This window comes from Meles meles, chromosome 18 (assembly GCF_922984935.1).
Source record: "Meles meles chromosome 18, mMelMel3.1 paternal haplotype, whole genome shotgun sequence".
Classification (NCBI taxonomy): domain Eukaryota; kingdom Metazoa; phylum Chordata; class Mammalia; order Carnivora; family Mustelidae; genus Meles; species Meles meles.
The window spans coordinates 38,896,931-39,034,036 of record NC_060083.1 but is presented as its reverse complement, the minus strand read 5'-3'; the positions used below and the strand labels follow the sequence as shown (position 1 = coordinate 39,034,036).

The 137,106-nt window shown below is 56.3% G+C and overlaps 5 protein-coding genes and 1 long non-coding RNA gene across 15 annotated transcripts; 4 read left to right on the top strand and 2 right to left on the bottom strand.

Annotated features, from left to right (window-relative positions):
• The first annotated feature begins 13,575 nt into the window (after nt 1-13,575).
• Nucleotides 13,576-23,066, top strand: LOC123930204. Its single transcript, XR_006816009.1, has 4 exons — nt 13,576-13,687; nt 20,676-20,802; nt 22,508-22,577; nt 23,018-23,066. It is a non-coding gene; the product is annotated as an uncharacterized LOC123930204 (long non-coding RNA).
• A 1,177-nt stretch (nt 23,067-24,243) lies between these two features.
• Nucleotides 24,244-55,456, top strand: ITGA3 (integrin subunit alpha 3). Of its 7 annotated transcripts, none has more exons than XM_045985029.1 (27): nt 24,248-24,390; nt 25,392-25,599; nt 33,719-33,846; nt 34,163-34,242; nt 36,143-36,392; nt 37,903-37,989; nt 38,372-38,579; nt 39,030-39,226; nt 41,083-41,171; nt 41,299-41,435; nt 41,599-41,685; nt 43,211-43,308; nt 43,380-43,516; nt 44,134-44,283; nt 44,381-44,478; nt 44,833-44,980; nt 45,232-45,300; nt 46,135-46,214; nt 46,325-46,402; nt 46,943-47,045; nt 47,184-47,366; nt 47,569-47,691; nt 48,310-48,423; nt 49,375-49,473; nt 52,709-52,834; nt 53,224-53,366; nt 54,099-54,221. In XM_045985029.1, exons 1-26 carry the CDS (start codon nt 24,384-24,386, stop codon nt 53,332-53,334), a joined length of 3,195 nt encoding a protein of 1,064 aa, XP_045840985.1. In that variant the 5' UTR covers nt 24,248-24,383; the 3' UTR covers nt 53,335-53,366; nt 54,099-54,221. The 7 variants fall into 7 exon arrangements, with proteins under 7 accessions (XP_045840980.1, XP_045840984.1, XP_045840985.1 ...); XM_045985030.1 differs by having other exon boundaries at nt 24,252-24,390; nt 43,241-43,308; XM_045985024.1 differs by lacking the exon at nt 53,224-53,366 and having other exon boundaries at nt 24,244-24,390; nt 54,099-55,456.
• Nucleotides 55,457-60,171: 4,715 nt separating this feature from the next.
• PDK2 (pyruvate dehydrogenase kinase 2) lies at nt 60,172-76,074 on the top strand. 3 transcript variants are annotated; one of them, XM_045984189.1, is made up of 12 exons: nt 60,311-60,442; nt 61,687-61,890; nt 62,325-62,466; nt 69,424-69,495; nt 69,888-70,072; nt 70,191-70,280; nt 70,486-70,563; nt 73,189-73,268; nt 73,358-73,456; nt 73,617-73,724; nt 74,299-74,412; nt 74,987-76,074. In XM_045984189.1, the coding sequence occupies exons 2-12, from the start codon at nt 61,860-61,862 to the stop codon at nt 75,125-75,127; spliced, it is 1,140 nt and encodes a 379-aa protein (XP_045840145.1). In that variant the 5' UTR covers nt 60,311-60,442; nt 61,687-61,859; the 3' UTR covers nt 75,128-76,074. The 3 variants fall into 3 exon arrangements, with proteins under 3 accessions (XP_045840143.1, XP_045840144.1, XP_045840145.1); XM_045984187.1 differs by lacking the exon at nt 61,687-61,890 and having other exon boundaries at nt 60,172-60,442; XM_045984188.1 differs by lacking the exon at nt 61,687-61,890 and having other exon boundaries at nt 60,184-60,442; nt 73,192-73,268.
• Nucleotides 76,075-76,206: 132 nt separating this feature from the next.
• Nucleotides 76,207-92,676, bottom strand: SAMD14 (sterile alpha motif domain containing 14). The gene is made up of 10 exons (XM_045984186.1): nt 92,111-92,676; nt 88,711-88,765; nt 82,566-82,732; nt 81,825-82,113; nt 80,916-81,003; nt 80,737-80,811; nt 80,491-80,650; nt 79,201-79,320; nt 78,962-79,117; nt 76,207-78,110 (listed from the first exon to the last, which is right to left on the bottom strand). The coding sequence occupies exons 1-10, from the start codon at nt 92,117-92,119 to the stop codon at nt 77,955-77,957; spliced, it is 1,275 nt and encodes a 424-aa protein (XP_045840142.1). The 5' UTR covers nt 92,120-92,676; the 3' UTR covers nt 76,207-77,954.
• A 3,212-nt stretch (nt 92,677-95,888) lies between these two features.
• On the bottom strand, nt 95,889-111,907 carry PPP1R9B (protein phosphatase 1 regulatory subunit 9B). The gene is made up of 10 exons (XM_045984185.1): nt 109,952-111,907; nt 105,911-106,043; nt 104,676-104,796; nt 102,795-102,899; nt 101,586-101,721; nt 100,827-100,979; nt 100,685-100,738; nt 98,121-98,350; nt 97,711-97,807; nt 95,889-97,509 (listed from the first exon to the last, which is right to left on the bottom strand). The coding sequence occupies exons 1-10, from the start codon at nt 111,332-111,334 to the stop codon at nt 97,456-97,458; spliced, it is 2,466 nt and encodes an 821-aa protein (XP_045840141.1). The 5' UTR covers nt 111,335-111,907; the 3' UTR covers nt 95,889-97,455.
• Nucleotides 111,908-125,486: 13,579 nt separating this feature from the next.
• On the top strand, nt 125,487-135,618 carry SGCA (sarcoglycan alpha). Of its 2 annotated transcripts, none has more exons than XM_045985408.1 (10): nt 125,487-125,578; nt 126,637-126,756; nt 126,858-127,012; nt 127,130-127,235; nt 127,585-127,783; nt 128,179-128,341; nt 129,279-129,487; nt 129,693-129,719; nt 134,952-135,144; nt 135,411-135,618. In XM_045985408.1, the coding sequence occupies exons 1-9, from the start codon at nt 125,545-125,547 to the stop codon at nt 135,130-135,132; spliced, it is 1,194 nt and encodes a 397-aa protein (XP_045841364.1). In that variant the 5' UTR covers nt 125,487-125,544; the 3' UTR covers nt 135,133-135,144; nt 135,411-135,618. The 2 variants fall into 2 exon arrangements, with proteins under 2 accessions (XP_045841364.1, XP_045841365.1); XM_045985409.1 differs by having other exon boundaries at nt 127,163-127,235; nt 135,411-135,616.
• Nucleotides 135,619-137,106: the final 1,488 nt, after the last annotated feature.

Sequence of the window (137,106 nt, the reverse complement as noted above, 5' to 3'; positions counted from 1 at the left end):
TATATTTTTCTCACACATATTATTTAATTGGTCCTATTATCATTCAGTGCTAATTGCCTCTTTTAACTAGTCGTATTATTTCATTTAAATAACAGCATCGGGGTGCCTGAGTGGCTTGGTGGATTAAAGCCTCTGCCTTTGGTTCGGGTCATGATCTCGGGGTCCTGGGATCGAGCCCCGCATCGGGCTCTCTGCTCAGTGGGGAGCCTGCCTCCTCCTTTCTCTCTGCCTGCCTCTCTGCCTACTTGTGATCTCTCTCTCTGTCAAATAAATAAATTAAAATAAACAATAAATAAATAACAGCATTTATGGACCAGGAAAGAAAATAATAAGAAAAAAACATAATTTCAAATAACTCCATACTTTTATGTTAAAGTCATAAAACATACTTAGATCAAATATTATCAAGTTTTCTTTTTTTTTTTCTGGTATGGCTGCATCCTTCTAGAAAGATTGGCCCTCTGAAAAGTTAGTCACTGTGGTTGAGGGCCTTCACTGCCTTCTGGAAGCCCGGAGCGTCACAGAGCTCAAATGAGGTCTACTGTCTCTCGCTCCATCTGCTTTCTATGGGGATCCCCCCGCCCAGGCTTCTTCACCTAAAAATCCTAGCCAGGAAAGCGCTTCTCCAGACACAGTCTTGGGATTGGGTCTCAGTGGGTGCCTTGAGTTCACACGCCTATCCCTGAACCCCTTACTGTGTCCAAAGGAGCCTGGGTTATCAGCTCTCCCCAGAGTGGGAGGGAGCCTGTAGGAAGCCAGCTCTCTCAAACACAGCTAGGAGATAGAGAAGTGGCAAAGGGAAACCCAGGACTCTTCCCAGAAGAGGGGAGAGATGCTGTGCAGGCAAAAGCATCCTTAGCTATCCATTACCCTGCTGGTGGCCAGCCAAAGTGCTTTCTCCTAAATCGCTTTGGGCCAGCTCCCCGAAGCCAAACAAACATGCATCCTTTTTATCACTTACCATATTATATTGAGATGATCTGTCACTGTGTCTCTCTTACTGATTGGACAGTGAGTTTCTCAAGGACAGGGGCCACCCCCGATTCCCGCTCTGTCCCCTGCACCTTGCACCCAACCAGTCACGTCATGGTTGCCCTGCGATCCCGTTCTTGGCTCTGTTCTCAGCCCTAGGCTCACTTGGCCTGGCATGATCTCTTCCGCTCCTATGGCTTTCGATGACAGTTCCAGCACAGTCCCCCTGGATGCAGAGCTGGGTCTCCTGCTGCCTTCCGGATGGTCTAAGTTGGATATCTCACAGACAGCTCAAACTCTTTTGGAAACGGAACCTCCCACCTTTATTCCTAAACACTAAGCGTTCTCCTCCTTCACTGCTCTCTTTCTCAGAGACCATCGGTCACTCAATTTACTTTGCTCTCACCTGCCACCATCAGTCTACCCCCACGTGTTTGTTTGTTTAAAGATTGTTTGTTGTTTTTGTTTAAAGATTTTGTTAATTTATTTGTCAGAGAGAGAGAGAGCACCAGCGGGGGGAGCAGCAGGCAGAGGGAGAGGCAGGCTCCTCGCTGAGCAAGGAGACCGATGTGGGACTCGATCCCCGGACCCTAGGATCGTGATCTGAGCCAAATGCAACCTAACTGACTGAGCCATCCAGGACTCCCTCCCTTACATGTTTTTGATCCTGCCTCCCAGATATCTCTCAATGTCCCGTCTCTCTTCATCCCACTGCCCAACCTCAGGACGCCTCCCCTGATGGTACAGTAGGCCTTCTGCTCCAGACCTCCCTCAGCCTGTCCCTCGGTGCTCAGCACCTGTTACCTTCACCTCCCAGCCACACCAGCAGCACCTTCAGGCTCTGGGCCAGCAGCTCTGCTGGTTCTCCGCGGCTCTAGTCCTGCCAAGGGGTCTGCCCTCCTCCAGGTGGCTCGCTCCTTCTTGTCCTGGGAGATCAGTCCAAGGAGAAGCCCTCTATGTGACCTCAGCCCTCAGCCAAGAGCCCTGCGCCTTGCTTTTCCGTGCTTTCCATCCCCTTATTCATTCAGTCCTCCTTTCAGTGGTGCATTTGACTGTGTGGCCATTGTGGGACTTGACAGCAACTCGACAGCCTGTGGTAAAGCCTCTGCTTAGACAGGTGGTCTCTTTGCTGTCCGGTTTCTCCCTGTAGAATGTGAGTGTCCAGGGAGCAGCCGCCATGTCCCTTATCTCTGTGACTCCAGCCAGAGTTTATCCCAGGATTGGCACATAGTAGGTGCTTGGCAATTGCTCCATGAGTGAATCAGCAGGGCGGCTCCCACAGAGGTTGGCAGACTTGGAAAGGGCCAGGTAGAAAGTATTTCAGCTTCTGTAGGCAGTGTGTTCTCCATTACAACAAGAAAGCCACAGAGGATATGCAAATATAACACTGTATTTACAAAATCAGGTGGGCCACCCCGCCTCAGGCTGGCCTTTCAGTCTGGGTGAGGGGAGGGGAGCCCTCTGATTCTTTCTCTGCCTTGAGGACAAGAGGGAAAAGAGGAAAACATGAAGGTCAGCCCATAAGTAGGATTTTCTAAGGAACAAAGGTTAGGGAGGAATTTCTTTCCTTGGAAGTTTTATTATTATTATTTTTTAAAGATTTCATTTATTTATTTGAGAGACAGAGAGAGTGGGGGGTGGTGCAGAGGGAGAGGGAGAAGTAAGCTCCTTGCTGAGCCGGGAGCCTGATGTGGGGCTCCATTCCAGGACCCCAAGATCATGACCTGAGCCGACTGAGCCACCCAGGCAGCCTGGAGGTTTTAAAAATAAGAGAAAACTGCCTGATTATAGCTGAAAAACAAGGTGGTGAGGTCTGGGGAGGTGCGAGGAAAGTATGAACAATCCAGGCTTGTGCAGTTGAGCGAGGGCACTGGGCCCTGACCACGGGCTGCAGTTAGCACAGTCGCCACCAGGTGGCAGGCCTGTCCATTTCTAAATGCTGAGGATTCTGGCTGCTGGGAACTCAAATTGGTTGATAGATTTATTTATCCATCATTTATTCATTCATGATTTGTATTCCCCAAGCACTTTGGACTCCTCCTATGTGCCAGCAGGCATTGTGATAAGTGTGGGGAGGAAGCAAGTAGCCAAGATTAAGACTGTTCTAGGCACCTGCTTAATGCCTCCCTACCCAGCGGCAGGTCAAATGCCCAGATGAGGGTCCGTAGTGGGGGTTAGATGTCTGTGGGGCAGGCCTGCTGCCTGGATCTGTTCCCACTGAAGCCTCGTGGAATTATGCCCCTTGCCCTCCGTTCTCATTCCGCAAGAGCCAACGGGCAGCAGGCCCTGAGTGAGGTTTGGATTGCCTCTCTCCTCAATCTCAGGTCGCCCACAACGGGTCTCAGGTGCAGCCACACACTGGTCCCCGGGGCTGAGGTTTTCTCATCTCTGTTCCTCTTCCAACCAGGCCCAACCTCAAACCACCAGTTCCTCCCCTCCCCTGTCTCTCCCTTCCCTTTGCTCCGTTCTGGCAGCTTTTCTCCTAAGCGTCCATGCAGAGAGCAGGAAGTGAGCACTGGAGCAGGCCCATGGCCTGGGTGTCTTGAGGTCACTGTACCCCTGCTGCCAGAGGGAGGCCCCACAGTCCACAGAAGGGCAAGGTGGGCAGGGGTGAGCTTGGAGGCTAAGAACACACCTGAGAGTAACTGCCCTAAATTGAACCAGAGGCCCCCATGCACCTGCTTCCTTGAGGACCTCAGGAGCCCCAGGCTGCTCCTTATGCACTGGGACTCCAGACCCAGCAGGGATGGGGTAGCACCTACCAGGATCACTTTTTGGACAGGGTCCCCGATGGCTTCCTCGGCCAGCGGCCAGGGAGCCCGGTCCTCTGGAAGAGTGCCAGCCACTGTTATGCCTTATTTCCTTCTCCCCTCTTGTCCTGCCCCAGCTTCCCTGGCAACTGGGAACCCCCTCCTTCAGCCCAGTCCCCGTGCCTTCTGACTCACTGTGCAGCTCAGCTGAAAAGCATCTGGCCATGCCCATGGCTCTGGCATCCAGCCCGTTGGCCCTGCCTGAGAGACGCCCCTTCCTCAGACTTCCACCAAGTGCCTCCATGAAGATTATGTCCGTTGAAAACTTCCCCACCTCATCCCCAAGAAGAAAATCCCCTCTGATAAGGGGGGGGGGTGTTCTACCACCCCCCCCACACCGTATCCTGTGCCAGGTGGAGTGGGAGTCCCAATCTTATCAGCTCATCACATTCTGAACATTCCTCGTGGCGTGGGGGAGGAGGGGTGGCCAGAAGAGGAGAATGCTGCTGGACGGCTTGACTCCAATACCCCAGGTCTTGGGGTACACCAGTTTCTCCCCCCACCCAGGGCTCAGGTGCCTCCCAGCCCCTTGTGTCTTGGTCTCTGTGTCTATCTCCTCATCCTCTTCTGATCTGTTCTGTTCTTCCTTTCCCTCCATTTTCTCTTCCCTCTCTCAGCTCTGTCATCTCAGGAATTTGTAGTAGAAAGTGGGGGGACCAAGCTAGGGCTCTCTGCAGGGCCTTTGTCCCTGTTCTAAGCAATCAAGGACTCGGGGTTAGGTCTGCCCCTAGCTCGGCCCCACTTCCCTGTGGATCTTGAGTCTGGGACTTGCCCTCTCTGGTCATGGGCTCATTCTACCACATGAGTGCTACCATTCTGGGGTCTGAGTCTTGATCTCTAAGGTCTTGTCAGAGTGATGGTCCAGGTCTGCCCTGGAGTGAGTTCCACAAAGCCTCTTTCCAAACTGCACAGGACCAGAAGGGAGTACCAACTTCTCCATTGCCTCCCACCTCCAGCCCAGGCCCCCTCCCTCTCTTGCTGCCTGCCCACCTTCTTTACACAGCATCTGTCAATGTGGGTCCAGTACTTGGACAAAGTTTTTTTATTCCTAAAACATATGCACATTCTCCTGACTTCTGGCCACCTCCCAACTTCTGACCAGAGTGGTGGTTGAAGGGGGGCTGGAATCCAGCAAACCTGAGTTCTAATGCTGGGTCTGCCAGTAACTTACTGCGTGATCTGAGGCTAGTCACCACCGTACTCTGAGCTTTAGTTACCTGAGAAATGATGCGAGTGGACTGGTCGTCTCATGTTCCAGAGCCAAAGGGGAACACCCGGGGACCTAGACTGAAGGTTAGATGGAGGACCTGAAGGGGAGTCATCATGGAGGTGCTTCCCTTTGGAGACAACTCCTTTTTGTTTTTTGAGTGCTGAGCAGGCTACTCCCAAGGGCTCCCCTCTCATGAAGTGTTCCCTACCCCATGCCCTTAGACCATTCTCTTATCAGAAAAATGTCCAAAAGTGTATTACTATGTAGAGTATCTCTAAACACACACAGCCAGCATCAAGCTTAATGGCGAAATATTGGAAGCTTTTCTACTGAGATCAGAAACCAGACAAGGATCTCCCTATCCTCACTTCTGTCCAGCATGATACATAGAAGACCCAGACAGGGCAATATGTCAAGAGAAAGGAGTTATGAGAATTGTAAAGGAAAAAAATAAAACTACCAATATTTAGATAACATAATGTCACACACAGAAAATCCAAAAAATATACAAACTATTGGAATAAATACGTGAATTTAGCAAGGTCATTGGATACAAGTTCAGTATAAGAAATCAGATGTCTTTCAAGGTAGTATCAGTGCACAATTAGAGAAAGGAATTCAAAAGAAAATCATTCACACATCATAAAGATATCAAATTCTTTTTTTTTAGATTTTATTTATTTATTTGTCAGACAGATATCTCAAATAGGCAGAGAGGTAGGCAGAGAGAGAGGGGGAAGCAGGCTCCCTGCTGAGCAGAGAGCCTGATGTGGGGCTCCATCCGAGAACCCTGAGATCATGACCTGAGCCGAAGGCAGAGGCTTAACCCACTGAGCCATCCAGGTGCCCCAAGATATCAAATTCTTATTGAGAAAAAAACCTAACCAGAAGAGTAAAATATCACTCAATATACAGAAAATCATAAAACATCATTGAAAAATACTGTAAAATATCTACATTAACAGAGGGGTATACAGTGTTCATGGATTGGAAGACTCATATTGTAAAAGTATTAATTCTTCACAAGTCAATCTATAGATTCAATGCAATCCCAATAAAAATCCTAGCAGAAATGTGTGTGAGTTTGTATCAACAATTTGATTCTAAAATTTATATGGAAATACAAAAGACCAAGAATAGCTAAGAGACTTTTTTTCTTTCTTTTCTTTTCTTTTTTTTCAGAGAAGGGAGGGGAAGGGTCAGAGGGAGAGGGAGAATCTTCAGCAGGCTCCACACCAGTCTGGAGCCCGACAAAGGGCTTGATCTCACAACCCTGAGATTACGACCCGAGCTGAAATCAAGAGTCGGATGCTTGGGGCGCCTGGGTGGCTCAGTGGGTTAAGCCTCTGCCTTCGGCTCAGGTCATGATCTCAGGGTCCTAGGATCGAGCCCCACATCGGACTCTCTGCTCAGCTGGGAGCCTGCTCCTCCCCTCCCCTCTGTCTGCCTCTCTGCCTACTTGTGATCTCTCTCTCTGTCAAATAAATACATAAAATCATATATATATATGTATATATGTGTGTATATATATATACATATATATATATGTTGGATACACATATATATGTATATATATATATATATGTTGGATGCACAACATATATGTTTGGATGCCACAAAAGTGGCCACTTGATTTTTGACACAGATATTGCTGCTTCACTATATGGAGAAAAGCATGGTCTTTTCAATAAATGGTGCTGGGTTGACTAGATATTCATATGGAAAAAAGCTATAAAAGATATCTTGATCCCGGGGCACCTGGGTGGCTCAATGGGTTAAGCCTCTGCCTTTGTCTCAGGTTATGATCTCAGGGTCCTGGAATCGAGCCCTGCACTGGGCTCTATGCTCAGCTGGGAGCCTGCTCCTCCCCTCCCCTCTGCCTGCCTCTCTGCCTACTTGTGATCTCTCTCTCTGTCAAATAAATACATAAAATCATATATATATATATATATATATATATATATATATATATATATATATATGTTGGATGCTTAACCAACTGAGCCTTCCAGGTGCCCCAAGACTCTCTTGAAGAAGAGAAAAGTTGGAGGACTTCTAGCACCAGATATTAAGATAATGTGGTATTAGTGCAAGAATAGACCAGTAGAACAAAAATAGAGAGCCCTGAAACAGATCCACACAAAAATGGCCACTTGATTTTTGACACAGATATTGCTGCTTCACTATATGGAGAAAAGCATGGTCTTCTCAATAAATGGTGCTGGGTTGACTAGATATTCATATGGAAAAACGCTATAAAAGATATCTTGATCCCGGGGCACCTGGGTGGCTCAGTGTGTTAAGCCTCTGCCTTTGACTCAGGTTATGATCTCAGGGTCCTGGGATCGAGCCCTGCATTGGGCTCTCTGCTCAGTGGAGAGCCTGCTTCTCCCTCTCTCTGCTTCTCTGCCTACTTGTGATCTCTATCTCTGTCAAATAAATAAATAAAATCTTTAAAAAACGACACTTAAATACAGAAAAGTAAAACAACTAGAAGAAAACATTAAAATGTCTTCAGAAGTTTGGGGTAGGCCAAATTTTCTTAAATAGGACACAAAATTCACTTACCATAATGGAAAAAAAAAACTTGATAAATTATTCTCCATTAAGATGAAGGACTTCTGTTTATCAAAAGTCACCATTAAGAAAGTGGCAAGGAAAACTATAGAGTTGGAGAAGATATTTGCAACACATAAAGATTGTATCCAGAATATATAAAGAACTCTTACAGATCAATAAAAGTAATATGAAGAACCCAATGGAAAATGGGCGAGTGACTTGAACAGGCACTTCACAAGTAAGACTTTTCAAATGGCCTGTGAACCTAAGGGAAGGTGTGACATCATGTCAGTAGGAAAATGTAAAAAATCACAATGAGCTAAAATGAAAAGACCAATAGAATATGGTAGGGATATGAAGCATATAGCACTTTCATACCCAACTGAGGGAGTATAAGTTGGCAGAACTGCTTTGGAAAATCTTATGACAACATCAATTAAAGCTGAACATATTCGGCCCCTATGGTCTAGCATTTCCACTTCTGGGCATGTGTCCAACATGAAAAGCATACATTATGTTCCAAACGATACACACAAGGATGCCAGGAGCCCTGAACTAAAACACACCCAGATGTCCGTCGGCAGTAGACTAGATCAACAATGGGTGGTCTATTCATATGACGGCATATGATACAATACGAAGGAACAAACTTCAACTGGAAGAAGCAACACAGATGAATCTTGGGCAGCATGGGTAGGAGGAGACAGAGACGGACACAGCAGAGGACAGAGAACCAACAAGATCACAAGACAACAGGCAACCAGGGTGAGATGGAGCATGGCTTTGGGAGGAGGGGCAGCTGGGTGCTTGAACACCAGCAGTGTCCGATAGTCAGTTGTGGGTGGAAACGTAGGCCACCTCCCTCCTTTGTCACCCCCACCCCTCAGGAACGACACCCTCCCTCTCCGCTGGTGAGCAGTATTTAGGGAGGAATTAAAGAGGGAGGGCCTGACCAAGGGCAGAGCCAAGAGCCCACGGGAGAGGGGCAGAGAGGACATGCAGAATCTGGCAATCGGTGGAAATCGGAGGGAGAGGGGAGCCCCCAGGCCCCTCAGGGTGAGAGCTGAAGCTTGAAATCCCAGCATGGATTTTCACATGAGAGGGGCAGACTGGAAGTCTGGAAGCCTAAAGAGCTTAAGAACCCGGGCGATTGACCCTGGGGTTTCATGTGAAGCGAGCAGGGGAGAGAAGTACGGCGTAGGGCCCTCTGCTCCACGAATTTCCCCCTAGCCGCTTCCTGCATGGGTGCAGGGCTGCAGAAGGCCAGCCCCTCTCAGGCGGACAGGACATGGACATGTGGAGGATGTCAGTAGCCAAAGGCCAAGACGGCTGGAGGAGGCCACTGAGATTCACCTCAGTGACACTGGGAAGCTTGAAGGAGAGACCGCCCCTCAGAACCCACCCTTTGGGTGGAAGGACTCTGAGCTCCCAGTCCTCTGCAGCCTTTGTTTATGCTGCTCCCCCCGCCAAGGTCTGGTCTGTGAGGAGGCACCTTGGATGAGATCTCGCCTGCAGGGAACCGTCGCCAGCATGACCCCAGCCGATCAGCAGGAAAACCAGCGGAGGCAATGTCTCACTACCTCTGTCGCACAAATGAGGCTCCATCCCAGGCCCAAAGTGCCCAGCTGGGAAGCCGTGGGGGTGGGGGTGTCCTTGGGAGGTGGGAGGGCTGTCGGGAAGAGGCGGCACCCTGGGTGAGTTGGCGGGAAGACAGGGAGCAGGCTCTGCTCCTGTGGTCAGGGAGGCTCTAATTCAGTGTGGGGGTGAGGGGGACAGCAGGGCTGGATGGAGCCCCCAAAAGGGATAGGACCCTCCTCATCAAGGCCCATCTCCAAACGCCACCTTCTCCAGCAAGCCCTCCTAGATGCCTTCATCAGAGAGGCTTTCCTTAGTCTCGTCCCCATTCCCCAACCTCCCAAAAGGTAGAGCACACCAGCCCCCTCCCCCCGAGTGGGACACCTGCTCCGTCTGTCTCCCCACATAACTCGTGGACATCTGTGCAGCCGGGCCGGGGCTCCTCCAGGCTGGCACAGAGTGGGGGCTCACTAGCACTTTCTGAGTCAGCCGGGGAGGTGTCGGCTCCACCTGGAGGACTTCTTAAGGGAGGGGGCCCTGGAGCCTGGGAGATGCCAGAGAACCTTCCAGGTGTTGGGGGGAAAGGGAAGAGAGAAGAGGGAACCTGAGTGCTGGGAAGGAGTGCTCACAGCTGCTGTGACAGCCGCATTTCCCACCAAACACCCCAAGTCTAGGGCAGACCTGCTCTTGCTGCCCTGGCCGGGAACCCCCAAAGTTGTACAAGGACTGGCCTATTCCCCTGACCAGTCCCAGCCAGGGAAGCCCAGGTCTGGGCAAGGAAAGGCCATGGTGAGCCAGAAGGCTTGTCCTTTATCGGTGAGCCGGACCCCGTGGGACCTGAGTGTCCCTCCCAGCACCGACCATGAGCAGGTGGGGGCTCCCCCCCGGGGCAGGTGGCAGCTCCTCCCATTGTCTTCGGGGGTGGGGTGTTTGCGGGAAAGGGGAGCAGGTGTTTACTTGGTCAGGAGAGACTTGGCCGAAGTTCAGACTTAGCTACTTAAAGCAGGCCGTGAGGGGGAGAGATGCTGTTTGTTCCAGAGCTGTTGCCCCAAACCTCCCAGGCACGGGCGGGGACAGGCAGACACAGAGAAGGCCGGGGGTCTAGGCTCTCCACACTTTGGAAGAATCCGCAACCACTTTTCCTGGCCCAGCCCCGCTCCTCCCCGCAAGCCTTTTGGGTGGGCTGCACTTGGGTTCCTGTCCTAGCCTGTCTGTGCAGAGATGAGAGGACTGGGGAGACAGACACAGAGGGAGCCGGGACAAGAAGGCGGAAGTAGGGTGATGGAGGTGAAGAGGGAGTAGGGAGAAGGGTCCAGAAGGGCCCTAGGAGTGGGGCAGGGCAGCCCTCAATCCTGGCCCAGAGGTGGAGAGCGGCACAGGGCCGGCCCCTGTCCACTGCCTACGACCTGGGTCTTCACTTTCCTGGGGCTCGCCCCACGCTTGCAGGTGGCTCTGGGCTTGTGTCCAGGGGCTGTCGTGGGTGATGTGACCGTACTCTGGGAGGTGGCTGCCCATCAGCCCAGGGCAGCACCACCCCCTCTTCTGTCCAGCTCCTTGATTATCTTTTCCCGTCCGTTCTGCCTCGAGGGACAGCCTCCAGCCCAGGATGGAAGGCAGGCAGCAGCTTATCTGCCCTAGCCTGGCCCTGGGGGAGCCCCGGCTCCTGGGGGCCTGGATAATGTGAACCAGGGAGACCAGAGAGATGGCTCCCACCCCCATCCTGGGAGCCTGGGAGCCTGGGAGGCCCCCTTCCTGCCCCCAAGTTTCCCAGTGGCTCCTCTTGAGAGCAGGCCTGAGGCTTCTGGGCGGCAGCCAGATTCCTGCTGGGAGGGTGGGCTGTGGGAGGGATCTCTGGGCAGCCGCTACTGTTCTATGTGTCCCATCCCCCACGTGGGGTGAGCCAGGCTCCTGCCTCCTCCAGCTTCCCGCCCACCCCGTGTCCAGAGTCTGCTGGCCCGTGTGAGACAAGAGTAATGGATGCAGCCAGGGCCTGACCCGAGAGCCTTGGCTCTGGGCCCAGCACTAGGAACACTGTCCGTAAATATTTGGGGAGTGAATGCTGCCCGCCCCCCTCCGCACACAGCCGACTCTTGACTGCAACCCCACTAGGCTCGAGGGAGCAGGAGGCCGCTGCCTTGTGCATCCCCCAGTCTCTGAGCTGGGATCAGCATCAAGAATCAGTTGGGCCCTCAACCAGTCCAGCCACAGACAGGATCCCCATCGTCTTCGCTACCCACAGTGGTACCCCTTCAGCCATCCCCCTGCCTCTGGGCTGGACAGAGTCTGCTCCAGCTGGGAGACCCCAAGCCTTCTCTCTTGAGTGCAGAATCCTTTGCTGATGGGCATTCTTTCTGAAATCTAGCTGCTGCCCTTCTGGGAGCCCTTGGCTTGGTATTGGGATGGAAATGAACCCCGTCTGGACTTTGGGAAATAAACTATGGTCCTTATGCTGCTCTATTGTGCCCCTTTCTGGAGAGCTGTCTGCCTGCTCTCACCCTGGCTGGAAGGGCTGATCTCTGGGCAGATGCCCTGGAACTCCTTGAGAGTCCCCTTCCCTGCCCCACCAGGAGCCTGGAGGGGAACACGCAGGGGGACCTCTCCACTTTCCTGCAGAGTCAGATTGAGAAAATGAGGATGTCTTTTGGAGGACATCTCTGGACAACTCCCTCACTAGGCAGCTGGGAGTTTACCTGCCGCAGGGGGATGGCGGCAGTGGTCTCAGGGTGCTCCCTGCCCACACTCCCAGGGATCCAGGAGAGGCTGTAGATGCAGGGCTGCCCGGGACTGGACCATGGGACAGGAACGCTGGGGTCGCGGCTGGGAGGAAGGCAGCTATGTGGGCTTTTGCAGTGTCGCTCCCTTGTCTAGAGCTCGCTATCAAACCTCATTTCGCGAGACTGCCTTGGCCCGCTGTCTCATTGTGTAATATCAGGCAAGTTATTGCAGTGCTCTAGAGCTCAGTTTCCTCATCTGTAAAATGGGGGTAATAATAGTACTTGCTTCATGGGATTGTTTTAAGGAGCAGGTGAGGGGAACTTAGCATGGGATAGAGTATACACTAAGTATGCAATACATGTTAACCATTACGACTGAAGATTTCAAGTCTTAAAAGCCAGGTACCCCACGTTCTCTCAGCCCTGAGCTCCGGGTGTGCTTCTCATGGCCTGGGGCAGGGGGGTTATACAGGAAATAAGGTACTCTGGGACCGGACCGTCTCTTGCTCCAACCAGGCTCTCATCAGGTCAACCTGCCCTACCCTCTATTGGCCCCCAATGCCCCAGCTCCTCTAGGTCTCCAGATCTAGGTCTCTCCCAACCCCTTCCAGCCTTGCCAAGGCTGGTGCCCAGCCCACTTCCAGGAAAAGGGACATAAACATAGCCAGGATGAATGAGAGCCCCCAGCATCCTCTCCGGAAGTGCCAGGGTGGTGGGGAGCTTCTGTCTGGGTCAGGGAGGGTCTGGGAATTCCTAGGGTTTGGGTGAGGGAACCCAGGGAGGAGGGAAGCACCCTTTTCAGGAGCCAAAGGGGGTGAGGCAGGGTGGCTCCACAACTACCCCCCACACACAACCAAGGTCATGTCCAGACCCCTGCCACCTGCCTGCACATTCAGCAGGTGTGAAGTGGTATCTCACTGTGGTTTTGATTTGCATTTCCCTGATGACTAATAATGTTAAACATCTTCCTAAGTGCTTATTGGCCATTTGTGTATCTTCTTTAGAGAAAAGTCTATTTGGATGCTTTTAAACCCTCTCTCCGGCACCAAGTCCCTAAGCTGTCCTTTCTCCTTCCGTTCTCCCTACTGCCGCCCGTTCTTCCTCAAAGCCCAGCTCTAGCCAGACCCTCTCCCACTGCGTGAACCTTCAATGGCTCCCCATTCCTTGTGGCCAGACTTCCCAAACTGTGTTCTGTGAAACGTGTTTTGGAAAAAGCAAAGAGAAGTTCCTCTGAAAACAGTTCCATGGTAAACTATGGTCATCCTCTTCGGAAATGCTGCAAACGCAAAGACACTCCAAGTTTGCCAACACATGCTGGCTCAAAGCTTTCCCCAAGCAAAAACTCCCCTCCCAGACCCAGAATTTTCTAAGTAAACATGAAGATAGCTTCGCACCCTGCCTTATATTTTCTTTTTTACAGCTTTATTGAGATACAATTCACATGCCATACAACTTGCTCAAAGCGTACAGTTCAGTGGTTTTTAGAATATTCAGTCACGTAACCCTCACCGTAATTACTTTTGGAATGTCTTCTTTACCCCAAAAAGAAACCTCATACACGCCCTTTAGCCTCATCCCCAGCCTGCTCCCTCATCCCTCCCCCTGAACCCTAGGCAGCTACTAATGTTCTCTGTGTCTCCCTATTTGCCGATTCTGGGCATTTCATATAAATGGAATCATACTATATATAGCCTTTCGTGCCTGGTTTCTTTTGTTCAGCAAGATGTCTCCAAGGTTCGACCATACTGGAATTTGTATCATTTCATTCCTCTTCGTGGCCACATAACAGTCTGGTGTGTGGACATGACACATTTTGCTTGTCCATTCATCAGCTGATGGACATTTGGGTGAGTTTTACTTTGGGGCTATTATGAACAGCGCTGCTATGAACACCCGTGTACAAGCTTTTGCAGAAACGTGTGTGTTCGTTTCTCCTGGGTGTACGCCAGGGAGTGGAATTGCTGGACCAAAAGGTCACTCTATATTTAACTCTTTGAGAAAATGCCAGACTGCGTTTTGAGGCAATTGCATCATTTAACATCCCCACCGACGGTGCACGACGGCTCCGGATTCTCGGCGTCTTTACTGAAACTTACCTAACTCTTTAGCTGTACCCATTCTCGTGAGCATGACGTGGTGTCTCCTTGTGGCTCTGACTTGCATTTCCCTAACGACTAGCATCTTCTTCCAGGCTTGTTGTCTCTCTCTATGCCTTGTTTGGAGAAATATCTATTCAAACCCTTTGCCCCTGTTTCAGCTGAATTCCTCCTCTCTTTACTATTGACTCGTCAGGGTCCCCTGTATATTCTAATACTGATCTCTTAACAGATACGTGATCTAGAACTATTTTATTCCATCCTAGGGATTATCTTTTTGCTTTCATGAAGGTGTCCTTTGAAGGATTTTGAGGTTTTGTTATTTTTATTTTTTTAAGATTTTACTTATTTATTTGACAGATAGAGATCATGAGTAGGCAGAGAGGCAGGCAGAGGGGTGGGGGGGAAGCAGGCTCCCTGCTGAGCAGAGAGCCACATGTGGGGCTCGATCCCAGGACCCTGAGATCATGACCTGAGCTGAAGGCAGAGGATTAACCCACTGAGCCACCCAGGCGCCCCAGCTTTGAGGTTTTAAAGTGTGAGGCACAGTGCCTTAGTCCCTTCTGGCTGCTGTGACAAAATACCATGGACTGGGAAGATTCTAAACAACGGACATTTGCGGCTCACAGTTTTGGAGGCGGAAGGGGAAGCTCAGGGCGTGAGCAGGGTGGGGTGAGGCCCCCATTGCAGGGGCAGATTTCTCCTTATATCCTCACATGAGGCTAGGGCTCTGTGGATCCTCTTTTACAAGGGCACTAATTGGGCACCTGGGTGGCTCAGTGGCTTAACCGGCTGCCTCCCGCTGGGGTCAGGATCCCAGGGTGCTGGGATCGAGTCCCTCATCAGGCTCTCTGTTCAGTGGGGGAGTTTGCTTCTCCCTCTGCCCCTGCCCCCACACTCATGCTCACTTGCTCTCCCTCTCTTACAAAAATAAACAAACAAAATCTTAGAAAATAAAATAAGGTACTAATCCCAATCTTGAAGCTCTAGGCTCTCAACATCATCACCTCCCAAAGACCCCACCTCCTAATATCACCACGTGAGGGATTAGCTTTTTAACATATGAATGTCAAGGCCCGAGTTGAAAACATTCACACCTGGCACCAGGTTTCCCTATATTTTCTTTTGTTGCTTGTGGTTTCAGGGTCCTCACATCTGAATCCGTTCCCAAATCCAAGATGACAAAGACTTACCCCGGGGTTTTCTTTGGAGAAAACCTAGTTTCATAGGTTTAGCTCTTGCGTTTAGATCTTTGATCTGTTTTGAGTTCATTTTTGTCTGTGATCTGAAGTAGGGCTCCAGCTTCATTCTTTCGCATGTGGACATCTAGTCCTCTCCACCATTCCCCCTTGTATATGTATATTTTTAGAGATTTTATTTATTTATTTGAGAGAGAGTGAGAGCTGGAGAGAGAAGGGGAGAGAGTACACACAAAGGGAGAGGGAGAGAGAGAGAGAAGCAGACGCCCCGCTGAGCCAGGAGCCGGATGCTGCTTGATCCCAGGACCAAGGCAGGCGCTTAACCGACTGAGCCACCCAAGCTCCCCCCCGCACCCTCCACCCCACCTCTTGTATGTTTATCAAACATCCAGTAGCAGCTCATGGAACTCTGGGGGAGCACCAGTTAGGAAACGCCAATCTACAAGGTCAGATCCAAGTTTCCTAGCCTGACCAAAGCCCCTCACCATCCGCTCTCCACTTACCTCTTTCCACCTTGTCTGGACTGGCCTCTTGCTACTCCTTAGACGCCTACTGGGTTTTCCTGCCTCTGTATCTAAGGCCACACTGTTCCCACGCTCCCCCCTCCACCGCCCCACCATAAGCCCTGCGCATACACACACCACCATCTTTGCCTGCTGAAATTCATGCATCTCTAAGGAATAACAATAGCTAATATTTGCTGGGCACTTGCTATGTACCATTTTCCTTTATTCGCATTATCTCATTTAATTTTTACAATAACCCCATGAAGTACATATACTCCTATTACCTCCCTCTTACAGATAAGGAAGTTGAAGTTCAACAGGAGTAAGGGACTTGCCCGAGGTTACTCAGTCAGCTTGTGATGGAGGGAGAATTTGAACCCAGGCCACCTTGTTCTTAACAAATTACCGCCCCCGCCCCCCGACAGCCTTTGCTTATTACTGCCACTCTGCCCACCACGTCATTAGTTCCCAAATATACTTACTGAGCTGCACCATGTATTTCGCTAAAATAACAAATTAGTGAGCGAGTCGAAGAATTAATAGAACTGCATTGTCAGAGCTGGAAGGGACCCAAGCTGTGATGGGCATTCCAGGATAACAACTTGATCTGATGGATAGGGAGGTTCTGAGACTCGTCCAGGGTCACGAGGCGGGGGTGGGGGGGGGGCAGGAACTGGGTCAGGACCGAGTCTCTTCACCTCCAGTCTGACGGTTTTGACGCCACACTTGCTGACCTTCCTTTCAACACACATCTCTCCGAGTGCCTTATCTGCACCCCGCCCCAGTCTGAGCTCCCGCCGAGGCAGACAACACAGGACCCTGAGGATCCTGCTCTGTCTCTCCTCCTGGGACTGGGTGGCAGTGGGGGTAGGGGGGGGCGTGATGGTGGCTAAGGTCTGGTAGGGCTCCCTTCCAGGGCTTCAAGACCCTCCTGGCCATCCCTGGCCTCTGGCCCAGCTTTCTCTGTTCTCTTGCAGAGAGCACCGGGAATGGGAGGCAGCAGTTGGCCAGGGGCACAGGGCGTGCCGGGAGGAAGGACCCCGGGTCCGGGTCATTTCCTGGCACCCTTGTTTGCCGCGTGCCCCTGGCTTCTGGTGACTGTTTCCGCCCCGCCCACCGCCTCCCTGGATGCGTGGGCAGCTGGCCCAAGGCTGGAATTCTCCCACCATTCTCAGTTTGGACTGCCTCTCAGCTGAGCCTCCCCTCAGAGCCCAGCAGATCAGGATTAGAATCTTGCTCGCCTCAACCAGTGCTGTGATCTTACGCGTGTCACTTTGCCAGTCTGGGCCTTTGTTTTCTTCTGGAAAAGGGGATAATAGGACTTGTCATGAACAATAAAGGTCATATAGGGCTTGGCCCAGTGAGACTCCCAAATGGCTATTCCTTTTCTCAGCCCAGTTCTCTCCATTTTCCTCCTCTAAGAAGTCTTCCAGGATGCTCACTCTCCACTGTCTCTCCATCCCTGTCCCACCCTGGGAGCCCCGGGGAAGGCCAACCAGGCTCTTCAGGGGTGGGGGTATTGTGCTGGGGTTCCCCAGGTGCTGAGACCTCCACGAGCTCTCAGGGGTTCACTTCCTGGACATAGAAATGTCCATGTCCCACAGGAATGGAGCCAAGAGGAACCCATAAGAAGCACTATGAGTTGTTTGATGGACCAGAGAAGATTCGATTTGATGCATATCATTGACCTCCACTCCAAGCAGAACACTGTAGCAGGAGCTATGGGCAAGGTGGAGAGAGGGTCTGAGCTTGCTTTTCCTGGGAATCAGGGCTGTTGGGAGACAGAGAACCACTGTCACTCCCTTTACCATCTTAATAAAAAATAGCATTTATTGGGGCACCTGGGTGGCTCAGTGGGTTGGGCCTCTGCCTTCAGCTCAGGTCATGATCTCCGGGTCCTGGGATCGAGCCCCGCATCGGGCTCTCTGCTCTGCGGGGATCCTGCTTCCCCCTCTCTCTCTCTGCCTGCCTCTCTGCCTACTTGTGATCTCTGTCAAATAAGTAAATAAATAAATCTTAAAAAATAGTATTTATTGACTTACTCACTATGTTCAGGTGCTGCGCAATTCCCAATTACTCTCCACAACGACTGCACGGTTAACACGCGGCTGTTCACTCCAGCGTGTGGTGGAGAGACTGAGTCACAGAGAGCTTAAGCAATTTTGCCCAAGGTAATAAGTGACACAATGGCCCAACGTGACAAGCACTCTATCTGAGCGAAAAACAGGGTTATCCTGGAGCAGAAAACATCTGTGGAGGTCCCGGGAGCCGGGAAGACGGCAGACCTCAGTTGGCTTTGACAGAAGGGGAGCTGTCAGTGGGCAGAAAGGCACTGCGGTCGGTGACACCCTGGACAAAGCTCTTGAGAAAGGGGTGAGCAGAATTTGGGGGATGAAGATCTTCCTCCACCCCACCCCCCACGGGCTGGGGCCATGGGGAAAGGATGGGAGTGTGGAGGGCGAGGACCAAAGGTAAGCACGGGTCTTGGAGGACCTCAAGTCCCAGGCTGAGCTGAGCAGCTGGGTGTTGGAGGCTTAATTCTGCAAGTTGTCAAGGTTTTGGGTTTTTTGTTTGTTTGTTCTTGGTTTGTTTTTTTCTTTAAGATTGTATTTATTTATTTGAGAGAGCGAGAACAGGAGCATGGGTGGGCGCGGGGGAGGGGCAGCAGAGGGAAAAGCAGACTCCCTGCTGAGCAGGGAGCCCAACTTGGTGCTTGATCCCAGGACCCTGAGATCACGACCTGAGCCAAAAGCAGATGCTTAACTGACTGAGCCACCCAGGTGCCCCCAAGATTGGTTTTGAATAGGGTCAGTGTAGGAGAGCCTCTGAGCCAGGTAACGATTATCTTAGGGAAGCGAGGGGAAAGGCCTAGTGTCTGGCCCCATGCCCCATGCTCTCCAGATAGGCTCGCACTCGGTCTCCCAGCTGTCCCCAGAGTTGGGCATGATCATCACCCTTTGCAAAGAAACTGAGGCTCAGAGGAGACCAAAAGTGAGTGAGAGGCCAATGCTCATTGGGGCAGCGGGTCCCCCTGCCTGGCACCCTGGTAGTGAGTGTGGGGGTATAGTGTTCTGAAGCCTAAAGCAGTCTATGGGAGTAGAGAGTAGGGAAGGCATGGAATGAACGAAGTGTAGGCCCCTGGGGTTGTAAATGGGGCCACCAAGAGAGTGAGAACAACAAGACAGAGCAAAGGACAGAGCTGGAGGGCCTGGAGTCCCGGGTGCAGGTGGCAAGGGTCTGAGGGAGACGGTGCCCCAGGAACCATCTCCAGGGACCTTGCTGTGACCCCAGCCTGACCACTAGGAGCCAGATTGCCGTGGCCCCAGTCACGTCCAGGCTGAGGCTAGTGCTTCTGGGGAAAGGCCCCTAAGAACTTCCCTCTGCTGGTAGGTTTGGAGTGTACTACTCTGGGGTCCATCCTGGGCTCTGGCTTTCTTGTCTCTCTCCACCCCTGTCCTGGAGTCCCTGGCAGATGGCTGGGGTGACCTGTGCCTTCACCTAGGAGGCCTTACGCGTCCCCAGACTCACGAGCCATCCCTGCCACTGACCTCTCCCCCAGTCCTCTGCACTGTCTCCTGCCCCCACCTCACCCAAGCATCTCTCAGGTCCATGTCCATCTCTGCAATAGGGCAGGTCCTCACCCTTCCTCAGGTCCCTCCCTGCATCAGCCCCAGATGGATCTTTGGAATCCACAAAGGATTCACTGCCACAGCTCACTGCCAGGTGGGAACCCATCCGCTCCCTTCCATTCCAAGGCCAGCACGCTGAAGCCTTTCCTGAGCACGTCCCTTCCAGCCTCTGTCCTTGCGATCGCTGCCCCGCTGCCAGGCCCATGGCACCTACCCAGGTCTATGCCCTGTGTGCGCCTGCTCGTCCTCCCCCAGGCCATAGCCCTGGGTTCCATCCATCTGGCTCAGCGATGGAGCCTCCCAGCTACCATCAGAACGTTGCCCAGAGCAGTTCTGCCACTGAAGGAGTGAGTGGTCTTGACGTACGTGGCTCAGAGGCTCTCCTACCCTGACTGTATTCAAAACCAACCAAACCCAATGACTCTTTTCTTCAGAGGATCCCAGGTCAAGGCAGGGAAGGGAACCTTCCGAGGGAAAAAGCCAGGACTCTGGGTGTTGTTTTGCAGGAAGGTGAAATCCCTTCCTCATTACCCTATCATGCCAACGCTTACCCAGGGAGGGCAGTGCCAGGGGTCTGTCTGGAACCCCTGCCCGCCCCTCCCACATCCATGAAGTTATTCTTTGTCCCAGCTCTGGCCTTTCCCCCTCCTCCCCCTACCTTCATGCTGCCTGAATCATTTCTCCCCTGGGGCCCTGGATTCTGTGGGCGATGCTGTAATATCCTGCCGGTCTCTGCCAGGGAGCCCACGTGCTGTCCTGCCAGGTAGAGCTCCCCATCTTTTCATAGGAACCTTCAGGAGACAAGGCCTTAGGCTACAGGGAGGTTGCCTACTGGTGAGAATTTCTGTGATCCTGGCAGGAAAGGAGAGGTCCCTTAATAAAGAGGGGAATTTCTGCTACCTCCCAGATCAAACTCCAGAGGGTGCCCTGCCCCGCACATCAGAGTGGGGAGCCTGAGAGCAGGGCCTCTGCTCCCCCAACCCTGCACCCTTCCCTGCCCACCCCCCTACTGCCCTGTAGTCTGCTCCTTAGCTCATGGAAACCTGCAAGCAGATTGCAAATCAGGGGTAGCTTGCTTCCCTGTCCTGCTGCAGCCTTCCATGGCAGGGGTGAGGTCCACAGTGAGGCCCCAGGGGGGTGGGGTGCTGGGAGGAGGAGCAAGGGCAGGGAGGAGGCTCCAACCTGTTCCTCAGGGCCCAGCTGGGTCCGGAGTGGGTGGGGAGGAGGAAGTGAGTCAGTGGGCACAGCGATTCATGCCTCAGAATTCTGACTTTCCTTTTCAACCCACTGAGCCAAGACATTTGTCCCAACAGGATCGCAGGCTTGGGGAGTGGACAGGGACAAGAGGATATTTATGAGACAGAACTGGCCTTCCACTCACCTCTCCTGGGTTCTCTGTTTCAAGGCCATAAAGAACACGTGGCTGGTTGAATTCGGCTGTGCTTGTAGCGATTGAAGAGCTCCTGTATCCAAGGGACCGTCACGGCTTCTAGAAATGCAGCTGCCGTAAATGGTGACACAACGACCACGTCGTGAGTGACTTCTGGGCCCCAGTTCTATTTTCCCACAGATTTGTGAGTCCATAATCACAGGACAAGCCCAGACTAGAAGTCTTTGTAAGGGCTGGAAGATTTGAGAGTGACTGCGGCTCACCCCCTTTACCGCCCTACCATTGCCCCCCAAGCACCAGCCCTAAAATACCATGTGGCAAAGGTTTAGACTGTTTACATTTGCGAGCTCTCCGAATGTGGGGTCCGGATGAAAGCTCGGCCTCCCCCGAAGATGCTCTGCTTTATCTTTGACACGCCTGGGGGCTCCCAGCTCTGGGCCAGTACGCAGGGGCGTGTCAGTGAATGTTTGAGGCTGGCAGATTCCAAGGCAGGAACGGGGCATCTGCCTGAATGTGTCTAGGTCGCAGGAGAAAGGAAATCTGATAAACCCATTCATGCTTCATTGCTCCTCCTTCCCTCCTCAGTGATTTGCATTTTCAACTCCCATCAGAGATAGAGACCCGAGTCTTCATTCAATAGCAAAGATTTGGTCCACTTAATTCCACAAATCTTAGGAGCCTTGGGATACGCGGGCTGCCGGCTGGGGAATAAGGAGATATTTCCTCTAGCCCTTTCATGGTGCAGATGGGGAAATCGAGGCTTGGAGGAAGATAGTAACTTGCCCCAGGTGAGAGGGCTGATGAGAGCCTGTGCTCAACTCACAAGGCACCTTAATTCTGCTCTGTCTCTCTCTCCTCCAGCCGCCCCTGTGCACAATCTATCTGCGTTCAGAGTTTCCTGTGAGGAGGGAGCGAGCAAGCGGAGTGGTCGGGGGCTCTGAGACAGCGATAGGGGGGTGGGGTCCCCCAGAGGAGGGCTAACGCAAACCTAGCAAGCGTTGAATAAACCAAGTCGCCTTGATAGAATCTTGACGTTGGGGCGCCTGGGTGGCTCAGTTGGTTAAGCGACTGTGTTCGGCTGAGGTCATGATCCTGGAGTCCCGGAATTGAGTCCCGCATCGGGCTCCCAGCTCCATGGGAAGTCTGCTTCTCCCTCTGACCTTCTCCCCTCTCGTGCTCTTTCTCTCTTTCTCAAATAAATAAATAAAATATTTTTTAAAAAAGCATCTCGACGTTGTCATCGTTGTGACTCAGAAAACTTCACCCCCCATCTAGACCCCAATAACTCTTCTTCTTTCTTCTCTCCTAAGGCTCTGTCCTACTAGCCCTTCCCTTCTCCCTTGTCCAGATACTCCTCCTCCAAGAAGCCTCCCTTCCTCCACAGCAGAACCCATAGTTGACCTGTTTTCACCATCCCTGGCAGAAGCAGACAGACCCCACCCAAGGTTTTGCTTGATGTCGAGACTGATGACGTCACACACAGGCCAAGAGGGTATTAAAGAGTTTATTATTTACATAATCGAGGTCTCTGGGAGAGAGCAGGGCTGGCCCGTTGAGCAAGGTCTGAAATGGCTTGAGAGAGCAAGGAGAGGAGAAAGCCTTATTGCGGCTAGGGACTGAGATCAAGGTGAGCATTTGTGCGGGAAAGGGGTTTGAATACCCCGTGGCCACCAAAGAAGGGAACATGCCCCCCGCCATGGGCTTTGTTATCAGTTTGTCCAGGTGTAGGGCACAGGGGGAGGGGTGGGGCTTATAAGCGTCAGCAGTTAAACAGCAAAAAAAGGACTCTGATTCCGTCTCACGTGTGTTATTCATGTGCTCTTGTTTCTCTCTGTCTACCTTTCTAGGTGGGCCCTTTTCCACGGAGAAGAGTTGCCACGACAGACTCAACTGAGGGTTGAGATCAGGCTGTGCACGGTATGTCACTGGAACCAGGGGACTTCAGACAATCGTCATGAACTTGAGGCTTCTCTTTCTGCCTTTTTCCAGCTCAGAGACCCTTCCAGTGTCCACATCTCCCTCCATTCCCGCTCCGTCTCCCCCAGATCTCTCTGACACTCCCCCACATTCCTTCGATCAGCCCTCCCCCGCTCACAGGCAGTCCTGCTCCCATTCCCACATTCCCTCAGGATACTCCCCTGGAATGGAAAAACCATCCCTCATCCCTTTCCTGCTCCCAGCCCTGGGATCGGACATACTGGTCATTCCTGTTTGGGATGGCCAAAGAGATAACACCTGGCATAGAGCCATCTGTCATCACAGGATTCTCAAAGCTGTTTCAGGTGGGACTCCTTGCCCACACAGAGCGTCTGCCCTGGCCCCTGCTCTCCCAGCCCCAAACATCTTCTCTCCTCCAGGAATAAAGCAGCTGTGACCCAGCAGCCAGCCCAAAGGAGAACAAGGTAACTGGTCAACCTCCACCCAGGTCAGCTTTCTGTTCCTTATGCCCAGATGTCTCCTAACCCCTGCAGGCCATGGGCCACAAGGCAGACCATGGGGAGAGGCTGGGTGACTCTGGGAGTCACAGCTTGGGAACCTTAGAGAACACTGTTGTTGTAGTTGCTTTTGCTCCAGTGCATCTGGTTGTGTGACCAACATCTATCTGGGACTTGTCTCTTACAGATGCAGCCGTCGTGAGTAGCTTCCAGTCCTAGTTCTGCCCCCTCCCTTACCCTCACCCCTGTGAGCCATCTGAACTTGGACATCAGAAACCTTAGGTTTCCTCCTAAGTTAAATGAGGATGATAATCCTGACCTCACAGGGAGCATAGGAGGATGATATAGGAGTCTGCACGTGAAATGATTAATAAACTATAATGTTCAAGTTCCTGTCCAGGCTCTTAACATAATTTTGTACTCCGAGTCCTTCTTCCCTTCCTTAGGGAGGTGCCAAATGGTACAAGCTTCAGGTTCCCCCAAACCTACACCTGCCCTGAGTATCATACCAATTATAATGACTAGCACAAGGGGTCAAGAAGAACTCCAAGGTCAGATAATACAGAACTAAAATCCAAGCTGTGTGGTCTTCACCAAGTTGCTTAACCTCTCTGAACCTCAGGTTTCTCATCGTAAAGCAGATAACCCTCAAAAATTGTTGTGAAGATTGAATCTAATAATCTCTGTAAGGCACTTAGCATAGTTCCTGCTGAATGAGCACTTTTTTTTTTTTCTGAGCACTTTCTACACAGTAGTTTTCTTTTTATTATTATAAACTCTCAGAGACAGGGACTCTAAATCAAACTGCAAGAGAGTGAGGGCTGAAGGCTGAACTTCTGGGCCAAACAAAGTTCCTTCAGCCTGGAGAAAAGAATGTGCAGCGGAAGTGAGTCTCTCTGCTGCGGTGTGAGAAATCTGAGTTCCATTCAAGAAAGTACATCGTTTCCTCTTGAAGTTCCCTTCCAGTTAGTTTCTTCTGAGGATGACCAGAGCTTTGGGCCCCGCCCAACTACCTCCGCCTTGGGCCACCCACTACACACCTATGGAGGCTGGCGTTCTGCCCAGTCTCCAAACACTCAGGCTGAGCCTGGGTGGGAGGAGGAGACCTTTGGGAATCTGCTGGTCTGGGCCCTGAAGGCAGGAGTGGATGAGACATGGTTAGAGTCTAGGCCCCGCTCCCGGGCCACACAGTGCATTCTAAGGAGAAGGGACTCATTTCCACCCCGAATGGTTTATAAGGGATACCAGAAGGCGGAGCCCTTTGTGGGGAAGCGCTGTCTTATGAGCAATGCTTGGTTAGTACGACTGCTGAATATCCGTCTGGCTTTGCGTATCCAGCCCGGATCAGGGTGGGCGGGGGCGGGCGGACAAGAGAAACACATCTCGATAAGGACAGCGAAGGGCCTGGGTGCGAGGAAGAATGTCCAGAGACCGCTAACAGCCTCTCAGGAACTCACAGCGCTGCGGAGGCGAAGCCGGCATTCTACCCAGAGGCGCGCGAATGTCGCTTCCCAGATGCGCCAACGCCGGGGCTCTCCAGCGGGCCCGCAGAGGTGGCCGCGCCAGGAAAGGCCTTTCCAGCAGCGGTAGCAGCCGGAGCAAAGCAGCCGGACAAATCCCACCCCCCGGCCCCGCCCGTCCAATCCATCTTGCTCGGGAGGTGACGCTCCCTGGGAGAAGCAAGGGGCGGAGAGGGGAAATCCAAGCCTTTGGGGGCTCCCGACAGGTGTTTGGGGGAGAGGGCGGAGCCTGGTTAGGGAGGATGAGGAGGGAGGGGCGGTGCTGCCCCTTTAAGAGGCGGTAGCGGAGCCGGGACCTTTTCTCTTTCCCCGGAAGGAAAGCGGAGCCCGGGCTGGGCGCGCAAGGTGGGGAGGTGCGGGCTTGGGCGTGGGGAGGCGGGGCGCGCGCGGAGGCGACCGCTCCCTCCCGTCTCTCTTGCGGTCGACCGGTCTGCGTTCCCAGATCCGCCGCCCAGCCGGGATCGAAGGCTACAGTGCGGCCAAGGGGGCGCGGCCGGGACGAGCTGGGGGCAGGGTGCCGGGGGCGGGGAGGCCGGTGACCCGCCGGCTGGGCAGGCGGGAGAGTGGACCCGCGAACCTCTAAGAGGAGTCTGAGAGCGCAGACCCTGAGCGGACGTGAAACTGACCGGGGCTGGGGGCCAGAAACTTCTCAGCGCTGCGGGGCTCAGCGACGCAGCCCGCCCGAGTGCTCTCCGGTGGCGCGGGGAGCAGGTGAACAGGTCCTCACTCCCAGCTGCACGCCCTCACGCGCTTTCGCCCCGGCCCCCGCCCCGCAGCCATGGGCCCCGGCCCCTGCCGCGCCGCCTGCGTCCCGCGCCCGATGCTCTGTGCGCTCGCCTTGATGGTGGCCGCCGGCGGCCGCGTCGCCTCCGCCTTCAACCTGGACACCCGATTCCTGGTGGTGAAGGAGGCCAAGAACCCCGGCAGCCTCTTCGGCTACTCGGTCGCCCTCCACCGGCAGACGGAACGGCAGCAGCGCTACCTGTAAGTTGAGGTTGGCGAGGGGGATGGGGAGGGGCGTTGGAAGGGGGGAGAGAGTGTGTGTGCAGGGGTGCAGCCTGGCTTCCAGGCCCGGGAGGCGCGGGCTCTAGTGAACGGGTAATAAGCGGGGTGGGGGGAAACCTGGGCAGGCCTTCCCTTCCCAGGTCTGGCGGGAAGCGGAGGGATTGGGTGTGGGATGGGGTCCGTAATCCCTGGCAAGTGCTGACCCAGCCAGAACCTGTCTAAACTCAGCCTCTCAGCCCTATAAAGCTGTCTTGAAAGTAGAAGTGGGATCCCCGTTTCCTGAGCCTCCTCCCAGGCCGTCGACCGCGTACCTAATGTAGGAATACTTCTCTCCAGGGTTGGGACCGGGGAAAACTGCAAGGTAAACACCCAGTGGATCCCTCTTCCCCCTTAACTGGGGAGAACCTGTGGCCCCGAATGTTTAAGCGCCAGGGCCTTGCCAGCCACACCCTCTGCAGATACAGACTGGAGGGCTTTGCAGGCCCTGGGAGCTTGGTGCTTGGCGGGTGCAGGGTGAGGTGATGGGTGAGTCTGGCCCTTTGGAACTGTCCAGGAGCTCCCTCTGACCCCTTGAAGATGGGGAAGTAGAGGGAGCTGTCCCAACTCCTCCTTGCACTCCTGCCCCCCCACCCCACCCCCAGCAGGGACGCCCTCCCACCAGACGTCTTCCCTGCATTCCACAGATTCATGTTGAATCTTCAACCCTAAGTGTGTTTGTTTTGGTTTGAAGAGGGAAATGGTGTTTTTCTCTTCTGTTCGCCTTCCCGGACAGCTGTAAGGAGAAGGAGGGGGAACAGCTACCCATAGAGGATAGGAGCGAAGGAGATTGCATCCAGCTGTTCGTGTTTCCTATTTACCCCCACCCCCTGCCACTGCCACCGACACACTCCAGCCTAGAGGGGCAAGTCTAGGTTTTAGAAGTTTCTCTGCCCTGGGCTCAGGTGCTGAGGTTGGCAGCTAGGGAAAGAAGGCAGCTGGGAGAGGGGAGGCTATGGCAGAAGGGAAGGAGTTGGGACAGGTGAGGCAGGTCCCACCTACCTCTTTGGGCCGGGGAACCTATCAGACATCTACCCCTACCTGGTGTCTAGCTCCACGAGCAAGAGGACAGGGTCTCCTACAAGGTGTATTGAAAGCTTTCCCAGTTCTGGCTGGGGCCTGCAGAAACTTGAGGAAGCTTGGAATGTCCAAAGTCCAAACTCTGCCTCAGTCTTGGCCTCTGCCCTGCTGGCCCAGCCCTGGCCCAGTCTACCTACCTACCTGGCCTCCATCTCGCTTTTGCAGAGGCTAAGGCCACCGCACCCTTCCCAGCACAGCACCAACAACTGTGGGCTGCCCTTGACCGGCCTTTCATCTTTTGGAGACCCTGAAAGTGGCTATCAGCCTGAGTTTCTGTATTGGCACTCTTTCTGCCCCAGCCCAGAAAAATATTTTTAGAATTCCCTTTTTTTTTAAAAGATTTTATTTATTTATTTGAGAGAGAGAACAAGTGTGCATGAGCAGGGGGAGGGGCAGAGGGGAGAAGCAGGCTCCCCACTGAACAGGGAGCCGGATGCAGGACTGGATGCAAGGGCCTTGAGATGGTGACCCGAGCTGAAGGCAGCCGCTTAACTGACTGAGCCACTCAGGCATCCCAGATTTTTTTAGACTTCAATACTGAATCTGCATGATATAAGGCAACACAGTGGAAGAAGAAGGTGGGGAAAGCGTGAGTGAATAATGAAAATCTGGAGTAGATAATGGCCTCTGTAAACCCCACCTCCAAGCCCACTACCCGCTATGTGACCTTGAGCAAGATATTTCCCTTCTCTGGGCCAGTTTTCTCCAAAGAGAGGTTGGACCTGGATCTATGTCCTCTTTGCTGCCTCTGTTGGCCTATTAATAGGCAAGCAGACACTGGGGAGGGAAAAGAGGTGCCCAAGTCCCCCTGCCAGTTTCCAGTCTTAGATCTGTCACTAATACCTGAACCTTAATGTCCCCACCTGTTGAGGGTGAGGGGAGGGCAACGTGCCTTCTTCATGAGGTGCCAGTGGGGCTGTAGTGAGACAGTGTGTGGACATCACTTTGCACATGCCTGCGTCTCCGGGGAGCAGCTCAGGGCTCTCATGCCAAAGCCAGGCCCTTGTACCCGTGACTCTCACTCTAGATGGCTGAGCAGAGGGACTCTACTGTTCTTCCTGGGCAGCTAGAGATCACATTAGGCCTGCTGAAAGCCCAGAAGGTTCTAAAACTAATGAACTGTGGAGAGGCAGGTAATTCTAGATCAAGTTCTGGGCCATTCTCTTGGGTAGCGTGTCTCTCCCTGTGGTTCTCTATCTTGGCTCATCTCCTCCTCTCACTGAATTCTGCCCCTTGGCCCTTTGGGAGGGCCAGCTGGGCCAGCTGGGCTAAGCTGCAGCCAGCTGTGTAGCCAGATGTGAACAGCTGTCTGAGTGCACAGCTTCGGGGAACAAACCAGTCAGGTATTATATTCTGTTAGCCTACGAGCCCTTTTGGAAAAGAGGGGAGGTCTCCTGGTCCTAAACAAACTCTTAGCCTCGGTTCATAGGTCTGCGGGAGGTTTGGGGGGGGGAGGTTCCTGCAAATACACGGAAAATCCTGCATCTGTGCGTCCTTCAGGGGGCAGGGGGAAGGGAAGAGCACGGTTCTCATCCTGTTTTCAAAGAAGACCTTATTCCAGAAATGGTTAAAACCTCAGGTCCTTATCTCGTTCCCATCGTCTTTATCTCTGGACCCGAGTTAGGGAACTCCCACATTGGAGTTCACCCCAACCCAGGCCCCAGCTTCCCTGTCGCCGGAAGCGCTGGTAAGGAGGAGGGCCAAGGACCAAGGTGCTTCGGGCTTCTGGGTAGGATGTATGACGAGCCCTGGGGAAGCAGAGGGACCATTCCTCTGGGAGCTGATCTCTGCCCCCTGGCCCCTAGCACCTACTCCGTGGTTCCCAGGAAGGATCCCCTGGTCCCTGATCCGGATCCTGGTCCGGCCTGACCTTGTGGGCTACAAAGATACCTCTGGAGCTCTCTCTCCCCTTTGTGCTTGCATGAACTTGAGGGTGTCTATGGAGCCTGGGGCCAGGGTGGCTGTGCTTCTGGCTGATGAGGTCATATCTGAGGTAGGCAGGAACCGGGCTTACCTGCCATGCTCTCCTAAAACATGTTTCCCTGGGCAGGGCAGGCACCTGGCAGCCTCCAAGGCTCTTGCTGGAGGAGATGGGCAGAACAGTTGTGGCTGCAGGCAGGCCTGCACTGTGGAGCGCCCTGTCCCTTGGGCTCTCTCCAGTGACCCGCCCAGGACGAGGAGCTTTAAATGGGGCAGGAGGCAGGGGAAGCCTGACTTTGTAGAGAAAGAAATGAAAGGGAGTTGCCCCGAGCTAAGCTATGGAGGAAGAAGATGTCTGTTGCAGCAGGAGGGATGGAGGATAGATAACAGGGAGAACCCTACCACCCACCCACCACAGGGGATCAAAAAGGGAAAAGATACTAAGGAGCCAGCAAGAGGGAGAAGAAATGAGAAAAACAGCCTTGTTTGGGGCCAAGGCCTCTCTCTCCCGTCCTCTCTCATTCTCTCGCTTCCTCCAGCCTGTTGCTCTGGTTCTAGGGCTGAGTCACCAGGAGGGAGAGGGGGCTGGGTGGGCAGCGTCAAGGCGACGTAGGGGAGGACGGAGAGGGCTGTTGTTCGGCTGCCACAGGAGCAGCCTCTAGGGAGATGGCTAATTCGGGCGGCACTTTGGGCACAGAGCTGGGACCCAGCATCCGAGGGCTGCCTGCACCTGCACCCCTGGTCTCAGCGCTGAAGCAGCGCCCAGCACCACCCACCCGCCTCCTGGCCCAAGGGGGCAGGGAACCCTGAGGAGTGTGGCGCGGGGGCCTGCAGTCTCTCTGCTGGCCCCTGTTACCCTTCAGGTTAACCGGAAGCTTCGGAGGTGCCTCCCTGAATCATACAGGCGGTTTCTCTGAGCATCACCCCACCCCAGTGCCCCCCAAGGAACCTTCTTCTCTTCGGGGTGAGCCAGCCTGGTGCCTTGAATGCTCCTGGGCCCCATTCCCCAGCCTCCTCCGATTCTGCTGTTTTCGGCTTGGCCGTTGCATTAGCTTTAAACCCTCCCCCACCCCCACCCCCACCCTAGGAAGAATGATGGAACGGGGGTGAGGAAGTGCGTTTATGGAACTTGGAGTTCAAGGGCTCCCCAGAGGCCAGGAGGGGCTGTCTGGCTGGAGCCAAAGACGAGGCTGAGGAGCTGTCAGAAAGCCCTTGAGAGGTCATTTCATCCATCCCCTCAGTCCCGGAGGGGCCCAGCCCGGCTCCAGGAGAGGGAAAGTCAGATCTCCTTTCTTCTGTGCTCTAAGAGCTGGGCAGAGCATCCTGCTGGCCTCCCTTCTGACAGCTGCCTGGAGTTGGACTCATTGGTGATCTGGGAGGGGTCAGCTTTTGGACCCACTGATCTGGAGCAGCCCCGAGAGCAGGCAGCAGAGGGGCGCGTTTGCATTCTATTTTCTGTTTCATTTCCGCGCCAGGAAGACCTCTCCCACACCTGGCTGTGGCTGGAGGGATCTGGACCTGACCCTCTGCACAGGCCTTCCCCCATCCAACTCCCGGTCCCCTGGCTGGGGACCCATTGGATCCTGGGCTGGGAGCCAGAGGGCCTTAAAGGGCCTCTGAGCAGGCCAAGTAAGAGCTAAAAATACCCCAAGGGGGTTAGAGGGGGGCTCCCCATGGAATCTCTGGGGAAGGAGGGGCCTGGGATTTGGGGCTGGAATTTAGGGCACCCACCCTGCCCCACCGCCCATCAGTGGGCACAAGGCTGGGGCAGGGTGAGGGCTGAGTGAGTATGGATGGCAAACGGATTGATTTCAATCCCAAATGCTACTCATGGCTGGCTTTCCCTGCTCGGTACCCCAGGAGGCTAAGAGGAGGGGTCCCTCAGCCCACTACCTCTGAGATGAACAGAGCTGGGAAATCATGGTTACCCTGCTCCCTGGCCACCCCATGTCCCCACAGCTTGGTCCCCCCTGCCACCCAGCCTGCAGTTGGGGGATGCAACACTTCCACTGCGTGTCCCACCCCGGAATGTAGCCTGGGCTCCCCAGCGACGCCTCGCCCCCTGAGGCCTGGACCTATCCCTTCAAGTTCATCGTAGCCAGTGCCCTCCCCCCACCCAGTGATTCTGCCATCATGGAAGGACTCCTAGGTCCCATCCTCGGCTCCCTCTAAACCGCCCGTCTGCTCTTTGCCCTCTGTTCCAGACTCCCTAACCAGGTGAGGCAAAAACTCCTGCGTGCTTGAAGGAACACCTGGGGGGGGGGGACGGAAGTCTAGTCCCTGATGCCCCCAGAAGTCAGACTAAGTGCTCACATTGGCCATGACATCATAGTCCGAAAGCCCTTCTGAAGCATGGACCCATTTGTTCCCCTCAACAGCCCTGGAAGTTGGTGGGACAACCGCGGTCCCCATTTCACAGATGAAGGACTCATAGCTCAGAAAGGGAAAAGAGGGGCGCCTGGGTGGCTCAGTGGATTAAAGCCTCTGCCTTCGGCTCAGGTCATGATTCCAGGGTCCTGGGATCGAGCCCCGCATCGGGCTCTCTGCTCAGCAGGGAGCCTGCTTCCTCCTCTCTCTCTGCCTGCCTCTCTGCCTAGTTGTGATTTCTCTCTGTCAAATAAAATATAAAAAAAAAAAAAAAAGAAAAGAAACGGCCCTCCCGAGGCAGAACCAGGCCCTTCGGTTTTTGTTGTTTTTTTTTTTTTTTAAGGTTTTACTTATTTATTTGACAGACGGAGATCACAAGTTAGGCAGAGAGGCAGGCAGAGAGAGAGGAAGGGAAGCAGGCTCCCCGCTGAGCAGAGAGCCCGACGCAGGGCTCGATCCCAGGACCCCGGGATCATGACCTGAGCCGAAGGCAGAGGCTTTAGCCCACTGAGCCACCCAGGTGCCCCAAGGCCCTTCCGTTCTTTCCCCACAGGCTGAGATGTTTCCTCTCCTGCGGGCTTTTGCCTCCCTCTCTCACCTGGCAGTCCCTAGGGGGCGGGGGGACCCGGGTGGTCAGGCAGTGGACTCACCAGGCACCCTCTCCAGGCCAGACAGAGGGTGACTAACCGGGCCCAGGCTACCGCCCTGGCGCCCTGCCAGCCCTCCTGCCCGCCCCTCCTAGGGGTGCTCTGCTTGGAGAAGCTGCACCCCTGCCCCCAGGGACAGTTCCCAGCTGAGGCTGGAGTGGAGAAGTGAGGCGCAGGCAGAAGTCCCACCCCCTTCCCAGCACCCTCAGGCAGTGCATTCCTGACAGCCAGTGGGCGGAGGCACCCTAGGTCCCAGCATGCCCGGGCCCAGCCCTGCCCACTCCCCCTGCTGCCCTCACTCTTGGGTCCCAGGCAGGAGCTGGGGGCGGGGATGTTGCTGTGCTCCTCCAGACTCTGGCGGGTAGCCCGGAGCCCGGTTCTGAGCTGGGAGCCTCGGGATGATAGTGGTGCCGGGGCCAGACGGAGGGGTACCTAGGAGGTGTCTGCCACCCAGAAGGCTGTGTCTGTCGGGATCCGGGAGGCCATCCAGGCAGAATGTCCACAGGCTACAGACAGGTGATGCCCAGGGAGCAAAGGGGGTAGAGCTATCTTGACCTGAGGTGCTCAGTATTTGTTAAATAGGCTGGTTCTGGGGTTCCGCCTCCAGGTTCAATTCTGATGGTCTGCGGTAGGCTGAGGAGTTTGCCAGTTTTTAACAAACTGGCCAGGGATTTCTTTTTCTTTCTTTCTTTCTTTCTTTTTTAAAGATTTTATTATTTATTTGACCGAGAGAGAGAGAGAGAGAGAGACAGCAAGAGAGGGAACACAAGCAGGGGGAGTGGGAGAGGGAGAAGCAGGTATCCCGCGGAGCAGGGGGCCTGATGTGGGGCTTGATCTCAGGACCTTGGGATCATGACCTGAGCTGAAGGCAGACACTTAACCAGCTGAGCCACCCAGGAGCCCCTGGCCAGGGATTTCTGATGCTGGTGGGCCAAAGACTATCTTCTGAGATACTGCTCCCAGGCTGATCTGCCTTCCTGTCCTCTAGCCACCTGTCTGCAATGGGATGTGTGACCAGGGCCCTAGGCACCCTTCTAGGAACTTGCGGTTGGTGTCCCCAAAGATGGGTTCTGGGCATGCTGGGGGCAATCCCCACTCTCAGGCCCACCTGCCAAGAACTCAGCCCTGCGGCCCCATTGTCCACAAAGTGTCAGGTGCCCATCCCCTCATAGCTTGTATGCCTATCTCTAGGGGGTGGTAGTGCCGTGCGGTGGGGGGCAGGGATAGACATCACCCAGGTCGCTTAGGGGCCTTGCTGACCCCAGCTCACCTGGCTCTGCTTTCAGGGACACTCCCTGCCTCCAGTCTCACCTTTCAGTGCTAGCCCCTGGGCCTGGGTCCTCATATAATTTAGAGAGGAAGGACCGACGCCTCCTGTGTTATCTCTCACAGCCCCCACCCCCCACCAGAAGTTGAACCCTGTGCCAGGATTCCCCCAGTCATTCTCTATTCCGGTCTACCTTCACCTCAGAGGCCAAAGCACCCCTTCCAAAACCCAGATCTGATCATGTCACTGCCTTGCTTGAAACCCCGTTCCCACCCCGCCTTCCCTACGACCCCACCCCGCCTTCCCTACGACCCCACCCCCACCATGTTCCTGGCTCCCACCACACTTAGGGCTATGCGGATCCTGAGTCACACTGCTTGTTCATGCTTCCTGGCCCTCGTGCAGGTCATACCTTTGGCTACTGTGCCCTTCCTCCCTTTGTCCTGGTGAGCCCTGACCATCCTCAGACTCAGTCCCATTCCCCTGTCTGTGAGCCTCCCGCACTACTCCCCATGCCTCTGCCTCTGGGCTGGTTTGTGCTCTACTTTCCTCTCTGGGGGCACTGACTGCAGATGTCGGTTTTCTTGCCTCTCCTGCACTGGCCACTCCCGGAGGACCAGGGCCAGGATCCACTTGTCTCCTGACCCCAGAGCCCGGCACACAGCCTGGCACTGGTACACAGCAGGTGCTCAGCAAACATGTTGAACAGAAAGTTGTTCAAAGCACGCTTTGGGGAGTCTGAGCCCAGGCTCGCCAACCTCATTGGATCCCCCCCACCCAGGATCCTGGCTGGTGCTCCCCGGGACCTCGCCCTGCCTGATGGCTACACCAACCGGACCGGCGCCGTGTACCTGTGCCCGCTCACTGCCGACAAGGACGACTGTGAGCGGATGGACATCTCAGAGAAAAGTGAGGGGAGGGCGCTGGGGGTCAGCACTGGGGCAGGCGTCGGGTAGATGGGGTAGCACGGAGGGTGACCTGGAGGAGCTCTCCGGCTTAACCGGGCAGTTTCCACTCCCTTCTTCTCCCGCTGGGAGGAGGGAGCGCTAGAGGAAAGTGGGACCACGTGTTATCTGTGGAGCTGAGTTTAATGGTGAGCTGGAGAAGGGCGTAGGGAGGGTGGCCTGCAGGAGTGGAGGGCCCGGAAGACCAACCCTTACCCTCCAGAGGCTCTGAGCACCGGGAGGACGGGCGCCTCGGCTCATGATCCCTCCCATGCCCACAGGTGACCCTGACCATCACATTATTGAGGACATGTGGCTCGGGGTGACAGTGGCCAGCCAGGGCCCTGCAGGCAGAGTCTTGGTAAGTGGGCCAGTCCTCTCCTTCATCTCCCAGGAGCTGGTGGGGGAAGCAGAGGGCAGGAGAGGGGTCTTCGGTGAGTGAGCTGGGACCTTGCAGATGTCCATTTCTGTGGCTGGATGTCTCCACGGTCCTGAGTGTCTCCTTGATCTGCACTTCTGGCGTGCTTCCAGGGCCTGGCGGGGCCTGGCGGGGCCTGGGTCCTGTCTGAATCACCCGCTTCCTACCCCCCACCCCCACCGCCACCCCCTCCCGGGGTGCTCACCCTGCGTGGGAACGAGCTGAGGGAACTGTGAGGAGGAAAGGGCAGAGAGAGCCCGGGGCAGTGCAGCCTGGGCCCGCTCCTTCCTGACAGGCTGGCGGGCGGAAGAGGCACAGCCCTGCTGACCCCAGCTCACCCCCCGGGGGTTTGGGGGCCACTCCCTGCTGTCACTTGTCACTTCCTGGCTGCCTTCTTCAGTGTCGGCCCCTGGGGTCTCAATTTCTGAATCCCAGATAGGCAATTTTTTTTTTCATTTTTAAAAATTGATGTGAAATCTACAGACAGTGAAACATACAGATTTTAAGTTTTAAGGAGGTCTGACCAAGGAGACACCTGTGAAACTGACACCCATTAAAGAGATATTGACATCACTCCAGAGAGTGTGTCCCCATCCAACCGATGGCCACCCCCATAGTCATCTCTGTTACAGTTTGTCACCTTTGAACACCACTGTAAGCCCCAGATTCGCCTCAGTTCACAGAGATGCTATTTTAGAACTGTGTTATGGAAGGCCTCTGTTGAGGGTGATTCTAGATCCCGGGCCCTTGCAAGCATACCCGCTCCACAGATGTTCAGTGAGCACCTACTGTGTGCCCACAGCAGCTTGACAGTGACTCCGGCCTGCTGCTGGGGGAGCTCACGGCTGGAAGCAGACAGAAAGCAAGCAGACCCAGTTCCGGGTTTCCCCTGGTCCCTGGCTGATTTACAAACACCCTTTTCTTTCTTTCTTTCTTTTTTAAGATTTTATTTATTTATATGACAGATAGAGAGTACAAGTAGGCAGAGCAGCAGGCAGAGGGAGAGGGAGAAGCAGACTCCCCGCTGAGCAGGGATCCCGATGTGGGGCTCAATCCCAGGACCCTGGGATCATGACTTGAGCCGAAGGCAGCCGCCCCACCGACTGAGCAACCCAGGCGCCCCCATAAACACCCTTTTCTGATTGATTTGACCCACAACTGTTTGTCAAGCCCCTCCAGTGTATGGGGAGAAGCTACGAGAGAGGCAGGAGCAGCCTAGCGCTTAGGAGCTCAGACTTGGGAGACTGACAGCCTTGGTTTGAGGATTCTCTGCATCTCTCTGGATGTGAGATCTTAGAGACTGAGCTCTCTGTGCCCCTTATCTAAAATGGGGGGGTGGTGGAAATTGTCCCTACTCCACAGGGGTGTGTTGGGAGACCTACTGGAGTTCATATGTGAGGAGCTTAGACTTCTGTCTGCCATACAGAAAGCACTCGGTAGGTGTTCGCTGCTATTATTAACTGGTGTCATTGCTATGATTATTTTAACAGTGGCCCATCCATTAAGAGGGCACAGCAGAGAGGTTAAGTTCCTTCATCTGCTCTGTTTAGACCCGAGAGCCCGGACCCCACATCCCCTCATCTTTTCCCCTTTTCCTTTTGCCAAGATTTGTAAGCCACTCTCAAATCCAAGATCTCCTGGCCTTCCCCCAAAAATGTTCCCACCCTTCAGAGCAGATTTCCGAATCCTGGAAAGCAGACGCAGGTCCAGGGGTCACTGTGGGATAGCAGAAAAGCTGGGAGACCTCTTTCAGCTCCTCCCCGGCCAAGCCAGCGGTGCCCAGGGCCGAGGAGACAGCCGGCCTCCGGTCCCTGCTGCGGGCTCAGGCTGTGTGTGTCCCCAGGTCTGTGCCCACCGCTACACCCAGGTGCTGTGGTCAGGGTCGGAGGACCAGCGGCGCATGGTGGGCAAGTGCTACGTGCGGGGCAACGACCTCGAGCTGGACCCCGCTGACGACTGGCAGACGTACCACAATGAGATGTGCAACAGCAACACAGACTACCTGGCCACAGGCATGTGCCAGCTGGGAACCAGCGGAGGCTTCACCCACAACACCGTGTACTTCGGCGCTCCGGGGGCCTACAACTGGCAAGGTAGGCGCCTCAGGGGGGACGGGGTAGGGGGGGCGCTGGGAGGAGCGGAGACCACCCACTCCCAGGGGGCAGAGGAGACCTGTTTGCCCCTCTCACGCTTCGAGCGTTTATTATGTTAATTAGCCTTAAACTACCCCCCGCGAGGCAAAGCGTCCTTACACGCATTTTCCAGAGAACTGAGCCTCAGAGAAGGGAAGTCTGTTGCCTAGGGCCAACGGTAAGTTAGGAAACCTAAACTGGAATGCGGGTCCGTCTGACTCTGCTTCAAGCATTGAAAGCCTCATTAAAAAAAGAAAACATGCTCCTGGTGGAGCTACTAACTGGGGCAGTAGGATTTGGTGACACAAAGAGCGAAGGTGCCCCTCCTCTCCCACCTACCTCCCTCGTCCTGTTTCCCCGTGCAGACTACCCAGTGTCTCGCGGAGCCTCTGGCTTATTTTAGAATATATAGATATCTTTATTTATTTTTTTAAGATTTTATTTATTTATTTGACAGATCACAAGTAGGCAGAGAGGCAGGTGGGGGGAGGTGAGCAGGCTCCCCGCTGAGCAGAGAGCCCAATGCGGGACCCAATCCCAGGACTCTGAGACCGTGACCTGAGCCGAAGGCAGAGGCTTAACCCACTGAGCCACCCAGGCGCCCCTAGAATATATAGGTATCTTTAAAACACACACACACACACACACACACACACATGATCACACTCAACATACTGTTCTATTTTCTCTTTTCCACTTCTCGATGAGCTGGGGGCATTTTTTTTTCTCATCCGTATGTAGAGGGCAATATTTGTGGGGCCCGGGGAATATTTTCTTTGGATCAAGAGCCGTGCTTGTAAATGCTATGGCCACACTCAGACACTCAGGTGTCTGAGGCTCACAGCCCCTCCATCTCTGCCTCTCTCCACCACACAGGTTGTGGTCCCAGTGAGCCTTCTCTCCTTTCTGCATCCTTGTTAATTGCAGAATCAACAGGCAGAGGGAGCCCTGAATCTCCTCCTTTTGACCAACAGATAGCCCAGGGCGTAGTCGTAGGGGCAGACACCAGAGGCTGCGGGTTCTGCTCAGTCCTCTGGTCCTGCCTCCTGCACCAACCCCTAGTCCTTTAGAACCTCAGCAGGGCAGCAGGTGCCCTCCAGCAGCAGCCCCAGAGAGCAACGAACAGGTGGATAGCTGAGTTTGGGGCAGGACCAGGAGATAATGGTGTGGAGTTTAGCCTCAGTGTCTAGAGCGAGAGCAATGTCATTTTGTGTCCAGGAGCCTAGATGACCAGATTCCAGCCCTGGCTCAACACCTGCTCCCTATCCCTGAGCCTTGCTTTTCTTATCTTGAAAATGGGCATCGTCGTTCTACTTTACAGAATTATTAAAGCAGACGTGATTTGCCAATGGCAGAGTGCTCACAGATAAAAGAGGTTATTATGTCCTTATTGGGTGCGGGTGTCAGAGGGACTTGGACATGGTGGTTGAAGGGAGTGGTGATTTAAACCCCTTCCTCCCGCTCCTGAAAGGAAATATCTACATGATTCAGCGGAAGGACTGGGATTTATCCGAATATAGCTATAAGGACCCAGAGGACCAAGGAAACCTCTATATTGGTGAGTTGAGCTGTGGTGGGTCGTGGGGTGGTGGAGGAAGGAGGGGGCTCAGTTGCTGGCATGCTGGCCTCTCACCTTCAGTGCCTGGTGGAAGAGTGAGGCTGTGGTGCAGGTGTGACTAGCAACATTGAGCTCAACTAGCACACACTTATTGAGCACCACCTGTATGCCAGGCCTGTTCTGAGTGCCCAAAATGCACAGTCCCTACCTTCATGGAAGTCACAGTCTGGTGTGCAGGCAAGACTGGAGGCTGGGCATCCAGGGTCCGCTTTCTTGTCCAACTTGGAATAAAGGAATAGAAGATATTTGGAAGTCTGGGGGGCAGAGTGGAAGGGGACCAAGTTTACTGGGCTTTGACTGACTACCTCCCCACCCATCCTAGGGTACACAGTGCAGGTGGGCAGCGCCATCCTGCACCCCAAGGACATCACCATCGTGACAGGTGCCCCCCGGTACCGACACATGGGCGCTGTCTTCTTGCTGAGTCAGGAGGCGGGCGGAGACCTGCGGAGGAGGCAGGTGCTGGAGGGCACGCAGGTGGGCGCCTACTTTGGCAGTGCTATTGCCCTGGCGGACCTGAACAATGACGGGTGAGGATCCAGGGACAGCCTCTGGGGCCCCACAGTCCCGGGGAATGGCCAGGGGGGCAGGCCTGCCCAAGCCCGGGCAGAGCAATGGAAGGTCACAATTGTCTGATTGTCCGACTGTCCGTTTGTTTGCCTGCTCCTTACTGGGAAATGCATGTTGACTGCACTTAGCCTTAATGAGATTCTGGGTATTTCCATGTCAATTGCAGGACACCCGCATCTCCTTTTGTCCTTGTATGGTTCTTGGGGATGTGGATTGTCTGGGTGTGATCTGCGCTCCCTGTCTTTTCTGTGACGTATGTCTTCTATCAGATGGGTCCTGTTGGCATTGCCACGTCCTTCCCAGGAGCCATGGCCAGAGATGCCATTTGTATAGCCTTGCACCCTGACGCAGTTGTGCCCACTAAACAAGAGTTATGTGGTCCCATCTCTCCCTCCTTCTCTCCCATGCAGGTGGCAGGACCTCCTGGTGGGCGCCCCGTACTACTTTGAGCGGAAAGAAGAGATCGGGGGTGCCCTGTATGTCTTCATGAACCAGGCAGGCACCTCCTTCCCTGCCCGCCCCTCCCTCCTTCTCCACGGCCCCAGTCGCTCCGCCTTTGGTTTCTCCGTGGCCAGCATTGGTGACATCAACCAGGATGGATTCCAGGGTATGAGCCAGCGCTCCTGCCCCAGCATACCCACGGACTGGGTGCCTGCTGCATACCAGGCTTGACGGGACCCAAAGAGAGGACGGGATGGGGCCCAGGCCCAGGGAGTTCATGGCAGTAATAGAGAGAGGCCGTGCAGGGGGAGCAACCTGTGGTAAGCTTGGTGGGCCTCCTGGAGGAGTGGCTGTACCACTGGGCTGAGTGTGCACAATGGAGAGGAACCAAAGGGGCCCCACATGAGCGTGGGATACTTGCTCAGTCTACCCAAATTTAGTGGATGTGGGGTGTTGATGTCAGAGATGAGTGAGGCTGGAGAGGCAGTGTGGAGAAGGGGGTAGATGCTTTGAAAGCCAGTCAGAGGAAGTGGGGCTTTACAGTCGGGTAATGGCAGAGGGGTAGGTGTCCAGAGAAGGTTTGGAGGCAGGGATGTGATATGATATCTTGGTACCTTGAAAGATGGTTCTGGAGGGTGATATGGGATGGATGGGGGAGAGCAAGGCTGGGATTGTTAAGGTCAAAAATGTATTCTTTTTTTTTTTTAAGATTTTATTTATTTATTTGACAGAGATCACAAATAGGCAGAGAGACAGGCGGTGGTGGAGGGGGGCGGGGGGAAGCAGGCTCCCCACTGAGCAGAGAGCCTGATGCAGGGCTTGATCCCAGGACCCTGAGATCATGACCTGAGCTGAAGGCAGAGGCTTAACCCACTGAGCCACCCAGGCGCCCCAAGAATGTATTCTATCAAGTGTGGGATGCTAAGGGCTGGGACAAAGTGGGTGCCCCAGATATGGAGGATATCCAGTGCTCTGCAGGACTTGGGGATCAATCAGACGTGGGGTATCAAGGAAAGAGTTTAAGGAAGAGCCTCGTTGCAATGACAGCCCCTGGCTTATCTGGAAACCACTTTTTCTGATGACTTCAATTTCCCAGAACATCCCCAAGAACCAAAAGGAAGGCAGAGGAGTCGCTGAAGAGCGAAAATCGGTGCTAGAAAGTTCAGTTAGCAAAGCCCAAGCATTTACTGATAGAAGAGCCGTCTGGTTTCTACTTAGGACCTACTTACTTTTCTTTTACATACTTTTCTAACAAGCTTGGCTTTCCGGTTACCTAGGCCTTATCAGATCAAAAGCGGCCAACTAGAAAGGGTTTAGTAAAGCTTAAGAAGATAATAAAACATGTGGGGTTTATTTGTGGAAACGGTGGTTAGAATTTTAAAAGTCTAAAGTCTAAGGAATTTTAACAAGGAAAGTGATAGTGTGCTTAAAATTCCAGCCCCCGGTGTTAGACAGACACGGACTCAACCGTCCCTTTTCTACTCATTAGCTGTGTGACTTTGGGTTTTCTGAGTCTGCTTCCTCCTCTCTAAGATGAGACAGCAGTACGGAACCCCAGCAGTCTCATCAGGATTAAAGGAGATCAGTGCTTGATAACGACCTGGCAAAGTCACCAACGGGGAACACTTGCTTTTGTGACCATGCTGGTAAATGCCATTGGAGGAACCAGGTGTCTGAAGGGGAGTCTGGTGGAGGAAAGGGAAGGGACCGTAGTAAGGGAAAACAAACACTGGGCCAGTGCTCAGGAGTGTAGACCTGCCTGTCATATTAACGTGCTGTGTGACTCTAGGTAAGTCCCTTGTCTCTCCTAGACCTGCTTTCCCACAACATAAAACGAGGTAACTGGGCTCACAGAGGTCCCGGTTTTAATCCTGAGTGGTAGAGCTCTGTTCCCGGATGTTCTGAGCGCTGCCTGGCAGTGTGAGGTCCGTTTCCTGCTGGACCCTGTGGCCTGGAGTACCAGGTCGGGGAGACATGGGGCCCGCAGGACTCAGGGTGAGCTGTCCTGCCTCTCTTCCCCAGACATTGCCGTGGGAGCTCCATTCGAGGGCTTGGGCAAAGTGTACATCTACCACAGCAGCTCCAGCGGGCTCCTGGGACGGCCACAGCAGGTATAGGTGGACAGGAACAAAGGGGGCTTTCCCTCCTTCCCCTCACCTACCCTCGCCCTATTCCCCCTGGGCGCCGCTCCACAGAGCTCACCCTGAGCCTGTGCCTGCTGCCTCCCCCTACCCCCAGGTAATCCAGGGGGAGGAGCTGGGACTGCCCGGCTTGGCCACCTTTGGCTACTCACTGAGTGGACGGATGGATGTGGATGGGAACTCCTACCCGGACCTGCTGGTGGGGAGCCTGTCCGACCGCATCGTGCTGCTGCGGTAAGCCAGGCTAGTGGTGGATAGGGGTCTTTCTCCCCTCCAGCCCTGTCTGCACGGAACCCCAGCTCTGTCCACCTTCAGCACCGGGTCCACGCAAGCCCGAGCCCTGGGCCTGGCCTGGCAGGGGCCAGGCAGGAAGCACTGATGTCTGTTTTCTGTGTAGGGCACGGCCTGTCATCAACATCCTCCATAAGACCTTGGTGGCCCGGCCATCCGTGCTGGACCCTGCGCTCTGCACAGCCACCTCCTGGTGAGACTCTCAGGCCCTTCTCTGTGCACGCACTCCTCCTTATGTGCGGGCAGGCCAGGAAGGGAAACCCCTCCCCTGGCAACTCCTGCTATCCCACACTTAGCAGGTTGATTTCTGGGATAAGCGTTGCCCCTTCTACCCAACCTCATTAAAAAGCCAACTTCGTTGCAGGAGGTAACAGGCAAATACTGGAGGGGCGGGAGAGCGTGGTGGTTAGGAGTGGGAGCTCTGGACGGCCTTGTTCAAATCCCAGCTCTGCCCACTGCAGTGGTAGAGATGGGCTCTGGGGAGGGAGGTCCCAGAGGAGGAGGGAAGAAGGAGACACTTTGGTGGATGGGAGAGAGCCACCTTGAACAAATGATCTGTCCGAGTCTCAGATTCATTACCTATAAAAAAAGTAATAATAATAAAGAATTTATGGGATTGTTGTGATAATTAAATGAGATAAGGTACAAAAAGCCCTTCACATGGCATTTCCTTCACCTGAAGTGCTCAAAATATGTTAGTTGCTAACAGGGTCACAGTAATGATGGTGATGACCCCGAGGCCTTTGTGTGAATGAGGCCTGGATCAGAAGGCAAAGGGTCCCAGAGCAGAAAGCAGGCATGAGTGGAAGAGGATCTGGACAGCGTGTCCTGTACAAGACTGGGCAGGGCACCAATCAACTGATGACCTCAGGCAACTCATTCTTGCTCTCAGGACCTCAATTTCCTTATTGGTGACCTCTAACCCTGTTTTCTTTGAAAATTCTTTTTTTTTTTTTTAAGATTTTATTTATTTATTTGACAGAGAGAGATCACAAGTAGGCAGAAAGGCAGGCAGAGAGAGAGGAGGAAGCAGGCTCCCTGTGGAGCAGAGAGCCCGATGCGGGGCTCGATCCCGGGACCCCGAGATCATGACCTGAGCCGAAGGCAGCGGGTTAATCCACTGAGCCACCCAGGCGCCCCTTCTTTGAAAATTCTTAAAGATTTGGGGCACCTGGGTGGCTCAGTGGGTTGGTTAAAGCCTCTGCCTTCAGCTCGGGTCATGATCCCAGGGTCCTGGGATTGAGCCCCGCACGGGCTCTCTGCTCAGCGGGGAGCCTGCTTCTGTCTGCCTCTGCCTACTTGTGATCTCTGTCAAATAAATAAATAAAATCTTTAAAAAAAATTTTTTTAAAGATTTTATTTACTTCAGAGGGAGGGGGAGCCGCAAAGGGAAAGGGAGAGAGAGTCTCAGGCAGACTCCTCGCTGAGTGCAGACCCCCCCACCCCCAATGAGGGGCTCGATCTCATGACTCTGAGCTCATGACCGGAGCCAAAACCAAGAGTCAGTTCCTTAATGAACTGTGCCACCCAGGTGCCCCTCTAACCCTGTTTTCTATGGCTTTCAGGGGAGGGGGGAGGGAAGAATCAAGGACACCCCAAAGCAGCTCTGTGGACCCCCCATGTTTGCCCCTGCCTTTCCTCCTAAGGACCCCTGTTTCCCCTGGCCCAGCACAGGGATGAAGGCCAGGCAGGGCCTGGATAACTGGGTCCCACCGTAGCCTCCCCCTCTGTCTCCTGCCTCCCAACAGCGTGCAGGTGGAATTGTGCTTTGCTTACAACCAGAGTGCCGGGAACCCCAACTATAGGAGAAACATCAGTGAGTGTGGGGGTGTGGTAGGGGGAGGGGCATGGTTGCCCAGGCACGGATAACACCCTGTCCTCCCCCAGCCCTGGCCTACACGCTGGAGGCCGACCGGGACCGCCGACCGCCTCGGCTTCGCTTTGCCCGCAGCCAGTCTGCCGTCTTCCATGGCTTCTTCTCCATGCCCCACACGCGCTGCCAGAAGCTGGAACTACTCCTCATGGTGAGGGAGGGGCGGGGGCGGGACACCAGCTCCAAGATCTGGAGGAGGGAGGTAGACGCCCCCCAGGTCAGGGGCAAGGGACTGGAGTCTCCCCAGAAACAGAGGTTGGGGAGGTAGACCTGGGAGGCCATAAGCCTGCAGCGGGTACAGTGCACAGAATGTGGTAGAAAGAGATAGGGCCTTGGAATGGGGATGGGTGCCAAAGGGCTCATCACCTCTTACAAAAGTGAGGGGTGTGGGACTCTTGGTTTAGTTGGTGTCTGGAGGGCAAAAGGGGCCCGTGAGTGCGGGACCAGCTCGGCCCCTCTCTAGGATATCTAGGTTGAAAGAGCTCATCGTGGGGACCCTGGGGATGAAGGGAGGCTCAACCAATCCCATCCCCAATACACCCCCCACCCCCAACTCTGGAGAGAAGGAGTCCCATCACCTTGCTTGCAGATCGAAGTTGTAGGAAGGGGGTCACTTTGGTTATCGGACCAGAGGGGGTTCAGCCGTACTGGGGTTTTTCAGGGTGGGTGGAGGCTCTGCTCCTTGAGGGTTCAGGGTGGTGTGAAGAGTCAACTTGGGGAGAGGGGAGGGGAGCGCAGTGCTGGGCTCAGCTCCCCCTCCTTCCCCAGGACAACGTCCGCGACAAACTCCGTCCCATCATCATCTCTATGAACTACTCTTTACCTTTGAGGATTCCTGAGCACCCCCGGCTGGGGCTGTGGTCCCTAGACCCCTACCCGGTGCTGAATCAAGCACAGGTTCTGGAGAACCACACTGAGGTGAGTGGGGCCAGGGCCGGAAGAGTGGGGACTGGGAGGCCCGTGAAGCCAGAGGTCGCTGTGCCCGATAGGTCCTCACGCCTCCGGCCACCCCCAGGTCCAGTTCCAGAAAGAGTGTGGCCAAGACAACAAATGCGACAGCAACTTGCAGATGCAAGCGGCCTTCGTGTCGGAGCTGGGGCAGCCACTGAGCAGGTGAGCTCTGGGCCACGCTGATTGGCCAAGGGTGGGGCGGGGCTTCATTGGTGAGGGGCGGGGCCCTGCGGGTCTGGGAGGTCCTAGGGACTTTGGAAGATTCGAGGGGAGGGGCCACAGGGAGAGGCACAGGGAGAGCAGGGATGTTAATTGGCCAGGTGGATGCTTCTGGCCTTCGCTGGCCAGGAAAGGGGCTTTCTTCTCCAAGGGAGGCTGCAGTGGGGGGGCTTGGCTATCCCGAGACCGAGTTTTCTTTACTCAGAAGACCTGAGGGGCGGGGCCTAACTGATCAGGGGTGGGCCTGGGGCGGGGCTCTGGGCTCAATCCCGGGGGTCCTCCCCACCCCCCCCCCAGGCTGCAGTACAGCAGAGATGGCCGGAAACTGCTCCTGAGCATCAATGTGACCAACACCCCCAGCAGGGAGCGCGCTGGGGAAGACGCCCACGAGGCACTGCTCACCCTGGCAGTGCCTCCCGCCCTGCTGCTGTCTTCAGTGCGCCCGGTGAGTGCCCCCTCCCAGGGCTCGGAGCCCAAGCAGGGCCCCGTGAGCATTTACATCCTTATATGCATGTCATTTACATGTGTTCCCATTAGTCCCGTGTTCACCCTGCTTCCTCTTGGCGGGGCTTCCTTGGGTGCTTGTGGGGGCTGTCATGCTATAGGAACCTCTAGGCATCAGACCCAGTGCCACAGGGAAGGGGCTGGAGATGCCCGACTCAGACCACCCACGCTTGATTCGTCTACTTTCCTCAGGCTGGGACGTGCCAGGCCAACGAGACCATTGTCTGTGAGCTGGGGAACCCCTTCAAACGGAACCAGAGGGTGAGTGCGGGCCACACCTTCCCAGGCCTTTGGGTCCCGGGCTGCTACACTGACGAGCTCCTTAACTCTGCCTCTGCCTGCCTGCTTCCCAGGCTTCCTTGAAGGAAAGAGCCAGGGTAGGAGACAGGGCAATACAGGAGGACATGGGGGGAGGCCCAGAGACTAAGAAAAATGGGGCCACTGGCGATGCACAAAACTAGAGCAGTTGGAGGTGAAGAACTTGATTTTGCTGTGCACCTACTATGTGCCAGGCCCTGAGTCCAAGACTTCACACTTTTTTTATGCTGCAGTTCTCACAAACTTTTGAGGAGGTAGATGCTGTTTTACAGAAAGATAATATAGGCTTAGTAAGTTACAGTAACTCTGGTGCCTGGTAGCTCAGTCGGTTAAGCACCTGACTCTTGATTTTGGCTCAGGTCATGATCTCGGGGTCATGAGATCAAGCTCCCCTTGGGGGCTCTGTACTTGACATGGAGTTTGCTGGAGATTCTCTGACTCTCCCTCCCCCTCTGTCCCTCCCCCTGCCCATGCTCTCCCTCTCTCTAAATAAATCTTTCTTTAAAAAAGAAAGTTACAGTAACTTACTCAAGGTGATGTTGTTGAAAGTAGCAGAAATGTCATGGACAGAGAAGAAGGGGAAAGGGAAGCCAGATGAGGCTAACGGGGCAAAAGTGTGGACAGAGGTGGCCAGGAAGAGACTCCTTGCCCAGAACAGGGATGGGGGGAGGCCAGAGAACCAACTCCCTTGAATAGAGTTCAGCCCCTCTCTCCCCCATGGCATCACCCCTGCCCGGCCCCACACGCCCCTCTCTGCCTCCCTTGTCCTCATGGCAGATGGAGCTGCTCATCGCTTTCGAGGTCACCGGAGTGACCCTGCACACAAGGGACCTCCAGGCGCAGCTGCAGCTCTCCACGTGAGTGACCTCAAGAAGCCAGTCTATGGCAGGGGTGAGACACCCTGGGATCTCCTGCAGCCCAGGCCTTCGCTGACAGCTCTCGCCTATCCCCTGCATTCCCTCCTCAGGTCAAGTCACCAGGACAACCTGTGGCCCATGACCCTGACGCTGCTGGTGGACTACACGCTCCGGGCCTCACTCAGCATGTGGGTACCATCCTTCCCCCAGCCTTGCTGCGATGGTGTGGGGGCTGCCCTGTCCTCAACGTGGCTCCCAAGCTCCGCGGACACACCCGTCTAGGCCTAGTATCCTCAGGCCTCTGCTACCCCTGGGCTTCCCCTAACAGCAGTCACTATTATTACCCTTGCTATTATTACTTCCCTTGGAAGGCAGGTAGCAGCAGAGGAATCAGCCAGTCCGGGGCCAAGGTTTCGGCGTGGCCCTACCATTTCGAGGGCGCTTGTTGTGCTAGGAATTTTACATACAGCAGCTCACCGACTTCCCACAGCAGCCCCATGTTATAGCGACTTCAGTGAACTCCATTTTACAGATGGGGAAGCCGAGGCTCTGGGAGGATACATAACTTGCTTGAGCGATAACCGGTACACAGCGAGTGAATGCAAAGCTGGGATTTATCTCAGGTCTGCCTGATGTCAGAGGGGCTGGAGTTCGCCTACCTTGGTGCCCACCCCCTCTGCCAAGGCCCCTCCCACCCCCTCAGACTCCAGCATCTTTCTTACCCCTAGAGTGAATCACCGACTACAAAGCTTCTTCGGAGGGACGGTGATGGGTGAGTCTGGCATGAAAACTGTGGAGGACGTGGGAAGCCCCCTCAAGTATGAGTTCCAGGTAAGGGGGCCACAGGGACCCCGGGCGGGGACTTCTAAGGCAGGGAGGGCCTGGGGTCTGAGGGTGTGGGGGTTGGGGATGGGTGAGATAGAGGTGGTTTGCCAGGAGGCGGTGCCATGACACCCCTTGTGCCCACAGGTGGGCCCAATGGGGGAAGGGCTGGCAGCCCTGGGGACCCTGGTCCTAGGGCTTGAGTGGCCCTATGAAGTCATCAATGGCAAGTGGCTGCTGTACCCCACAGAGATCACCATCCACGGCAATGGGTCCTGGCCCTGCCGGCCACCTGGAGACCTCGTCAACCCTCTGAATCTCACTCTCTCTGTAAGGACACCACTGGGGGTCTTGCATTTACATCTCATTTGCATCATATCTCATTTGCATGCTGCAGGGCAGAAAGCCCAGTGTCTTGCCCTCCCTCTCCTCATATACCATTAGGAACCTCCCTCTCCCCCTGCCCTTTCTGCCTCTCCCCTGACTCTGCTCCCACTCCTTCCTCCCAGCCAACATCCTCCTCCCTCCTCAGGTCCCTGGTGACAGGCCACCATCCCCACAGCGCAGGCGGAGACAGCTGGACCCAGGGGGAGGCCCGGCCCCCCCGCCAGTCACTCTGGCTGCTGCCAAGAAAGCCAAGTCTGAGACCAAGCTGGTGAGTGGCCAGGACAAGGTTGGGAGGGATCGTCTGCATCATCACAGGGCATGTGGGCACCAGGGGGCACCAAAGCAAGGGAGAGAGACTGGGCACACAAGTCACCAGGAGACCCTGGTCTGATGGGGCAATGTGACCCCTGTGCCATCAGGAGTCCCTAGTCAGAGGGAGGAAGACTCATCTCCTCCCTCAACGGGCATCCCACTGCTCTTGGCCTTGAGGAACAGCCAATCCGGGGGGGCCAAAGGAAGAGACGCTGGTTTAATTCCCGAGAGCCCCATCTTTTTGGGGGTGCTATAGTGCCCCAGAGTCTTGGACATTAGAGCTGGGGAATGGGAGAGGCAGGATGGAGGGGAGGCGGGTGGGCATATGTGGGTGGTGCAGGGCGCCCTCTGTTGGAAGGGAGAGAGGAACAGGCCTGGGAGGCAAGTTGAGGCCTACCTGGGCGGAGAGGTAGGAGGCAGTGTCCCAGGTGGGGGAAGCGGAGGGGTGAGGTGAGGCCGCTTGGGGTCAGCCATGGGTGGGACTAAACCAGAGGAAGAGCCAAAGGGAAAGGGTGAAGCAGGAAGAATGTGGAGCCCCAGACTGTCTCATGTCCCGTTTCTCGGCACACCTCAGAAGTGCGGCGGTGACCAGGCCCACTGCGTGTGGCTGGAGTGCCCCATTCCTGACAGCCCTGTCATCACCAACGTCACGGTGCAGGCCCGAGTGTGGAACAGCACCTTCATTGAGGTCAGTGCCTGGGTCTGGACGTCTCTACTGCGCCCCCTCCAGGGTGGGGAGAGTAACAGGGAGAGAGGGAGGCCAGGGTCACAGCCAGGCCTCGTGCGCCCCTGTGTGTGCGTGTGGCAGTGACAGCCTGACAGCGTCGGACTTCACCCAGGAGGCACCGTACACCTGCCCCTGTAGGCCTGTCAGTGTTAGTGTGTGCGTCTGTGTGTGCGCGTGATGTCATGTTCATCTCCAGCCAGAATGACCTTCTCCCAGGAGTCTGTTCCCTCCTGTGTCTGTTCCTTTCCCACCCCCACATCGCTGCGGTGCCGCTCCCTCTCCCGGGAAGGCCAGCTCCCCTTCTCTTACCTCTGCACTTGAGCTCCTCTTCAGCCTTCAAGCTCTCCCCAGCCGCTTCACCACCAGTGAGGTCTTTGCTGAAGTTTCCAGCCGCAAACGACCTCTCTAGAACTTTCTCCGAAGCCGCGCGTGCTGCTGATCACGCTCTGCTCTGGGTTGCCCTTACTCCCATGCCAGCCCCCTAGACCAGATTTTTTCTGCAAACGACAAGATTATCAATCTTTTCAGCTTTTGTGGGGGCGTGCAGTTTCCGCTGCAAGTCCTCAGTCCCGCCACTGAGCACCAGCCACCGTAAACAATGTAGAAAGGAACGGGCGTGGCTGTGCGCCAAAAACATTTTATTTACAAAAGCATGTGCCAGGCCAGATTTAGCCCAGGGACCTGACCCTAGACCATGACCTTCCTTGTCCCTGCTGTCCCCCGCATCCGGCGTCGGACCCGATGCATGAATGATGTGGATTTTTGTGTGCAGATGTCTGGCTCTCGGAGCCCTTGGGGTGCTGCTTAAAGATGCCAAGTGGTGGGAGGGTGCCCTGGGGAGGATGCTCAGGGTCAAGAGGGAGGCTCCGAGGGGCATCAGATGCTTCTTTGGACCCCCCCCCCCAAATCCAGGATTACAGAGACTTTGACAGAGTCAGTGTATCGGGCTGGGCTACCCTGTTCCTCCGAACCAGCATCTCCACCATCAACATGGAGAATAAGACCGTGTGGGTGAGTGAGCACGTTAAGGAGCCAGAGTGCCTGGCCCGGGCATGGGGGCGTGGGGTAGGTTTTCAGAACACCCGCACACACGTTAGCTATGCGGTTCTCCATCTTGGCAGCACGTGAGACTCCTCTGGAGGGCTCCCGCTGTCTGGACTATACCCCTAAGCCATGAAATCTGAGTCCCGGGAGGCGGGACCCCAGGTGGGATATGGTTATGAGTCCCCCAGTGACTCTGCTGGGGCTTACTCGATCTGCACAACTTGTCTGTGAGGGTGTTCTCTCTCCGTGGAGACTTGAAAACAAAGTTCTCAAACTTGATTCTGAGTTACATTGGAGAAGGGGAAAAAAGGAAAAAATTGTCCATTTTTTCGTGTAAAAGCTATAGTGGAGATATGGAGGACATAATATAGGAGATGAAGAAGAGGGTTGCTTAAATGTATTGTGGTATATCTCCTAAAATAAATTGAGGCAGTGGAGGAAAGCTGGAAAGACCAATGGAACAGAAGAGACATTTACGTCACTATCCAGATGGCATTTTTAACCAATGGAGAAAGTTGGATTATGAAGCGGTGTTGGGGGAGCACATTTGGAAAGTAAAGACAGACCCCTTCCCTCACATGATAACCAAAAACTACACTGGAGTTAGATTAAATATTTACATAGAGGAAATAAAACTTAATATACCAGGAAAAAACTCAGAAAATAATTTAATAATAATCTTTAATTACGGGGAGAAGGAGTTATTTTACTAAATCCAGAAGTTGCAAGGGAAACATTTGACCAATCGGATGGTATGACATTTTAAATCTGTATACAGTGAAAGAGATAAAGAGAAGCTAGAAAGACAAACGATAGGTTGCTTTTAAAAGAGTTTCCAGGGGCGCCTGGGTGGCTCAGTGGGTTAAAGCCTCTGCCTTCGGCTCAGGTCATGATCCCAGGGTCCTGGGATCGAGCCCCGCATCGGACTCTGCTCAGCAGGGAGCCTGCTTCCCTTCCTCTCTCTCTCTGCCTGCCTCTCTGCCTACCTGTGATCTCTGTCTGTCAAATAAATAAATAAAATCTTAAAAAAAAAAAAGAATTAAAAAAAATAAAAGAGTTTCCAGCATGATGAAGGATTGATATATATTCTTAGTGTGTCAAGGTAAAGGGCAACATAAACATAAACAGGCAGGGTCCACAGGGTGAACTAGAAATGGTCACTTCAGTAGTGAGGCCATAAAAATAACAGCAACAAGATTTTTTTTTTCCATCAGATTGAAAAAGATTAAAAAACTCTAAGGCTGTCTGGTGCTGATGAGGTAGAAGGAAATGCTATTGGTTAGAGTATAAATGGATGGATTGTTTTTGGAAATGAATTTGTCAATATCTATTAGAGTTTAAAACGCACACTTCCTTTGATCCGGCCCGCGATAATATATCTTAAGGAGCTAATGGGACAAATATGCGAATATAAATGTACGAGGATATTTGAAAGCGTGGTTTATAATGGCATAAAATTGGAAACACTCTACATGTCTTTTGGGTAGGAGATCGGTTCAATAAATCGTGGTACATTTTGAATGGCTATCTAGTCATCAGAGATTAGGTCGATCTTTCTTAACTGACATCAGGAGATGATGATTATAGCTGAAAGAGGAGGCAGGTCGGGTCGCAGGAGGGTATGTGCAGCACAGAGACCCTGCTTATGTGGAAGAAAGGAAGTGTGTTTAACCTATGCATTAGAAACGATGGAAAGAGATTCACCAAAATGTTGAAGAGTTATTTCTGAGGAGTAAAATTACTGGGAACCTTTAGTTTCCTTGATATCATCTGTATTTAAACAAAAATAATAATCAAGGGCGCCTGGGGGGCTCAGTTGGTTGAGCGACTGCTTTCGGCTCAGGTCAAGATCCCGGACTTCCGGGATTGAGTCCCACATGGGGCTCCCAGCTCCTTGGGGAGTCTGCTTCTCCCTCTGACCTTCTCCTCTCTCATGCTCTCTCTCACTCATTCTCTCTCAAATAAATAAATAAAATCTTTTAAAAAATCAAAATAATTTTATTTTTTTTAATTTTTTTTAAAGATTTTATTTATTTATTAGACAGAGATCACAAGTAGGCAGAGAAGCAGGCAGAAGAGAGAGGAGGAAGCAGGCTCCCCGCCGAGCAGAGAGCCCAATACGGGGCTCGATCCCAGGACCCTGGGATCATGACCTGAGCTGAAGGCAGAAGCTTTAACCCACTGAGCCACCCAGGTGTCCCCAAAATAATTTTAGAGAAATAATAATGTATAGTCAGAAAAAATTTTCTCCCAATATATATAAAATACATTATATGTAATATAATTTTATGTTATAGTATATTCTATAACACTTATATGCCACATGTGTTATGTTATATTATTATATACAATATTGCATAATATGTTATAAAATATATTATATTATATATAATATAATGTAACACAATTGTATATATATTATAGTGTTTGATTACATATAGTGTATGTAATATAATTTTATAATAATATAACTATATGTGTGTGTGTGTGTGTGTGTGTGTGTGTGTGTGTGTGTGTATCTATCTCCACTGTAGGGGAAGAAAAGTAATGTTACTATATGCTCTTCATTCTTTGTTTTTTGTAAATATTTATGGACTGCTGGTTATGTACTGGGTATTGTTCAGAGCAGTTTACTGATAGTAAACACATTTAATCCTCACCAGCAACCTATGAAGTAGGTGTCATTCTCATAACCCCCATTTTACAGATGAACAACAGAGAGGTTCAGTGATTTGCCCAAGGTCACACAGCTAGTGAGTAGCACAGCTGGCACTTGAACCCAGGTAGTCTGGCTCCAGAATGCTCTTGACCACTTTGCCATACCATGAGGCAGGTATTATGATCTCCTCTATCAGAGAGCATGAAATGGAGATTCAGAGAGGTGAACTTCCTTGTCCAAGGCCACACAGTTCAAGGATGGAGCTGGTACTTAAGCCCGGATGTGTGGGTTACAAACCCAGACTCCAGGCTGCGTCCCAGGTCTGAAGCTGGTCCTCTGGGGCTGGGTCTGCACGGAGGGAAAACCAGAGGATGGAGGTATCTGGGGCTCTCAGTGGGCAGGCAGGGGCTTTTTCTGGTCCCTGAGTGCCCCCTGCTGGTAGTAGGTCAAACAGCAGGGTCCTGGGTCCCGCGCGGACAGGATGAATGAGCTTGGGGTCTAAGGGAGCCGTCACAGGGCTGAGCCCCTTGTCACCCCCGCCAGTTCTCCGTGGACATTGACTCTGACCTGGTGGAGGAGCTGCCAGCGGAGATCGAGCTGTGGCTGGTGCTTGTGGCCGTGGGTGCCGGGCTGCTGCTCCTGGGGTTGATCATTCTTCTGCTGTGGAAGGTTAGGACCCCAGACCACCAATGGGATTCCCACTCTGGGACCTCCTGCCAGCAGACCCTCACCGGCTCTCCCCTCATCCCATTCCTCATTTCCACCCACCCCCACCCTTCTCCCATGTTGTCCCCCCTTCTCCCCACTTCCCATCTCACCCCTTGCCCCCCACCCCCCATCCTCAGCTCACCCACCAGGACATTCCTGCCAGGTTAATGGGGGGATCTGCAAGCTGGAAAGGGGAAGCCAGGAGCTCTGGCTTCTGGCCACACCACCAAACAGGGGCTGGGATCCAGGCATCCAGGTTCCCCGGCCCTAAGCCCCAGCCCATGAGTGCTGCTGGCCAGGACCCCCCCAGCGCCCCCTGATGGCCCATCCCCACCTCCTCCCCTCCGCAGTGCGGCTTCTTCAAGCGAGCCCGCACTCGCGCCCTGTATGAAGCTAAGAGGCAGAAGGCGGAGATGAAGAGCCAGCCGTCAGAGACAGAGAGGCTGACGGACGACTACTGAGGGGGGCAGCTCCCTGCCCCCAGCCCACCCGGGTAACGCGGCCTCCGGGCCCTCTTCCCTGAGCCCCGCAGCTGGCCAGGGCCTCTGATTCTGTCCTATCTGCTCTTCTTCCTCATGGACCCTCCCTGTACCTCACTCGGCCCCCAGCACCGCCCCATGGAGCAGGCCACCGTCTCCCTCCACGTCCTGGAAGGGCTCAAGAGCTCTTCTCACTGCCTCCCCTGAAGATTTGGGGCCCCAAGAGGGAGCCATAAAATGCTCCCCATGCCCCCTTTGTTTTCTGGGGATCAGAAAAGGACCAAGGTCAAGGCTAGACCCCATCTATAGGCCCCACAGCAAATATCCAGAGTGATTCTGCACCTCCATTTCCACCTCCAGAGAAGGAGGGCACTAGGAGAGTCCTTCCCCTGGACCTAGTACCTTTCCTCCTTCAAGCCCTTCCAGGGTGACACGCTGGCCCCCCACCCCCACAGCGTGATCAGGGCAGACCAGCACACTCCCTAGCATGAGCAGCCTCAGTGACCGCCACTGTCTTCAGCTGCCTCCCCCCTCCTCTCTGCCTTCCTCAGCTCCACCTTCCTCTGGGGCCGAGGGTGGGCAAGCTTGCCCTCCCTGTCACAGTGCAGGGAGATGGCATGTGTTTGGGTCAGGTCCTGGCCTTGAGGGCTTCTGGTGGCGGGGGGAGGGGCTAGGCACATCTTCCTGCAACCTCGAAGGCTGGATGCTGATGCCCTTCCTTTTCTCTGCCCCCCCCCGCCCCCCAGTGTGACTTCTTTAAACGGACCCGCTATTACCGGATCATGCCCAAGTACCACGCGGTGCGGATCCGGGAGGAGGAGCGCTACCCACCTCCAGGGAGCACCGTGCCTACCAAGAAGCACTGGGTGACCAGCTGGCAGACTCGGGACCGATACTACTGATGTCCTCCCCGATCCCACCCCTGCTCCCCCAGCGCCCCTTCTATTTATCATAAGTTATGCCCCTGACAGTCCACGGGGGCCACTGCCTTTGGCCAGCGTCGGCAGGTTTGGGCACACACACCCCTCTAGCACAGGCACGTGCCGTCTGGCCGCAGGCTGCTCCCCGTAGGAGGGCTGGGGCTGGGAGGCCCTGGACACATGGGGGGCCCACCGCCTGCGGACTATGCTGGACACCACGGATGGTACACGGACATACGTGTCCCTGCCTCTGCCTGTGCCAAAACCAAGCCAAAGGGCCTCCGCCAGAGCCAGGAGGAAGAGGCCCCCACTGTGGTGACCACCTCCACCCCCATTCACACTGGACCTATCTTGAGCCATAGTCACTGGACTGACTGCTACTGAGACTACTGCTGCTGACAGGGAACCATGCACCGGGCTCCCCCAGCCGCGGCTCCCGGAGCCCCTGCCCCAGAGAGCAGGGGCCCGCCTCAGGTTGCCCACGGTGGCATTTCCAGGCCCTGGCATGCTCAGACCCAAGAGCAGAGTGGACTAGAAGGAAGGTCCCCAGGACAGCTTTCCTTCACAGATCGTTGCAATGCCTCTCTCCTTGGAGGAGATGCCTTCTGGGGAGGAATGCTGTCTGAAGGAACAGAGACAGACAAGCCACGGGACAGTCCTGGGAGCACGGAGGGATGCTCAGTGGAGGAGGGGGCCCGTCCTCCGCTAAGGAGCTGTCGGAAGGAGAGAGGAGACCCCACTTCTCACTGACCACTAGCATCCAGGCCTCTGAAGGCCCGGAGAGACCCCACCCACCCATTCCCCCCACCCCCCGCCAAGATCATGGAGGGAGTGACACTTGAATGTAGGATGGGGAGGAAGCCCTGTCCCTGCCCCATCGGCTGAACCTTGCTCTGCCCTCACCGATGACGGGTAGGGAGCCTAGAAGTGGGGTTCTTGGCTGTCCTTGGCTTTCAGAGCCAACTTAGCTCTGCCTCCTCCCCCCATGGGCTAAGTCCTGAGGCCCATTCTAGAAGTTGAGGCTGGTTCCAGGAAACCTCTCCTGACCCCTGCCTTTTGGCAGTCCCCCTTTTCCAGTCCCTACCCACTTCCATGGTACTGTAGCCGGGGAGCTCTCTCCCCCTCCTGTGCCTTCTTTGTATATAGGCTTCTCACGGCAACCAATAAACAGCTCCTGGTTTGTACGCTCTGCATTGTCCTCCCTTCACCACGCCCCCCACCCTCCTGTCCTAACCCCCTGTCCAGTCTGGTGATGTCAAACAGCTGACCCCTAGGTGGAAAAAGGCAGGGGCAGGGATCTGAGAGGCTGGCGGGGTGATGATAGATGCGGGACGCACCAGTCCCTGCTCTCAGGGACGTCCTGATCTAAAGGATGGTCATGGCCATCTAGCTGAGATCCAGAACATAAAGTCTGGGAAAACACCTGAGTAGACTGGATAGAATCCAAAATGGCTTCTTGGTGGACAGTGTGCTGGCCCTGGGGAGGGAGGAAGGAGAAGGGAGATGGAGGTGGTGGCGGTGGCGTGCCGGGTCCGGAAGAAGCAGAAAGCTACTTGGCTGTAGAAGTAGGTGGTCCTGGATAATGGAGGGAGGTTGGGTGCCATGGTAGAGAGCCAAGAGCCCTCATCCAGTGACTGGATTCAGAAGAGAGCCTGCTTTTCTGCCTCAAGCCCACCCCTAGACACCATGATGAGTAGATCAGAGGGTGAACCAGTGACTCAAGACTGGAAAGACTGGAAGGTCATGGTATCCTCCAGTGTCTGGGCAGGAGTACCTGGCATTCTAGTCTTGTGGTCATTCCTCCAAGGGTGCTTCAGTCCCAAGCCCCCATAGCCCACAGCATTGGGTCAAGCCCTCTGCTTCCCAAGGTCACTCTTCCCCACAGGCCGGGGAGAACAGAGCAGGGCTACATTCCCTGTGACTTCTTTGTCCTAAATTGTGGCATAGGTCCTTATGTCAGTTGTCCTCAAAGCTATGACCTATGGAAGACTTCACTGAAGGCTGAAAATTACTACTCAGAGAAGCCTAGCAGCAGATCCTCAGTTCAGCTGCTCTGAGAGCCCACAGACCCAGGCTATCCTCCCAGGAGTCTCTCCCGATGTCTGCCTCGGTGTCCCCCAACTTGCCTCCCTGCCCTCTGCTGCCCCCACCAGAGCCCACACCTCCCACCCCTCACTTTCTGTGCTGGGCCTGCCCTTTCCCAGTGAAAAGTGAATTAATAGCAGAAGGTCCAGTTCCTCCGGGAAAGCCCCAGCCCCTACCCAGAGGGCTCAGAACTAGAAATCAGAACCCCCAGGTCCTTTTCCAAAACCTGGGTTATTCACTCGGTCAGGAGTAATACTACATGTGGGGTTGGCAAAGCCCAGCTCAGGCTGAGCAGAGCTCAGGCCCACTCAGCCCTGTCCTTTGGGGACACTTCCTGCTTAAGAAAAAGGTAGGATCTAGGGATCTACACATCCCTCTGGCCAGCTCCACAGGCTCAGCCCCAAGGCGCGTGCGTGCGTGCCTGCGTCACTGTTTAAGCTTGGATGAGAACACAGTCCTCTCTCTTTCTCTCTCTCTCTCTTTCTCTCTCTCTCTCTCACACACACACACACACACCCTGAAGTATAAGTAGTCATTTTCACAACTGGTGCTATACTTTTATAAAAGAAACATAATGGCAGGGGAACCTGGGTGGCTCAGTCAGCTAAGTGTCCGCCTCTGGCTCAGGTCATGATCCCAGCATCCTGGTTTCAAACTCCTTGTCGGGCTCTCTGCTAAGCAGGGAGTTTGTTTCTCTTTCTCCCTCTGCTGTTCTCCCTGCTTGTATTCTCTTGTGCTCTCTGTCAAATAAATAAACTTCTAAAAATTTTTGCAAGATTTTATTTAAAAAAAAAAAAAAAGGTAGAGAAGCAGCAATGCCCACTTTATAGAAAAAGGTCCTCGATAATGTCAAGCTTCTGGAGCTCCTTGGAGCTGTAGCACCTCTAAACCGTTCCCAAAGAGGATCTTGGCTTTTGTGTCACTAAAAGGACCCATAAGGTGATTCTCCCCCTCTGGACACAGGTCTGGGTTGCACTTCCTGGCTCCCCTCCTGGTTGGATGAGATCATGTGACCAATTCTGGCCAATCAGTTGTGAGCAGGAGGGACATGGCTCAATTCTGGGCTGAGACCGTTAAATGTTGGGTGAGAGTCCCCACAGTTCTGCTTTCCTGATTCAGCTGTTGTAGAAGTCTGCCTTGAGATAAAATGTCTATCAGTCTGAGTCCCCGAGAATCTCCCTCCCACCACCAACCTGCCTTGTACATGTAATAGGAAATTTGGGCATGGTGGGATGGGGAAGAGCTTAACCTCAGCATCATCTAACTTAGCTTGACCAAGCCATGCCACTCCCATTATCACCCTGAGACAATCTCTGCGGAAGGAATTTTGCTCCAAGCACGGAGGCCACAATATAGAAGTCCAGCGGAGAGGATCGCGGGCAATATCCTCTCCTACACCTAGTGTCAGAGTTCACAGCCATTTCCTCATTACTTACATTTTTAAAAAGACTTATTTATTTATTTACTTATTTGAGAGAGAGCAGGGAGAGGGGCAGAGGGATAAGGAGAGACTCCTCAAGCAGATTCCCTACTAAGCCCGGCACGGGGTTCAGTCTCATGATCTTGAGATCATGACCCGAGTCCAAAACCAAGAGTCTGATACTTAACTGACTGAGCCACCCAGGCTCCCCTCCTTACTTAAATTTTGACAATAGTAATAGCTATTAATGATTAATTATTTATTACATTTATGTGCGAGGCACAGGGCTGGGTTTTTTTGTGTGTGTGTGTTTTTTTTTTTTAATCTAAGTACCTATATGCAACCTGAACACGGCACCCTGCAACATCATGAGTGATTTAATTGCTAGATGGAAGGATATTTGGTGGTCCTCCCTGATGACTCTGTGGCATGTCTGCCTGGTGGTGCCCACTCATTTTTCCTTTTTTTATGTGCCTTGTGCTGTGCCTGGTGCTGGTGATAGAGCAGTGAATTATACAGACACAGCCCTGCCCTCCTGGAACTCAAAGTCTAGTGGAGGAAATGGATGAGTCAGCAGATGATTTCCACTCAGTCTGATAGGAGCCAAATGGTGATAAGGTTGGGCAGGTCTAAAGAGCCCTTAGAGGGGTGCCTGGGTGGCTCAGTGGGTTAAAGCCTCTGCCTTCAGCTCAGGTCATGATCCCAGGGTCCTGGGATCGAGCCCCGCATCGGGCTCTCTGCTTGGCAGGAAGCCTGCTTCCTCCTCTCTCTCTCTCTGCCTGCCTCTCTGCCTACTTGTGATCTCTGTCTGTCAAATAAATAAATAAATAAAATCTTTTAAATAAATAAATAAATAAATAAAGAGCCCTTAGAGGTAGCCCAGAACCCAGCCTGGTAGGGTCGGAGACTTGAAGAATGCATAGGTGGCAAGAAGAATGAATGATCCCAATAGAAGAGACAACATTTGAAAGGGCTTGGAGACTGGAGGCTGGTTCAAGGCAGTAGATAAGTAAGTATGACTGGGAGTTGAGCAGGGTAATATGGAGGGAGGAAGCTGGAGAGTTAAGCCAAAGCAGATCGTGCAAGAGCTGGAAAGGCACCAGTAAGAAGCAAAGAGCCACTGAAAGTCTGTGAGCAAGGGAAGTAACAAGTTCAGATTTGCTTTTGAGAATGATCCCTGAGCCTGTTTCCTCGTCTATATGATGGGGATAATAATAGCACCGGAGAGCCGTCGGGAGAATTAAAGGGGATAACCATGCAGACAGTATCTGGCACATAGGTTATTATTCATTCAGGCTTCCCAGTGGAAGGGAAGCCTCGCGCATAGCTCCGTGTTGACTGTAATCACATTGTTACACAGTAACTACTTATTTACTTATGCAGCTACCTCCCAAACTAAGGAAGGAAATGATCCAGGGAGAAGACTACCTCCTTGTCCTTTCTGTGTTTCCTGTCCCCAAGACAACGCCCAGCACATATTGAGCAGTAGGTCAGTGGTGCCCAGGACTGAACAGTGAACGAGCGAAAACATCAAAGGGACAAGACGGGAGGGGGCCGGAAGGGGTTTGGAAGGGGTGTCAGGGCGTACCGCGTTTCACCACAAGAGCGCGCGCTCTGTTCCGCGGAGAGCTGAGGGCTGCTGGGGAAGGGCGGGCATCCAGGCGCCCAGATCACCTGCCAGGACCTTTCTCTAAGGCAGCCCAATGCGAAGATCGTCGCTTTCTCAGGTCAAATGAGTAACGAATAATCGAAGTGTTTTGAAAACTGCACTCGCAGCGCCGATGTTAAGGGCTGCCTCCATCACCGTCAGTCCTTAGGGTTTTGACTCCGGCCGTCTTTTCCCCGGCCGCTTGGATCTTTATGGAAGGCGGGGGGCGGCCACGTCAGTATGAGAGATTAGCATGGGCTTGCATCCTGATCCCGAAGTTTGCAAACTTTCCCAGTCCGAGTCACTGTCATCCGGACTGGGAACCCACCAGATCGCCCCCCTCCAGGAGCGCAAGTGGGGTCAGGACAAGTGAAACAGGTCCCTTTGAGAGGGAAGCTATTCGGACAATTTCAGGGGAGGCGAGTGAAGGAGATGTGGGAGGGCGCGGGGGAGGAAAAAGTAAAAGGGAGGAGGAATGACGAAACTCTGGGGAGGTAGGGGTTAAGCCGGACTTGGCCCAGAGGAGGAAAGGGCGGAGCCAATGCTCGGGAGGCGGGCTCTCGCCGCGGCCTTGCGAAAACAACAGGCCGCCCGGGGCAAGGACTGGGTTAAGGGGGGCGGGTCCAGGGGGAAGCCACGTGCCGAGGCGAGAGGCGATTGGCTCTGCCGGCGTTGTTTGTGAGCGGCCATTGGCGACGTCAGAGCGCCGCGACGAGCCGATTGGCCGGGGCTTGGAGGACTGCCCGCCCAGGGGCGGGGAGGAGGCTGCAGGTCCCAGTTGCTGGGCCGGGCTGGGCCGGGCTGGGCCGAGCTGGGCCGAGCTGAGCGGCCGCGCTGCCCGCGGGGGGACCCGAGGCCGAGCCCAAGCTGCGGCCGCCGCTGCCGCCGCCGCCGCCACCATGCGCTGGATCCGCGCTCTGCTGAAGAATGCGTCGCTGGCAGGGGCTCCCAAGTACATCGAACACTTCAGCAAGTTCTCCCCGTCCCCGCTGTCCATAAAGCAGTTTCTGGACTTTGGTACGGAGTGGGTGGGGTGGGGGCGGCTGGCCGTGGGGGCTCGCGGAGCTCGGGGAGCGGTGAGGGAGGGGGCCCTGGCCTTGAAAGATTAACGCGGAGGAGAAGAGAGGCCCTACGTGACAGGGAAGGGTTGCTGGGGTACAGGCAGGAAAGAGTTAAGGCGGTGGGGGAGGAGGGGCAGAGACTGGCCCTGAAAGGGTTAAGGTATCCTGGGGAAAAGCTCCGTACTGGGCTGTCAGTGGGAAGTGGGGGCACTGAGAAGGAGGGGTCTAAGTGTCTCTCTGGGCTTTGTGAAAGGTCTTGCCCAGTAAGGCACAGCAAGGAGGTGATGTTAGGGCAGAAAGGGAGTGGGGTATATCCAGACAGAAAGGGTTAATGGTGGTTGTCCTAGTGACTCAGAGTGTTGGAGATGGAGAAGAAACGGGGCAGGGAGTAACAAACAAGGCGGGATTAGGAGGTGCAGACAGCTGGAAGGAGACCTGGGCTGGGGTGGGCACTCTGGGGTCAGGTGGGGACCCAGCTCTTTAAGAAAAATGTCAACAGGAGGGAGGTGGCTGATGAGCACACCCCGACCCACTGAAGAAACCCCAGCTGGCCCAGTAGGCAAGGACACTTGAAGAGCAAATCTGCCTGGGCCTGGCTTCCTGTCCCCAACCCAGTGGAGGCCTGGAGCACCATGAAGTGGAGTCAGAAGGCTTGCAGCCTTGGCAGCCCCTAGGTTCCTGGGCCAGCTCACCCATCAGCAACCCGAGGGTTGCCTCTGGAGCAGAAGCAAGGCTGTGCCACTGTGGCCACTGAAACAGGCATTGTGTGGGCCCTGTCCCCTGTCTGTCTACACGGCATTTCCCTGGTGCCAGCTGGGGATTAGGACGGGGTGCCCAGGTCTCTCCAGAGCTGAAGAGACAGTGCCTGGCTCAAGTTACAGCTGCGTCACTGAGGGGAGAGGGTGGGGAGGAGGCAACCAGGACACAGGGCCCCTGTTCTCCAGGACTTGTCTGCCTGTCCCCCTGCCCTGTTTGAGCTCCCCCCATGTAGAAAAGCCCCCTGGACCCATTGTCAGCCACCAGTAGCTGTCCAGTCCAAACTGGACCCCAATTATAGAAATGGGCTGGGTGGGGCTCACAGAGAGTTTGGTCCACTTGCAGTGCAATTGGGGAAACAGATCTTCAGAAGGGTAGTCACATGCCCTAGGTGGCAGGCTTGGAAGCAGAACTTAGACTAGCATCTCCCTCTTCTGACTCTAGGCCATGGCCTTGGTCTACCACTCCCATCTTCATCTTGAAGCCAGACCAAGGACCAAGACATTTGGGCTCCCATCCTCGGGCCCTTTGTGCCTCCCACGTGGGCATTAATGCAGGGACAACTCTACAGTAGTCATCGAGACCAGCCTGGGTGAAGACAGACTGGGCCAGAAAGAATGCTGGGGCCCCGCAGATGCCATGGGCCAGGTACAGTGCCCCTCAGCCAGGCCCAGACCTGGGAAGGCGTGGTTTTCCCAGGTTCCTCTGCCCACTGGATCCACCCCACTCTACCCCTTCCACCTCCCAAAGCGAGTGTCTGCTAGGAGAGGCAGAAAGGGAAGAAGCGAGGTAACTGAGGCCAGAGCTGGCTCCAGATGGGCCTGGGAGTGGCACTGTCCCCTGTGGTTGAAGGCATGCAGGCTTGGGGGAGGTGGGGACACAAGCTTGGAGAGGGTTGGGCAGGGTGGCGTGGTTGTGGGCGCGCTGCAGGAGATCAAGAGAGCTACTCTGCTCTGTGCCGTTGGTGACTTCTCTGAACCCTCAGGAAATGAAGGATTTAATCGACCTGACCCCTGAGATCACCTGTGGCTCCAGTGGTTTGCAGCTCTGTGGGCTCACCTCTCTCTCTCTATCTCCCTCAGGGTCCAGCAATGCCTGTGAGAAAACCTCATTCACCTTCCTCAGGCAGGAGCTGCCTGTGCGCCTGGCCAACATCATGAAAGAGATCAACCTGCTTCCTGACCGAGTGCTGAGCACACCTTCAGTGCAGCTGGTCCAGAGCTGGTGAGACCCCCGGCCAGGTCCCTATACCTCCCACTCTGCTGCCAGGGCTCCCAGAGTCTCTGTGCTCTCAGCAGCCTTGAGTGGGGTAGGGACAGAGGGGAAGCACAGGGGCTCCAAGAGGCTGGAGAGTTGCCCCAAGGTCAAGTGGAATACTAGGCCAGAGCAGGGAGTGAGATAAAGCTCCTAGCCTCCATGTTTACCAGCCCTATGCTTACCACTCTTCCTTTCTCCAGAAACCCAGGGCCCACCCGGGGAATTGTTTTCACAGCCAAAACCCAAACCATGCCAGTATCGGCGTTCACCACCAGCTCTGGTTCTGAACACCCAGCACCTACTGGGTCTTATTTACCTGGGGACAGGCCACATTATAGGGAAACAGAAACAGGAAGAAACGAATTTTCAAATGATATAATCCAAGCTACAAGTCAGACTGTTTTGGATGTTGAGAAACACTCAAGACACAGGGATGACATCCAGCCCCGAGAACTTTGGAGGGGCAAAGACCAAAAGTTGCTCCGGTAGCAGAAGGAAATCCTCAGTAAAGTTTCCTCTAGAAGTCTGTCCCAGGTTAAGTAATTGGATGACAGACTCCTAGCCTCCATGTGACCAACGGCTGGTCACATGAGGAACAAACAAGAGTTTGTTGTGTGACTGGCACGCCAATGGCGAATCCTGATTGGTCTTTGGTGGCATCTGTGCCAAAACGCTTTGCCAGTTCTCCTGGCTGTGGTGCAGCGTGGCTGGGGTCGCCTGTTGGATTTGGGAGCAGGGATCCGCACCTGCTGCGAGCGCAGCGCGGTGTCGGAGGCAGGAAAGCAGCAGCAGGTGCCCTCCGGGAGCTACGGAGATCGTAGATGGTGGTGGGAGCAGGGAGCTGGCAAAAAGTTACTTTTACTGAAGAAAGAAAATGTTATTTAAAAAGTCACATGGGTTGGGGCTTTTTTCCTCCTCATGGTGGAAGTACAACATGTCCACGTGGACATTTGGAAGACACGGGAAAATAGAAGAGAGTGCCAGCCACTACCCTCCACGCCATAACCAAACACTGGTCGGGTTTCAGAAGGTCCTAGTGGTGTGCTTCTAGCATCGTTTCTATGCATGGATGGACGCAGAGGCAGGACTTACTCTGGTTTAAGGAGATTCGGGAAGGACAGTGGCGGTGCACAAGGCCAGGCTCCTAGCAGGCGCACACAGGGTGTCAGGTGAAGCAGAGAGTTGTGGGGAAGTTGAAGTGGACACATAGAGGAGGTGACATGTCACCAGGCCTTCCAGGGGCCCGGAGTGAGCCTAGACCTAGAAAGACGGGAGGGGCATTCCAGGCCTCGGAGCTGCCTGTGCCCGGGCATGGAGGCAGGCAGGGGCCCAGCGAGGGCCTCTGGGACCTGACTCTGTGCCAGCAGCACTGTTTGGTGCAAGCTGTGAAGGGGAACAGGGACAGAGGGCAGGGGCTGGCACTCCTATAGCCCAACCAGGTCACCCCTCGCTGGGCCCTGGCCCTCGGAGGTGTGGGACATCTGAGCCAAGCAGCATTTCCCAGTGCGGGGTGGTGGGGAAGTCATGGGGTGGAGACAGAAGGTGCCATCTGTTTGCCTGCTCATCCTCCAGCTCTGCCCGGTTGACTGGCCTGGCTGCCTCTCCGGCGAGCCCCTGACGCCAGGACAGGCCCTTTTAGGCCCCTCCCTGGACACTGTGTTCCTAGGAGAGCTGGGGGATGTGTGTCGGGATGTGGGGGAGCAGGGAGCCACTGAACTGCCCGTGACTCCCCCAGGAGAGGCCATTTCTGAAAACCAGTTACGCAGTGTGGGCTGGGCCTGGCCTTTCTTCCCTTGAAGCTTCTAAGTCATGCCCAGCAACAGCAGGACAGAGCGAAGTTAGACAAGAGAGAGCTCTTCCCGGTGGTTGATTCAGCTGAGAACAGGCCACGGGATTGCTAGAATGTCCTGACGCACCGACCAGAGCCTGCTGAGGTTGTTTCCGGGGAATGAGCATCATTGGCTGCAGCGAGAAAGCCTGAGGTCCAAGAGGAGGAGGGACTTTCTGCTGGAGAGAGGTGGACGAGGTGGCCGCCTGTGAGAGAGGGCAGACCCCCTCTAGGAGAACCCGCTGCCGGCTCGAATGCAGAAGTGGTGGCGGTGGGCAGGGTCGCACTAGAGGAGGGGGACAGCGCACCAAGGAGCCTGGCAAGAGAGCCTCTACCCTCAGAGGCTGACGGGTAAGGAGCGAACGCTCCTTTTGGAAAATAGAAAAGTCCGGTATAAATGCTGTTCGTAGTGGTGGTGATATGAAGTGGGGAGGCTGATGGAGTTGTTGCTCAGCTGCAGAGAGGTTCTAGGCAAGAGTCACTGAGAATGAGTTGAGCATTCCTGGTTTTAAATAAATCTGGCGAATTGTTTCAACCAGACAGACTTGGTGCGGAGGGAGCCCGTTTTGGAGGTGCCTGGAAGGCAGTAGGAAGCCGTGGCCATTGGCCTCGTGGTCAGCATGCTCGCCTCAGAGGTGTGGCTTCGCTGCTTGCTGGACCCTTAATCCTTGACAGACCTCCCCCCACCCCTCCTCCCTGAGCCTTGGCTTCCTCACCTGTAAAATGGGGATCTGCTCTGTTTCTAAGGGCAGATGCCACGGTTCGATGCAAAAGTGTGCGGAACTCTGTCAACACAGGCCATGTCCCCGAGCTTCGCCACAGATGTGTGTGGCCAAGATTCTCTGAGACAGTTTGGGCCTCACAGCGATGGTGGTGACGAAAGCAAACAGAACTGGAGGGCCTGCCATGTGTCAGGAACTGTTCTAGGCATGTCCACACGTTCCCTCAATTAGCCTTCCCGACAGCCTTCTGTGGGAGGCCTTGTCGTTTCTCCCATTTCATAGCTGAGCATACTGAGGTTCAGAGAGGTTAGGACATGTGTGGGAGATCACTCAGGCAGCCGGGGGGAGAGCTGAGACTCCCGCCTAAGGCTGTGTGACCTGGCGGCTGCGCTTGTGAGCAGAGAGGTCGAGTGCTGGGTTCTGGGGCGGTGACCTGGATCAGAGATCGCCAAGCTCCCCGAGCGAGGCCTCGGGAGGGTAGGGTTCACTGGAATGTGCTTGCTGGCTTGGGATGTGAGAGCACGGAGAGGGCGAGAAGGCCGTCTCAGGAGGGCAGTAGGAGCATGCTTCTAGAAAGTGGGGGGTTAAGTGAGAGTCGCAGGGTAGAATCAGATGACAGGGAGTTCCCTGTCACAGAGGTCTTGCCGGGGCTGTAGAGAGGAAAGGGGCTGGAGGTAGTGCGGCCAGCAGCCTCTCGTGATCTCCCCCGCCCATGGGCAAACCCAGCCTGCGGGAGACCCGCACCCCCACCCTGTGGGAACCACAGCCCTTGAGAAGAACCAGTGCCATGGCGGTGGCCCCAGGGGCCGCCACCGCGCCAGGCATGGAGTCGGGGCTGGAGTCCCACTCTCACTGAACCCCTTGGCCTCTCCTTCCATAACCGGAGTCGAGACTGAGGATTTCAGAGTGGTACTGCCGTGAACCCCATTTTTGAGCCAGGGACCGGAGCAGCTCAGTAGCCTCTGTGGGGCACAGCCGGCCAGGGGACCCAAGTGTGCCTGGCTCAGGGCCTGCACTCAGCTCCCCCGCAGAAAGCAGCTTCCAGACGCAGGACAGGTCTGCCACCGCCCCCTCCTCACATGGCCACTGCCTTGTTCACACTCCTTATCTGCCGCGGCTGTGGGCGCTAGTGCATGGTGTGCACACACAAACGCACACACACTTACACATGCTACCGGTCACACGCCCCCTCCACCTCCCCACACAGTCTACCCCCTGCCTCCCAAATCCAGGGCTCTGGGCAGGCTAGAAAGCCCTAGGAGCAGGAGGCCTGGGCGGCCTGATTTGGGGCTGAGGTGGGCAGGCCCAGGCCTTTCCTGGGGCAGCTACATTGGGTCCCCACTGCCTGCTGGGCCTGCGCTGTCCAGCCGAGGGGGCAGGTCAGCACCACATCTGTCATTACACCAGGCTTCAGGCCTCCTAGGCCCAAGCCCAGTTCTTTCCCTTCAGGTCGGCGCGGTGGGCAGCCCAGCAGCCCGTGTTCCTCCTCAGTGTCTCCCCCTTTAGGACCAGATCTTGCCTGAGAGTGACATCTGGGGTGCCAGGCCTCAGCGGGCTCCAGGCCAGGGCCAGCGTCCTCTGGGAAGATCCTTCCCATCTTGTCGTCTTCCGGCCGAGAGCCCATGTGGAACTACTCCCCGGAAGGAACGGCGCTGAGAGGGAGGCAGACAGGGGTCCTCACTCTGCGTCATAGCCCAGGAGACAGAGGCCCGAGGCTGGCAGCCCTCCCCCCGCCTGCCGGCGGGCACTGCCCATTGTCCATCCACCCTGCTGCCCTTTGCTCTACTTCCTGGCCGTGTGACCAGGCCCCGCTTCTGTTCTCTAGGGCGCGTTAAGCAGCCTCAGAGGGGTAGTGCCAGCAGCTAGCCCGCTGTCCCCACCCCTGCAACTCCTGGCCCAGCGGGCAGGGCCTCCTAGCTCCCACCCCTCTGTCCCTGCCTGCCCCCGCAGCCCTTCCCCACCCCCCCTCTTAGGAAGGGGTTCTGAGCCCCACTCTCCAGCTGGTTTTCTCCCCTCCCTCTCTCTACCTACCCCAGCCTTACATACTTGCAGGTTTTCTCCCCAGATCCCCTCACCATCCCAGACTCAGGAGCCTGAAGCTTGATCCTGGGCTTGGGGGCAGGGGCAGGGCAGGGATTTGGAGGCACATTGCCTGGGAGAGAGAAGTCCGGCTCTGCACGGAGACCACCTCCTCTAGAATGGGAGCAGCAGGAGCACCCACTGCACAGGGCATCATGGAGGCCAGACTAGGGCAGCTGGCAGGCACGGAGCTGAGCGCTGTCCGAGGCCGATGGCAACCGTCACATCGGCAGCCGCGCTGTTGGGACCCGTGTGGATGGTGAACGGTTGACCATGACTGTGGGCCGGGAGTCAGACAGACGTGGGTTTGAATCCTAGCACCGCCCCTCACTGTGGGCCGTATCACCTGCTTTCTCTGAGCCAGTTTCCAGCTACAAAAAGGGGAATACCCCACGCTCCGTAAGGCTGCTGGGGGAGGGGAGACCCTGGGTAGACTCTGGGCACAGGCGGGCACTAGCAGGCACCTACCCTCCAGGAAGCTTGAGGCCCTGCCTTTGGAGCGCCTCTCTGATTGTCTGCTGTGGCTGCAGGGATGGGGGGAGGCTGGTCTCTCCTGCTGAGTGGGGAGGGCAGGCAGGGAGCACTGAGGCTGGGATGGCCCCGTTCCTGCCATCCACAGTATGAAGGCTGTCCAGAGCAGGACTTGGAGCCTACAGCCAGTATGACCAGGAGGAGGGTCTTGGATTCCCTGTGGGGGCTCAAAGGACATGCTCAGCAGTGGCCGGTGTGTAAACCACCATTCATAATGGGCGCACACATCCAGAGAGTGCTCACTGCGTGGCAGGCATGGGGCTGAATATCACCTTTGGCCCTCACTGCATGGCAGTGATGGAAGGAGCTACAAAACCTTCCACTTTCTTGAGGTGGAAACTCAGGCCCAGAGAGGCTTCATGACTTACTCAGGCCACACAGCCCCGAAGGACAAGCCAGGACTGGGACTCAGCAGAGGCAGCACCCCAGCCAGAGCCCCCCACCTTCTCCTCTAGTGTCCAAAGTGAGAGCAGCGGGGGAGAAGTGAAGGGGGACAGGTACTCTGGGCAGAGGGGCCCTCAGGGATGCCGAGGTGAGCATTCTGAGCAGCAGCGCGGGGCAGTGACAAGAGTGTGGGGGACTGAGTCTTCACCACACTGTCTCCCAGCCTGATGATTACTTCGGGACTCAGTTGAGGAGCCTGTGAAATGGGGCTAATTCCTACCTTTCTGACCTGCCAAGGTCAAAGCACTGTGTATACAGGAAGGCATGTACCATCGAAGGCCCTTTTCTAGAGAGACCCTTAGGCCACAGAGCCCTCTGTCCCAGGGCTCTTGGCAGCCCCTGTCTCCTGCTGGCTGCAAATGTTTCTGCCAGAGTGTGGCCATCCCCAGAACAACCTGTGGGCTGGGCATGGTAGCAGGGGAACAGTGGGGGTCCTGGCTTACAGGGGCAGGGGGACAGTAGCTCTAGGTTGGCACTGTCTGCTGCCACAGGCGAGCCTTACACAGGCCAGTCCCCTGCTTCCCAGCACTCCCCTGGTTCCCCAGCTCTTCTAGGTCCTGGGGAAATCGGCCTCCCAACCAGGCCTGCAGATGGGGGGTTGGGGGGGTGGCGTGCACTCCTGCTGGGCCTTTGGAGTGGAGTGAACTGTCTTGGCTCTCCGTGGGCTCTGCACCACCACCCCCGCCACAGTCAGAGCTGGGCATGCCTTTCCCCACTTCTGTGTCCTTCCCACCCACCGTTTGAAATCCACTTCCCTAGGCAGACTGCACGGCCCCTGAGTAGGGGCCCAGAACGGTAGGCGCTAATCTTCACTGAGCCCCCGCTTTGTGAAGTGCCCTGGGCCAGCCACTCTGCCAGGCGTGCCCCAAGGATGCAGCGGGAACCCTGGGGGACAAATGCGAGGATCAGTTTCCGTGAAGGGGCTCCAGGAGGTTTAGCGACTTGCCCCAGCCTTCTCTCTTGGCCAATAATCCGTGAGACCCCGGGGACGGGATGATCCCTGGTGCTCTCCGAAGACTGCTATTCTTAGATTGCACAGCAAAGGTGCTAGGAGGGGGACCGGCAAATGAGAGATGTTCTTGCATAACTTACTGTGTTGTCAGGGAGACGCACATGCAGATGAAATGAACTGAGAAAAAGTGTGGTGTAGCCTATCGGGCAGGGCGGCTCTGTGTGGGTAGGGGTGAGGCAGGTGCGGGGGCAGCTCTGTGTGCCACTGCCCATGGTGGGGGGTGGGATAGGCACGGGGGCAGCTGAGTCTGTTGGGAAGGGAGCCGGGCTTGGCCTGGAGCTGAATGGTGCCCCCTCCAATGCACACAGGTATGTCCAAAGCCTCCTGGACATCATGGTGTTCCTAGATAAGGACCCGGAGGACCATCGTACGCTGAGCCAGTGAGTGAAGGCCCCAGTGGGGGGTCAGGAGGGCAGGGGCAGGCGAGGGGCCCTGGGTCACAGCCCCGAGGCACAAATGGGATGGGAGAAATGGGCAGGATGGGAGAAATGATCCCTGTCCTCCAGGATATCTAGTCTGAGGGTGAATTAGCCCCTGGCCTCCATGGCCCTGGGTCTGATTAGGGAGATCCAACCTCCTGCCCCTGAGGGGCTCCCCTGGCCGTCGGGCAGGTGGTGGGACACTCAGGGCAGGCTCGGGAAGCAGCGGGGAGGACACTGTGTCTGTCAGGTTGGGAGGGGTCCTATGAACGAAGACCCATGGAGAGGAGGTCAGAAGTGGGGGAGAGTCTGGGGCCACCCCCAGGTTGGGACTAAGCCGCCATGCCCTGCAGGTTCACGGATGCCCTGGTCACCATCCGGAACCGCCACAATGACGTGGTGCCCACCATGGCACAGGGCGTGCTGGAGTACAAGGACACGTACGGCGATGACCCGGTCTCCAACCAGAATATCCAGTACTTTCTGGACCGCTTCTACCTCAGCCGCATCTCCATCCGCATGCTCATCAACCAGCACAGTGAGCGGGGCCAGGGTGCTCGGGACCGAGCGTGCCTCCCTGGCTTCATGGTGGCTGGAGTGGGGGTGGTGGGTAGGAGGGGAGCCCCACCAACAGCTCCCTGCCTTCTCGCCCGCAGCCCTGATTTTTGACGGCAGCACCAACCCAGCCCACCCCAAACACATTGGCAGCATCGACCCAAACTGCAATGTCTCCGAGGTGGTCAAGGGTAAGATGTCTCCACCATGCTGGCCCACAGAGGAGCCCCAGAGACCCCCTCTGGCTGCCTCGCCAGAGGATGTGCCATTCCCCCGTGGGTGGGGGCCTCGTCTGCTTGGGTTTAATGTTGGGGATGCCTCGTGCCAGGGCAAGGTAGGAGGACTGCCTGCTGGGTGGACCATCCCATTCCCTGAACGGCCACTGCCTTCTCTCAGATGCCTACGATATGGCCAAGCTCCTGTGTGACAAGTATTACATGGCCTCGCCTGACTTGGAGATCCAGGAGATCAACAGTGAGTGAGGGAGGCTCTGTGTGTGTGTGTGTCTGTCTGTCTGTCTGTCTAAGGACTCTGGAGAGAAAGATGAGATGGGGAGTCAGGCATAGAATGGGGGGAGGGGAAAAAAGGAAGAGAACTGGTTGGGACAGAAGCAGAGCTATTATTGACTTATTATTAGCAGTATTATTACTAATATATTTGCTAAGTAAACATTATTATTATTATTATTATTTTATTTATTTGACAGACAGAGATCACAAGCAGGCAGAGAGGCAGGCAGAGAGAGAGGAGGAAGCAGGCTCCCTGCTGAGCAGAGAGCCCTATGCGGGGCTCCATCCCAGGACTGTGGGATCATGACCCAAGCTGAAGGCAGTGGCTCTAACCCACTGAGCCACCCAGGCGCCCCCAAGTAAACATTATTAAGCAGTAAACATGCCGCAGAAGGTCGCGCTTCTCACGGAGGTCATGTTCTTGATGCTGGGGAGGCTGGGGAAGGGGGCCATTAGCCAGGGAGCAGATAAGCCACAAGCTAATTTCAGATGATGACAAGTGACAGGGAGGAGAAAAGATGAGGTCACGTGACAGCAATGGGGAGGAGCAGTGTATTTACTAAGGTGTCGGTTTGGGTGCCTTTTCAGAATCCAGGTGACAGTGGCGTAATTAAGAGTTTTCCCTCTTTGCAGCCCCTGGGGTGGGACAGTGAAAGCCGGCTCCCCGCCGTTATGTCTCGGTTCCAGCTGGAGAAGGGGAAGAGGATGGAGAAGGCAGGACCCAGGGGCTGGACAGTCACTCCCCTAGGTCTCCTGGCCAGGCCTAGCTGCCAGGGAGGCCGGGAATTCAGTCTCTAGCTGGGCAGCCAGGAGCCCATTAGAACTTTGTGGGAGGGAATATCTGTGGCAAGAGGAGGGGAAGAAGGGATACAAGAGGATGGCTATGGGGGTCTTAACTTTGGGTGGGGTGGATGGTCAGGGACCAGCAGGACTGGGAGTGGGACTGGGAGATGGGCAGGGAGGGGTTGGAGACAGAGGCCAAGGCATGCAGGGCCCGTGAACCACAGACGGAGCTGGGATGTGTGCAGCAGGGAAGCCTATTGAAGGGTTCGAAGCATGGTGATGCCAGGGTCTGATGTTTGTTCTAAAGATATTTAGAGGTTGGAGGGGCTGGGCAAGACCTCAGGAAGACCAGTTAGGAGGTCACTGCAGGAATCCAGGGGACGGAAAGGCAGCAGAGATGGAAAGAAGGGGGTAGATTTGATAAATATTTTGGAGGTAGAGAGGTTAGGACTTGCTGAGGAACCAGGTTCATAGGGGAAAGGAGGGTCAGGGATCTAGAAGTTTCTCTACCCTTCCCCTCCCCAACCTGTTCCTCAGCCACGCCTTGGTCTGTGTGCCACAAACCTGAGGGCTTTGGTCCCTGGAAGTCACACTGCCCACATCTTTAAGGCCCAGTTCAAATCCAGGTCCTCTGAAAAGCCTTCCTGGACTTTCCAGAAAACATGATAAGACACCCAGCCCCCTGGGGTATACCTCTGTCACGCACTGTCACTGTCTGAATGACTTGGAGGCATGGGGCACCCACGTGGCTCAGTTGGTTGGGCATCTGCCTTTGGCTTGAGTCATGATCCTGGAGTCCTGGGATGGAGCTCCGCATTGGGCTCCCTGTTCAGTTTGGGCAGTGGTGGGGGGTGGGTGGTCTGCTACTCCCTTTCCCCCTGCTTTTGCTGTCTCTCTTTCTCTCTGTTAAATAAATAAAATCTCTTCAAATAAATGAATAAATAACTTGGGGGCAGAGATAGAAGGACAGAGACAGGCCACATTCCTTCAGTATCCCTAGGGTCAAGCGCAGGGCCCGGCACGTAGCTCTGGGTACAACACCCAAGGTTAAAGTCACTCATGCCTTTGTCTAGACTTGAATTTCCAAGAGCATAGGGCTGAATTTTATTCATCTTTATGCCCCGCTGCCCAGCATGGGGCCCGAGACCCCTTCATTCGCTAATTCTTGCCCAGTCATTGAGCTCCTGCCGCCGACAGAGCTCTGTGCCAGGCACCAGGAGAAGACCCTCAGCCCCTCACACCAAGAAGCTCTCGAGGCTAGAGCGATTCTCGAGAGGCAGAGTGCTGGAGTCAGAACTGTGTGCGGCAGCCCTCCCCTCTCCCCACTGATTTAAAAAGCTCTTCAGGGCCTCTGGGGTCCAGGTGAATGCTAGTAGACTGGATGTAGGCTGGATAGATACTTTTTGAATGGATGAAGGGGCTAGATGAACAGTGGATGAGTGGAAGGCTGAATCTGGACTCTGAATTCACGGGTAGATGGGATGGATGGATGTTGGGACAGATGCGTAGTTGAGGGATAGTCGGATGGTTGAATGGACGCTGGAAGGGTAGCTAGAGGAATTAGTGGATGTTGCACGGATACAGTGGTTGGATGGATGGATGAACGGGTGGATGGACAGACGCCGTGTGATGGATGGATACCGTATGGATAGACAGGTGAGTGAACAAATGCTAGATGAATGGCCCGGCAGGTGGTTAGAGGATAAATGGGTGATTGGTTGAGTGCTGGGTGCTAGGTGCTGCGTCAATGAATGCTGAATGGTGACCTCTTGACAATTTCCTGATCCTTGGTCTTGACTTTCCCCAGCAGCGTTCAACTCTGAACAGCCAATTCACATGGTCTATGTCCCCTCTCACCTCTACCACATGCTTTTTGAACTCTTCAAGGTAAGGGGGCGGGGATGGTCCTCTGCAGCCTTGGGGGATGGTTAGGGCTAGGCCACTCTCACTCATCTCTTCTGCCTCTCCCTCCACAGAATGCCATGCGTGCCACTGTGGAAAGCCACGAGTCCAGCCTTGTCCTCCCACCTATCAAGGTCATGGTGGCCTTGGGTGAGGAAGATCTGTCCATCAAAGTATGTGGCCCTTGATTTGGGGGCCGGAGAGCAGTGGGATGGGGACTTCCGCCCCTGCCAGGAGATGGGCTCAGAGGAGACCTTGTGAATGGGGACGACCAAGAGGTCAGGGGTGTCAGGGCAGGGGCGTGAGCACTGAAGCCATGTCCGTCTCCCCCAGATGAGTGACCGAGGTGGGGGAGTCCCCCTGCGGAAGATCGAGCGACTCTTTAGCTACATGTATTCCACGGCGCCCACCCCCCAGCCCGGCACCGGAGGGACCCCACTGGTGAGATGGTTTCCCTCCAGTGCCCCCTGCCTCCGAAGACCTCCTGTCTTTTCTCCTCTTCTCATCAACTGTCACTCTCCCCATCTCTCACCTTCTCACCTCCCACGGTCTTTGTTCTTGCGTCGCTGTATGAGCTTCGGTCACCTCTCCCAGTCTGGGCCCCCCTGCTCCTCCCACTGCCCCCAGACTGCAGCCACCACCTCCCCCCTCCCCGAGCTGCGGGTGTGTCTCTCTCTCTCCTCAGTTCTCCCGCTGGCACCCCACAGAGTTCACTCATCAGCAGCTCTGTCATTCCCAGTAGAGCGGTGGGGCTGGGTTTGGGAACTTGAGACCCAGGAGCCCCGAGACCTGTCCACACCCGCTGGCTCCCAGGGCTGAGCTCCTCTGCCACCCCTGCTGACTACCACCCGTGGCTGGGACTGCTCAGCCTTTCTGGCTCCATCAGACTGACTGCCCCCAGCTCTGAGGGATTCTGGGAATCCCCTGGCCCGACCTCAACTCAACACATTGGTCCCTTTGCTCCGGGAGGCCCAGACCCGCCTCCTGGTCACTCTCCCTTCCCGCCCCCTTGTAGGCTGGCTTCGGGTACGGGCTCCCCATCTCCCGCCTCTATGCCAAGTACTTCCAGGGAGACCTGCAGCTCTTCTCCATGGAGGGCTTTGGGACCGACGCGGTCATCTATCTCAAGGTGAGGTTCCTAGTGCGGGGACCAGCTTGCGAGCTGTGCTGGCAGGTCAGCCTGCTGCTAGGTTACTTCTCCACCCCTCCACTCCTTCCAGACTGAGAATCAGAGCAAAGCTACAGTTCCCAGCCTGCAGACATCCCCACCTTGGCAGGCAGTTTAAGGAAGTCCTTGGTCCATGACTAGGACCCCTGTTTTGGGGACCTTTGACTTCTTATATGCAGAAGGAAGGGGGGCTGCCATAGAGAACTTGTCATTCAGCTCAGGACCAGACTGAGACCCAGAGTTGGTGACCTTGTTCAAGGTCACAGTCTACCTTACCTCTGCCTCCCTGACCCTTTGAGTGAGTAGTCTTCTGGAACGGGCAGGAGCAAGGCACAGAAGGGACAGGTCCTTTCCTGGGTCTTTCTGGGCCAGGGTTCGTTGTCTCAGCCAGTGTCTGGCACCTCGCTGGGCTGACTCAGACACGGGGCAGGTCATGGTCCGACACCCCCCACAACCCACCCCAGGAAAAGGGTGATTGACTGAGACATGGGTGAGGTACTGGGAAGAGGGATGGGCTGACCCCGGTGCACTCCAGGCCCTGTCCACGGACTCAGTGGAACGCCTGCCCGTCTACAACAAGTCAGCCTGGCGCCACTACCAGACCATCCAGGAGGCCGGCGACTGGTGTGTGCCCAGCACAGAGCCGAAGAACACGTCCACATACCGGGTCAGCTAAGGGCTGCCCTGCTCCCCTGCACCTGAGAGGACAGACTGTTGTCTCTGGGATTGGCCACCACGGTGACCCTCCCCCTCCCCCCCCAGGTGGGGGGAGGGCTCTCCCTAATGACCAGCTTCTGTCTCTGTAGAAGTCACCGCGGTGACCAGTCTGTGGTCTAAGTGCCAATCTCCATCTCCGCGGAGACCCCTCGGTGGTCTCCCTGGTGTTTGGTCTCTGTGGGCGGTGCCTAAGGATGGGGGGATGTCTCCATCATGATGTGGGGGGGGGGTGTCCCAGAGTCATGTTTCCCTGGCAGTCCTCCTCCTGAGACGAGAGCTGCCACTTTTCTCCCAGGGGTCTTGGGTCCCCCTCACTGCCGTCCACAGCCCTGGCCTTCCAAGTGGACACCCTGCTTGCCTTATCCCCCGCCCCAGCCCATGCAGGGACTCCAGCCCTGGCCCAGGATCAGCGCTAGCCAGGGGCCAGTGTCCCTGGGTAGAGAAAGGGGTTGCCCCCTCGGGCTCCTGTTTGGGGACGTGGTCCTGCAGCCTCTCCCTCCACCCTAGGCTTGAAGGTGAAAGTTAGGAGGGGACAGTTCTCACCCAGAGCACACACTCAAGGTGGAGGACCTGGGGAGGACCCAGAGATCAGCTGTTTAGCCAAGATGCTCAGAGCCCCTCAGGCGCCTCATGAGCCCTTCCCCGGCATGTCCTCACATGTACATGGCCCCTTGCCCACCCCACACCCACACGGTCCCGCCTGAGCTCCAGACCCCCGCTCCCAGCGTGCCTGGACATGCACGTGCTTGGGGTGGCTTTCTCCCTAGAATGCTCTATGTACATAGTTTTGTAGCCCCGAAAAGCCCCCACCCTTCCCCTTAGCACACGGGGGTTAAAGTGGTGTGCTCCTCCCAGTGGCTGTGATGATGACCATGACATCCGCAGTAAAGAGGAGATTGAATGAGACCGTGGCCCGGCTGCTTTCCTGGGGCTGGAGGGGGCAGGGAGAGATCCACAGGCACAGAGGCACGCAGACCAGACCGCAGACCCTGTGACTGCCATATGACGCACTCGGGATACCCAGCCCAGGGCATGACTCAGTGCGTCCCACGAGCACACCGCCGGGCAGAGCCATCCCTTCAAGACACCTGACACGGCAGCCCCCGCGGGCAATGTGTCACCCCTCCACGCTCAGGGCCCGGCGCTGCCTCCCGCCCCAGCCCAGCCTCCCAGCGGGGGCAGACAAAGGTCACTGGCACATCGGAAGTGTTTATTGAAATAAATGGAGGACCACCCTCCCTTCACATGCAGGTGGGTGCCCATACAGCTCCTGATCATTTCAAAGGCCTGGGTGCCTTCGCCCTCCCCACCAGCCCCTCCAGCAGACCCTGATGGTGCCGGTGCCCCCATAGCTCAGTTTCCTGTGTGGCTCCTCTCCCTGTATGGATGGCAGAGAGGAGTGAAGGGCTGAGTCCCAGGGACCAGACCGTGGCCAGAGCAGGGATGGCCCTGGAGCCATGGCCCCGGAGCAGGAACGAGGGGAGTTGGCATGCACTGGGTCCTGTCCGCCACTCCGGGCAGGTGAAGGGGGAGGTGGACTTCTAACCAGAGGGCCCCCAGCCCCGCTGGTCACTGGCCAGTCCTGCAGGAGCTGCTGGCCAGTGCTGTCCCTGATCGCTTCCTCCTCCCAGGATGGATGTCATCCCTGGGCTGCTGGGATAGATCCCAGCCCCGCCCAGGGGCCTGGCCTGACCCTTTGTCATGGCCCAGAGAACCAGAACCTGCACGGTCTGCCAGTTTTGGAACCCACTGAGACTCTGACAGGGACCAGAGCAGATGGGGGAAGGCTGATGAACCCTTCCAGTAGATTCCAGGGCAACTCCTAGAGTTTGCCTCTCTACCCGGCTGGGGTGAGGGCTCACCTGTTCAGCGTGACCTAGGCGTTGGTCGGGGTGTCCTCTGTCACACACCCCCCCAGCTCCCAAGTTGGCTCTGTCCCCAGAGAGGGCTTAGCCATTCTTTGAGGGAGCAATAGAAGTGGGCCCTGTGTCAGAGAGTAGGCCAAAGACCAGGCCTTGAGTGGGCCCCAGGAGGGGCAGACTGATGGATGTCATTGCACCACTGGGGCCCATGGGACCGGGAAGGGGAAAGAGAAGGACGTTTTCATCGTCCCTTCCTGCTCCCAAAGTCCTGGCCAAGGCCTCGTGGGCTTACCCATGCTGCTCTCTGTGCTCTCCCGCCGTGTGGAGGCTAGGAGTCTACCCTGAGTGCGGGCCGCCACAGCGCCTGCCGGCCTCCCCTGGGAGCAGAGGAGAGCTCTCCCAGCACGCAGCCACCTTGGAGGGCTGGAGAGGAGTGACTCTGTCCACTCGCTCCTGCTGAGAGGTTTCCTGCCTCTCTGAGCCCTGGGACCTAGGCCTCATCTTAGAGCCTCTAGAAGGCAGACAGGCCAGCTGGCAGGCAGGTATCCTAGCTCACGGCCGGCCAGCGTGGCCATGGCCCGAGGGTAGATGGTCAGACTGACCCAGGTGCCTCAGGGTTCCCTGACTTGTGTCAGCCCTGGCCTCTCTGTCCTCTGCCCATAACCTGCCAGCTCCCCTAGGAACTCTGTGCCAAACCAAGTCCTTAAAACTGGATTTATTACTGGGCCCTCTCTTGGGGTCTCCCTTTCTGGGGGATCTGGGTCCAGACAGTGACAGGGTGAGAGAGGGCATGTACCCCCTGAGAGTGTGGGGCCCGGCCAGCCCAAGCTTGGCGCCCAGGCCCCGCCTCCCCGCTGAGGCCTGTGCCCACCGAGCCCGGCGGCCACCAGCGCCTGGGTGCCAGTGCTTGCCCCCCGCCCTCCCCTAGCTCTTCTTGGCCTCCTGCTCCCGGCGCCGGAGCTTCTCGCGCTGCCGTGCGGCCTTCTCCCGGGCCTTGCGCTCCTTCTCAGCGGCGGCTGCCAGCTCCTTTACCTTCCGCTTCACTAGCGTCCGGTCATGCGAGTTGCTGAGCCCCAGGCTCTGGGGAGGAATTCAAGGGTGAGGGAAAGGCCCCAGGCCCCCTGGTTTGCAGTGCCCCAGGTGGGTGTACTCTGCCTGGAGCTCGGTGGGTCCTCCCAGAAGTGGGGCCTCTGCCTCCCAGACGGGCCCGTGGATCAGAACCAGGGCAGGAATTCCGAAGGGGAGCGTTTGGGAAAGAGGCTGATGGAGGGTACCAGACCTTTTGCCCCCTGCCCCCATCCCTGGCAATTCCTCTGCTCCCATTCCTCCACTTGGGAGTTCAGCCTTGGCACCATCCTGCCCAGCCCCCGGAGGCCCACAGATGGGGAATGACTTGCCCCGTGTCACACTGCTAGTCAGTGGCCGAAGCCCCTCCCTACTGCAGAGACTCCCTGGGGGCCTCTCCTCACCACCTCTTGCCTAAGCAATGTAGCAAAGGGTGGGGAACAGGCTAGAAACCTCTCAGCGCAGAGATCCGAGCCCACCCCAACTCCCCGACCTCCCCTGACTACCAGCAGCCTCCAAGACTGAGAATCAGGCAAGGTGATCAGGCAGAGGCCTGGTTTCTTAGGACAGCAAGGGACTCAGAGTCAACAGTCAGGTGATCTGACTCTTGACGGTCCTAGAGGTCAATGTTAACCAGGAGCCTCGAGCTAGGGCTTCAAAGTCAAACTGAAGGATGGGGCTCGAGTTCTATGTCCGGCAGGGGACCTGTGCTAGAGTGCAAAGATCAGGCCAAGGACCTTGCCCAGGTCAGAGGTCAGGGCAGTGGCCTTAGAGGCAATGAAAGATCAAGGTTTGGGGGGATAACCCCAATCCTCGAAGGTTGCCTGGGGCTCCAGCTGGGTCACCGCTCTCCTCCCCTGACACACCTTCAGTTTGCTTCCATCCAGCTGCAGGAGCTGGGGCCCGTCCACCTGCCGCGCAGCGAACTCGGCGACGTACTGCTCCAGGTTGAGGCTGTGCAGCCACTGGCCCACCTGCTGGCTGGTCCAGTGGTGGACTGTGGGGAGAGGTTCGTCCAGGAACTGGGGTAGAGACCAAGGATGGTGAGGGGGAAGACCCGGCCCGTGGCCTGTGCCCCAACACTCAGAGCCCAGGGCTTGCTTACCTCATCCGAAGACTGGGACAGTGTGTGGTAGGGGTAGGAGCACTTGGTCTCCTGCCGGGGACCACTGGGGATCTTGGGGCTGCTGCTAGGGGGCGTGGAGTCATCACTCAGGGTGGATTCCTAGAGAGGAAGGGTATGAGCTGCTGAGGGGACAGCTCACCCTCAAGCCCAAGAGAGTCCCCCAACCCACTGCTTGCATTTGGATGGAGCTAAGTTGGGGGCTGGGCACCAGGAGTTGCTCGGTGCCTCCTAGTCTATGAAGCACTCATGGGAAGCATCAGGATGTAAGAGTTCTAGGAGGTCGTGGGGCCAGAAATTAGGCAGAATAATTAGCAGGAATGGCGGAAGTCTCTGGAAGTCTCTGACCAGGTGTCGCTTCCTGCAGGCAGCTGACCAGGATTCCCTCAGGCTAGGTCGGGGGTCCTCCCTTTGTGCCTCCCCATCATAGCCCCTAGCACCCTGGCTCCTAAGTGCCTGGGTAGAGATCAGAAGCTCTATGAGGCCCTGGGCTGTCTGTTTACCCTGCTATCCCAAGGCCCAGCACCAAGGAAGGAAGAGACGGAGGGAGTCTGTGCAGATAGGAAATCAGGAAGTCCCTAGTTAGATGGAACTCTTTCTCCCCTGAATTCCCAGCTTTCTGATCTCCTCAGCCCCAGTAGCACATAAGGAACAACCACAGAACAGGCATGGAGCCTGCATCGAACCCACATGGCAAGTCCCTTCTCTCTGGGCCTTCAGTCGTTCACCCAGACAACTGGGATAAGCGCGCCTGCGTTTTGTGAAAGGAAAGCCAAAGTAGCCCTTGGAGCCTTGTCTAGCGTAGAGAGGAAGCAGACACTCATGGCTGCTTCTGTCCCCGACTTCTCCCCGCTTCCTGAGCACTAGCTAGTTGGGTCCCCTTCATCCTGATTTCCTCCAAGCCTCACCCCACCACACAGGTTGCCTGGTGACTGGGAAGACTGGGACGACTGGGACGGGATGTGGGGAGCCAGGCAAAAGAGCGCAACGGGGGCGGCCTCAGGCTGGGTGGCTAACGAGGGAAGCCTGGTGCTCAGTGGGTTGGATGTGGTGAATGACTCAGGGGAGGAACTACTCAGAATGTGAATGAGTGAAGAAGCCAATGAATGAACTCAGAGAATGGATGAACTAGTGAATCACAGAATGGCTCCATGGATAGACAAACTGGATAGACAAACAGACAGACCCCAGGAATGCCTGGATCCCAGCCCCACCCCCTCACATCACCTGAGTCTGGGGCCCATATGGGGGGCAGGGAAGCCATGGACTCACCTGAGAAGCTGACTTCTTAGGGCTGAAGCCTTCATGTTTAGGGGAGCAGGCGGGCGAGGTGGTGCTGCCAGAGGATGCAGAGCCCTTGCCGCTGTCTGTGAACCAGGAAAAGGGCAGGAACGGGGAGCCCCCTGACCTGCTGGACCCCTCCACTGATTCCCTGCGGAGAGAGCACCCAGCATGGGTGTGGGCCCGTGGGGTGGGCAGTCCCCACCCCTCGCCCCAGAACTACGAGCAGAAGCTTACCTGCTGCCCATGGACAAGCGGTTGCTGCCCTTGTCCTTCCGGCTCTTGCTAGTGGATGCTCGGCGTAAGGTGACCCTGTGAGGGAGGGTGGGGGGGGGGGGAGTGGGGCAGTGTGGCCCGCTGTGCTACCCTGCACCCCAAGGCTCCAAGCCTTTGCTTCTGGCCCCTTCTCCACTCACCCCAGGTCCAGGAACTTTCGGCGAGTCTTCTTATCCAGACCGATGGTGGGGCTGGCAGGCTCAGGTGGGCTGGCATCCCGGCTGTCATCTTTTGGGGAAGAGAGGGAAGAAAATAGCCTGTGGGGTGGCTTGTCTGCCTCCTTCAGCTGCCTCTTTCGACTTAGAAGCAGGTAAGTTGGCTCGCGTGCTCTTCACTAGCTGTGTGACTTTGGAGGAATCACTCTACCTCTCTGAGCTTCCTTCATCCCGAATATGAGGCTAACACCCGACCCACGGGAAACAAACCTGCCTGTTTCATGGAATAGCTATGAAAGCCATAAGCAAACCATGAAAAAGTAGGGACCACTACTATTCACTGTTCATTTATCCTGACTGACTTCTAACCCGCCTTTCAATCTTGGCTCACATGTCACTTCCTCAGAGAAGCCTTACAGGCGGCTCCCCACAAGGTCATTTCACCCCGCTATGTGCTGCCCCCCCCCTGCCGCAACCGTGCACTTATTACAACTTGTAACTATATATTTAATTAAGGGATGGTTTGATCCCTTCTCTCTTAAACTATAAGGAATTATTAGATTGTTTCTCCCCCAAACTGCAAGCCTCTTGAGGGCAAAGAGTGCCTCTGTTTCCCTGTGTGTCCCAGTGCCCAACAGTGACATAGTAGGCGCTGGGTAAGTGATGGAGGAAACCGCAGTATGTTGTCCCCCCACCCCCACCCCCACCCCCACCCCCATCCCCACCCCCACCCCCACCCCCACCCCCACCCCCACCCCCATCCCTTCCTCGTCCCTCACCGCCCTGCCCAACTTGGTCCAACCCTCCTCTTGGCGGGATGGGAGGGAAGGACCAGCGGGGCCACTGCAGTCCCAGCGCTCGCCAGCAGGGGGCACCGCACCGGCTGCCACTCACCTTCGCTGTGGGGCTCTGCTCGCGGGTGGCGGCGCACGAAGCTGGGCGAGCTGTCGGAGGAGGGCGCGGAGCGGGGCGGCGAGCAGGAGGCGGCGGCCAGGCCTTCGTGCGAGGCGGCGTTGTGCAGGGGCCGGTAGCGTGTGAGCGGCGAGGGCGGGGGCTCGTCTTCGTCCAGGCTGCGCCGCAACCCCGGAGGCTCCAGGCAGAAAGATCCCCCGGCTGGGGACCCTGGGCCCGAGTGCAGAGGCGAGCGCAGCCGGTGCAGGGGGCTCCCGCATCCGTCCGTCACCTGGGGGAAGGGGCGGCCGCTCACTGCCAACCTTCTTCCCCGCTTCCCCAGGGGCTGGGAGTTGGTTTCACCCTGCAAACTGCGAGGGAGCCTCTGGAGCGAGGAGCCCGGACTGGGGTCCTGGGAAGGGAGGCTTGTCCTCGTGCCCACAGGCCATGGGGGTGGCTGGACAGTGAGGAGTGGGAGCGGGTGGGGGAGGGGGCTTCAGTCACGTAGGCTAGGGTCGAATCCCATTTCCCTCACTCCCTAACTGTGTGAGTTTGTTACTGAACCTCTCAGAGCCTCAGTTTCCCCACATGTAAGATGGGAATGATAAGACAAGTTTCAGGCAAGCCAATGAATGTGGGTAATCCCTGTTCGCCTTACTATGTCAGAGTCTGGGACTGTGGTTTCCCTGGAAAAGGGTTTGGAGGGATTTTCCGGGGGGCAGTGATTGGGTGGGTTGCCCCCACCTTGCCTCCTGGCCCATCGGAGCCTTCACCATCCTCTGCAGAGCTGGCGCTGTCCCGAAGCCTGGAGCGGGAGGGCCGGTGTCTCCGGCCCTTGGCCAGTAGTTGGGCTCGGGCCTTGTGTAAACTGCTGTCCAGTCTGACGGTCTCTGGCACAGCCAAGTCCAGGTCTGTGAACCAGGTGAAGGGGACAGAGACCAGACACGTGAGGACAGCAAGCCCAGAGGCCCCTCTCAGGCCTCCAGCACTCACACCCCCAGACATTCCACAAAGGTTTGAGCGCCCAGCACAGGGAGTACCAATGAGAGGCAGAGTGGGGTCCCTCACAGTCTCAGAGAAAGCCAGACACGTCAGCACAGAAATATAGCAGTGTGGTGGGACCTCTCACAGGCACAGAGGAGAACAGGACGGTCCTGTTTGGATGGGTCAGGGGAGGGAGCACCAAAGCCAGGCTAAGGTTGGGTGGGAGTTTGCAAGAGAGGAGGCTGGTAAGCGGGTTCGCAATGCTGGGCAGTAGGGAAGGGCAGGGGTAGGGGTGGGGGGCGCCCCTTCCAGGGCCCCTGGAGGGTAGGTTTGTAGAGAGGAGGGCTGGGGATGAGACCAGACCAATGACGGTAATAACAGCAACCACTTAAGAAGAGCCTACTGTGTGCCAGAATGTTCATACACCACCTCATCTACTCAGGGAGCTAGGGACTACGGTTACATACAATTTACAGCTGAACCAACTAAGGCTCAGAGAGGTTCAGTCTCTTGCCTGCAGCCACCAGCTAGCAGTGGTCTGGGCTCTGAGCCTGACTGGCCGCACTGGGACCCTGGCCTGCTGTGCCAGACCCAGATCTGCACTCAGACCCAGCCCTGCTGAACGGGAACACAGTAGTGGCATCAAGGAAAACCCAGTCCCCACGTGGCCGGCCTGCCTCTCCCATCCTGGGGTCAGTGGTGCGGGGCTGGGTCCCGGATGAAGACAAGGAAGAGCAGGCAAAGCCAATGGACCGTGCGTAAACCCGACTGCTCCTAGTTTCTCTTCCTACTTGCTCCCCCTGGGGAATGAAGCCTTCTCTGTGCAGTGTCCCCAAGCTTGGGGTCTCCAGGCAGAGGAGGTTCTTTCCAAATCCCAGCACAGGTTAAGACCTTTCTTCCCCACTCCCCTGCCCCACGATTTCGGGGTTCCGCCATCCCATCACTCATGCTGGCCCTGCTTTGCCTGCTCCTCTTTCTCTTGTCTGCAGATACCCCCTAAGCCACCCCAGTTGCTGGCCTGGTTTCACTATCACCTACTGGTTCAGCCCTGAGCCCCCCTGAATTCCAAGCTTGGGTACCCACCAGGGAACTTGCCGGGTCAGACACACCTGAGTCCTCAAATAATCCATTGGAATGAACCCACCACCTTGCTTCAGACTGGCTTCCCCATTGCCCCTCGGCTCCATGAAAGGCCCCGAGCTACGCTTTGCCCTCAGCCCCAGCTCCAGCCAGGAGTTCCCAGGTCGGCTGCCTCCTGGCCCCCTCCCCTTGGATGTGGCACAGGCAGCTTCGGAGTCTGTGTCCGACTGTGACTGGCAGCTCCATCTCCCCAATGGCTCAGGCCAAGTGCTGGAGTCGCCCTTGACTCTCTTTCCCTCCCACTCTCCAAACTCATCCAGCCACAATTCCTGTTAGCGCTACTTTCAAAATACATCTAGACATACTGAAATATTTATGGCGAAATGGTATGATGTTTTGGATGAGGTTCAAATTAATCCAGGGCAATGGCAGCGGGTAGAGGTGGAAGGCCGGCCACGACCCGATGAGCCTTGAGTGACAGTCCCAGAACGCACGAAGGAATGCATTTGGCTCGCCTCCGTACTTCTCACTTCCCGCAATAAAACTTCTGTTTCCCTGTGTCTGTGTGTGCTCACATGCACGTGTGTGCATACACACGGAGAGGAAGAGGAGAGAGAGCAGGGAAAGAAGGGGGAAGAGGAGAGGAAGGGAAGGGAGAGGAGGGAGGTAGGAGGAGAAACCAGGGGAAGAGAGAGGAGAGGGGGACACCCAGCCTCCCTGGTCTAGATCACTGTCACCTCCTGCCTCAGTTATTACAGAAGCCTCCCAGCTGGTCTTCCCTTTTGCTCCCTTTCCCACTTACAGTCTATTTTCAACACCACAGCAACCAGAGTGATCCTGATAAAACATGCCAGCCCTTGTCACTCCTGTGCTCAGAACCCTCCGGGGACTTCCATCTTGCAGAGTAAGTGCCAAGTTCTCCCAGGGGCCTTCTGGATTCAGTCTGTGCTGCTCTTACCGCTCTGAGCTTCTAGTTCTCTCCCTCTTGCTCCCTCTCCTCTGGCCATCCTAGCCTCCTGGGTCTTCCTCACACAAGCCTCACTGTACCTCAGGGCCTTTGCACTGCCTCTTCCCTTTTCCTGCAAGGCTCTTGCCACAGATTTCTACAGAGTTCTGTCCTTTGCCTCCTTCAGGCCTTTGCTTAAATGCTTTCTCTCACTGACAGCTTTACTGACCACTCATTGTACAGTTCTCCCCAGATCCCCAACCTGGTTTTCCCTGCATCATGTGTCATTCTCTGGCATGTTGTCTATTTTACTGACTGAGTTCATTGTCTCTCTGCTTGTTAGAATGTCAGCTCTGTGAGGGTAGACATTCCTCTATTTTGTTCACTGCTCTCACCCAGAATTGGTGTCTGGCACATAGTAGGTGCTTAGAAAATGGGATTTTAATGAAAAAAAAAAAAAAAAAAACCCACATAGTTCCATTGATTTGCCTTTCACAGCCCTGGAACCTGGTCTCTCCTCTCCCTGGGGACCGAACTGCCTTACTCAGGTCTTCACTGGTCCCTCCCCCAAGCCTGGCCTCAGCCTCCAGCCATCCTGCTCTCCCTGCCTCGGGCCTCCCTCCCCACTTCCCACAGGCTAGAGGAAACTTTCTAGAGCACTCTTCTGACTGGTCCTATAACTGCTTGCTTTTGAAACCCAGGGTGAGGGGCTCCCAAAGCCAATAACATAAAGTCCACGCCCCTCAGCCCTCCAGTCAGGCCCCAGTGGGCCCGTGCTCCCCGCATTTCCTCCTCTGTACAGCAGGCTCTCACATAGACCACGGTTAAGAGCCGGCTGGCCAGGGCTGAATCCAGTTCTGCCATTTGCTGCCTGGGTGACTCTGGGCAAGTTCCTTTCATTTAGGGATTGGCTTTCCCATCAGTAAAATGGGGTCATAAGGGGAGTATCTCCGTTCCAGGGTTGTGTGAATGTCAAATAAGATGACCCAGGTAAAGTGCTTCGCCAGAATGCCTGCTGCTGTGCGCCCAGCGGGACCGAGCTGGGAGGGGTGCTAACCTGCTGACCCCGCCAGGCTCCCTGTCTCCACCTTCCTTTCCTGCCTCTGACCTTGCGCTCCTGCAGCGCACTAGGTGCCACGACCTCCCACCCCTTCCCTGTCTGTCCCCTCAAAGCCCTCCTTTCCCCAGCCCTGAGGGACAGCTGCACCTCTGCAGGTCTGGCAAGAGGATCTGGTCAGAAGTAACCGTCCCGTTCGCCCATCTGCACACTGCAGAGGGGCGAGCTGGGGACCCAGAGAGTCTGGGGTCGGGCCTGGGGGAGAGCAGGGCCTCAGTCAGTGTTGAGGAAGCCAAGTTACACTTCGGGGCCAGTGCACAGCCCCACAGGGATGGCCTCAAGGCACAGGGAAGCGCTGATGCCCACACGGTCACACGGTCACATCCGTCACATCCCTATCCAGTGCTCCTCTGCGGGGCACTCCTCCCCAGGACATGCTCCTCATCCGGGAACTCAGGCCCCGTGAGGGCAGTGACTGTCTCTCTGGGGCCTCTCACGCACAGAGCCTGGCAAACGGTGGGGGTCCCTGGGGTATTTGTGGAGGGGAAGAAACAGATAGGCAGGGGCTGAGGGCTCTATTTTAGATGAGGCAGACTGGCTGAGGTCTGGGAGATGGGAAAGAACCAAGGCTATAGGAAGAGCAAGGAGCTTTCTAAGGAGAAGGGATGGTGTGGGCCAGTGGAGCCTGCAAGGAGAGGGGACTGGCCTGGCCGTAGGGGAGGGTGGACCCCCACAGGGCCTGCTGCAAGTGTCCAGGGGCGGCAGTGGGGGCTTGGCGAGAGGAGAGGTCCTGTCAAAGGACTGCTGTTTGTGACCCCAGCCCTGACACCACTCCTCCAGCTCCTTCCCGGCCCCTGGTTTGCTTCTGGCATTTCCAGGCCCTGGGGCTGAGCTAAGGGAGGGAGCCTTCTGTCCCCTGTTCCCCAGCGACACCTGGCATCTCCAAGCACTATCTGCAAGCAGCAAGGACTGAGGACAGAACAGAAAAATAAAGGCTAATACTTGACTGAGCTCTCGCTGTGCTAGGCACCGGTTCTGAGAGCTTCACAATTACTAGCTCATTTAAACTCCCCACAACCCTAGGAGGAAGAGACTCCAGGAAACCCCAGGGCAGCCTTAATCTGCCCCAGGGAAGGGAGGAGCCAGGGTTCCAGGCAGGCGGACTCCAGAGGCTCAGTGTGTAAGGACCAAGCCTGCTACACCTCTTCTGAGGCAGAGATGGGAGCAGCTCGTGAGTCCAACCCCTCATTTTACAAGTGGGGAAACTGAGGCTCGGAGAGGAAAGGTTTGGCCAGAGGTGCAGAGGGAGTTAAGGAAGCATCCAGGCCTCCTGGCTCCCAGACTAGTGTTCTTGCTGCTCTGGGCAGTGGGGCAGGGAGCTGCCCACCATCCTCTCCACGGTGCCCAGACACCCAGGGCCGGGGAGAAGGGCCCTTCTCCTGACTCTGGGCCACATCTGGACTGTAGGCAGCTCATCTTGGAGGGTCTAGGGAGCAAAGGGACCCCTAGGGGGCTGAAGCATTTCTGAGGCAAGGTGGGGGCCTGCCTTACCTCTGGTCCCCTGCTCTACCTTCCTGCCTGGCCTTCCTCCAACTCAGGGTGGGTCTGTCTCTCTCTGTCTTTTTCTTCCCAGCCCTGGGCAGTGGGGAGTCATGAATATTTAATTGCCTTGCCTGTCAGGAAGCAGGCCAGGCAGCCAGCTACCTCAGCAGGTCTGGGAGAAGGAAAACAGGAAGAGTTGGGGCTGGGGGTGGGAATGGAGGCCCAGAAGCCTAGGAGAGGGGGAGCTCGCTTCTGTTGGGCCAGGCCTGGTGCAGATGGTGAGACTCAAGAGTCTGAGGCCCAGAGCCGGCTGGAGGCTGGAGGAGTCCGGGGCCCCAGGGAGGCCAGGGAAAACAGCGTTCCTGGGAGCTGGGAGGCATGTGGCCGCACAGGGGAGAAGGTGGTAAGCTGGGGAGGGGGAGGAGGAGAGGGGAGGGCAGGGAGAGATGAGAAGCCAGGGAGCCCCTTGGGGCTATGCACACCAACATGAGTCCCAAGGGCTACACACGTGATACAGGCATCGGGCAAGGGCTTCTCTCTCAACCTCTCCCTCCATGTTCCTCGTGGTCCTCCAAGTTCCTTATTCCCTGACTCCTCCACCAAATCCAGCTGGGAACCAGCCTTTCCGCCCCAGTGCATGCTGGGCACTCTGCCCAGCCCAGGGTTGGGGGGGGGGGGGCGCTTTGCCCACCCCACACCCAACAGAAAGATGGCAGGGGGTACACAATGGAGCAGGCAGGTGTGTGCGAGCACACCACCCCTCCATGTATCCAGAGTGGGCCAGCCTGGGGGCACTGAAACTCTGCGTTCTGTGCATTTGATTTCCACACATACCTGTAGGCTAAGGGCCATTACCATTCAATATGGCCATAATGGCAGTCACTTGGGCTGGGATACAGGTGTACCGCCACCCAGTCTGGACTTCTAGTCCAGCCACTAACCCGCCACGTGATCTTTAAAGCAAGCCACTTGGGTACTCTGTGCTCTCGGCTCCTTGTCTGTACAATGGGCACGCCTCTTGGCCTTCTTGTGGGGCATAAGCGACATTGTGAGTTGGGGGCTTGGCCTAGCACCTGGCATGAGGCAGCACTTCATAAATGTAGACCCTGAATCGTCACGGCCGTCCTTAGCACAGGGTGTCATGGCAGAGACTCAGGCGGCCAGGCCACAATACACACACACAAAGGCACAAAGACGCACACTGACGTCCCAGAGGGAATCCCCCCCAACCCACCCCCGTGCCGGTGGCCTTGGCTAGAGTTAGAGCAAAGAGAACTTACCAAAAACCTCATCCGCAGGTTCTCGTAGCTTTGAAGAAGCCATGACTCGAGAGAGCTGAGAAAAGAGAGAAAGAGCGATGATGGATGAGAGGTTCAGGTTGGTGGAGGGAGACAAGGGGGCTGCCCCCGGCTGCCTATTCCTGGACTTCTGGCTCCTCACCTTCATCCTAGAACTCCTGCTCCAGCCCCTTGGAGAAGAAGTCATCGGAACCACAGCCCGGAGGATGGGAGTTGGGGCAGAAAGCAGACAAGGCAGAGTAGGGGCAGAAGCAAATTCAGAGTGTAGACACAGGCTGAGTCCTGTGGTTTTGGTCCAGGCTGATTTACTGTGTGCATTCACATGGCTCACTGAACCTCCCCTCCCCCCCCCAATGTCTTGGGTCTTTCCATCATCAGCATTCCTTCAAAACGTTTGATCATCATAAACTGTCCAACAGCAAACCTGGGAGGGATCTTGGGAGATGATTAAATGCAATCATCTCGTTTTCCAAATAAAGACACAGAGGGAAGAATGACTGGCTTAAGGTCACATAACAAGGCAATGGCAAACTCAGGAGCAGAATCCAGGTCCTTCCAGCCATCTACCTACCCACCTACTCAGCCATCCATTTGTCCATCCATCCATCCCTCCATCCATCCATCCACCCTCCCATCTCTGCATCCATCAGCTCATACTAGCCCCCCATCCATCATGCCGTCCGTCACCCAGTCCTGCCTGCCCCCCACCCCCCATCACTGGTGTGCCACCACCTGCCTTTGAACACGAGCTGTTTGGGAACCTGGCACCATCAGCAGGGCCCCTGTTCTTGACAGACTCGCAGTTCTCCCCGTTCCAGACAGACTCACAGATGCAGAAGGGTATGAGGAGTACTCACAGCACCACAGTGGACAAATCTTTGTGCTGCAAGTATGTTCTGGCAGGAAGTGAGACGGCTTGGGACTTGGTTTGGTTTTGCTTTTTGGTGGGAAGCAAGAAGGGAGGCAGGTGGGGAAGCGGGATGGACGCAGCTGAAACAATCTGGGCAGGCTTCCCAGCAGAGGCAGGATGGCGGTAGCCCTAAATCAAGGCCTGGGTGTGAGAGGGGAAGGGGAATACCAAGCAAGGGGGGACAAGGGGACGGGGGTTGGGGGTGGGGGAAGCTCAGCGGCAGGGGCAGGTTGCAGGGCTGGGACATGATTTCCAGTTGACACTCAGGTGTCACTCAGGTTTCACTCAGGTGCCTGTCAGCAGGGCAGGGCGCTGGGCTAGACATGGAATTGACAGGCATGGAAAGGCTAGGCCTCATGCTTGCTGGGGTCTTTTCCAACATTCCTCTCCTGATATTACATACACATCATCTCACGGTGAGCCATGTGGGCTTGAGATTCTTAGTATGCCCACTTTACAGATGGGAAAACTGAGGTGCAAGAGAGAAGAAGTGGAATTCAAACTCCACCTCTCCTGCCCTCCAGCCTTATCCTGGGGGGTGGTCTGCAATTTTGGAGGGGTACACATGAGGAGAGGACCCTGCAAGGAGAAGGGAGAAAGGGAGAGGAAGGGGAGCTGGCCATCCTGTCTAGGACTGGGGAAAGCTTCTAAACTATCTCCATCCCAAGCTCCGTGGATGATGCTTGGGGCTGAAAGCAGGAAATGAGGTGTGAGAAAGGGCCAGGGGACATGGGCCCTCCAAGAACTCTCTTGCCATTCTTGAACTCTGGGTGCTAGTAGCAAAGAAATTCTGGAACCTCCCTCCTTGCCTAAAGGGCCATCTTGGAAAGAGGTTGCCCCCTAAGAATGAGCAAAATTCCCTCGTTCAATCACAAAGCCTCGGCTGACCAGGACCCAGCTGCCCCCTCCTCCAGAAAGCTGTCCTAGACAGTCCACCCTCTTCCCATTTGTCCACACAATTTCTAAATTCACCCTTTCCCAGCCACTGGAAAATAGGGGTTTTTCATACTTCACGGATTCCCTAATATGGGTCAGATCTCCTCTGCATCAGATGAGAGCTTCCTGAGGAGAAGGAAGGGTATTCCCATCAGATTAGGGACCCTCTCAAGATAAGAACAGCCTCTGCCATCAGAAGGAGGCTCTCTGAGGGCAGTAGAGGTGTCTCCTCTCTTACAGTAGCTGAGAATGGAGATCCCATATGTTCTTCATTCAAAGTCCCAGTCCAGGGGGAAGACCCCCTTGTGGACAGAGTCGGGTATCCTCTGGGAGTAATCTGGGCCTTCCAGTCCACACCTGTGTCTAATCCATCCTGATTCAGCACAAATGGCTTTCTTTCCCTCTGTCAGGTCCCTGGGGTGTGTTTGGGAGATCCATCCTACACTGTTCCATGGGGAACCCTGGGAAGCAGGCCATCCAAGAGGTTACCAGGCCCCTCTCAACAAAATGGAGCCTTGGAGAAGCCCCCCTCCACCTTCACCCTCCTACACACACACACACACACACACACACACACACACACACACACACGGGTACACATTTAAACAGGAACTGCCACGAGGTGGAAATGAACCTGTCCCTCAGGACACAGTCCGGGCACCAGGGCTACTGGGCCACTCTTTCCTCCAAAAGCTTCCAACTCCCAGAGGAGTGGCACCTGTGACCTTTGACTCTTCTCTGGGAGCACAGGAGGCTTCCTGAGAGCCAGGGAAGGAGAAAGAGAAAAGGATGCACAAGCCCCAGAGGGGAGTGGGAAGTAGGAACAGAGACAGACAGGTTGGTGGAGACTGTCCACCGAGCTGCAGAGAGAGCCAAGAAAGGGCAGGAAAGAGATGTGCTGGGCGGAGGAAGCAGTGCTGGAGGCCGGGGTCCCTTGACCCGGTTCGGACTGAGGCCCCAGGGAGGGCTTCGAGGAGAGAGCCAAGGGGCGGTTGTAGGGAGAGGCGCGGGCCCCAGCGGGGCAGGGAAGAGGAAGGGGGCCCTGGAAGAGGAGAAAGGGACCGAGACAGAAGTGCAACTGGGAAAGACCGGGAAGGAAAGGCCGGGAGGGGAGGCTGGGGGTAGGGGGGGCAGTAGGAGCAGGAGAAAGCGGCGCCCCCTCCCTTAGGCCTGGGATGCGGCGACGGGCGTGTGGGACAGCGCTCTCCGCACCGCGGAGGCCGGGGCACCTACCGCCCTCCCAGTTGGGGCCGGGCGGCTAGTTTCTCTCCCGTCCAGCCGTCCAACTCCGCGCCGGGCAAGAAGGAGTTAAGCCCTCTCCCCCTCCCCCCACACCAGTTTTTTAAAATTAATTTCTCCCGGAGGGAGAGGATTAGGGACACAAATTCTATCTCCGCCCCCTCCCCCGACTGCCCAGCACCCCAGCTCCGCGCAGCCCCCCAGGGATGGGGAAGGCCCTATCCGACCCCACTCAGGGTCCCGCCGCGAGCCCCGGTGACCCCGGCTCTGCTTCCCCATCCATGTCGGGGTCCTCACCTCCAGCATCAATCATCTTCAGCGTCCTGCGCCGCGGGAGCCCCTCAGGCCCATGGTGCTCGGGGCGCGGGCCAGGCGGGGAGGGGCGAGGGGCCGTCACCCCGGCCGCGGGGGGCTGCGGGCGGGCTCGAGCCGCTCCATCCCGGGAGAGGGGCGGGCGTGGGAGCGGGCGCCGAGGGTCCGGGAGCCGGAGGGGATGGGGGGAGTGAGAGAGGAGGAGAGGGTTTGCGGGGAGCGGGAGGCGCGGGCGGGGCTGGACCAGAGCCCTGACGGGAGGATGCTCCGTGCGCGCGCGCGTGTACGCGTGTGTGCGCGCGTGTGTGTGCGCGTGTTTGTGTGTGTGCGTGTGAGCGAGGGAGAGGAGGGAGAGGGAGAGAGGGAGGGAACCACCTCCCAGACCCGCCACCCGCTGGACGCAGGCCCCCCGCTGGGCAGGCCCACACGCGTCGCGTCGTGTCCGCTGGGGTCCGCTGGGGTCTCCCGGGAAGGGGCGGTGCGGGGGGCGCGTGGCGGGGAGGCCGGCGCCGGGAGACAAAGAGCGGGAGGCAGGGAGGGAGGGAGAGGGGGCGGAGGCGGCAGCAGGGGAGGGAGAAGGCGGCCCCGCGCGGCCGCGGGGCGAGGGGATTCCTAGTTGCCGCTACTACTCCGGCCGCGGAAGTCCGGGGGGGCGGGGGTGGGAGCAGCCCCGCCTCCGGACCCACCGGGCTTCCGCCTCGTCTGCGAGGTCTGTGCGGGCTCCCGATTCATCCAATCTTTGGACGTCCATCGAGCAATCGTGTGCGCCAAGGCCTGAGGCCATCGCGGGGAACAGGACCATCTGGACCCAGGAGTCGGGGCTCCTCGGGAGGGGGGGCACAGACCAGTGGGGAGGCCGTCACAGGCCCGGATGCCCTGAGCCCCGGTTCACAGAGGACACTTCGGCCACGCCGAGACAGCGCACCGGAGGACGCCGGCGCGGCCTGGGGGTGGGCGAGGGTGGAAGTGGAGGTGATCCGGGAGCCTCCCAGGTGAAAGTGCTGTTGGCTACCAGGCAGGCCAGGACTGGGCAGAAGTGTTAGTGGGGCTGGGCGGTGGAGGGCAAGGTAGGAAGAGGAGTGAGGCTGCGAAGGTGCGGGGGTGGAGGGAATGCTTGCCATTTATCCTGGGAGCCATAGGGGAAAGTAACAGAGGAGTGAGGGGGCTCAGATTTATTTGCCTTTTAGGGAGAACTCTTTGGCTCCTCTGTGGAGAGTGGATTGGAGAGGGCAGCCCAAGGCAGGAAGACCCTTGGTGAGGCTGATGAGAGATGAGGGCAGTAGGCGTGAAGATTGCAGATCAAGCTGAGCACTCTTCAGGATACAGAGTGGAAGAAATTGATCAGATTTGGGGACCACCCGCCACCGAGAGAGGAGGCCTTGGCTTGAGGCTGGAGTCCTGGAGGGAGGGTGGGCAGGGATGAGATCACACTTGGAGTGGTGAGCTGGAGGTGGTGGCAGGCCAACCCCTGGGAGACAGGGTAATAATCAACAAGCTGCCATACAGCGATGGAATCGCCCTAAGCACTTTTCCCTGATTGTCGATGTCACTCTCACAATAAACTTAGTTGTTCCTATCACCCCCGTTCGAAGAGGGGGGAAACAGAAACTTTGAAGAATGAAAGCGATCTGTCCAAGAGCAAATGGTGAGGTTGGATAGAGGCATCCAGAGCTCAGCGGGGCGGTACAGCCTGTAGGGACAGTTCCCTAAGGGCCCGCTGGACTCTCTGTAGTCACAGATCTCCGAGGGGCTGTGGGAGGTGGTGTGTTGAACCAGGATGGTCTTGGGGCTGTGGGTGAAGATGGAATTATTAAGCTTTGAGGGCTGAAGGTAGCCTAGGATACCTGTGGGAGTTTGGGGGTCTCTGCGTGTTCTCAGAATCTGCTGGCAGCCGTGGAGTGCTGTGGAGAACTGGAGAGGCAGTGGGGACTCTGGGTGACATCCTACAGGGTTAAGTCTGGGGTCTTGAAAGAGAACATGGTTTTCAGGCGTCTGGTGAGATCTGAGTGTGTGGGGGAGTGTTCTGTAGGCCTATAGGAAATAGGGAGATCATGGGTGTGTAACAGCAGTGCTGGGAGCCAGGGGCGGGTTCTGTGGGAGGATGTCTTCTGGGCCATAGGATCTGAGAGGAACCCCTGTTCCCAGTGATCCTTAAGCTTCAGGGAGTTCAGGAAATGTTCCTCATTTGATTCCCCCTGCCCCATGGCAAGTGTTGGGGTTGTGGCAAAGCTGCTCAAACTCCTGAGAATGGAGCAGATGACAGGGCAGGGCTGAGGCCACAAGCCTCCCATGGGCCTTCCCATGGCCACCTGACATAGCCCCAAACCTGGACATAGCTCATGGTCATGTCACATCCTAGGCCTGAGAAACTCAAAGCAAACCGTGCCCCACCCCCACCATACAACATACTGGGGCTTAGAAACGGGGACCACGTGGCCGACCCTTTGGAACATACAATGTGCGGGCCCCTCATGTGATACACAGGACAGATGGGCGGGTAGGGGGGCGATGCGGGCAGCAGGACCTCAACCTAGAAAGAGCTCCAGTCAGACCAGCAGGAGCCATCACCACCCCACGTCCATCTTCCCACCCAGGTTGGTCAAGCCACTTCACATTTGGAATTTCTTGGTTGGAGCCATGATCTGGATCTTTCTTCCCAGAAGCGTCCCAAAGATGAGCCACCCAGAGAAGATGCCTTGAGAGGCATGCTCACCATCCCCAGGTTTCCAGACGCCCCCAAAGGGGGTGGCAGGCTGGATGGCCACTCTCTGGCCCTACGGGGTAGAACTAGGATTTTTGAGAGGAAGGAGTGGGAAGTCTGAATTTGGTTTGACATGAGACTTGGGTGACAAAACTGTCCTCAAGGGAGTGGCTGCCTCAGGTTACTGACTGCCAGGGGAGTTCTGGTAGTGATCAGTCACCTCAGGTGCTGTCAGGGACCCATCGGAGTGACCTTGAAGAGCCTTGATGTTGGGACTTCATTCCTTCAGGCAAAAGGGAATGTGAGAATCCCCTTGGGGCCAGGCCACTGAGCGCAAGTGCCTTATGCTTCTGTTTTCTCACACATACACACTCCAGCACCCAGAGCAAGGCAAGGCTGGTGTCGGAGACTGCCTGAGCCTTGGCCCTACCTCCCACTTGCTCTCTCTGCTCTCCAGGACTTCACCAAATCTTGTCCTTAGGACCCTGGCATCTATCTGGACTGCCAGACCCATTCTATTAGAGCCGGTGAGTTGTGCTGGCATAGAGCGGGGGCCTGGGGCTATTTACATTCTCTAGGACAGAAGGATTCTCTAGGACCCTGGGCACAAAACTGCTCTAACGTGTCACCTCCCACCCACCCCCAGGTGACCTTGGATCCTTCAGGTACCTTAGGCAGGGTGCCTTGTGAGAGTAGAGGCTGCATATCCCCATGAGGTTAGACTTCTCAGGGAAGGGATCTCCGGTTCACCTTACCGTCTCATATCTAACCCAGCCTCCGAATTTTGTCAGAGGCCTCCTACAAAGAGGCAATGCACTGGGGCTAAGGGACGCTCTAGAAACCCCAGCCCTAACCAAGAGGAATAGATAAAAAGCATGGGTGCTGATGGGGGAAATGGTGGCAAAGAGGGAGTTTGCTGGAAGCGGGAAATACAGGATCCCCACGAGAAGGATCTTCACAGTGAAGAAGGCACCAGTAGCAGGGGACCTGGGGCACCGACAGACGACCCTATCCCTCCCCCTGCCGCCCTCCCCCGCGAATCAAGAAACCAGGCAGCGAGGCTCTGGGGGCTGCTTTTATGGGGACGACCTGACAGAGGGCATGGTCCGTACAAAACCGGGAACAATACATACATATATATATTATATACAGAGATGCAGTCCTGCGGGGGGGCGGGGGCAGGGGCGGTGCCGGCCTGAGAGACCGGAAGCGCCCCCCCGCGGCCCCGCCCACCTGGCCCCGCCCCCTCCCTCTGCAGCGGCAGGGGAGGTGAGGCGCCGGGGCCCGGTTCTGAGACAGCCAGCTCTTTCAGGGCGTAGGGGCACGTCTGGGGGCGGGGGGCGGTGGGGAAGGGGCCGAGAAATACTGATAGATGGCTTGGTCTATTTACAGGGGACGAGAAGCCCAAACGGATGTGATGGGGGGCTGTCTGTTTTTAAAAAATGAACAAAAATCCAGTCTGGGGCAAGGGCAGGAGGAAGAGGCAATATGAGAGATGGATCCTGAATGGGGGAGGGGACCTGGGGGGGGGGGGGTCTCACCTCCCTTGGTCCAAGCCCCAATTTGGGGTTAAAGTGGGGAAACAGAGCGGATTTCACTTAGAAAGCAGGCTGCCAGTGGGGCAGCCCTGGTCTCCAAAAAGATTAGTAGTAAAATTTTATCCTCCAGTCAAAACCTTGGAAAATTGTGGGTGTGGGCGTGGTGAGGCTGAATTTGCGATGTTAGTACAAGGCTTCCAGGTGTGGCCCTGGGCAGGGCAGGGCCTGGCTCTCCAGTGGGAAATGTTCCCCTTGCCTAAGACCAGGGGCTCTGTAGCCAGGCCCCCTAAGCTGACCTCTCCTCCCTAGCCTTCCCAGGCTTGGCCAGGAAACCTGGAGCCCAGGGAGGCCACAGAACAGTTCCAGGAGGAGGAGGAGGTTATGGCTATTTGGCACCTGGGGGTGGGGAGGCACAAGGAAAAATTGAGGGCTGCTGCCCCAACAAAGGGGGAGCTGGGAACCAGGTGTCCTGGACTCTTCCCTTTTCCTGAAGGGTGCATGAGAAATCAGTGCAGGGCCAGGCCCAGCCTCCAGGCTCAGGGGTGGGCTCTATCCCTCCTGGGTGGGGGGACCGGGAGTGGGGGAGGTGTGGAGGCAGCCCCTCCCAGTGGGAGGGTCAGAATGCAACAGAGACAGCACAATGATGGGGAACAGGGAAAGGGCCAAGAAGGTAGAATCTCAAGTCAAGAGGCCCAGGGGCCACCTAGGAGACCCGTGGGCAGGGAGCAGCCTCCAGGTGGTGAGATGCTGGGAGAGGCCCCAGCCCCATTCCAGTCCAGAGACAAAGGCTGGAGGTTGTAAAGTCTGGCAGTATGGTCTGCAGGTCCTTGTGTCCATCCACCACCCAGGCCCACCCTCACATCCCTTGGCTTCTGTGCCTCAGCCCCATAGGGCAAGAAGGAGGCCATCCTTCCAACCACCTCTGTCTGCCCAGGCCCTCTGGTCCCTGAAGCTGGGGGAGGTGGGGTGGAGGGTGGGGAAGTCGGGGCACCTGTCCCCAGGCTGGTAGGGGGCGGGGTGAAGTATTGAGGACAGGGGAGGGAGGACAACAGGAAGGGATTAATTATTGTCCGGTCAAGGAATGATTCCGGTTAAGTAGAATTGGAATTCCTCAGTGTTTGCAGGTTTCCTTCCAGTTCTGAGATCTGGCAAACAAAAGGGAGAGGGGGTCAAGCCCGGATACCAGTCAGGGGCCCTGCCCCTTCTGACCCCCCTAATGGGGACATAACCCTGAGCCAACAGCATGACTCCCTCTCTCCCCCTAGGATGCACAAAGAGGGGACTAAAGGGGGACTTCTCTGCTGCACCCTCCATAGGCCTCTGCCCCCGGGGCACCCTGAGCCTACCTTATCCAGGAGCTTGTCCATCTCCTCCTTCCTAGCCAGCTCTGACTCTTCCAGAACCCGGCGCTGTGCGGTCTCCTTTTTCAGGAACTCGATCTCCCTAGAGATTAGGAGGGGACAGACCGTGGGTAACAGTGTACAGTCTGACTTCCATCCAAGGAGTCTCAGGATCCTCAGCCCTGTCCTCAGCCCCACCTGGGCAGCTCTGTCCCTCTTCCCAAAGCCTCTGGGGCCTGACTTTGCTGGCTTCCCTACTGTCATTCTGGGCCCAGGTACCCCCACCACGGAGCCCTCTTAACTTCTGTGCTCCTCGCCTCCTTAACTCAGCTCGGGGTGGGGAGGGGCTGCCACTAATGGCCTCTCAGTCCTCCCCGGGCCAGGACCCCCCCACTCCCAGCCCCCTGACCACGTACTTCTGCTGGTAGTCCTTGATGAGGCGCTTGGCCTTGCTGTACTTGCGCTCCAGGGCCTGGTACTGGGCCTGGGTCTCCCGCAGGTGCTCGTCCACAGCTTGGCACAGGCTCTGGGCCTCGCCCCAGTAGCCCTCCAGCTTTTCCATGCGCTCCTTGTTCTCCTCCACGCTCTGCTCCAGCTGGGCCTTTTCCACCCGCCACCGCCCCTTCTCCTGCTCTAGGCTCTGCAGCTGAGGGAGGAAGGAGGGGCTATGGACTGGTGGCGGCCACAGGGAGCTGAGGAGCGCCCCCATCTGATGGGGAGCCCATTCCCCTCCAACAGCTAACTCTTCTTGGCTGAGCCTGAGAACTAAAAGCTGGAGAGGAAAGAAGTGGGGGCTCAGCTGCAGAGCCCCCAGCTAGGACCCCCACACTGTAGCACGCTCCTAGCGGGCAAGAGGCCCAGATTAGTCACTGACTCTGTGACCTGGGGCAAGGCAACTTCTGTCTTAAGCCTCAGTCTTCCCATCTGTGAAATGGGACCTATCCCTGCCTTGCCAAGCTCACAAGGCTCCAGGAAGACGGTACACGTGAAAGAGCAGGCCAGGGGAGGGTCACCATTGCTCTCTGTCCCCTCCGCAGCTCTGGCTCTGCTGACCAGTCCCTGTCTCTGTGGCTTCCTCCACAATCCTGGCTCCTCTCCCACCTCGTCTCCCAGCTCCTCAAGGCACCATGCCCCAAACCCAACCCCACCTGCACAAACCTAGTCTTCCTTTCCATGATCTCACTGCCACACTGGTGCTTAGCCTGTCCCTCCAACCTCATGGACTGCAAATGCCACTTGCTCTCTGTGCCCCAGGCACATGGGCCTTCCCGCAGACCCTCAGAACTGCCCCGTTCCCTCCGGCCACAGGGCCTTTGCCCATGCCATTCCCTCTACCTGGAATGTCCCCACCATCCTCCCTTCCCACCCCATGCTCATTAGTTCCCACCAGCTCAGCCCTCCGCTCTCTGTTCAGTGCATCACTTCCCCAGAGAAGTCTCCTGTGATGCCCTCCAGTAGCATCCCCTTCTGCACATAGCCCCCTGGCTGGATCAGCCCCCCTCCCCTGCTCTAGGAGCTCAGCGGCTCTGCACTCTCCTGCAGAGCCCCCTGTCCGCTGATAAGGGTCCGGACAGCCGCAGGCGCACTAGGCGACACAAGAGCAGGGATCAAACTGGCTTCTGCACCCTGCAGGGATGGAAGTGGTACGTGGCACTTGGCAGGTGCTATAGGCATCTACAAGTCAAAAAGGAGGAACAGGCCTTTGACACCCCCTCCCCACCCGCTTCCTGCTCTGCAACCACTCAGGAGCGTGTCCTATCATCTCAACTTCAGAAACCAGCTCCAACCCGCCTTTCCTCTCCATACCCCCTGCCTGCCCTCCAGGCAGCCCCAGCCACCATCCCCCCCAGGCCACCGCCAGGGCCTCTGAGTGGAAGACCAAGGCCCGAGTCCTTCGTGGGGGTCCCGACCCTGCCAGCCACAGCCCCCACCTGGTCCCCACAGGAATGGCTGCCACAGCCAGCGGGCCTCCTCCAGGCTCTGCCTCTCCCCCCGCAGGGGCAGGGGCGCCCTTCCTCAGCCTCAGTCACTAAACCCTGTGCCCCCCCGCAAGTCTCAGCTGTGACCTTGCCTGTCTCCATGTGGTGGGTGGGCCGTCGCCACGCTGCCCCCACAAGCTGTCTGTCCCTGCTACACCGGAAGCCCTGTGGCAGGTGGGACGCCTTGTGTCCAGGTCCAGCAGGGGCCCAGTGCAGGATGAAACAGAAAGTGTGCAGATGAGCATGCCGGCGCGCGCGCTGCCCCGACGCGCTTCCAGTGTCAGTGCGTGGCACGTACGCATGTTTCTGTGTGTCAGGAGCGTCCCCATCTGGGAGGGTCAGCACCGGCCCCTCCAAGAGAATGCACAAGGCCTGTGACACTCTTCCAGAGAGACGGCGATGCCCATGTGTCTCACACATGGAAGAAGGAGTCTACGTCTCTACGTGTCCGGGCTGCTGCTCCCAGGTATTGTGTCATGCAAGGCCTGGGTCCGCTGTCTCCATGTGACATGGAGCGGGTGTCTCTAGACATCTTGGCGAGCAGGCCTGGGGTCCAGGCTGGCATGGGTCAGTGTATCTGGGTAGTTTACACTGATTGCTGGGCCTGCTTGTAGAGGACGGGTGTGGGACAGCCAGAGTGGGAGGACATCTACGGTGACCTGGTGTCCCTTGGTCTAGCAGCTGATAGCTTGACTTCTTATTCAGCACCTTTTACAAACCAGGTGCTATGCCAAGAATTTCATATGCATTATCTCATTGAGTTCTCACAATGGAACGCACTGTTACCATCCCATTCTACGGGGCAGGAGACCGAGGCCCAGAGCAGCAAGTGGATGGTGGCACACGGGGGTCCAGAGCTCAAGCTTTTAACACTAGGCTCCCCTGCCTCAGAGGAGCTTGTTCTGTGTCTCTGTGGGTGACCGACAGTGCCAGTGTCTGCAGGGGTGAGGCCGGGGGGGGACCCTATCCCCCCCCCAGCCCTCACTCCCCCTCATCCTTACCTTCCTTTTCAGCTGCTGGATCTCTGCCTCAGTCACGGCGTGCTTGATCTGGAGCTGTGGGGGCAGAGAGGCAGGCGCTCGGCTCTGGCTGGGTCATTGCCCACCTCTGCCCTCCGCCACCCCAGGGACCCCCTCTTCCCACCTCCTTGAACTTGTGCACCAGCTTCTCGGGCTCCATGTCCACAGGGGACAAGGCATCCTCGTTTTCCGCCAGCTCAAACACCTCGATGGCCATCTCGCCACCCGGGAACGTGGGACTCAGCTCCTCATCTTCGTCGGTGGCATATTCTCCTGTCTGCGAAGGGAGCGCGGAGGCTGTGCGCCCTGCCCACCTCAGCCTCCCCGAGCCCTGACGAGCAGGGCTTAGACTGGCCACAGTCTGTCCGCATCAGACTGAGAGCTACTCAGGGCTGTGGGTCACGCCTCCCCCATCAGGCTGGGGCCACACCGATAGCGTGGTCTGTCTTACCCCAACAGCCCAGGGAATCCCCTGAAGGCACAGGTAGTTCCCCCATGAGACTGGGACCTGTGAAGAAAGAGCCTGTGCTTTTCCTCCTCAAGCTGTGGGTCCTCTGAGGTCTGGAGCTGCCTCCTTCAGATTAGGTCCCCCGAGGGTAGAGGCTATGCCTTCCCCTCAGAGCAGGATCTCTGAGAGAACCGTGTTTTTTTGTAGGAGCAGGAAGGCTCTCTGAAGACAGAGTATGACTCGCCGGTCAGACTAAGGGCTCTTTGAAGGAAGGGTCTGCATCTCCTCCCTCAGTCTGGGGACTCCTCCAGGATAGGGCAAGGTGTCCTGGCCTCCTTCAGGAGGCTTGGGAAAGCGGCAGAGGCAGGATAGGCGTAATGCTCCGTCCAGCCACCAGGGGGCGGTGATAATGCCAGCCAGGACAGGAGTCCCTACCTCCTCGTCGTCCTCCCCATACTGGGCGTATCTCTGCTCCATCATCTCCCGCTGCCATCGCTCCTGTTCCAGGGTCTGTTGAATTAGCTGGGCCACCTCGCTCTGCTCGCCTGGACGCTCCCGGCCAATCATAAACCTGCAGGGGCACGAGCGTCATCCCCTGCCTCTGTCTTCGGCTGGTGACACCATCCTTCTTGCTGGTGTTCTCCTCTCCACACCCAGACCCTCCCAAGGGAGGGGAAATGAGAGGGCTGAGTCCAGAGGCCCAAGAGTATTAATAATGAATGGGGGAGCTGGGGGCCCTTCTTGGGTTTCCTTCCCTGGACAGCCAGAAGGCCCACTAACCCTCACTGCCAGGTTTGGGGGAGGGGTGGTGTCAGTCAAACCCCCTGCTGGGCGCAGGGGAGAGGCGCTCAGGGACTGCCAGGGCCGGGGGTGCTCTCCCTCCACCACAGGGTAGAAAACAAGGCAGAGAGATGGGGCAGCTGACCCATCCCAGAAGCCTGCTTCCCCATTCCCCTGCCCTGGGGCTGTGGCGGGGTGTCCTGTGGGAGATCCAAGCCCCCAGGCTTCAGGAAGGGGCGGGATGATGGTGAGTGGAGATTAGGATGGAGAGGAAATAGTGGAACTTCCAGGCACTAGCCCCTCCTCTCCGTGGCCACCCACATCCTGTTTCTCTCCACCACCCTTTCCTGGGGGCAATGCCCCTTTTGGAGAGGGCAGGGAGTGGTCCCTGAACGTTATGCCAGAGAGCGGACCCAAGGAGCCTCAAACCCAGTTCCCACGGTTGACAGGCCCCAGGGAAGCGAGTCCTCCCAGGATTACACAGCTGGTGAGGAGGGAAGGATGAAGTGCCTGGTGGGGGGACCCCAATTTGGTTGGCATTCTCCCAGCACATCTCGGTTCTCCAGTGAGTGGGTCAACAGGCAGGCAGGGGAAGGAGGCTAATCTGGAGGCGCAGCAGACCACAGGCCTTGGAGCCCAAGTGCCGGTGGCCAGCAGCACTCGGGCTTGGGAAAGGATGGCGGGCGTGGGCCGGGGCTGTGGGCACGGCCATTCCTTCAGGCAGGAAGGCTGTGGAAGCTCCTCTACGAGGTGGACCACCTAGAACCCTGTCTGGGTGTGGGCAGGCGGGCAGGGAGGCATGATGAGGGCCAGGCCTCCAGTCTGCTCCCACTCCCCACCCAGCTGGGCTCTCCCAGCCCTTACCGCACACGACCCTTGGTATTCCGGAGCACGGAGGCTGCGAAGCTCTGGGTCACTCCAACCAGACTCGTGCCATCCACCTCCACCAGGAGATCATTCACTTGGATCCTGGGAGAGGCCACACTGGTTAGGGGGGGCCGCCACAGGAACAGGAGCAGAGGGAGCAGTGGTCTCCCTCCGTCAGAAAGCTGAGGCTCAGTCCCCACTGGGTCCTGGTACTTTGTCTATTGGTGCAAAGTGCATGGGGCCAGAGGGTCAGGGATCAGCCAGACCCCCCACCGGGCAGTGAGGCCTGGGCAAGCAAATCCAACAAAGGCGGGCTGGACTAAGCACACTTCCTGTGATAATCACACCCTTGTCCCCTCCTCCATCACACCGACAGAGCAGTGTGACACCCACAGAATTCATGGCCACCACGCACGTCCAAAGCACAGGAGACACACAGTTCTCTTACGGGTCTGCAGGTTTCCTCCCAGATGCCTGAGAGCCCCGCGGCACACTCTTGTGCTCGCCGCACCCGAGACAGCCCCCACCACGTGCTTGGTGCAGCAGCAGAAGCCCTGGTTCTCCACCCCAGAAGGAAAGGGGTGGGGGCAGCAGGACCCCTGGCTCTCTCCTTCCTCCACTGCCACCCCTGGGAGCTCCAGGCCTTCTCTCAGGGCTCCTCTGCAGAAGCGGAGGGAACGGCCTATTGTGAGCCGCTCTCCCCCTCGCACCCCACATGCAGGCCCTCTCTCCCATGTGCACACACTCCCCACGCGGCCAACAGGTGACCACAGGAACGGCTCTGGGAGTCCAAACTGGGGGGCGGGGGGGTAAGTTAAAGAGCACTGGCTGTCACCATCCTTTTGCCCACCTCTCATGCCACCTGGGCCACAGCAGGCAGAAGGTCTAGCCACATGACCCCAAAGTCACCCAGCCCCATAGGGACACCCACTCGTCTCTGTCATACGGAGGGGGTCTGGGTTTGAAGGTGCTCCCACAAGGCACCTCTGATACCAACTGCCAACTTATACCAACCCTGGGGATGCCCCAAAGCCCTTCCCCCTTCCCCCGTGTGACACATACACCGTGGAGTGGCCCACAGAGGGGTCGCTGGCTACCCGGGACTCCAGGAGGCCCTCCCGGAACCTTCTGACCCCTCCAGCCTCAGAAGCCAAACACAGACCTGCATGCTCATACATGCGCACACGCAAGGAGCAGCCTCCCCCGTGGGCAGGCCACACACCTGGAACCCCCCTTCCCGCTCGACGCTCTGGCCATGCCTGCCTGCTTTCAGTCCCCTTCCTGGAAACTTTCACACATTCTACTCCTTCAACCTAACTGCGTCCTGCTCATCCTCAGGCCTTAGGGCCAATGTTACTTCCTCTAGGAAGTCTTCCCTGCTATCCAGAGAGAGCAAGTCTGGCTTTTTATGCCTTCACGGCCCCCCACCCCGAAACTTTCCCCACATTTTCTGTGTGTCCACTTGGATGTGTGTCTGCCTCACCACAGCACATGCTTCCTGAGGGCCAGGGAAGTCGTCACTGACTCCCCGGGGCCTGCCTCCAGCCCCACCACAGAGCCAGCAACTCAGTATTTGCTGAATGAAAATAAAATTTAAAAAGAAAAAAGCTCAGATGTATCCACCAGGAAGCCACACCGGGGCCATGCTCTCCCTCCCACAGCCCACACAAGCCCCAAACCAGGGCATAGGATGCCTCTGCACAGCCCCCTCCCCACCCTCCAAAGAATGTAAGCGCCCCGAGGGCAGGGGTCCCACTGGGTTTGTTGGCCACCGCAACCCCTGGACCTGCACTTGACTCTGGAAGGCTCCACCCACACCTGGGCCCCTCCCGGCTCAATAGGCGGCCTGCAGCAGACAAGAGGTGGTGGAGGGGGTACCTGCCATCCCGGTGGGCCGCACCGCCCTCGGTCACCGTCTTCACGAAGATGCCCAGCTTCTCCAGGCCCATGTCTGCCCCGGCCCCCATGCCGATGATGCTAATGCCCAGGCCCTCGGAGTCTGTGGAGCAGAAAGTCGGGACAGGCGGGTGTTGGGGGGTGAGGGTGAGGTGAGGCGAGGCATCCCAGCCAGGGCTTGCAGGGGACAGAGTGAGAGGCCCCCCAATCCCCCGCCTCACCCCAGGGCACGGCCTGACCTCAAGCAGCAGTCCCCACACTTAGGGTAGGTCCACAACTGGGGAGGGGGCACCGTCCCGTCCACCCTATCAAGCCAACTGGGAAGCTCCTGGTTCGCCCCCTGCCCTTTGCCCCTTGCAAGAACACATGAGCAGCAGGGTGTGTGATGGGTGCCACCGGGGCGGGGGCGGGGGCAGGTGGCAGGGTGCCAGAGACAACTGTATACACAGATGAGGGGCAGAGAGGGGTGGAATGGCATGGGGGTAGCCACAATGGGGTTCTTCTCTACGCAGACTCATCCATGGAGTCTCCATGACCCAAGACCTCCTGCTCTTCTCTCCAGAGCTGTCCCCTCCTGTCTCATGGGCTCTGACATCCAAACTCTTATTTTCCCCCACCAATAGGCTCTTCCTGCCTGCCACTCCCTCCTGGGGCCTCCAAGTCACCTGGACTCCTCCCTCCCCCTCACTGTCTCAGCCAGAGCCCAAAAATCACCAGCTCCTGCAGATTCTACCTCCCAAGGATCTCTCAAGCACACCCACTCCCCACACGGCCAGCAACTCGTCCACACCACCGTGGGTTCTCTCCATCCACTTGGGACCATTCTCCCCATAGCACAATCTGACGTGGTCTTTCTCAAATCCCTTGCCCACGCCTTGCCAGTTTCCCGTCCATGTGAGAGGACAGACAGGGTCCTCCATGTGGTCTGGGAGGCCCTGTGTGCCCTTCTTGCCCTGGTGATCAACACCTCGCCAAGCCCCTCCTCTCTTTCCTGCACACGCTCCTGAATTCCCATCTTCAGAGCTCAGTGCAAGTATGACTTGCTTGGGGACCCCAGTGACACGAGTCCATGTGCTATCGTAGTGCCCCTCCCGTCCCTGCCCTGCACCTACTGCAGCGTATAAGGACACACTGAGCAGTGACCGCTGGCGGCGCTGACAGGGGCCCAGGGCAGGCCTGGCCCCAGAGAGGAGACCCCTGCGCCTACAGCCTCTCACCCTTCTCCAGCTCCACAGGGAACAGCTCCAGCCTCTCTACCCGCTTCTCCAGCTCATACTCAGCCGAGGCGGCCATGGGGTCCACGTCCTCGTTGCGCCGGTCGTAGTCCTCGTTGGAGTAGGTGCTGAACACCTGCAGAGGGGCCACTCATCAGAGGCAGGGGCAGAGCTGGGGCCCAGGGGCCGCCACGGCAGGTGCCCAGCACCCCTCGGCATTCCTGTCCTGCTGCAGGCCTCCCCCTGCCCTGACATGACCCCAGCTCTGACGGTAGGCCCTTCTGGTGCTCCAGCCCGCGGGGCAATGGAGAAAGGGACACATTGGCCACATCCACACCATTATTCTCTCCCACAGCCGCAACTGGTGTGAGCGTGGCTGCTGTAGAAAGAAAGGAAGGGCAATCCTCAAGAAACCAGCCGACTCAGGAGGCCAGATCCCCAGGTCGAAGGCAGACCAAGAGATGGGGGCAGAAGGAAACATGGGGACCCAGAGAGCCAGACAGAGGCAGACACAGCCGGTAGGAGAGTGGAAAGAACAGGCTGAGCAGGAGTAGGGGGCAGAGGAGGAGGGGAGTAAGAATGGAGAAGATCCTGGAGGACACCAGATGGGGAGAGGAGGGGAGGGGGTGTGAGATGCGGGGACAGCGGAGGGAGGAGGAGAGAGAGAGACAGGAAAATGGAGGGGCACCCAGGACCCACCTGACCTGAACCTCTAAAGTTGAGGCTGGGGTGGGGGAGGGAAGCAGGAACGGTCACCTCCACTCCCCGCCCCAAGAAAGGGGCAGCACTCCCCTTGAGGTGCAGGACATGGATGGGGCAGAACGCCAGACCCACATGACCTTGCCTACACGGCCAGACCTCAGTTTCCCTTCAGAGAAGCAGCCCCAAGGTGTGCCCCCTATCCCCAATGCACTACAAGGCCTAGGCCAGAGGCCCAGGACCCTGGTGAAAGCAAGGAGCTGGGGGAGCTGGCAGCCTCTCTGACTTTGTCCCCAGTGAACCCAGCCTGCCTGGGTGCCCCAAGGCCAGCCCTACCTTGTTGTCCCCTGTGCCCCTCTGCTGTCTCCTTCCTGGGTCTCTCAGCGAGATGAGGAATTCCAAGCCTCCTCCAGAACAGAGAGACTAGGCCAGGGGCTCTGGGGGAGTGCCTAATTCTGGGTCCAGGCGGGGTACCCCTGGTGGGAGGTTAATGAGTGCCATTTGGGGTACCATGACATGTTCATGCTTCCCTGCCTACAGCGACAGGTTGGCACCAACTGGAGCCAAGCGGGGCGAGGAAGGGTGGGGGGCAGCTCTATCAGACGGCCAGGACTGAGGCCTGAGCAGCTGGAGTGGAACACTGTGTCCCCAAGGCCCCTGCCGGGGCTCCCTGTCCTCCAGGAGCAGGTCCACGGGCACCCTCACAGGCAGCAGACTTGTGTCCCAGCCTTTGTCTGGGTTCACCCGGTGTCATCCCCCAGTCCCCCTCACCCGGGCCTCACTCCCCGGTGGGCTTTCATAAGATGAGAAGTGCAGCTGGGAGGGGCCTGTGTGGTCACTTCACTCACTGCCCTCGATTTCTCGACAGCAGAGAAATCCGAGCTCAGGCCCTTAGAGCTCCTCATCTGCTGGGCAGGGGTCGGACTGCCCTCCTGACATCCGGGGCATCTGGACTCTGTGCCCCCTGGCAGGAGGGGCCACCCAGTCTGCACACAGTAGAAGATGCCAGGTCTGCTGCCAAGGTCACCTGGCTCAGCCAGTGGTGGGGCAGGGTGAGACTGCACCCAGCTGAGCCCTGGTAGCTGGGTCACCTGTGACTCCGTCCCCCTTGCACTCAGGTCCTGGGCCTGGCAAACCAGCTTTGGCCCGCTTTTGCATCTGGTGGTCTGGGTCAACCAAACCCCTCCTCAATGTGTGTGCACGAGCCCGAGGACACACTGTGACCTCCAAAATGCCCTCCCAGCCTGCCCTGTGCTTTGCCCGCCCCTCTCTTCTCAGCTGATCAAACCCTGCCCCCTGCAGGACTCGGGCTCAGAGGCCCCAGACCGCCCCTCACGTTGCCCACCATGATGTGCCCGGCCTATCAGTGGCTTGGGCCCAGTCCCCTGCCCCAAGTGACAACATGGAATTGGGCTCTCTGTCCTCTGCAGAAGACGCCATAAAGGCAACAACTGGGTCATCCGCAGGGCACCAGACCCGGGAAACAGCATCAAAGCAGGGTGGGGGCCGGAAGGGGGAAAAAACAGGGACCCACTGTCCAGGGTGGGGAGAAGGAAAACCCCAGCAAAGTTAAAGTCAGACACACCAAGGAGGCACCACAGACCACTGGCTCCCACACTCCTGTGAGCAGCAGTCACCAGGGAGTTGGGGAGCACTGCTCCGAATCATGTGCTATTTTTACCCAAAAATCAGGGTAAGGTGTCAAATATAGACAGTCAGAGGCCCAGGACTGAAAGACCAAACTCCATCTCTGATCAGGCTGCTCAGAGAACTGGTCACGGTGGTACTGGTTGGGATTGGGGGTGGGGGTTCCTAATTCCCTCAGTGGTCCCCACATCCTCCTCAGGTCCCAAGAAACACCCTCATCCTCAATTCCATCCAGGGTTCCTTAGCTGTCAGGACAGGGAGGGCAGAGAAAGGACTTGTAAGGTCGCAGCCCCAGAAGGGGGAGTGCTGGCCTAGCTGGAGTAGCACCTTTTCAGGCCTCTGCTGGGGCTGGGGCGGGGGCGGGGAGTCCGGCAGCGGCTGATGGTCTAGGAGGGTTGGGAGGAATCGTGGGCAGCCTCGGTGTCCAGAAACAGTTATGGAAACTTTGAGCAAACAGACAAGGGCTTGGCTGGGGAGGGATAAAGCAGGGTCCAGGCTAGGAGAGTCCAGGGCCTGGACAACCCCATGCAGCCAAGCTGGTCCTGGGCAGCCTGGGGCACTGAGAAAGGGCTATCTAGGCTAGATGTGCCAGCCAAGACTGGAGGGTGGCAGGAAGCAGGGGTGACCTAGGGCTCTTAATTCTTCCTGGGGATGTCCCCACGCCCCCACCCCCCGCATCGGCACTGTTGTGAAGATCTTAGGGCACTGGCATAAGCCACAGACCAATTGCTAAGACTGCTGGAGGGGATGAGGACACTGAGACCCCCAAAGGGGGCAGCTCTCATCCATCTTTCAGGGCACCCAGAGAATGTGGCAAGAGCACTTGGAGTTCGCCAAGGCCATGGGAGGTCTGCCCTACCTGGCAGCCAAGAGCAAAGGTATGTGGGCAGCTGCCAGGCATCCTGGGGGCTTTCCGAGCCCCACCCTTCTCTCCGGTGCCCTGCCCCTGCCCCTGCCGGAGGCCCAGCCCCCTCATGAGCCAGGCCAGGGGCCTGCTGCCTGCTGAACCCAACACCTCCACCTCCCCAGCTGGCCCAGCACAGACCCCAGGGAACAGGGCCCCAGTGCCAGGCCTTTCCCCCACCCCCAGTCACATGGCCCCAGCTCAGCTCACCCTCAAAGATCTGCTTCCCTCTTTCACTTCTGCAAACTTGGGGTGGGGGCTACAGACAGGACGGAGGAGGGCAGCGGTCCCCTACACCTTCGTTTTAGGAAGTTCTTGGCTCCTCCCTCCTCTATAGGGGAAACGCAGGGGATGTTTCTAAGCTCACCCACCCCTCCCCTCCAGTGGAGTAAGGACCAGTGTGGGGAGGGTCTCCTGAGGACACACGGACACACACACACACACACACACACACCTTCCCACCACCCAAGCCCTAGCCTCCGTAGGAAGAGCGCTTGGGAGAGGAAGAGGAAGCAGGTGTCCCGGGATGTGGGTGCCGCAGAACCAGGGCGAGGCATCAGACAGAGGAACCTGAGAGGACAGGTCAGGGCAGGCCGCCCTCATCTCGGGCCTGAAAATCGTCCCCTTCTGACAAACAGCTGGAACTCCCCCACGCCCCCTCGGGGTGGTAACTTCTGGGAAGGGGGCTGGGTGGCAGGGGCTGACTCAGCCTGCCAAACCCCAGCTGGTGAGGCGGGGGCGACGACGTGCACGTGGCAGGGGCGGCGCGGGGGCGGGGAGGGGGGCTCACTTACTTGGATGGGCGCCGTGCTGAAATGGATCTTCCGGCTTGGGGCCGGGTCCTCTTCTTCCGAGAGCCCCGGGATCTCCACGCACCCCGACTCGGGTTCGTAGGGGGGCTCCCCATCCTCCTCGTCTTCTTCGTCGTCCTCCTCCAGGGCACTGCCCCCAGAGTCCTCCCCCAGCCCACTGTAGGCGCTCACGTCCACCAAGTCCGCCTCCGAAAAGTCCTCCTTCTTGGACTCATCCGCCTCCTCGGGGGCTACGTCCGGGGCCCGGCCGTTGCCTACCCCTCTCTCAGGCGCCGCCACGGTCACCGTGGCCTCCTCGCGGGCCGCCTGGGCCTTCTGCTCCTCGCGCGCGGGGCTGGCAGTGGTTGCCAAGGCGCTGCCATTCTCCAGGGCCGCGTGGACCGTCACCTCCGCCTGAATCACCTCCCCGGGCGCCGCCTCGGCCTCCGACTCCCCGCTCTCCTCCACCTCCACGGGCTTAATCTTGCGCACCTCCCGGGGCTTGGGGGGCGGCCGGGCAGGGGCCACTCGGTGCTGCGGAGGCTGCTGCCCTGCGGGGCCGCGTTCCTTCTCGGCCGGCGCATCCCCCGACGGTGCGGGCGGCGGCGGCGGCGGCGGCGGCGTCTGGAACACCCGGGACCGCTTACTGACCAGCTTCGAGTTGACCTGGGGAGCCCCGGCGGCCCCGGCCCTGGGGAGCCCGGGCCCACGGTGGAGGCCGGTCCTCGAGTCGGCCTTCTCAAAGACGGCGCTGAGCTGGCTGACCGTCGGCGACACGGCGTCGGCGTCCAGCTTGTCCAGCGCCTCGGTGCTGCCGTTGAAGCGCACCACGACGTCCAGCTTCCGGTCCTGCAGGCCGGCGCGCTCCTGCCTCAGCAGCCGCCGCGCCGCGGCCTCCTTGTCGCTGCCCGTGGCCGCTGGGACGCTCCGTTCGAACAGCTTCCGCGTCTCCTGCAGCCGGGACGGCGGGTGCGGCGGCGGCGCGGGCTGCGCCGAGGGCGCGGGCTTGGAGTCGAAGCGGCTCACGCGCTCCGACACGCTGGTGCCCAGCTTGAGCAGGGCGCTGTGGTCCACGTTCTCGTTCAGGCTGCTGGCCCGCGGCAGCGACAGGCGCACGCCGCGCTCGGGCGCCCGCAGGGCCTCCGTGGGGCCCGCGCCGCCGCCCGCCTCGCCCGGCGGCCCCGCCGTCGTGCCCATCTGCAGGAACATACTTTTGATGCGGTGGACGTTGGAGCCATATTTCTTGTGGTGGGCCGCCTTGGGCGCCTCGTCGGGCCCGGGCGCTTCGGGCGGCTTCAGCGCCTGGATGCCCGCCTCGTAGGCGCTGCGGTGCGGGGAGGCGCTCCGGAGGGGACCCCCGGGCCCCCGTGGCTCCGTCTTCATCATGGTGGGGGGAGACGGGGGCGCATCCCCTCGCTTCCTGCTCCCCCCCTCCAACAGGCGGCTGGCCAAGTCGGGACCACCGCCCCCTCCCCCCCCCCGAAAAGAAACCCCGGAAGGCCTTTTTTAGGCTCCCCCCAAACCAAGCTGCCAAAAACAGTTAACCCCGCTTAAAAAAAAAAAAAGAAAAGAAAAATCTCCGAGCGCCCTGTGTGGGTCGCCTCCCCCAATCCAGCTGCCACAGGCAGCCAGCCCCTCTTTCAGAGCCGGAGCGGCCTGCTACAGTCGCCCCCACCCAAATTAGAGAAGCGGCGGCCGGGGCCGGTGGGACCGCGCGCCCTGCCCGCGAAGCAGCGGCGGAGGCGCCGGCTCACATCGTCCGAGGCGGTGTCAGCGGGGCTGGCAGCCCGGGCGTCCCCCACCCCGGCCGGGGGCCTCGGCTCTCGGGGGGCCCGGCACCCCGACGCCCATGGCTGCTCGGCCGGCCCGGGCCGCTCTGCCGTCGCGCCACCCTCCCTCCCTCCCTCCCCCCCGCGCCCCGAGCCTCGGTCTTTCTCTGGCTCTGCCGGAGCGGCGGCTGCCCGACACCGAGCGGCTGCCCTTCTCGCCGCCGCCGCTGGGGGACTGGCACCTCTGGGTCCTAAAGGGATCGGATTTCCGGGGCCGGAGTCTGTGAGCCCTCCCCTTCCCCTCCTCCCGAATGGATCCTCTCCGCTGCCCATCCCTCTCCCACTGCCTGACGCTGACCCCCCGGTCCTGTCCTGTCCTCTTCAGCCCTTCCATCCCAACCTCTGACTGCGGCTCATCACAGCCCACAAAAGCACAGCCCCACCAAATATTGGGGGAGGCAAGCCAGCCCCAGTGGTCTCAGTGTGGGCCCCTCTCCTACCCAAATGGAAGGGAGATTAGTGGGGCGGGGCAAAGGATGGTTGCCTTCAAGGCCCTCGGAGTTCCCCAGCGTGGTTCGAGACTGGCAGCATCTAAATCGCTGGGCACTTGAAATTTTTTCAAATCCAGATTTCTGGGCCCTCCTCCAAACTTTGAGAAGCAGAAGCTAAGAGGCCGGCCCAGGAATCTGCATTTTAACAATTTCTCCTGGAGAACCTTTTGCAATCTTCTAAGGTGTGAAAGTTTAGCCCAGGTTTGCTGGCCTTGTGGTTGAGGAGGAAGAAGAACAGAGAAAGGAAATGGTCTTCATCCCCCAGGTGGCAGCCCAAAGCTGGCCTTTGCCCTTTGGCAGTTTGAAAGGGGGTGTCCTGTCACCAGTCTGCTTTGCGCCCAGGCTGCAAGGGAGGGGGGGGGGGAATCCCTGTCCTCAAGCCCCTGCCCGCGCACCCTTGCCTCTTAAACAGGAAGATGGCATTTGGGAGGAGGAATTCTGGAGGCCTGGGGCCAAAGTTTCACCAGTGAGAGCTCTGGCTTGGGTCTCTGATCTAAAGGCTCCCAGCCACTGTGTGCAAGTGTGTGTTAGGGGGGCAGGAGGAAAGATGGTAGTGACTACCCATTCCCTGTTCTGGCAACCCAGAAAGCTGTTGTGATGCTCTCGCCAACCCCCATATGATACACAGAAAGGAGTCTGGGGCAGCCCCCGACCTGTCCCCAGCTGCCAGGGCTGGGAGTTAAGGTCCACCCCCTAGACCGTGACAGGTCCAGATGCACTACTTCATGCCACAGATCCCAGGAAATGACGAACAGTGTGGACCCTAGGACCCAGAGAACAACTCAGGCACAAAGCCTCCCCCCACTCCCAGCTGCTTCCTGCATCTCAGGCCTTCCTGCGGTCTCTGCCTCCTCCCCCGCCCTCTTCTCTTCCATCCTCTTCCTCTTCTTCCCAATCTCCCACTCTCTCCCTAGCCTGCCTAGAAGGGCTGTTGTAGGGAATCCTCCCACCCCTCCACTGTAGGGGTGTCTGTGGGTTTTGCGGGATATAAGCCGGTTAGCACGTGCAAAAGAGCTTGGGGGATGGGGTGTGGGAAGCTGCCTGGGAATCCTGAATATTGGGATGGGGAGGGGCCTGGAACCACAGGATTGGATCCTGAGGCTAAGGGAGAGGGAAGATTTGGGCTCTGAGCAGAGACCGGAAATGAACCCAGACTTCAGGCTTTCCTGAACAGTGCCCCCTGCCTCTTTGCCTAGCTGCCCAGAACGTTTCACCCTCCCCGATTTTATACTTTGGGATGGGACAGGCTGAAGAAGCCAGCCTCAACCTTCCCCTCCCTCCTAACCCTTTATAGAAGACCTTTCAGGAACAAGCTTTGGGACTTGGGTTTCCAAGTTCAAAGTCTGAGGCTTGAAACCTGCCTCCCCCACAGGCCCCCCAACCCCACTGTGGACGCTGGGGGAGACAGAAACCTCACTTAGTTGAGGGATGGGAGTTTGGGCTTTGTCCCCAGAAGTTCTTGTGTGGACTGGAGGAGGGTGCAGGCCCCTGGGTGTTCTGCCCAGAATCTCCCACACCCTTTAGTGAGTCATCTTAACTGGTCCCAGCCCAAGGGGTCTGGGCCCACGCTTCTGGCCAGGTGGGAAAGCCAGCTCCTAAGGGGGGGGTGGGTGTGAAAGGGCAGGGAGCCAAGAAGCAGCAGACAGGCCCAGTGACCCTGGGACCCCAAACACCTCCAGCAGCAGCTTTGGGGTGAACTGGAATTGCTGGGATGCTTGGATCTCCCTTGTCCTGAGACTTCCAAGGGAGAAACCCTTTTAAGTGCTTTGGGATGCCGGAGGGTGGAGTCGGCCTGAGCTTGGATGGCTGAGGCTAATGAGCAGGATTATTATTTCATGGGCTCCTGGTTAGCTCAGTGACACCCCCAGCCAGAATTCCCAAAGAAGCTTTTATGGAGCAATAAGTGCTTTACTGGGGTCAGGCACCAAGCTGGCTGGCCTGCAAGAGACTAGGGTGGGGAATGGAGTATTATCTCCTCCATGCCCTCCCTGTCTGCCTGGAGCAGAAATCCCACCTGCCAGGAGGGTGAGGAGAGCAGGCTGGGGGGGAATCATCATCCAACTGGAAAGGTTAAGACCTAATTTTCATTCCTCCAGCTGTGATCCGCACCTCTCCTGTTCAGCAACTCACGCTGACTTAACCATCCTTTCTATTGTCCTTCATGGAGAAGGCCTTGATGGCCAAGTAGCCTGTTGGTCTTTAAATGGTGGTCCTTGGGGTGCCTGGGGGGCTCAATCAGTTAAACGTCTGCCTTCAGCTCTGGTCAGGATCCCAGGGTCCTGGGATCGACTCTAGCATCCATCAGGCTCGTTGCTCAGCGGGGAGCCTTCTCCCTCTGCCCGCTCTGCCTGCCTCTTCCCTTGTTTGCTCCCGCTCTCTCTTTCTGACAAATAAATAAAATCTTAAGAAAAAAAAAGTTTGAAAAAAAATGGTGGTCCTTCCTAGCCTGGAAGAGAGGGTGAGATTCCCAAAGCTGACCCAGGAGCTAGGCTGCCGGAGTTCAAATCCTGGTTCTACCACTTGCTAGCTGTGTGACCTTGGAAAAGTCATTTGGTGTCTCTACCCCCAAAAGGATAAACTGAGGAAAGTGGCTGGAACACAGAAGATAGGGGTGTGGGGAAGGAGATGCCTTTCCCAGTCCTTGCTAAAAATGGTGGAGGTTTCCACAGGGAGAGATAATGTGCCCTTGACTCTTCTCCTGATAGAGCCCCTCCCTGTTTTCCCTTCTACCCCCGGATCTGATGAGGGCCCTCTGACACTGTTTCTCAAGGCTTGCCAGTTTTAAACACCAGGTGTAACGGGTGATGAAGGCAGGGAGATCTGTGATAAGTCCTAAGCTCTCAGTGCCCTGGGCTCGGCCTGGGCTGGGTGCCAGGCTGGCTTCTCTTCCCAGCCCTGGGGCCTTGAGACTTGGCCTCTGAACATTGTGTTTCTGTGGCCACAATCATCTGAGCGGAGGCTGGGCTGGCCTGGACCCTTCCCTTCGACCATTTTGTGGGGAGCCAGTGGTCCCTGCCCCAATCTCTCCCCTTCATCTGTCCTCCTCTGCCTGGGACTTGGGCAGATAAGAACATGCTGGAAAGGCATATGTGTTGTTACATGACTGCAAGAGGAAAACTTAAGTCCAGGATATTGGTGCTGGAGGGGCCTTCCATGGCCCTTAGTTGACCCGTTCCCAAGAGGAATGAGGAGGGCTGAGACATGCAGAGGGAAGTGACTTATCCAGTTTTAGAGGAAAGACCAGGCAGGCTGTGGTTCACAAGGTCTGAACTGAATCATAGCTTCACCCGGTTGCCAGGTGACCTGGGGTTGGTCATTTCCCCTCCCCAAGCCTAATTTCCTCAAAAAGCTCAATTTGAATGTTTGAGTGTGTGTCCTGAGCTCAGAGACCCCAGGTCTCGCTTGCTCTACGTGGGGCAGAGCAGAAGAGGGGCCCCAGAGCCAGACTGTTTTTGTTCCCAAGCTGCCACTCCCCAGTGAAGGGACTGCAACAAATTTCTTCATCTGTAAAACAGAGACAACAGAGTTGATGATTAAATGAGCTCTGTGAGGGCCTTATGCATTCAGAACAGCTCTTGGCACAAAGCAGGAGCTCGGTGAGTCTGCTGTTACTGATAGCAAGTGTATGGGAACACGCATGGAGGTGTGTGCCCATGTGTGAGCAGGTGTGGCCCAAATAGGCATCAGTGTTTGCCTCTCTGTGTGGGTCTTCACAAGACTTCCGGTTTCTTGGTTCCTTCTAAGGTCAAGTCTATGGAAATCAAAGACAGATGCGTCTCCTGCCTGCAGCCCTTCCAAAACTTCTGGGGTCATTCCTGGAGAGAAGGTGACCTCTCTTCTCTACTTGCCAAAGACTTTTCACTCCTGCCTCTTGGTGCCTCAACTCCCCCACTGCCTGTACAGGGACAGGGGTCCCTTGGGACCCACCCACAGAGCCAAAGGAGGAGGAGTCAGGGTGTGTGTGTGTGTGTGTGTGTGTGTGTGTGTGTGTGTGTGTTTGTGTGTGTTGGGATGTGGGGAAGGGGTGGGACACAGGAAAGATTTCTCCAACTCATCAGTTGCCTTTAAAGAAAGCCTATATTTAGCCAGGCTTACAGGGCCTGTAAATATGTATTTTGCAACCCAGACAGCCATAGCTGTGGGAGCTCCGGAGATATGCAGGGAGGTCAAAGAAAAAATTACCCGGAAAGATTGGGCAATATAGTTTGTCATCAGCAGATTCGAAGGACTCTTTCTACTGCCGGCTCCAACTGCTAATAATATACATTCCTGTGTTTTGATGGTGGTTTCTATTTTTCATCTGCTCTCTGGATCTTGAACAGTGGGTGCCTGTGGAGGAGACTGGCTCTGAGTTACTTTCCTCCATGAGCCTTTGTCTCACCTGCTCTGGGGCCACGAGAAGAGCACCTTGCCCAGACCAGCTCCTTTCCAGACTGGCACCGCCAGGCTCAGCCTGGCATGGTACCTGAACAGCAGCAACCTCCAGAGGCCACAGCCCTCCCATCTCCTATACTCAACCCCTTGCACTTGAGGTGACCTTGAGGGGACAAATCCTGCCATTTCTGAGCAGTGCTCTTTGAGACAACTCTTCTTTCTTTAAAAAAAAAAAGCATGCATATATATACGATATATATCTGTTATATTCATTTTAGTTTGAAAAGTTTCTTCAAAAGTAAGAAAAGTTCAGAGAATCACATAACAAAGAGAATTTAAAAATACCGGGGCGCCTGGGTGGCTCAGTGGGTTAAGGGTTGCCTTCGGCCCAGGTCCTGATCCTGAAGTCCTGGGTTCAAGTCCTGAGTCAGGCTCCCTCCTCTTTGGGGAGTCTGCTCATCCTACTTCCCTGCCCCTACTCATGCTTTCTCTCACACTCTCTCAAATAAGTAAGTAAAATCTTTTAAAAAAGAAGAGAATTTATAAATGCTAGAATTGTGTCATTTTTGCTTCAGGTTCTTTCATAGGAAAGGACATGAAAGTTGGTTCTTTCTCTTTGTCTTGGTCCCATTGTCCACTATACCTACTATCACAAATTTGGGATGCACCTTTTATAGTCCATAATTTATTTTTATTATTTAAAGATTGTAGTTATTATTTATGAGAGAGAGAGAGAGCACTTGCATGTGAGCAGGGGGAGAGGCAGAGGGACAAGCAGACTCCCCCCGTGAGCGGGGAGCCCCACAAAGTGAGGGCTTCCATCCCAGGCCCCTGAGATCATGACCAGAGCTGAAGTCAGACACTTAACCAACTCAGCCACCCAGGTGCCCCCATTATTATTTTTTTTAACTGTAAAATAACACAAAATTTGCTCTTTTAACCATTTTCGGTGTCCAGTAGCACGAAGTACATTCTCATTGCTGTGCAACCATCACCACCATCCATCTCCAGAACTTTCTCATCTTCCCAACTGAAACTCCATGCCTGTTAAACACCGACTCTCCACGTCTTCCTTCCCCCAGCCCCTGGCAACCGCCATCCTACTTCCTGCATCTATGAATGTGACAACTCTTGGTACCTCATGCAAGGAGAATCACATAGAGTTTGTTCCTCTGTGCCTGGCTTATTTCACTTAGCATAATAACCTCAAGGTTGATCCACGCTCTAGCATCAGAATTCCCTTCCTTCATAAGTCTAGCCCATAATTTGATGTTTTCCCTACACACTGAAATATTGCAAAACTAGCAGACAGTAATACTTTCGTATTATTAATATGTACAAAACAACCACCTTACTTGCCTCGATTTTTCCATTCGGTGTGTTTTTCCCAATCGAGCCATACTGATGATACCTGTGACTTTGATTCCTTCACTTTAAGTTGTGTTTGGTATTTCATCGTGGAGCTAAGCCACCGTTCATTTATCGGTTCCTCCATTGAAGGGCACTGGGCGTGTTGCTGTGTTCTGCCGTCATAAACGGGACTGTGGTGAGCACCCTTGTACCGGCGTGAAGCCACCTGGAGAGCAGACACCTCAGAGCAGGGAGACAGGCTTGTGGGCAGGCACACTTTCGACTCGGCTAGCTCTGTCTGACCACTCTCTCCGGCGACAGCCCCCCTTTATGCTCCTGCCACCAGCATTGTACGGGGCATCCCGTCTGGCCACATCCTTGCCCACATCTGCTCTTGTGAGACTAGCTGTTGAACTTACTTACTTTCTTTCTCTCCCTTCCTTCCTTCCTTCCTTCCTTCCTTCCTTCCTTCCTTCCTTCCTCTCTTTCTTTCTTCCTTTCGATCTTTTAAAGATTTTATTTATTTATTTGACAGAGCCAGCAAGAGAGGGAACACAAGCAGGAGTGGGAGAGGGAGAAGCACTCTTCCCACTGAGCAGGGAGACGTATGTGGGGCTCGATCCCAGGACGCTGGGATCATGACCTGAGCTGAAAGCAGGCGCTTAACAACTGAGCCACCCAGGCTCCCCCCATTTTTTTTTCTGGTGCACTTTTTTTTTTTTTTAAGATTTTATTTATTTGTTTATTTGAGAGAGAGGGAGCAAGCGAAAGCATGAGCAGGGTGGTGGGAGAGGGAGAAGCAGACTCCCCGCTCAGCAGGGAGCCGGATGCGGTACTTGATTCCGGGACCTTGAGATCATGCCCCGAGCTGAAGGCAGATGCTTAACGACTGAGCTGAGCCACCCAGGCGCCACTCTGGTGCATCTTTTGATATGAGTTATAGAAACCCCAACTAGATGTGGTTTAAGCAAAAAAGGAATTTTATCATCTCACATAACAAGAAGTCTTAGGGTTGGTTAAATTCAGAATCTCAGCTCTGACCATCAAGAACAAGGTTCCTCCCATCTTTCCACAAAATCCTCCTCACTGAGTTGGCTTGCATCTTAGACCGGTCCCCTCAGTTGTCCACAATGGTGGCCCCCCTCAGTTGTCTTGTGCAGACAAATGTCCAGAGGTAGAAGAAAGGGGACATTTTCTTCCCCGCGTATCTTTCCCAGGGGCCCCACAGCAGATCTCCCTTCCAGTCTCCGGTCTCCATATGTGTCCATACCTAAACTAACCACTGACCAGAGGAACTGAATTATTGTACTATATTTAGACCAATCACCATTCACCTGATGCAGCTGGCCCAGCATCCCCAAAAGCCTAGACTCTGGATTCCTGAATCAGACCAAGGTTCCATTATCAGGGAAGAAGGAAAGGAATGTTATTTGGGGAGACACGCAAAAGGTCTGGGCTTTCCTTATTGATTTGTAGGAGTTCTTTATATATCTTGGATACTAACCTTTTAGTTGTTTATTTATTTTTAATTCTAATATTATTTTTTTTAGTACAGTTGCACACGCTACATTGTTTTCAGGTCATTTTATCTGTTTCACACCCTGCTGACATGGTCACCCAAGCTGTTGCTTGTCTTGTAACTTTGTTTATAATTTCATACCAGAAAGTTTTTTCTTTTCTTTTTTTATGTAATATAGTAAAATCAATCAATGTGTTGTGAGTCGTGTCTCGTCTGAGAACTCTTTTCCTATCCTGAGATCGCCTACATTTTTTTCTAAGTATTTGGAAGTTTTGTTTCTTTCACTTTTAGGTCTTTAATCCATCTGGAATTAATATTTATGGATGGTGTGAGGGTTCTTTATTCGAAAAGCCGACTGTCACAACACTTTTTATTAGTCTGTTCCCTCTCACTGAGTCGCAATGCGACTGACATCATAAATCACATTTCCCACATAAGCTTGGATCTGGTTCTGGGCACTCTATTCTATTGATCTCTTTGTCTAGCCCGGCACCAATACACATTGTTTTAATTACTATCGCTTCCAAATAGGTCTTGGTATCTGTTAGGGGCTTATTCTTTCTCAAATTGTCTAGCCTTTTCTTGGTCCTTGGCTCTTCTGTATGAATTTTAGAACCGGCTTGCCTAACTCTCTGAAAAATCCTACTGGGATATTCATTGAACTCGCATTGAAACAGAAGATTAATATGGAGAGAATTGTCTTCCTGACATTAAGAATCGCATCCCTAAATTGAATACATCTCTCCACTTACTCCTTTTAGAGCCTACGGTTTTTATAGTTTTACAACCTATCGTTTTGCTTCATAAGTATCTGTGAGGTTTTTTGGGGGTTCTGTACAATTTTAATTTTAGTGTAAATGATTTATTTATTTTTTTTAAAAGATTTTACCCATTTATTTGACAGACAGAGATCACAGTAGGCAGAGATGCAGGCAGAGAGAGAAGGAGAAGCAACTCCCCGCTGAGCAGAGAGCCCGATGTGGGGCTTGATCCCAGGACTCTGGGATCATGACCTGAGCTGAAGGCAGAGGCTTTAACCCACTGAGCCACCCAGGCGCCCCATGAATGATTTATTTTTTAAGAGATATTACAGTTTCTAATAACTTAGTGTATAGAAACACTGTTGGAGTTCATATTTTATTTGTATTTGGATATTAACTTTCATCCAACAACCTTGCTGATCTCTCTTACGAACCCTAATAAGATGCCTGTAGAACCTCTTGGATTTTCTATATAAATAATTATACCATCCTCAAAAAATGTCAAAGATTTTGTTTCTTTTATTTTCCTAATCCTTCCATCACTGAGCGGTGGTGGCTTCTAAATTTGACTTCTCCCAGCTCTCAGGCTGTGCCGGTGGCCTGGCCCTGGGCAGCTACGGTCTTGCGCCTTCAGTTGATAAACAAAAGACCCCTTACTCTCTCCAGGGCTTTACAATTTACAAAGCACTTTCGCTTTCACTATCTCATTGATCCTTATTACCCCACTTTACAGAGCGGGAGTGTCTCTCCTCCTTGTCCAGAGATCTAGCTGGGCAGAACACTGTCCTTTTGACAGTCCCTCCCTTTCTCTGTTTCTCCCCCAAGCTAAAAAGTTTGGCCAGGGACGGTCTCTGGTATTCTCAGACTCAGGATTGATGGCTCTGGGCGGTCACAAGTCTCAAGGAACCTCTTTGACGGCTGAAGGCCAAAGATTAAAAAAAAGGGAGGAGGAATCTGGGTACATTTAGGTCCTCAGACTCGTGCCCCCAAAGGTCGCCAAGAGTGGGGAAATAGGGACATGTCCTTGGAAGTCGGAGGGTTGATACAAATGATGGGGATGGTGGGAAAGAGGGCAGTGTCCAGCCCCCGGCAGCTAGGCGGATCTCCTCCCCGTTGGACCCGGAAGGGGAGGACGAAGTAAGGCTCGGGGCCGTGGGCCTCCTCCTGCGTCGCCCCCTCTAGCTGCAGTGCTCAGCAAACACTTCTGACGCGCAACCCCAACCCGGGGCGGAGCGCTCCCGCCCCTCTACCCGACCCCCGCCCTGTCCCCGCTCTGCCCCAGTATTGCGCAGGCGCAGGTCCAAGCTGCAGCCGCGAACGCGCCCTCTCGTGGCTGACTGACAGATCGCATCCTTTGTTGAGGCGCTGGGGGGCGGCGAAGAGGAGGGGGAGGAAGATGGGGGTGGAGTCTGGGAGGCAGATGCGACAATCAGATCACAATGATGAGAATCCCTTTCCTTTGTCCCTCATGACAACATATACTCCCCCGTTGTAGATGCAGATGAAGAAAATATGGTCCTCAGAAATCAGGAGTTTCATAAAGACAGAAGTGGAAGGAGAGACTTGGGGAGATGAGGCATTCATTCAATCAATCATTCATTCATTCAGAAGATATTCACTGAGATGGGGAGAGCCAGAGACAAAGGACCAGAGGAATTAAATCGGGACACTGACGGCAGAGGTCCGGCAGAGAGCTGGGGAGACAGGTGTGGAGAGGCAGAGAACTGACCCCATCTGTCCCCCCAGACCGATGCTCAGACAGGTGAGGGCCACCTCAGGAGCTCAAGAAGGGACAGTCCAAGGACCAGGAGGGGACTCTTGTCACAACAGACTGAAGCAATCAAATATGCTTAGAGCCATAAATTCATAATTAGGCTACTGTTTTTGAAAAGCTAACGGGCTGAGGTTTGAGGGATGCTGGAGAAACAATTAATTATTTCAAAATTGGCAAATATAGGAACAGAATCGAGTATTTATCCTATCTTTTTCCATAGGAGCTACAACACTCAGTAACCAACTAGTAAGCGAGGGACAGTTTCTGTGTCGAGAATTATTCTCACTAATAAAGGAAGCAGTGATTGGATGTGAGTATCACTATTTGCAGGGTGGGGGGCCGGGGACTGACGGATGAGGCACAGAGCATCACGGTTCCTGTGCTTCTGGATGGAAGAAGCAATCCCACCATCTGTGAAGTGGTCTTGCCAAAGAAAATAGAACCTACACCTGATCAGGACTTTCAATCCAACTACAATTTACAGGAAATAACAATGTACAGGAAATACAATTTACAGGAAGTACAGAGGTCAGAGAGACGTGTTAGAGAACACCCTAGAGATGCAATCAGCAAAACCCAGACTGGAAAACTGCACAGCAAATGGCCTGGTTCTCTCAAGGAAAAAGAGAGAGAGAGAGAGAGAGAGAGAGGTTTGGATGGGGAACCTATGGACTTAAAGAGATTTAAAGGAGACGTGTCAATCAGTTTCGGTGTGTGTGCTCTATTTGGATCATGATTCAAACAAATACAGTGTAAAAAAAAGACATTCATGAGAAATTGGAAATCTGAACACTATAGGTCTGATATCAAGGAATTATTATTAACTTCAAGGTATACTAATATACTAGGTATAACAATTGTGATTGTTTAAAGAAGAGTCGTTCTATTAAAATAATAAAAATAAAAGAGTCGTCTTTCAAAAATACATGCTAAAATATTTGCAGAGGAAATGAAACAGGAGAGAAAGTTGAGAGGGCACAGGTGACAGGAGATTGGCCGTAAGTCGCTGACTGTTGAAGCTGGAGGGTGGATATATGGAGGTTTCATTCTTTTATTCTGTAGACCTTTGTTTAAAGTTTGCAAACTAAGGGGCACCCAGGTGGCTCAGTCAGTTAAGTGTCTGACTCTCGATCTCAGCTCAAGTCTTGATCTCAGGGTCGAGAGTCCAAGGCCCCACTGGGCTCCACACTCGGTGTGGAGCCTACTTAAAATAAAATAAAATAAAATTTGCAAACTAAGAAGTTTAAGGACGCTGTGACCCCTCTCTCTCTCTATGCTCAGGCCCCGGGAAACAGAGACGCTGAGAATTCTAGCAGTAGCTTGCAATCCAGACAGCTCTGAGGTGGGGAGGTCCTCTGGTCGGCCACAGGGGACTTCTGGCTGGTTCCTGGCACAGTCCTTGGTTGGGAGAAGGGGAGAAGGATCCGTAAGGAAACTGGCCTCTGGGGGCCTGGTGGCACTGGGTTCAGACACAGCTACTTCAAGACAGCTGGAGGTGTGAGTGGGGGGCTCCAGAAAAGAGCAGGGGAGGGGCCGCTGAGGGGCTGAGGACTGGGCAGCTGGCCAGACTCTTTCAGAGCCCTCTGATTTTCTGTCTGCCTCCAGAACCTTTCTGCCTCATGCCCTCTGTCTCCATGTCTGAGAAGGCAAAGAGGCGCCACGGTGACGCTGGGACAAACCCTGCCCTGTCTGAGAGCCTGAGTGGATGCTGACTCTGGAATCCCGTGGCTCTCCAGGGATGGATGGGACGGTCAGGCAGGGAGAGGGGGAAATAGATCAGGACTAAGTAACCTGCACCCTAGTCATTCCAGTTGGCAGGCCAACTCCGTGGCCCTCAGGTCCGATCAGAACTGGTCCCAGGTGTCCCTGTGTGGGGTGATGGGTATGGCGGGGGGAGAAGGTGATGCCCAGGAGGGATACTTCCACACACACCAGGAATTTTGGACCCAGGAGGCACCCGTGGGTCCCCACCTCCTTCTCAGGACATCTAGGGAGAGTCCCCTCTGCTGGCTCCGAGTGAGAAGCCCCCAGAGAGAAGGGCGTCCCAACCCCTTCACACCTGGACCCAGATCTTTGACCGAGGCAAGACGGAGGGGGACAGGGTGCCCCGGCAGTCGGGGCACGGGCCTCAGCTGTTCGGTCGTATGGCCCTGGGGGGTGGGGGGGTCACGAAGAGCTGGTGCCTCATTCTTCTTGTCTGAAAATGGGGATGCAAGCCCTTCTGGGAACTGCTGCGGGGATGGAAGGAGTTACCGTCCATCTGTCTATCCGTGTATGTTAAGCCTGGTGCAGCGCGGCAGGTGGGGGTTAGCCGGCAGTGCCCATCCGCGTGCACACTCCCGTGGGGCAGGTGTCTGTTCCCACCCCCACCCCCTGTCCACCCCACCCTCTCCAACAGGGGCTGCTCTCTAAGCACGCGCTGAGTTCATGAGGTTGTGGCTTCATCACAAGCACACCGAGGGGTGAGCACTATCCTGCCAGGTTGTAGTCATGGGAACAGAGCCTAGAGAGGGCAAATGAGTTTTCCAAGGCCATGTCTCCAGTGAGGGGTCAAGGTGAGGTTCATATCCAGCTGGCAGGTCTCCAAGCCTGTGCCGACTCCTCCACTCCCCCTGCTCTACCGGGCTAGTCCTGTCCAGGACTCTCTCTCTCTCTCTTCCTAGACTCGGGGTATGCGCTGGGGGTGTCTGCTATGGGGATCAGGGCTGGGTGAATGGGCACCTTGCTGTTCGGCGTGCTATCCCCCCACATCTGCTGGTTGCCAGGCCCTGTGCCAGGTCCGGGCAGACGGAGATAAAAAGATTCTAGTCTCCCCCACCCCCTGCAGTGCTGTACCCAGGGGCCAAGCGGGCACCCAGCTGGGTCTAGCAGAGGAAGGCAGTGCAGAGAGCCTGCAGGGAGGAGAGGAGGCCTGTGTCGAGTCTTGCCAGGTGCGTGGCCGTTGGCTGGTCTGACGAGGGCAGGAAAGGAACTCCAAGCAGAGGGAACAGCTTGTACAAAGGACTTAGTGGTGGGGATGGTGGAGGGGAGAGCAGCAGATTGACGCGGCAGAAGCCTGGGGTAGAGTGTGTGTGTGTGTGTGTGTGTGTGTGTGTGGTTGGCAGGGGTGAGAGGTGGGGATTCTGGACAGGATGACCAGGCCCAGGCAGGGTCTAAAACCCATCAACAGCTGGGGCCTCAGGGCAAGGGGAGCCCTTAGTGTTTGCAGGGAGGACTGAGGTTTTCGGATTTTCTGATGGGTGATTTAGAGAATGTTCTCGGGCCACCACCGGGGAGGGGATCCCTGGAGGGACAGTGTCCTGTGAAGAGAGTGTTCAACCCGGATTCAGTGCCTGCTTAGGTGGGGATGGGAGGGACCCACTGGCAGAAGCTGGGGCCAGCTGCTCTGGGACACCTCCCCCGCCGGCCCTCCCTCCCACCCACTCTCCCTCCCTCCCTCTCTCCTCCCCACTGCTCCTGTCTCTGTCACTCACAGGGGCCGGGCAGGCTGGGGCAGTCATGGCAGCCGCTCTAATCTGGATTCTTCTTGCGGGCAAGTTGGGGCGTTCTTCTGGGCGAGGTTCAGGACAAAGGGACGGGATGTCCAGGTGGAAAGAGGTGGAAAGACAGAGGTAGCTCAGGGGAGGGGTCTGGGGCCAGGGACCAGAAGGACCTTGGGGTGCTCATGCTGTCTCCAGCAGGAGGTCCAGGGAAATGAGGCTGGAAGCAGGGCTCTGGGATGTGGGGGTCACAGAGAGCTCTGAAGTGTTGGGCGTCCTAGGCCGAGGTGGGCCTGACCGCACAGGCCCAGAGTGTCGTTGGCCCTTTAATGGGCTGGCAGGTCGGCCTTCTTTCTAGGCCCAGGCTAAATTTGGCCTTGGGAGGGTGTGGGGGCCCGCTGGGGCAGGTCCTTTCCCTGGAGCTTAGGATCCCATTTGCTCAGCATTTCTTGGCTTCTACTGTGGGCCCCTTCCCCCCTGTGTGTTAGGGGAGTCGGGAGGGAGTACCAGAATGGGCACCCACCTCCTTCAAAAGTTCCTCCCCTCTCCCCCTCCCCTCCAGCCTTCCAGATGCTCTGTGTTCTTTTTAAAAAATTTTTATTTCTTTCTTTATTTTTTGAGGGCGAGAGCGGGGAGAGCAACAAAGTTTGCGCTTGTGGGGCAGTGGGGAGGGGCAGAGGGAGAAGAAGACAGAGAACCCTCAGCGGGCTCGATCTCAAGACCCTGAGACCACGACCTGAACTGAAATCAAGGGTCCAGTGCTTAACTGACTGAGCCTCCCAGGCGCCCCCGACACCCACATTCTTAGAGTTCTTTCACAAGTGCCCGTAACCCGCATCCACCCTCCCCACCCCTCTCAGCCAGACAGCAGCCCCTGCCCAGTGTGACCCCTCAAAGGGAGCCTAAAATGCGGACTGGGGGAGGGAATTCCCATGAATCCAAATCCAGGAAATGTCTGGGACTTGTCACTGGTCCCGGTGTGTGTGGCATAGCTATGGCCCCACCAACGTCCTTTCCTGGGAGCCCCCGGTCTCTTAGGGGCACCGGGAGCTTCTCCCCTGCCCAGGACTAAGGCTGATGTGTGTCTTTGGGGGATGTGGGGTCCCCACAGTTCTCCTGGCAAGGCTGGGGGATGCTGAGGCCCCGCAGACCACCCTGCAGCCTCTTGTGGGCCGCGTCTTCGTGCACACCCTGGACCAGGAAGCCGTCCTGCGTCATCCCGAACACATCGGTGAGAGGGACTTGGAGGGCATCGGTGGGCTGGCGGCGCCCGGCCAGGGGCCGGTGAAGGCTCCTGTCACTTCTCCCATCCCCTCTCCTCCCTTCCACCAGATGTTCCCCCCACCACCCCTGTCACCTACCACGCCCACCTCCAAGGACACCCAGACCTGCCCCGGTGGCTCCGCTACACCCAACGCAGCCCCCGCCAGCCTGGCTTCCTCTACGGCACCCCCACCCCCGAAGATCGTGGGCGCCAGGTCATCGAGGTACCGGCAAGGACCCCAATGGCTGTGTCCCCTGTGGACATCTGTACATGTTCATTTACATAATTTAGATGTCCTGGTTTGAGGGTGTCTCAGTCCCCCCCATGTTTCCTCCCTCAGCCCTCTTCTGCATCCCCCACCCCCCTGCCCCAGGTCACAGCCTACAATCAGGACAGCTTTGACACCACCCGGCAGAGGCTGGTGCTGTTGATTGGGGATCCTGAAGGTACTGTCAGCCCCGCTGAACCCCTGCCCCACCTCCACCCCGCCAATGCCAGTCTTGGGGGGGTTCCCTTGGAAGGAGGGATGGGGGTGCAAAGGGGACACTTGGGACAGTGGGAGCAGGGGCTCCCGGAAGGGCTCCAGAGCTGTCTTCTCAGCCCTTCTGCCCATGGTCTGTGGGGCCTTGGGGGTTGCTGAGGCTGTGGGAAAGGCATTGGAGGCCTGCGAAGGATGGGAAGTTAGGAAGAGAGGGGTCTGGGGGGGGGCATGAGGAGGAGCTTGAGTGGGGGAGGGCTGGGGAGGGTCCATGCGGGACTGGGGTGTAGCTTCAAGTGCCAACCTGGCCTTTGCAGGCCCCCTGCTGCCATACCAAGCTGAGTTCCTCGTGTGCAGCCATGATGTGGAGGAGGTGCTGCCCTCAATGCCTGCCAGTCGCTTCCTCATAGCCTTGGGAGGGCTCTGGGAGCCGGGGGAGCTCCAGCTACTCAACATTACCTCCGCCTTGGACCGTGGGGGCCGCGTCCCCCTTCCCATTGAGGGTCGCAAGGAGGGGTACGTGTGCAACCCTGGAGGGCTACCTGGAGGAGGTAGCGGCAGCTGGCCTTCCGGAGGGGTGGGCGTGGAGCACCGTCGTGTACCTTCATACACCCGCGTGTATCTCCCAGTTTCTCATCACCGTCCGCTTCCCTCCAGCCACACCCCTTCATCTTCTTGCCCTTCCTGGGCCCAAACCCTAGTTACCCTGAACTCTAGGCTCCCTGATAGCCCACGAGAACACAAAAGACCCAGCTATCAAAAGACATTCCTGGGACTATAAGGCCCCCCAGAAGAATAGGGTGCTCTGTGTGCTCTCGCCATAACCCAGGTCTCAAGGTGGTCCTGCAACCCCAAATCTCCAGTGTCCAGCGTCCCCCCAAATGCTAACTGTGGCTTCTGTCTGGGCCCAGGGTTTACATCAAGGTGGGCTCTACCTCACCGTTCTCTACTTGCCTGAAGATGGTGGCATCTCCTGACAGCCTCGCTCGCTGTGCCCAGGGTCAGCCTCCGCTTCTGTCCTGCTATGACACCTTGGCGCCTCACTTCCGCGTTGACTGGTGCAATGTGTCCCTGGTGAGGAGGGACCCTGGGAGGTGGGAACGGGGCATGACCCCCATCACGGTCTCCTCCCTAGTCCTGTTTCCACCCCATCTCTCTGTTCCTGTTTCTTTGTGATTGCGCGCGCGCGCGCGCACACACACACACACACACACACACACACACACACACGCCCTCTCTGAAGTTCCACCTCATCCCACAAGAGGGCGACAGAGTCCATAATCCAGAAAAAACGATCCTGGAGTCCAGAAGTCTCCCATGCGCCCAACCCAACAGCTAGAACAGTCACTCCAATAGGGCAGTTCCAAAAACCCTTTCCCCACTAGGGGACTCTTTGGGACATCTCTGTCTGCTTCCTTCTAAAATGTCACCTAGTAAATCTGCCTGCAATAAGGAAGAGATAGCTCTATCCCAAGTTCTAAACCAAAGATATTCGCTACTGCTCTTGGGGATACTGAGCACAATTATCTGGGGTCCGTAGAGACCCTGACTCCTCAGGCTGGGAATCCCTGGAGTACTCTGTTCCTGTGAATTAACCCACAGTGAGGCAAGGACTGATCCTCAACAACGTCCCTGAGTACTTGCTGTGTGCTAGGCTCTAGCCAATCAACATGGTTTACCCTCGCCCCCACCCCAGAGACAGGGGCCACCGTCAGCATTCTGCCTTTCCAGGTGAGGGAAAGGAGGCACTCAGAGGGAAGTCACCCAGCACAGCCCTTGTCAGAATCAGGATTCAAACCCAGGCAGTCGGGCCCCGGAGATGTGCCTTAACCATTGTACAGACCTGCCTCTCCTCGCCCTTCTCTCCGGGTTCCTAGTCAAAGGCTTTTCCTGCGAGCTCACCCAAGCAGGGGGAGACGGGCAGGAGGAAACCCTGTGGTTGTGCCCCATCCCCTGGGGGTCTCTGTGTCCAGCCGACGGCTCCTCAGTGAGCCCTGGGCTCTCTGAGCAGGTGGATAAGTCAGTGCCAGAGCCAGCCGATGAGGTACCCACCCCGGGTGATGGGATCCTGGAGCAGGACCCGTTCTTCTGCCCACCGACTGAGGCCACGGCCCGAGACTTCCTCACCGACGCCCTGGTCACCCTTCTGGTGCCTCTGCTGGTGGCTTTGCTGCTCACTGCGTTGCTGGCTTACGTCCTGTGCTGCCGGCGGGAGGGACAGTGAGTGCGGGGGACAGAGGGCAGGGAGGGCACTGTGGCTCACCCCCACGGGGTTCCTTGTGGCCGCTGTGCTGCCTGGGGACACAGACCCCTCAGGGAGTGCGGTCCTCAGCCAGGAAGTGGGTGGGGACCTCTTGCCTGGCCTGGCACCAGGAGGGGGGGTGTTGTGGGTAATAGCTAATCCCCCTCCCTTGGCTTTCCACAGGCTGAAGAGAGACCTGGCCACCTCGGAGTGAGTAGGGGAAAGCTGGGGGGTTGGGTGGGAGCACCCCTAGACTGCCAAGCTAGACCCTACCCCCAAACCTCCATGAGCAGCACACATTACTCTGGGCTGATGGGGGCCACACCTGGCCTCTGAGCTCCAGGTCTCGGCTGGCTGGTCGCTGGGCCTGACTTCTCCTGGCCCGGCCTTCTCATTTTCTGGGTCTCCGGGGAGGACTGTAACCTGGGATGGGACACAGGAGGGGACCCCTGCCAAGTGTGTAGACCTATGGCCACCCTGGGGGAAAGGGTTCGAGAAACCACTAAAGAGGCTGTGTGCCCACACGGACACACACACGGACACACATGCGCACACACACACACTTCCCCAAGTCACACAGTAGGTGTGGTTCCAGGCTGGTTTCTGCCACACCATCAGCGTGAGGCTCTTGGACCCCGAGTTCCTCCACCTGCCAGACGACAGGGTCATGGAACTAGCTAATGTCTGTGGTGCTCCCAATTCCTCCAGCCCTGACCCCAAATCCAACCCACTCTTCCTTTGCTCAGGTTCGCACCCCCCGACGGCCTTACTCCCCTCCTGTGTCCCCAGCCCCCTTCCACTCTCACTCCCTTGAGCCCCAAAGATTCCAGGAGGCAGGTGTGAAATAAGTTAGGCTCCTTTTATTTCCACTGCACTGAGCCTGTGGCGGGCCTGGCACCCCTGCCTTCTTGCCTCGCCTGCCTCATTAATTGCGGCGGCCTCTGGCCACCCTGCGGCCCTCCTTGCGTAGCCGCTTGTGCCCTTTTTGGGAGCCCATTAGCAACTGGCGCTGCCCAGGCCGGCGCTGCCCAGACCGGCGCTGTCTCTGGCCCCTGAGCTTGAACTTGGAGGCAAACTTCTTGCCCATGCGGAAGGAGCCCGAGGCCCCCTTGCCGGTCACCTGCTTGAGAATGCCCTTGTCCACCAGCCCCTTGAGCACTCGCTTGAAGCGCCAGGCGTTCCGGGTCATGTTGTAGCCCATGGTGGCGACCGCCTTCTTCAGGGTGGCTAGACTCACGCGGTTGCGCGTGCCCTTGTCCGCCACCACCCCCAGGATCACCTTGGATATGCTGAGCTTCCGTCGGGTTTGGGGGCTGGCGCGGCGCCCAGTCTCATTCTTGCCGGGGGCCCCAGAGGCGCTGGCCTGCCGGCCTCCCCCCTGCGGTGGGTTGAAGGCTGCCAAGGGTGCAGATAGGGGTGGCGCCGAAGTGTCTTTCTGCATCTCTCCCTGGGGCGGGTGAAGGGAACTAGGTGCGAGGACCTCCAGGGTGGCAGCTGGCCGTCTCCACTGGGTTGCTCTCCCGTGGGTGAGGCGAGTCTCTGGTCCTGGTTCCCTCAGAGGCTCCCGCGGAGGGCTCCAGCCCCAGCCTCCCCCTGGGTGGCCAGAAGTAGGACCAAGGATGATCACCCACGGCTGGCCTCCGCAGACTTGTGCCTCAGGTGCAGGGGGTGGCAAGGGTCACCTCTGTGGTGACCTCAGGGGGACATTGTGAGGTCACCAGAATCCTGTGAGGGTCACAGTGGTCCCATTGTTCTTTCCTGGGAGGCGCCCAGATAGTGTGGGCATCTGACAAGCCAGGTACCCTGGGAAGGAGGGTGGAGGCCAGGTGGGTGGACGGCTGGAGTCACGTGGTGTGTCCAGCACGTGCGTGTGTGTTTAGAAATGCATGCATCAGAACCAGCAGATTCAGGATGCTCAGAGACCCCAGGTTTTTTTTTAAGTTTTTTTTTTTTTTTTTTTTTTAAATTGAGAGAGAGAGACTGAGAGTTAAGTGGTGGCGGGGAGGGAGGGAGAGAGAAGGACAAGCTGACTCTGCCCTGAGCAGGTAGCCTGACATGGGGCTCTGTCTCAGGACCCCAAAATCATGACCTGAGCTGAAATCGAGGGTTGGACCCCTAACTGCCTGAGTCACCCAGGTGCCCCCTGAGACTTCAGTTTTAAACCCACCATTTTGACGCCACCATGTCAACCCATTGGGTTGAGGAATACGAACATTTTTCGTATCAGAATTAAACCCACATTTCTGAATCGTTACGGGAAAATATTTTCCAGAGTGAGCAGACTGGCATGCCTTGCTCTACCCAGGTCAGTTTGATTCCTTGGTCAATTTGATCACAAAGCCATGGAAAAACTCTACTTTGCTTTTTTTTTTTCCCCCTATTTTCATTTTTTTATTTAAAAAATTTTTTTTAATATTTTATTTATTTGAAAGAGAGAAATCACAACTAGGCAGAGAGGCAGGCAGAGAGAGAGGAGGAAGCAGGCTCCCCGCGGAGCAGAGAGCCCGATGTGGGGCTTGATCCCAGGACCCTGGGGTCATGACCTGAGCCGAGGCAGAGGCTTTAACCCACTGAGCCACCCAGGCGCCCCTCCCTACTTTCATTTTTATTTGATAGAATTTTTTCCCCATTTGGAATGAGTGATTTTCCATGTCCGTTTTTCAAGGAACATTTTATTCCTCAATTTTTGTGACCCATGCCAAATTTGATCAATTATACCTTCTGCTATTGTGGAAATTCTCTTCTGACCGGTGATTTCGAGCACGTTCTGCTGGCTGGGTTCTGGAGCTCGGAAGCGCTCGGGAAAATCTATTTCCTCCATCAATGTTGAATCCATCAGCGTACTCACCGTGTGCCCTATCAGCCCTTGCTGGTTTGGATTTTGAGTTGATTTATTTCTACAAATTCCTTTTTTTTTTGCTTGTTCAATGTCCACCATTTTTCAAATTATCCACAAATTGTGATTTTGTGGCCTGTATCAGAGTTTGCTGGCCAGAAAGTCCCCCCGCCTGACCCTCTTCTGTGGTCTGTGTGTCAGAGACGGGCTCCAGGACTGTGTGTGTTGGAGGTGGGGAGTGTGTGTGTGTGTGTGTGTGTGTAGGAATGCCTGCCTATTTGTTCGTCTGCCCAAGTGCTGATGTGGAAGGGCTGTGGGGGAAGGCAGCAGTGGGGTTGGCTTCGGCTCCTGCTCTGGAAAAACATCCCCAGAGCATTTTCCACCTGTGTGTGTCGCCAGAGTAATGAGACCCAGATGCAGGGCTGAGGGCGGGGAGGAGGCCCCCTAACTAAGGCCCTTCCCTGGCCAGGGCATTACCTGCCTGGCTGTCTCTGGCCCTAAGCAGCCCCATGCTTCTAGCTTCCTTTCTCCCTCAGCCTCCCCTTGCCTGGGAATGGAAAATTGCGTTTTGGACTACTCTGCCTGCCAAATTCCAGACTCAAGAGCTCATCTTGATCCTCCCCTGGCCTTAAAGGGGGACTCCACCTCCTCCCGCCAACCAGACAGGACTTGGTCCTGCCCCCCTCCCTCCCCGCCCCGAGGAGCAGAGCCGGGCCCATTCAGCCTGAAGTTAGAAAGTCTGACCTGGTCTCTAATCTCCCAGGCTCGAGCTGGTGTTGGTGTCCACTAACTGAGACTTGGACAGGGGTGGGGATCATTGCACCTCCCTTATTTGATCAGTAAGCCAGAGGCGAGTAGGGTAGCTTCCCTCTGCCTGGGATCCCCACTCCTTTAAGGAAACTTAATTCTTTTTTTTTTTTTAAGACATTATTTGAGAGAGAGAGAGAGAGAGAGAGAACACAAGCAGCAGGGGGCAGAGGGAGAAGCAGGCTCCCCGCAGAGCAAGGAGCTCCATGTGGGGGTCGATCCCAGGATCGATCAATCATGACTTGAGCCAAAGTCAGACACTTAACTGACTGAGCCACCCAGGCTCCCCCTTTTTTTTTAGACTTTATTTTGAGAGTTGGTGGGTGGAGGGGCAGAGGGAGAGCAGCAGACTCCTGGCTGAGTGTGGAGCCCCACTTGGGATTCGGTCTCAGGATCCTCAGAACATGAACTTGATTGAAATCAAGAGTCGGATGCTCAACTGACTGAGCCACACCATCCCAAGGAAACTAGTTCTTACTGTTTGTAATGAAGAGCTGTTTGTCTCACCTGGGAAAGTATGTCCCGGTTAGACCCACAAATGTGGGTGGGTTCGTATAAAGGGGATTGGAAGAACATCCCTTTACTGGAGGCCAAGTACATCGGTGCGCTTCCTATAATAAAACAACACTGATGATAATGATGGCCGCATCATGTTCCCTGTAAACTTAGCTGCTTCTGTGATGCTGACCAGGAGACATCGAAGTGTGTTTCCTGTATTAACTCATTCAATCTGTACCCGAACTTCATTACAATGGAGGAAACAGTGGCACGGAGAAGTTAAGTGACTTGGATAAGTTCACATAGGCAGTGAGTAGCAGAACTCACACTCAGACCCAAAGCAAGTCCTTGTGCTTGGTTTCACCGGGCTATCGTCCTTCTCAGAATGAACGGAAGCTTGCTCCGGACAGCAGAAAGCAAGCTGTGAGGATCTCAAATGAGAATGCAGCTGAGCTTTCTGAGAAGAAAGAAGAGGGTCTTCTAGAAAGACTAGAGCTCAGAAAGGACTTCCTGACTGCCCTGGGGATTTCAGGCCCAGAGAGGGCGGAGCCCAGGGCTGGCCTCAGGGAGCTGTGGTCTGGGAGAAAGCCAGAGAGCAGACACTCAGTGTCCAGAGCTGGTCCTGGGGCCGGGTGGGAGAGATCCAGGTACAAAGGCCAGGGAAGCTAGAAGGGAAGAGCCGGAAGATGAGATCGTGGAGGTCTGGCCGGAAATAGCAGGAGCCGAAGTGGGAGGTGGGAAGAGATGGAGGGGGGACGTTGGCCAACTCCGAGGGGGATGAGACAGGGAAGACTGGATGGTCAATGGCGGGAGAGAGTATTAGTGGAGGAAACTGAGTGCTAGAAGGGACCTAGAGGGTCAGGGGAAGGTATGTCCAGCAAATGCTGATCTCCTCAAATATGGATCCACTGTGAGTATCATGTCGAGCATCTCGGGAGCTCTTAGCGTGCACCAGGTGCTTTTCTAAACATTTCTCTCACTTAATTCCCACCACAGTGCTAGGAAGTAGGTTCTAGTATTATGCCCATTTTACGGTTGAGGACACTGAGGCACAGCGTGGTTCAGCACCTTGCCAGGGACACACAGTTTTGAATCCAGGCTGTCTGCTCCCACAGCCTATGCCTCGGTCACTGGACGCCGAGCCGGCACCAAAGACCCTCCTGTTTGTCCTCCCCCAACACATGCCAGCAGGTGGAGGACTGCAGCGTGTCTCAGATGCAGGGGCACCGGGAGCCTGTAGGGTAGGGGTGGGGGGTGGTTGACACCCTGAGCTGATGACTCTGCCGGCCCTGTGCCCCCAGCATCCAGATGGTCCACCACTGCACCATCCGTGGGAACACAGAGGAGTTGCGGCAGATGGCATCCAGCCGGGAGGTGCCCCGACCACTGTCCACACTGCCCATGTTCAACGTGCACACCGGCGAGCGGCTGCCTCCGCAAGTGGACAGCGCCCAGGTGCCCCTCATCCTGGACCAGCACTGAGGGCGCAGCCAGGTGGGCCCAGTGGGGCCACACCAGCCTCGTTTCTGGGGACAAGGCGGCTTCTGACTCGAGGCTGGGTCAGATAGTGGTGGGCGGGGAAGTCAAGGGACTGGGCACACAGCCTTGTCTGCTCCTCTGAAGGAGCTGGGGGGGGGTGCTGCTCAGCAGGGCCGGGGCTGTGCCCCCCAGGGCCCAACACTCGGGGTTGGAGGGCTGGGCTGGGGGTGCAGGAGCCCCATCACAGTCCCTCAGCCCTCCCTCTGCTGTTCCCGTTCCAGACCCAGCCTCCTCCTCCTCCTCTCTCCCCACCATGCATGGAGCTGTGGACCCACAGCCACATCCTTCCTGGGGATTCCGGCTCCTGGCCTGAGGGCCCCCAGGCTTGGAACAAGCAGAGAGATGGCGGTGGGGGAGGTGAGAGTGTCTGGGGTCAGGACCCCCCAAATAAATAGTTGCTGCTCTCCTCACGTGTGGCTACCAGCTCCTCCTTCTCAGCAGCCTCCCTTGCTTCCTCAGTTTCCCTTTCTGCTCTGGGAGCTCTCAGAGTCAGCCAGGGGCTGCCAGCCTGCCCTTCAGACTCTTGGCATTTTGCTGTTTTCTCAGCTTCTCTGGAAGAAAAACAGAAGGATCTGATCTGTGGCCCCGGTCTTAGTCTTTGGACAGAACCTGACCGCGGGCATTACTGGGTCATCAGCCCCACTTTGCAGAGGAGGAAACCAAGGCCGAGGGAGAGAAGGCAACTTACCCGAGGTCACCGAGCAAGCAAGGGGCAGAGTTTGAATTAGAACTTGGTATGGTCACCTCCACGCTGCCTTCTGGAGGGCTGAAGGGTTCTGGAAGCAAGAGGTCCAGGTTCTTATCTGTCTGGACCCCCTAGAGGAAGAGCCCCTTTGTAACTCATGCTGCGAGGAAGCCTATCCTGTATATGGAGAGAGCGGTTGGGATACGGGACCCTGAATGCCTGAGCTCAATGACCCAGTGGGCTTCTCCAGGGGCCAGGCAGAAGTCAGGGGATATGGTGTGACCTGGCGCCCTCGTTGAGTGGAGTGTCACCAGCCTGGCCCTGGAGAGCTCAGCCGGCTAGGACGAGGCCCAAGCTGCTTTCTCCCAGATGACTCCAACCACGCCAGACCAACTGGGCCCCCACCCACTGCCGCCCTGAGCCACACCTGGTCTCATGTCTGACCACTGCCTTGGGAGGCCAAGCCAGAGATCAGGCCCAAGAGGGGACCCAGATGAAGGAGGGGTGGCAGAGGAGCAGGGACTTAGGGCCTAGGTCTCAGGCCCCTGGATCTGCGTGGCAACTCCAAGAAAATCCATACATCCTCCATGGTGACCTTGAAATCCGTTTTCGAGTTTGACCCACCAGGCCTGGGATCCACCCACTACCCTGGGACGTGGGTGGATCCCTCTCCCTTCCCCCAGGGGCAGGGCAGTGGGGGGTGCCGCACATGGCCCCAGGCTTGGGGCTGATGAGGAGGGCCAACCCCCTGGTGGTGCCTCCAGGGCCAAGTTCAGAAACTTAACCTGAAGATGGTTAAGTTTCTGAATACTGCGTCCAGGTGTTCCAAAATGTACTGGCAAGGGGGTGGCGAGTGCCCCCTGGGACCCCTTCCCTTTATCTCATTCCCCCGAATCCCCACCTTCCAGTGCGTCCGGAATCCATCCACTTCTCGCGCCTCCACTCTGATTCTGGTGCAGCCCCCGGATCTGGCCCCTGGGCCCCTGCAACAGCCTCCCCATGGAGCCCTGTCCCTTCTGCCCCTCCAGCCTCAGCTCCAGCAGGAGCCAGGACCACCTTTTCAGAAGAAAGATCAGGGCATCGCGCTCCCCAGCACTTTTTACCCAACGCCTTCTGGTTACACTGAGAGTAAGATCCACGCTCTTGACTGGGCATGCTGGCTCAGCCCAGGCCTCTGAGCTCATTTCTACCCTCACACGGCACTGCAGACATTCTGCCTCATAGCCTGCACC

Bases quoted from the DNA above. Each gene is read 5' to 3' on its own strand.
- ITGA3 (XM_045985024.1), top strand. The intron at 36,393-37,902 runs GTAGGCGCCTCA...CGCTCCTGAAAG, and splicing joins GGGGGCCTACAACTGGCAAG to GAAATATCTACATGATTCAG. The intron at 47,046-47,183 runs GTAAGGGGGCCA...TTGTGCCCACAG, and splicing joins CCCTCAAGTATGAGTTCCAG to GTGGGCCCAATGGGGGAAGG.
- PDK2 (XM_045984187.1), top strand. From the start codon at position 60,325: ATGCGCTGGATCCGCGCTCTGCTGAAGAATGCGTCGCTGGCAGGGGCT. The intron at 69,496-69,887 runs GTGAGTGAAGGC...CATGCCCTGCAG, and splicing joins GACCATCGTACGCTGAGCCA to GTTCACGGATGCCCTGGTCA. The intron at 73,457-73,616 runs GTATGTGGCCCT...CGTCTCCCCCAG, and splicing joins AGGAAGATCTGTCCATCAAA to ATGAGTGACCGAGGTGGGGG.
- SAMD14 (XM_045984186.1), bottom strand. The intron at 80,651-80,736 runs GTAAGCTTCTGC...CTCTCTCCGCAG, and splicing joins CGCTTGTCCATGGGCAGCAG to GGAATCAGTGGAGGGGTCCA. The intron at 79,321-80,490 runs GTGAGTCCATGG...CTTCCTCTCTAG, and splicing joins CTAAGAAGTCAGCTTCTCAG to GAATCCACCCTGAGTGATGA.
- PPP1R9B (XM_045984185.1), bottom strand. From the start codon at position 111,334: ATGATGAAGACGGAGCCACGGGGGCCCGGGGGTCCCCTCCGGAGCGCC. The intron at 106,044-109,951 runs GTAAGTGAGCCC...GCCCCTCTGCAG, and splicing joins TCAGCACGGCGCCCATCCAA to GTGTTCAGCACCTACTCCAA. The intron at 98,351-100,684 runs GTAAGGATGAGG...TTCCTCCCTCAG, and splicing joins TCCAGCAGCTGAAAAGGAAG to CTGCAGAGCCTAGAGCAGGA.
- SGCA (XM_045985408.1), top strand. From the start codon at position 125,545: ATGGCAGCCGCTCTAATCTGGATTCTTCTTGCGG. The intron at 126,757-126,857 runs GTGAGAGGGACT...CCCTTCCACCAG, and splicing joins GCGTCATCCCGAACACATCG to ATGTTCCCCCCACCACCCCT. The intron at 127,013-127,129 runs GTACCGGCAAGG...TTCCTCCCTCAG, and splicing joins GTGGGCGCCAGGTCATCGAG to CCCTCTTCTGCATCCCCCAC.